Raw genomic sequence first — 121,896 nt, 5'->3', positions numbered from 1 at the left:
TTCTATCATGAAATAGTTAGTATTGTGTACGTCATATTGAATTGTATAGTATTGTATTATCTATTATATAAATGCAAAAGCGCGTATTTAAGAATGCCAGAAAAAATGACGTAAGCAGATCGCACGAAACAGGGCGCCATCATATAATCATAAACTCTTTTAACTTGTTATTGAAAGTCTTAGAACTGTGATGTGTAATAATTAAAGTGTCATAATAAAAAACCTCTATATGAGTTCCTTTTTTTCTAGCCGTTATTGTATGTTTGTGCAAGCAGGTATATTTTAATAGAATGTTTTATAAAGGTACGCATGATATTGTATACGTATTTATATATACATGTATATATCAAAAATAAATAGTATAAATCCACCCACCTAGTATTATATGAAAAAAATCACAACACCGAAATAAACTACTAAAAAATTTATTTCGGTGTTGTGATTTTTTTCATATATATATATGAAAAACCAAACATACAGAGTAATGAATTTATTGCAAAATTAACAAATGAATGATAACGATTAGTGATAATGATATGCCAAAAGAAATACATATACACACATTTCTGATTTTTTCGTACTCGAAAAAAGGTTAAAAATGTCAATATCAAAATAGGCTGAAGCTTCGGGCGTTCCTCTCTATATCCTTAATGTTGGAGAACCTGAAGTTCTGAATTTAAGTTTAATTTGTACACTATGGATTCAAGAACACAATGGGGTTAAAACTGGTATTTTGTTTTCTTCTAGCACAAGTGACAGGTGATATTATGCTCTCCATAATTGAGACATGATAACTTATTTAGGCATGTAAGTATTAAAGTAAACTTGTGATTTTAGTGAAAATATATACAGCTATATTTTCTGAATTATGAAATATAATTCATATATTGGTTAATCAAAATTACAAATAAATTAAACATCAAAGGTACGTGGTTCGGTATCAACAAAATATGACTGAAAGGTTCACATAAAACATGGTCATCTATTAACCGATGAATAATTAGACGAATGGAAAACTATCAACAATACCAAATTAAACATACATGCAACAGATGAAAAGGGGTTTAATTTAAACTGTTTTCTCCACTGCAAATTTTCAAACTAAAAATAATAATGTCTGTAAAAACAGACATAATCGTAATATAATAAACATAACCTGCTTCATGAAAATCAACAAACATAAGCCTTGCACAGCTACTTGACTGTATAAAGTGCTATAATTGTATAAAATGTTTTCAATAGTATTGAGAGATTTACAGCCATAGAAAATGATAAAATCATTGAACCTGCATAATTTAAAAACGATAATACATTACATAGCAAACACTATACATTCAAAACGAATAAAAAGCACTGTTACACATAATAAAACAATTTTGCGCTCCTTATTATAACCACACATTCTGTCGTGTCAGTAGCTAGTAATATTATTATCAAGAGCAGCAAAACAAAAAACCCCAAAAAACAAAAAACAGATAATTAAACAAAACCAAAATGAAGTCATAATCATGGCAAATCCGCAATTTCATCTAACAAATTTGTGACGTCATTCTCTGAGAGTTTATTTTCGACTGCGCATGATGATGACGTAATGTCAGCTACGTCATTGTTTGTTTCTGCAATGTCGTCGAGTTCTGATTGAATGACATTTTGCATTGTTTCCGTTTGAGGTGGAATATTGTCTCCTGTTCGGAACGGATCACTGATGTTAAAAGAAGAATGGGGTTTAACACTGTCATAGTTCGTATTTCTTGGTGGTATTATATGCTCTTTGTCGGAAGATGAAATCAATTGTCCAGATTCTGGAAAAAAATGGATAAATGAATAAACATAATAAGGATTTTTCAGAACCATTAGCATTTTGCTTTTGACATTAATTACACTAGTGATATTACAAAATAACTTTGTTAAGTAATAGTACGCTCTAATTAAACAAAGCTTACTAATTAATTCAGAAAACTAAAATATCATAAAATACATTCTAAAAAATACATTGTTTATATCTGCATGGTGTTTGTTTTCCTTTGAAAAAAAAATACACCAAAAACAAAGCAAAATAAAACAATCTATCAACCTTTGTCCTGAATCATGTTATGCTGTAAAGAAAGCTTATATCTATGAAAATATAACCAATTCAATCCTTATAATTCCATGCAAGTTTTATCACCTGAACCAATTTCATGCAAACGTCCTTAAATGGACTTTAAGATTGATAAATGAAATAAACATGAAAATTTTGTTTATTTAATTGTATTTGGTGCAATCACCTATGCACTTTTCAGTAAAAATGAAAGTAAAGCTTATCATGAAGTAGAGTTTTTGTATCGTTTTTAAGTTTTATCAAGCAGTGATCAAATTGTTAACTTATCATTTGGCTTTAAAATGATTTTTAAAAATTAATGTCCCGTACAGCATGGAAACATATATAGGCAGAGAATAATTACTTGTAATAATCTTAACTGTAATTAAGAGTAAACCCTAGGCATAATTGCGGTCTCTAAAGGTAAAGGTCTCTTTCTTAAGGTAAAGTTAACGGTCTCTTTCTGAAGGTAAAGGTCTCTTTCTAAAGGTAAAGGTGAAGGTCTCTTTCTAAAGGTAAAGGTCTCTTTCTAAAGGTGAAGGTATCTTTCTATAGGTAAAGGTATCTTTTTATTGGTAAAGGTGAAGGTCTCTTTCTAAAGGTAAAGGTTTCTTTCTAAATGTAAAATTCTCTTTCTAAAGGTCTCTTTCTAAAGGTAAAAGGTGAAGGTCTCTTTGAGCAGTAGTTTACTTTTAGAAAATCGAGATATATCACTCCATGACTTATCTTTTAATGCCATAACAAAGATAAATGCCAAACCTAGCAGTTACCATTCCTGAAAGAGTGATCGAGGGTTTTCGGTGACAATTTAAATATATCAATTTATGATTTCCAAAAAGTTCAACTTTGCTGAACTTGACATGTAGCAATTAAAAAAAAAAGAAATCTTCATTAAAATCGCAAATAAACATCAAAGAAGGACAATCTTTTTGATGTTCGGTGCCTTTTATGTTTCCTTAAAAATAGAAAAACAATTGTTTAGGCTGAATAATTGTCATTTCAAGGATTATGATAATAAATTTGAACAGGATAATTTTTGTATCTTTGTAAAACAGCTAAGAGGAAAAACCTGAAAAAAAATACGATCTACTTTCAATTCGTCCAACTTCTCTTGTAACCAATTTAACCGCATGCTTTCCAAGATTTAAGAAAAAATATATACCTAACTACCTTGAATTAAATCAATCTTGTTGAAACAACTCTCTATTATGTCTCTTTTCGAATTCAATTGAATCAATTGAACTTGTAGAATCTGCAAATGAACCATATTGATTGTTTATTTGTTTTCATTGAAATTGATTTTGACCTGTTTGTATTACATTTTTTAATTCATAAGGCCTATATATATATATACAAATGAAAAAAAAAATATTCACAAAACAAATGTGGCCAAAAATGGTTGGATAATGTAATTAACATTGTTTAATATCCAGGGCAAACACATAAACCAAACTAATATAGTGAGTGCTGTTGAAAGATGTAATGAAACATGGAATCAGATATACTGTCAGATATAATCTAAACAGATGTATTGATAGATCTAATCTAAACAGCTGGTGAAATGACAAACCTATTGATACGTTGTCATAGTCAGGTATATTTTGTCTTTTGGGGGCTTCAAGGTCATCTAAGTTGACCTTAAGATTGTTGTACATATTTCCATGTTTGGCATCCAATTTGGCACAGGCCGCGTTTTCTGGAAGAGAATGATAGGTGTTTCTTTGTTAGTTTCACCGTAACGTCAAAACAATTCAAAAACTGTCAGTAAGTATGAGTGCAGAGTGTTAATTAGTGAACATTACTAGTATTCAAAACATATACTGCCAATTATTGATGATATTCGGTTTTTTAAGAAAGAAAGAGGAATAAATTCATGTTATTTTACTTATCTAACTCTTCATTAACAGCTATAGGAGTTTAGAACATATTTGAACGTGAAGTTGAATATTGTCGTATTCAATATTATCTACTGCTGTTATTAGTAATGAGCAAATCGATTTTCTAAAAAATAAATCTACACTTCACTTTTTTATAAATTTTTACTTTCACTTCTTTAAGTTTGTATGTATAAAGTGATGTCAAAAACAATCAAAGTACTTGAGTGCCGGGTATATCTATTATTTTTTTTCTCAATAAAACTGTAGTGTTTTTAGTACCTATGTTATTAATGAAATTAGTTTCTGAAAAACCTGAATTATATATTTCAGTTATTTTGAGTTAAATTAACACTACACAGTTTAATGCAATGCTAATAAGTCATCAAATATTGATTGCACGTTTTATATGTATTGAGTTATGGCTTCTCTATTCAGAATACAACTGCAAACTTGCTGCAAGTGTAAATTTAGTAAAACACTCAAAAATTCTACTGAAGATCATCTACCTGTTATATTGATTTCGTCAAGTTTAGCTTGGATATCTTTCAGCGTTGTATATCTGTCTGAGTCGTTGTCGTCATCATACAAAGATCCTGATGCACATGCTCCATTTACCGGCAGACTCACGTTTTTAGCAACCGTTAGGTCATTGATAGGGCTACTACATGCAACCTCGTTCTGGTTACAGGAAGTTGCGCGTTGGTAGTTGCTCTGTTGCTGCTGGCGATGTATTTCCCGCTCAATATTAGAAACATTCTGATTGTCTGATGTATATACTGGGTTTGTGATTCCAACAACTGGTAAATTGCCGTCTGTTCACACGATAAACAAAAAAGATATTAGTCAGACAGATATCTCTAGTTCGGTACTAAATAAAATTGGAATACATGTATATAAAAAAGCTTCAAGTTCTAAGTCAAATAAATGGTGAGCGGTTTTGGCATCCAATTTTTGTTGATAATTTGTTTATTTCTATTTATTTATATGAATTTTATTCAATGTGTATATTATCCCATGCTTTTAATTAAACAATGCATTTATTTGTATTTCTGCAACGCTTCTAAATAAATTCAAGGCCAAAATAAATCCAAAAAGATATGGTTAGGGGATGCAATTTTCGTTCATTTCATTCTGTTTTCCCCTTTTTCAATGTATGCACAAATGCAAAACAATACAAATATAATCCATAAACGTAATCAAAATCTTGGTATAATCACCTGCGTCGGTTCCTTCAGTGGATTGTATGTAATGCATCACTGCGCGGTTCTCAGACTTTAGACGCCCGACTCGACGCTTGTAATAGATGACCATGATGACGATTATAAGTGTCAGAGCAATGACGGCTAGAATGATTCCGGTAATTAGACCGCTGGCAGACGCCTCTTCTACGTTATTCACTACCTTGGCGATGTTTGGTTGATCTGGTGAAAACATTATAGAAAAGAGAAATCATACAGAAATATTGTCTAGGGTATTTTTTATATAGAAAAATTATCGTCTTCATACATTCAAATATCATAGACTTAAGATAAATAAACTAATTGGTTTCCGATAAAAGTGTTTTCTTAAGACTTTACACTTTCGTTTTACATGTTAAAATGTAACAAAGAAAAAGTATCAACTTATTGATGTAACTGAACTTTACTTATTTATCCGAAACGGTATATTTGCTCATTGAATAAAAAAATCTATTTTCATTTTTTATGTCTTTAAATTGAAAAATTAGACGTTTCTTTATATGCACAAGGTGAAAACTGCAAAACAAATTGTCGGTTCTATCTAAAGTCTTTGATAATAAAACTTTCTTAGTAGTGATATGATTAGAATCACAAAATTGGTGCTACATCTTTGCTAACTGAGGGTGTGTAAGGCTCGGATCAGAAATCCTTGGTTAGCAAAGATGCAGCCTCACGATTTTAGTGGTCCAGTTTACGGTTACAAAGATAAATTTTAAAGTAGCAGTAAATATAAACTCACTGATACAGCCGAAGGATGGGTGACAGAATTGTGTGACGTCACAGGAACAGGTCATATTGCAGTGCTTTCCGTAATAACCCTCAGGACAACCTGACGTCACAAACAGATTGATAAACAGTTGGTTCTTTTGTTCTGTTTTGTTTTTTTATTTCAGATTATAAACATTAAATTGTGTGTTTACGAAGAAAGAATTTAAGAATATAGAATATTATTCAATTAATCGAACAACATTATGCCGTATATATCAGCCTATATTCTCTAAGATACAGGGCTTGTATTAGTCTCAAGAAAATAAAATCAGTTTATATTCATTCATGACTTACAACTGGCTTGATATGAAATTCACCATTAAATATCATTGAAGATAGCAAAGGTAAAAAATTCTAACTCTAGCTATTTTCATATTGCATGGTACAGAGGAAGTACATATGTAGATATTTACATGAAAAATATAAGTAGCGGTGTCTGTAACTTACTCTGAGAACAGCTGGCTCCAATATAACCTGGGGGACAATCACATCTTCCGTCAGATTTACTACAGTTGGCGCCATTTTCACAGGAACACTTGGCACTACATTTGTATCCATAGTAACCGTCGGGACAAACTGAGAGTGAAAGTAGAAAATATTTTTTCATAAAACAATACATACATGTTAAAGACATGTTTATGATAACAAAAGTGTAGATAAACTGTACATGAATAATAGAGTAACAATCATATAAATCAATATCGAAGGACTCACTTTTGTCACATAGAGGACCAAAGAATCCCGGGGAACAAATACAGGAGCCATTTTTGGGATGACAGACACCGAGGTTTTTACACAATGGGCATGTCTCGTTACAACGCACTCCATAGCGATCCATGGGACAGGCTGAAAACAAAGAAATAACCAAATAAAAACGTGCTTCCATACTTAAATATTTAAACGTATGATCCAGTAGAAAGCTTTAGTAGTCCATGAAACAGATAATTTAACCAAATACGTGATCTTTGCTTCTTTTTTTTTTTAACAAACAATGTGATTTAAATTTTCCCAACCCTTCCAAAAAAAATCAGAAGAAAATGCAATGACACGGGAATAATGGTTGTGATAGGAATAAATGAAAAAAAAAATGAAAAACAATCATTGTTATTTTGTTTTGCATTATTGCATTTAATCTAAATAAAAATGAGAACACTCTATAAAAGCGATGTGCAAACTATTTTTTACTAAATGTGAAGAAATTAACCATCAGTGTGAATTCAGCCTTGCATTTTGTTATGATTATCTTAAAAGAGTTCTTACGATGTTGACACGTGGGTCCCGTGAACCCAGCTGGACACGTGGGTGAAATACACTGGCCAGTCACGTGGTCACATGTCTGATTTGTCGCACATGTACACTGGAATCGACAGCTGTTTCCAAAGTAACCCTCGTTACATGCTGAGAAAAATAGATGAATATAAATGAGCATTTAAAAAGAGAATTGTAATTTATTATGCAATAGTTTATTAATCTTTCACACAGCTATCTCATTAATTGTTCACAATTTAAATTGACGCAACACAGGATGTTTTCACTCAAAGCTTTGTAACTCTGTATCTCCCATTAATTCGTTTTCCCTTTCACCGCTTAAATCACAAATCTCATTTCATTAGAATTGTTCTCATATGTCTTTAAACAAATTTCTTTTTTCATCTTTGAACACATTTATTTCACTGTTACTTAAAATTCTGGAAAATGTTAAGCTAATAGACCATACCTTTTGAACAATCGCTTCCTTGATATCCGGGCCTACAAATACAAGTTCCGGTATCCTGGTCACATGACCCTCTGTTGTAACACGTGCATTTTTTATCACAATTGTCTCCCCAGCTACCGTCCTTGCATTTGCTCTTACAATTCACACCTTAATAACGAAATTAAATGATACAATTTTAATAAAGTTATTAAAAATTTAACTGACATTCCGGTTCATACAAAACAATTGCAGATCTAATAAAATCATATCAGTCATAATATAAACTATTTTAAAACATTAAGCATTATAAAATGTGTATCACAATATCATTTAAAGAAAACGTATCTGGGGTTTTTTAAAGAAAACAAATGCCTTGTTTTATTAAGAGTATCTATGTTTTGAACCTCCTTTTATATTATTTGTACACATATCATAAAGAAGGTCACTCACCAAACCACGTGGGGTCACAGAAACACTCCCCGTTCTCTCCCCCACAAGCGTAGCTGTGCTCTGGGTCACACTCACATCTCTGGCCACACTTTTTACCAAAGGTCCATCTCTGAAAAAAAATACCGACAAAATATCAGCCTTTAAATCATTAAGTTCACAGCACTTGAGGTCTACATGTATTTTATCTTTTGGTTTGGCATGTACGAATTTTTGTATATTTTTAAAAGAATTTGAACCTAAAAAACTGTAATATCAACATTAAAAAAAACCAAATACATAACTCATCAAAAGAATGACGAAGTTTTATACCAAATAAATGTAGACATTAAGAAATTCAGACTAAAAAATATGAACCGGAAGTGACGCCTTAAAAAAACTAACAAAAAACTTTAATCAGACCGACTTTTACAAACCGAGTCTAGAGCAATTCTTACCTTGCACTGGGTTTCACACTTCGGGCCTTCATAACCCGGACGACACAGACACTCGCCGTTTCTTGGGTTACAGTACCCATCATTCAGACAATCACATTTCTGGGTGCAGTTGTAACCATAGTAACCAACGCTACAGGGTTTTTCACAATGCAGACCGATAAATCCTACAATCAAGAAAAATACATATTATAGCATGTTATAGGCGTTTTGGAATTATGGGGATCTTAATAACACTTCTCTAATCTTCGGGTCAACAATATAAACTAATTTCAACATATGATAATAAGAAATGTGCAAATGAATTAACTCGCAATAATAAACCGATTTTCTGTACTGCAATTTCTAATCCAACTGAAAAAAATCGTGCTCAGGGTTTAGGGTTCGGTGTAGATAATTACCTGGTGCACAGTCACAGTAGCCATTTTGAAAATGGCAGACGCCGCCATTTTGGCAGGTACACATCTGAGAGCAGTCTCTGCCAAACCAACCGTGAGGGCACGTCTGATTACATCTAAAACAAAAATAATGACATCATAACTTAAAATGTTCGTTATTAACAAATGTCCAATAAAGTCCGTACATAAATCAGCTAAGATTTGAACTCACTACAAAATATTTAATTAGTAATGCCATAGCAAATTACGTTATCATCATGAATCTAGGGAATCATGTTTCGATGATTTTACGGTAGAACAAACTGACCTTTGACCTGTGTATCCCTCCTCACATTGACATTCCCCGGTCACGTGATGACAAAGAGCGCCGTTCAAGCAGTCGCACTGTTTCTCGCATTTGTCTCCGTAATTTGGCGCCGGACACGGTTCGCTGCACGTGACTCCGCTGTAACCAGGGCTACAGACACACTCTCCAGTACCCGGATGACAGCTAACAACATTAAAAAAATAATGATGCGTAAAGTCAATTACTTTAATGAATGTATTTTGGATTTGTTTATAATTCTGGCAGAGTCAATAGAAAGTCCTTATTTATGTTCCTACGTGAAATGTCTCCATTCTAAACAGTATTATCATATCTGGATGGTGTTTTAGCGGTTCACAATAATTTAATTTAAGGCGCAAGTACCATTAAGAGTTATACATGTAAATAAGCAAGGGACTTTTTCCTCGAAGGATTGCAATATAAAAACAATTCGTTTATATTTTTTTCTGAGATTTTATAAGCTCACCTGTCTGCATATGTGGTATTACACTGACACGGGATGTTACAGTTATCTCCGTACTTCCAGTCATCACAGGCTGTGTAAGACAAAGAAAAAAGGTGGCCGTCAGATAAAGACAAAACGTCGCTGTTATAGTATTGATAGTCATTTAAGGTAAACACTTTCTTTCTTATGGTAAAGTGTATATTTTGAGGGTAATGATTTATCTTCAACTGAGCTGACACTTACCTCGTATGGCGCAGGTGGGTCCAACAAACCCCGGTACACAGCGGCAGGTGCCCGTCACGTGATCACAAGTACCACCGTTCTCACAGTTGCATTCTTTAGAGCAGAACTCTCCGTAAAATCCGACGGGGCACTCTTCCGTGCATCTATATAATGAAAACAAATAGTTTTTGAAAAGGCAAATGCAAGATCATTTTCTTTCAACTAAGATTCTTAATAAATTGTTGAATAATAACTTTCCATGTACTGTATACATGTATATGTATAAAAAATGCTGTCCACAATGACCTACTTTTCGCCGATGTACCCTGCTGAACAGACACACGTGCCAACCTTGGGGTCACAGGTCGCGTTGTTATAGCAACTACAGGTTGAATCACAATTTGCTCCAAAGGTTCCCTCGTCACATGGCTGGGTACAAATCTCACCCTGGGTAGAAAAAATGATACAATGACGCTCAAACGACTGGCGTACTTAGCATACCAGATAAAACAATGATATTCTGTAAAACAATATAAATTTTGTTCGGAGAAAAATTTCGTGCGCTGTCAATATTTTATTGGGAGTTGATTTTAATCAACTCTCCTATGCAGTTACTCTGACAAACCGAAAGTGAAACAGTGTTTGGACCAAAGCACAAATCATCGCCGCTGACAAGAATTAGTTCTTGAGAATAATTGATAAATTCGAAATAATGTATGCTAAGGCATTGTTTTTCAAGGAAACATATTTATAAATACCTTGAAAATAGTCAGATTTTAAATGGTACGAACAATTTAGATATTTTCTGTAGTTGTATGTATTCTTATGCCAGAGTTCAATATAGTCTTGTTCAACTCGACGCTCGGCTGTCTCCGTAAATCTCCGACAAGCAGAGAGTCTCTCTCGCTTGTCGGGGATGAACGGCGACAGCCGAGCGTTTTGTTGAACGATACGAGAGTTCAATATTGCTTGGATCCATAAATTTTCCAGAAATATTTCTATCACTGATACATAGTTTGAATGAATTTATTCTATCTGTAGATATTACTTAACATGAATCATATGGGGTTTTTAATCAACATTCTTGTGTCAGGCACGTAGCATCCCCCCCCCCCCCCAACTTTTTCTCGCAGCAACTAACTTTTTAAAATTGACATATAAAAAATTGAATTATCTTGGAGTTGCCCCCCCCCCTCCCGCCCCCCACGGATTAGGATTTTGAAGATTTTGGGAAATTCCAATTTTTTTTTATTTTTGCTTGTCAAGATTTTTTGGATGAGTCTGCCCCCCCCCTCCCACTTTCAAAAAACGATGCTACGTGCCTGTGTGTCGAGAAAGTCCGAAAATTCACATTAAAAAAATGTGCGTAATTCAAATACAGATTAAAAACATGCAAATAACATATCATTGATTTTACAATAAATAAACATCGATAAAATCAACTCCCGTCAGTTTTTCGGTACTTTGATTTTTGTTAAGTTTGTTAATGACATTGTCTGTGAAATAAATACATAATGTGTTTAAAACTAAATCTGTTAAGGTGAAGTCAATACATAGAAACTAATTCTACAGACTTTAATTCCATTAATCTATGAACAGTTTATGAACAACTCTTTTCACTAAGACATAAAACTCGCGTAAATAACTTAAAATTATTTTTTGTACAGTATCGTAATTTTTTACCTTCCAACCGGGCTTGCAGGAACACTTTCCGGTCTCCGTGTTACATCCGGCCCCATTCTGACATTTACAATTAGAATTACAGTGGACTTCCGTTGACCCGGTCTGACAGCGATTTTCGCAACTTAAAAAATGAAAACATTGTTCTTGACACCAAAAAAAAGTATGATTAATTATCAAATGTTTTCTTTCAGTTGTTTACAAGTTGCATAAGTTTAAAGGAAAATTAAACAAAAATCTCTAGCAGAAATTGTTGCGGTGTATATTTGATATCTCTGAGTTTCAAATAAGTAATATTGTCTTTCTCAAAATCTCCATGCTTTGCACTTGACAATCAATTACAAAATTTAGATATATTAAAGAAATTTTAAAAAGACGAACAATCCTTACAAAATTTTATGTTTTAAAAAATAAGAGATTATTTAAATTTTTGAAATAAATATATCATATATATCTCCTTTTTTGAGGGAAGGGGTGAGGTTTTATTTTATTTATTTCATTCCCTGTTTCTTACAGTGCCCCATGATATCCGGGCGGACAGTAGCATGCGCCGTTAGTCACACTACATGTAGCGCCGTTCTTGCACTGACACAACAGCTGACAGTTAGGTCCATAGGATCCTTCCGGGCATTTAGTCTGACAACGCTCTCCTGTGTAACCTACCAAAAGAAAGACAACTCAAGAATGTAATGGAGTTATCTGCCCTTTACATCACTAGTATAGGTTAGGATGTCTTAACACGAGATTTGCATTATAAATAGTTATGTTTTGTACTTTATTAAATTGCAAAAACGTATTCATTAAAAAGTCGACCATTTAATTATAGTCACAAGTTTGCTTAAATGTTATTCGTTCATGTTATCACATAGGTCAGATGTGACAAAAACCAAAGAAACAGTGAAATGTATGATGAATAAACTAAAAAAAACATCCATCATCAAAGTCAATAACCTATAATAGAAAGATGTATGAAACATTGTGTCCTTGAATTCATTACAATTTTTTGTAATAGTAAATGAATGCATCTGGGTTTTTTAATCTGTTTATTATATGAAAGGTTATCATGATGGTGATTAGAACGAGAGAAAGAAAGAGATTGAAAGAGGAAAAAGAGGGAAAGATAAACAAAAAACAGACATATCGATGAACAGATATACATACATATGGAAAAAAGACCGGGAGGCAGCCTTATCAACAGAGAGAGAGAGAGAGAGAGGGGGGGAGAGAGAGAGAGAGAGAGAGAGAGAGAGAAGGAGTGAGAGAGAAAAAGATAAATATTTAACGTATTTCAATAGGAAATATAACGTGAAAGTAATCAAGTTACGTGTATTTAATATCTGATTTTTAATTCTTATTTAATTAATCCTTATTTGATTACCAAGAGAGTTGTTAAAAAAATAATGATTTTACCTGCTGCGCAGATGCAGTGCCCTGAGTCGGGATCACACTGTCCATGACCGCTACAGTCACATTGTTTCTGGCAATTCGGACCCCAGGTGTCCGGCGGACAGTCTAAAAATACACACATTGTTTTATTTCCTGTTTTAGAAATCATTGCAAAAACAACATCGTCTTGCTTTCATGGTGAGAAGTTTACTAAATTTATTAGGCAAATGACATTGAGAACATCTTGCAACAAGAACGATTGGTTTTTATTCAAACAGCTGATGTTTCTAAAAATCTGTTGTTTTATTTAATCATAGAGCTGTTTTTTCTCCGTCAACTGACACCAGATGACGTTTGCTTGTTTTACATTGATTTTGTTTTTTTTTTATTCTTTTCTTTTCTGAAAATGAATCATCTTTTAAAAAATAAAATTGCTGACAAAGAATTTGATGTTTTCATCAAACATAATTGGATATAGGATTGACGATTCTCAAGGACATAAAAACAGTAATAGATAATTCAGTCAGTACTGAACAAACCATGTTCATTTTAATCTGAGTCGGTGGAAAGCTCGGTGGTCATAATGTATTTTTCTAAACTAATCACAGTTGATCAAACTGTCAAACACATTATCACTTACTGTGGAGTCATTTAAATTCGTGGGGGCCAATTTTCGCGGATTGTGGGTTTTTTGCTTATTCGTGGGGATGTAATTTCCTGGATGCGTAGATTTTCAGTTTCAGTAAGAAACCTTACTCTTTCAAAATTGTTATCGAAGAGGATGTAAACTTTTGGGGGAGGGCTACTCACGAATACTACGAAAATTAAGCCACCACGAATTCTAATGATTCCACAGTGTTGTTATATGTTTCGTTTGCTTCAACATTTTGCATAAATAAAATTTGACAGACAATTACGTTCTTAAAGGTAAAACAATAATGAAAAAAAAAATCAAAAATTATCCAGCCCAATCAATAAATAAAAAAAATAGATGTTTTATTTCGAACATTGTCAAGAGTTTCATAGCCAGTGCTGCGCAAAAAAAAAAAGTCGAACCCATTTTTAAAAGATCTCAAATTTGTAAAATCCCAAAGAGAGAAAAATCACGTGACATACTAGAACTACAGTCTTTTCCCCGCCATCCCTCGTCACAGACACACGTATCCGGTCCTGTGCAAACTCCATTGACGCAGCCGGAAGTACAAAAAGCTAAAGAGAGACAGGTCATATGCTATGTTAGAGCTTGAAGTATTTTTCAAAACAGTATAATTAATACCTATCAAAAGAAACTGAGGATAGAAAAAGGCATCAGATAATGAAGCTTTGGGTGATATGGGACGCCATTATTGGTGACGTGCTTCTATTGGGTAATAATTAATAAAATCAATAATAATTATTTTCTTTTCCTAATAGCGTATCGAAAGAGATTTAAAAAAAAAATAGCGTATGAAAATTCGATGAAAGGCATGAGTTCGAATTCCGCTTTGGCTATTATAAAAGTTAACCTTTTCCAAAAATGTTAAAACATATTTTTTGGTCAAGTATCGTAAAACTTATAATTATTAAGACGGGAAAAGTATATGATTATAATGTTCTCTTATCCATGTTTATATCAACAGCTCCCCCACACACCACCTTAACAAATCCTGAGTTAGTTATTTTTTTAAAAATTTAGGTTGACCATTGATTTTTAACATTGTTTCATCTTCATCAAACTACTGTATGAGATTTTAATTAGGATCAATAATAAAAATAAATACATCGAACTGTATATAACTCCAATATGCCTGCGATTTTAACAAAGAAAGATAAAGATACATTATAAATATAAGAAAACTTACAAATGCATTGATCGTTCACGAGGTTGTAACCAGGGCAACAATGAAACTCCTTCCGGTACAGAGTTTGTGTCTCCTGTTTGTATCCGGTCTTATACAGGGTGCTACAAAAGTTATCGACTGTAGTTAGTTTTTATATCTGGGTGTAATTTACTTTTATCATATTTAGAATTGAAACAACTTTATTAGATATATTTTTGATTAATAATGCTGTATTTAACTCAGAGGATCATTGATGAGGCATATATCGGTGTTTTATTTAAAAAGGGACAAAAGATTTTCTTAAGGATTTTCTTAAGGAAAAAAGAACTCAAAGAGATAACTTTATACGTATTGATGAATTAGAAAAAAAAATGCTTGTCATTTTAGATATAGAAGTAGTTTCAAAATGAAAGATAATACGACCATATCATTTTTACGTAGAAAAAAATATTTGAAAGAAAAATATTAAATTGCTCAATATCGCAAAGTGTAAAAAACAGAACATCATTTATGTTTAATTTCAAGAAATGTTTTCCAATGCCTATAAACCCATCTATTACCTCAATGTAGACCAGTTGATAAAAATATCCATCACCTTTAACCTTCAACTGATAGCTACTGATAGTTTGTCGTGATTAAAAATATGAATAATTAATATGCATTTTTATCCCACTATTACATCATTTTCTTATACATTTATATTAATACGATAAAATATAGAAATGTTTACAAAGAGAAATAAGAAAGAAAGAAATTTCCAACACAGCCAATATACGTGCAAAGTATCCATAGTAGCTTTAACAGGATCTTGTTTAAGCGGAAAATAAATTGACATGCGACAAGACAGATGTGAAAATGGGACAAACTGATCAACGCAAAAAATACGATACATTATCATTCAGGTATTCAGACATGCAGTCACGTGATAGACAACGTGTACAAACACCGATATGCACATGCCTTTATTCGGTCACCAACGCCAGCCATGCGGTCTTTTTTTTTTAGGCAACATCGATAACCTAAAAGATGCACATGCATTATCATCTTCACCAACTTCCGCTCATGCGCAGTGGATACTATTAAGTACTCACTAGCACTTGGTGCAGCGGAACAACTTGCGAATATCACGACACCAGGTTTTAGTACATTTTTCGTACGGTTTCTGGTACGATTCTCGACTGATCTTTTTGAATCTGGAAAGACGCCCAATAAAGACTAGAAAGTGAGTAATCAGTCCTGAATTCTGAATAAATTTTCATAGTTCTAGACCCTGTCACCCATATATCTACTCATGCAATTTTCGCAGTTGTTCACAAGACCTAGAGGAAAAGATAGTTTGTGTTAGATGTCACTTCCTCCCAGACTCCCCCATTCTGTGCACCACTTCCGGTCATGTGACGTGTTTACTCACTAGCACTTAGTACAACGAAATAATTCGAGTACATTGGGACACCAGGTCCTAGTACAGCGCTCAAAGGGCTTATTATATGGCTTCGTGATGACGTCACTTCGTCTGTGTGTTGGAAAGTAGAAAGGAAGATTAAGAAACAAGAATAGAAAATAAGTTCCGGTATGACTTGATATTGTGAAAAATCTCCAGCTTTCAAAATCGTGTACAGAAAACTTGAACTTCGAAAAGCAAAGACTCACAAACATCTAATAAAGACATTTGATATCAGGATAGCTAAGACATTCATAGTTGATACATGTATGTCTTTTTAATACAATATTGACATTTTTCCTTAACTATTGCGATGTGAAATGTAAATAAATCATGGTAATTGTCTTGATATCATAGCGAATTTGAAAGCTGGAATGATGTCACACAATGACGTCATGCCGTGATGTCACTTACTAGCAACTAGTACATCGAAAAAAATCCCATATGTTACCGCACCAGGTCTGAGTGCACTTTTGGTATGGTACACTTATAACTTTGGTATACGTTGACGTATATCTGTAAAGCAAGGCCGCTAATATTAATTGTACATGCAGAAACCGTTAACTGTAAACAGTAGAGTTCCGATATCTGACAGGTGGTCATGATCACTGGTTTAATAATACTATAATTGATATTTTTTTCACTTTTAAGATAGCAAATATGTTAGTGACTTAAGTCTTTTCCTTTATTTTGAAAATGAACATTAGCACTATTTAAGAAGATTTTTACCTGTAATTTCCTTAATACATGTATTAATACCATGTAATCTTTTATTTTAATAAGTGAAATATTTCAACGCATCTTTTTTTCTGCATGGTTTGAATGCCAAATATGTTTTAAATGATTTCTAGACATAGTCAAGTAATTGAACATTCAAGTAGATGTACATGTGTCATGCATTAAAATATAAGTTTCAATTACATGTGCTGTATTTGCTAAAAACAACAGCAACACATATTAAGGAAAAGTATAACGGAGCAATTTCACGATTGCATCCTCTAATGTTTAAAATAATTGATACGATAACAAAGTGTTGGGGTGTACAAATAATATTGTATGAAACAGACACCATTAAGTACATACTAATGTATGCAATAATCTAGGGGAAAAAAGATGCTTTGAATTTGCATTAATTTATTTATCGTTGTTATAGTTAACAGAAAATTTATTTCTTAACTTGGGAAGAAATGAAGTGTTTAACGAACAACTTACGACACTGTTTTGTCGCACACATTAGGATCTCCCTCGCTCAGCCCTTGTGCAACACTGACCAAAGATAACGCCAACAACGAGATCTGGACGAGACTTCGACGACACGTCATCGTGTAGCCCTTCGAAGAAAGAAAAGACATTATATTGTAAATGTTGTTTCCTTTCATGAATTCTGTACCCATTTCAATTCAGTTTTGAACATTTTTTATTAGACAAAAAAAAGTCATCGCTATTGCGTATAAAATGCATTAAATGTTATAGGGAGAGGTGTTAAAGCTTTTTGTGTAGAAATGAAGAATGTGTATAGTAGTGTACTTATATTTTGTCAAACCTTTTTGTTGAGAATTTGGTGCGCTGGCTTTTTTTTTTCATCAATAAAACACACTGCCTGACTAAAGACATTCATCCTATCATTTATTGCTGATTACAGTTTTGGAGGGACATGGGCGTGTATCGGTGCGTGACCTCATAAAATACGCCCTATCGAGAAAAGTTGTTTGCGAAGATGGCAAACGTAATCTTTACAAGAAAACCGTAAGTTTACTGGGCACAATGCACGTCAATGCACGCCCATCGTTCTGAGGGACCAGTCGACAGTTTTATATCACACAATTGCCACCTACACTTCTATACCTGGTGTGAATGTATGATAACGTATTGACAGCTCGTGTAACAGTAGTAACGCAACAGGTTATTTGGATCATTGTTGTTTGGGAATGGCTTTATAATACACTATTCGTACCTGTATTGACGAGCTTTTTTAGTGTTAGGGGATGGGGCTAAGAACCGATGATGTCTAAATTTATGTTTTATATAAAAGAAAATATTCAAAAATATAGTGGGGAAATATTAATAATACTTTACAAGGATTCCCTAAAATATGCTCTATGAAAAAAAGTAAAATTTTGAGGGAAAAATCTCCCATATGGGGGACATACATTTTTGATATTCTCTCTCTCTCTCTCTCTCTCTCTCTCTCTCTCTCTCTCTCTCTCTCTCTCTCTCTCTCTCTCTCTCTCTCTCTCTCTCTCCATTTAATTAGATTTTAGCCATACAAACCTATAAAAGGAACGTCAGATTACTTATCTATAAATTGTCTGGCTGTATTTCATAGAAACGCAGAAGTAGTATTTAACAGTAAACACTATTCAACAAGGTAGTGAAATTTGCGATCGTAGAATTTTTATCCGTAAACAAAATATGACCTTTCTTTGAGACGTTTTTCTGCCAATAAAGGATAAAAGTAAGTTACTTATTGTATAAACAATACAATAATGTTACACATACCTTTATCACACACCTGTACAGAACGTATATATCACAGCACACAACACCTACAATTAACACTCAGGTGTCACACATGTGTACTGAGACCCCAAACAGTCCGTTACACCCTGAGGCACAAATTATCGCATTATTACTAAACATCACATGCTTAAACGAATCTGCAATGCTAATCAAGGGAAATATTCATTGTCAATTTGGCATTTTTTTTTTTTTTGCACTAGAATATATAGAAAACTCCTGATTAAATTAGAATTGCTTTTTAGTGCAGTAAAATGATTAGAACAAATTAGAAACGAATCCGTTTACGTCATAATCAGTCTTCTTTTTCTGTTGTTTTCTCGCCGTCACTAATGCTAACAATATTGCTATATGTATTTGCATGATTGTACTACATTTTTGTTAGTACATGTAATATGTTATTTATTTTAATTTAGCCATAACCGAAAACTTTTAGACGCGGCCAGGAACGTTTCTTTCTTTGTTCCATTTGTTTCTTTGTCTTTCATATGACTTGCAATTATTGTCTCAAATTGTATATTGATATCTGTCTACGGAACTTGCATTAAAAAAACTAGTGATATGACTATACAAGAAACAATTTTGTACTAATTAACTGACACCTGTATGCACATATAACCCAAAAGAATTAGAAATAACGATATTAATTATATAATTTTTTTAGAACCTTGAAGGCCTTATAAACAAGATTTTAGAAATGATATTGCGATATTTTATTCTAATTTCTTTCTATGTTTTAAAGTATATTGTAATCAAGTGGTATTAAAAGAAAAAAAGAAGAGTTGGAGATCGTTGGGTAAAAAAGGTCCATTTTGTCGCCAATTCGGTTTCTACGTCCGCGTCATCATTGGATTAATAACTCATCTATATATCACGGATGAATGTTCTCGGGGCCCAGGGTAAGAGGTATTTCCGTGTGAAAGACCCGTGTAACGGTGTAAGTATTTTGCGTCTGCGTGTGTAATCGATGGATGTACTACTACTTTCATATACTGCCCCGGGGGGTTATTGCTCTACACCCGGGATAGGAAGTCTCGTCACGCGCGTGACTTTACGAGATTACAAAACAACAGGGAACATTGGGCGGAAATCCATGACTAAAACAAAACAGGAAGTAATTAAAAAGACCCATCGAAGGAAGTAATAAAAACAAACACAAAAAACAAAACAAAACAAATACGGTATAACAGTGGGTCAAATACAAAAGGAATATGTTAACATATTTAACATCCAATTAATAAATTGACGTTCTAGATTCATATGAGAAGTCAAATAGGGTCTATGGACTACAATGTATGACTGATATATATACTTTTTATATTAATCTATTCTTAGGGGGAGGGCTAAAAAAGGATGTGCCTGCTGCCTAATCCCATTCAATATATTATATTAAATAATTTATTGTTTAAATCAAAAACAATATATATATATATATTAATATACATATGAGCATCAATAGCTCTCTATTGTTTTTCTCAAGCTGCAGATAAAGTAAGACACGTGTCATTTGGTTTGTTTTCTAGTGAACAACAGGATATGGGGAAATTATTGACTTTATTCCTGCAACACCCACTGTGCAACTACATCTAGTAATTTTAATTCAATGCAGATTTGAAACTAATTAATTGTTACGCACGAGCTTCTTTGTTGATTCATTGCAGATTTAAATATCGGAAGAAAAGATCCGGTTTCAATTACACAACGAATAAACTTATCTATTGGTTAACTGCTCAATTCTTTAATGTGTGCTATTTCTAGTTCTATTACATGTAGCTTTGAATAGACCTATCCACACTTTACAAAAGTTATGTCCCTTGGCCTCCATCTTTGGGGAAAAACCCATATATTTCTCAAAGTAGCTCTTGTAGCTTAGAGGGTTGTAACTTTGTCATTTGACATTAAAAAAACGTTTCCCTGTGAATTTCAATTGCCCCAAGTTAGGGCAACCCACACATCGAAGGAATAAATCAAATTCCAAGAGATTTCTTCAGAGGACACCCAAATATCTGGTTGCTTAAAGAAATGAAAAGTTGCTTTTTCCCATTTGACCTTTGGGTTGACCCCGCAAAGGGGAACAACTTTTGCAAAGTGTGGATTGGACTATTCCTTCAAAAGACATCTTTTACTTTCGATTCAATCGATTTATTTGAATTTTTAAAATATCTGTAATATGTACGAACAGGAAATTTTACTAGATAATTTAGAGGCATAAACCTACAGAAAATTTGCCACACAGCAATCGGCATTAAAACATTGAAATTCATATACGTCATATATTTAAAAGCTGTTTTTGATATAACGTCAGGTTTTCATTAAGTATTATTGGGATACTGTAAGAGAAACTTAATTAATATTTGTAAATTTACAACAAAAGAGCAATATGTACGTGTAGTCATATTAATGCAAATAAGACAGATTTGTGTTTACCTATTCAATTTGTACTTTAGTCAAAACCTATATAAGAAGTCATTGGACCATGCAAAATAAAATTTTGCAACACCATAATACTGCACGATTTTTCCCCTTTCCGATTATAAGTAGATGCCAAATTGAATGGCATCGTTGCACAAGAGGTGTCAAAGCAATATTTATAACTTTTGGTGGGGCGTAAACATATAATAATATTGCACAAGAGATGCCAAATCATACTTTCGCAGTTATGACGATTCGTAAATATATAGATCTATTATTTGATCTGAACCTCTAACTATTACCCCAAACATGTATGGCAAAATTGGCATGTACGAAGGTGCGAATTTTATGTGCACTGCACGGTTTGCTTCATGATTTTTGCACCCTGTCCTCGAATGAAATTTAGTTTTATCGTTCTATACATGAATCTGTAATACATAGAAGATGCCCTATCTATTTGTGAATGTCGATGATTTCGCTGACTGTTCATTCTGATTACAAGGATGCCTTTACGCTGGGCGCGGTTGATTTGTCTACATCTTACAACCGGTGTACACTTTTAGAAAATCAATTGTATAAGTGAACAATTTAGGTGTCCGCCGTCTACACCCTGTGCGGGACATATGTTGGAAATTACACTCTAAATTTCAATATGGCGGCAAAATAATACAAACTGGGAAATGTGTAGAATTTCTTTTGTCAGCGCAAGAAATACGCAAGAATTGATTGCCTAATGCCAAAATACAACACGCATCGTCGGCGCTATTTCAATAAAGCAGCAATATTTAACCTATCGCAGTGTATATATTTAAACAATAAAATGCTTTCTTTGGGGATTCATTCGGGATATGAAGGTAGCGACATTGCAGAAAAAATACAGAAAAAGTAATTTTTTCCTGCAATGATCGCTACCTTCATAACCCGCATGAATCATCAAAGAAAGCATTTTATTGTTTATATTAACATCTTTCTTTTAACTAATTAATAAATTGATTATGAAAAATAAGTAAAAATCACTAAATTACTATTAATGTATATAAGTACGTTAGCTAGAAGAAACAGCCAAATCGTCACCTGTGAGACTTTGAGTCTGACATCATCATGATTACTCCGTGTAGTCCGTGATATTTTGTAGGTCGCTGTAGGTTTAAACCAATCGATAAACAGGGCGTGTCAATCTCAGACTCAGTTTCAGCCGCTGTAGATTTCGACCAATCGATAAACGGGGCATGTATATTTCAGTCTGGCTGTTTCTATATAGCTATGAATTAACTATAAGTTTCGTAAGATATAGAGGGAATAATACTCGGTAGATGTAAATATATCTAAATCAAATTACAAGATAAAAAAGCAATCATTCGGCAGTATTACTTTGCACGGATGTACATTTAAAAACTTTCTTACCTAAAATCTTCTCGATATAAACCGCAGAAAAGTCATGCAATAGAAGCTCTGTTCAGAGCAGTTAAGTCTATTTTTATGATCAATTCATTTAAATCCAGGGCAATAAATAAAGAATTGTGACATAGAAATCCCGAAGCGAAGTGATGTGCATTTATTTTTAGTCTACATGGATTTTTATAAAATTTCATTAATATTCAGTTTAAAGGGGGGAATTTGCAACTAGTTTTTGTAACGTTAACGGTTTTGCACAGCTATTACATATACATTGCAACAGTTCCCAATCTTATTTTTCAGATCAGTGCAAATCAGTGCAATAAAATAATTGAATTGCTTGACTTACTGCTTACGAATAGAAATATAACTTACTCTATTGTGTGTGTGTGTGTGGGGGGGGGGGGGGGGGGGGTGGGCTGAACTTGAATTGCAGAGTGTCATATTTGTACCATTCTAAGAGTATAATTTGAAGTCACTTTTTAGTTTGTTTGGTTTTTTTTTTACTTTACATGAATAACAGATCTAGAGCTAAATACTTTCTCTGTCTGGATTCAGTTGGTTTACAGACTTAAACTGTCACACATCAATCTGTGATTGTGTTTGATGTCAAACAACAAACAAAAGGGTCGAGCATAAGTCCATGCACGTGTGGTTTGACCTTCTGGGTGTGTCCATACTCTGTGTTTGGTTGTCTGGTTTGGGGGAGGCGGGGAGAGGGGTACGATTGCAAGCAGAGGGGGAACAAACAGGTCCAAGATTACGTCATTCTCCTACATTCCGTGAAACCTTTACAGGTGCATATATTCATTTTGGAAGCCATTGATTTTTTTTTTTTGATGCATCGATTTGCTGAAAGCGTCGTAAAATACCTCACTCAACAAAAGATTCGTCAATATTTATGAGAGGACGGTGATCATTACCCACCTACAAATGTATTATTCTGGTACCCTGTCCACTTCCCTTTATTTACTACAGTTATGTCTAGACGTAACGCGGGAAAAAAACTCGCACTGCCCAGGGTTATAAATACATACATGTTAATTGGTTGTATAACTAATTACAAGTTTGTACCTGAACAGTGTATATCGCAGGTAACTGTCAGCTGACTAATTAGAAATTTACGTATTATTAATGGTTCATAAACAGTTCCGGAACAGTTACAACAATTCTGCGTTATTTTTTGCACTTTTCTCTCTCTCTCTCTCTCTCTCTCTCTCTGGCATTTCATTTTCTATTTAGAATCAAACTTATTAACTATTTATACATATTCATATTTATGTAAGTAATACATTTCGCACGGATGATTGAACTTAATAACCATTGTACAGCACCGATCTCTCTCTCTCTCTCTTTCTCTCTCTCTCTCTCTCTCTCTCTCTCTCTCTCTCTCTCTCTCTCTCTCTCTCTCAGTACGATCTATAACATGGTAAATGGCGTGATAGCCAACAATAACACACATACATGTATATACACTGAACCGTAAGCCCGAAATAAATTGCGACAAATTAAATACCAGACAAACAAGTTTATAAATAAATACTTACCGTAAAAGTGATACAGGATGTTGAAATATCAGCACAATTTAATAAGTAAAATATAGGATCCAAATAAACAGAAACAAGAATAAATGTAGATATTCCGTCAAGAAATCACTAACAGTTCTGGGATTTCCTTATACAACAAAGCACATGTATCGTACGAATCCAAAACAACACAATTAAATGTTGAACCTTTTCATAACACAACTACACACACACGTCAAAGAAGTTTAAAATCCATGGGCCATTGGATTAAATGGATTCGGGAGCATGGAGAGTCGGTGCCGATTTATTCAAGCATGACTACAATATCTCGATTGACGTTTCTTTTTGACAAGACCAGAAAGATAGAGAGAGGTATAGAAAAAAAAATAATCATCGTAACTTGTCATTAGTCACGTGACAGCAGGGGGCACCTATCCATCACTCGACTGACGTTGGACGTCCGTGTTCCCATGGGGTCAAGGGTCAAAGTTCGACAATACGGAAGCACAAGAAAGAAAATGCTCTAAACACAAAAACAAGATTTGTTACACAACGGTTTGATAATTATTCTACAAGATGTAGGGCAAATTTGAACATTTGTAAATCATCAACTAAAAGGTTTATACACAGTAGCTGAAGAAGTTTATTGCCTTATGAAATCTAAAACATTGCGTGAAAGTGTTTAGGCATGCATAATTTTATTCCTCTGACAAGTGCACGACAAATTTATGCGCGTGTTCTTCATATTTCATGAAGAATCTTTGGAATGCAGATTTTAATTATTGAAATATTTCAAAAGAGAACAGTTTTGTCCATCTGTAAAACACCTTTCGTTAAAAAAGTTAGCCACAAGATACATGTGTTGTAGATAACAAACAAATACAGAATTCGCAAGTATGTCGCACAAGGTTTTTATTTTAAAAAGATACAGGTCGAATTTAATTGCCTATAAATCATCGAAATGAACAAGATACGTATAAGTGTAGAATTTTGACGTTTATAACCTAATAAACTTATAGTATTGATATATAATCAGGTACAATAAAATACTCTGTAAAAGTGTTTAGGCATGCATATTTCCAGATAAGAGAACGACAAATATATGCGAATTCATTTTTTTTTTCGTGATCTATGAAATTCTTTGAATTTTTTTTTATTGTATTATTTAATCATCAGGCATTATAAGAAAGTTATGTGTGTTTATAAAACATTTTTCAAATACAAATAAATGACGACTTCATCTTCACTTACGTTCATTTTTTACGAAATTTCAAGCGTCAATCAAATATCTATACATGCATGTCAATAACAAGAGCTTGGACTTAATGCAGTTGTGTCAAACAGTAATGTGACGTAGGCCTGTCTATTTCATTGCTGGCCTCTCAACGAAATCGACAAAATTTGTTTGGCCTTTGAGCTACGCAATCGGTTTATATTTCACTTGAAACAAGCATCACTTTTAACTGGTTTTGACGCAAGAAACTGATCGCTACGTTCTATCATAAGTCCAAGGTCTTGTTGAAGTGGTTCCAGGAGTATAAATTCAATTATAAAGTGTGCCTTTATTAAGGGCTAGAAGCAAACACTACGCGTGTTGAAGAACTGGTTTCTGTACCTGATCTAAAACTTTTAATTCCATTCTCGCTTTTTCAACTTACATAATTATTGTAAGATTGATAATTTTTCATAGTATACGTCTTTGTCAATTTCAAAAGTAATTCTTATACATTTATGGAGATAAAACACCAATTTCCCCAAAGCTCAGTTGTCATTCATTCATTCATTCATTCATTCATTCATTCATTCATTCATTCATTTATTCCTTCATTTTTTAATGTATTTTACATTCAATCTATTTGTTTGTTCATTTAGTGTACACTGGTTCAAAATTGAAGATGGATCATGGTATAAAACTGGTATTACATAAAAACACAGCAGCGCGTGTACATTAAAAACAATGGCTATAAAAGTTGAACACAACTTGAAACAGAACAGATTGATATTAAATTCGAAATCATTTCTCTTTTTGTATTGTTTTGTTTATTTTTTTTTGTTTATTTTTTTTTTTAACACTGTATACTGACACAATTTCTCAATCTTCCGTGATTATAATATATGTAAAGTTATATTGTATCTTGAATGTATATATGTCAATAGGTGAAATAAATGTTATATAGGATGCGATGGGTGTTATAATTATTGCGCAGTAGATATGTAATGTTACAATATATGACAGCTGGGTGACAATAACAGCTCAGGAAATGACAATATTATTTTTTTCCTGAAGGCGCAACAAGGAAAATTTTTTCCTGGTCATTTATGCATGTTTTAATCAATCAAAATCTCAGGTGACATATAAAACACATATATATATATAAAGCAAGAATGGAAGAATGGAAATTAAAAAACATTTGATTCCAATGGGAGGGAGGATTGGTCCGGGAGGGGGGGGGGGGTATCTAAAATGTATTAATTGGTAGACACCCCCCTCCAAAAAAATGTTTGGTCCTATTACATTTAATGTAACTTTTGTCATAACAACTGCATAAACTAATAATACTCGCACAATTCCTCTGAGATAGTTGATACTATATGGAGAGTTATACATGTGTATATATATATCCTTTTTGTACAAATGAAGTATGTTAAATTGCTCTCGCGTCTCCCTTTCTTGCAGTAATATGAGAATGTTCTTATTCAATAGGTGCATAAACTTGTAGGTCTGACCTAGTTAATATACACGTACATTTAAAATATCTTAAAGAGTCTCAGCGAATGTATTTTTTATAGGCAGAAACGAGTAGACAATAGCATGCATACAGTAGTAGTAGTACAAAGCTAGGGTAATCGTCTAAAATATAGAAAAAAGGTCGTTTCTTTGGTTCGCTGAACTTTCATTACTTTGTATCTCAAAAGTATTGGAAAATGTTATCACAATAACTACTTTCTTGATAATTAAAACTAAAATGGACATCATTATTTCGTTCCTTTACTCATCATATTCGATTATTCGAAGAGAGGGTGGGAGAGGGGTGGTTCGGACCCCCTCCCTTTAATTTAAACGTATCAAAATTACATAGTAAATATATAAATAAATGAGGCCTCGGACCCCAACCCTTTCTCCTGGCAAACAGAACTATCCCCTGACTCCCTCCCCTCCCCCGCCCATGAAAATAAATCTGGATCCACACATACATAACTAAATATTTTTTTATTTACTTCCTGTTCATTTGCTAATCATAAATGCCTAGAGGCGAAAACCGGACGAACTAGTTCAATGTAGCCATTATATTAATGTAGTTTCTCTTGGATTCAAAGCTAGGATAGAATGAGGATGTGGCTGTGATGATTGGAAGGGAGGGGTGGAGGTTGGGGGTGGGGGTAGTGGGTGGCAAGGAGCTGAGTGTTGAAAGAAGGGAGTGCTCCTATATTTCGTATACTAATATTTACAAAATCAGTGATTAATCTGTTTATCAGTTTGTTGGTGAATGACGGATTTAGGATATGAACGACACACTCCATCTTGCCCCCCGGGTCATGAATGAGTGGTCGTGCATGGGACGGTTTCCTTAGTACGCATGTACTGGATATAACGATATAATAACACTGTAGAATGTTTATACATAATTAAATACGGAATATTAAGTCGGTCATCTTTGTGGCTTCCCCAAAACAATTTTAAAAATTATGTTACTCTGAATATGGTTTTTTTTTTTTTTTTTTTTGGGGGGGGGGGGGGTGCTGTGTATATACCTTATGACAAATTTCTTCCTTGAATATAAGTTCATTATGAGACGGAAAAAAAAAACAAGCAAAGGTTTTTGTGGGTTTTTTTTTTTTTAGAGTTATCCAGGTTTTCTTAAGTCAAGTTATTTCCTTTAAAGCATACATGTACCGGAATACAGAATGTATTGCCACTTATGAATAGAACTTATATTTATATACATGTATGGAGATCGTTTTACCTGCTAGCTGCTTTTCAATTCATGCACAGTGTACGTAGAAGCGTCGATCCAGATTTTTTCCCCATAGGAGGTGGTTTGGATATAATTCCCTTTGCTAAACCGTGGATTGTTACATATTGATGGGGGTTTGACGCCTATATTTTCAGTAGCTTTACCATCTGAATTCATGAAGTTTGAAAACACACACACCATGATCCCATAATGTCATTGTTCAATTTCCTTAATTCTGATTATTTTACATGTAGCATAGCGATTCTTTATAAGTTAAACAGTTAACCTAATTTCCTTGTTTGCAAAGTCCTTTTCGTGTACTTTTTGGGAGTTGATTTTTAATCAACTCTCCTATGCAGTCACTCGGACAAACCGAAAGTGAAACAGTGTTTGGACCTCAGCACAAATCATTGCTCCTGACAAGACTTAGTTCTTGAAAATAATTGATGAAATCGATGTGATGTATGCTAAAGCATTGTTTTTCAAGGAAACTTATTTACATACACCTTAAAAATAGTCAGATTTTAAATGGTACGAACAATTTAAATATTTTTTGTAGTCGTATGTATTTCTACGCCAGAGTTCAATATAGTCTCGTTCAACTCGACGCTCGGCTGTCTCCGTAAACCCTTGTCGGAGATTTACGGTGTCAGCCGAGCGTTTGGTTGAACGAGACTATAGTTCAATATTGCTTGGATCCATACAATTTTCGAGAAATATTTCTACCACTGATACATACTTTGATTGAATTAATTATATCTTTAAATATTATTTAACATGATTCATATGGAGGTTTCTCGACATTCTAGTCGAAAAAGTTCAAAAATTCATATTATAAAAATATGCGTAATTCAAATTAGAAACTACGTATACGTGTACTTGTCATGCAAAAAAATATATCATTGATTTTAAATAAATAAACATCGACAAAATCAACTCCCGTCAGTTCTTCAGTACTTTGATTATTTTTATTTTCAGCTGATTGACATTTCGAAATGAACTATCGTTTTGACATTTTAAATGAATTTTTATGCAATCGATTAAATATTCGTATGATATGCTATTTTGTTAACATCAATACTTCACAGTCTGATAAATTGCTAACTAAAGTAAAAGAAGGTAGAATAAATACTGAACTACGTAAATATATAAACAAGAAGTAATTTTTAGGGAAGGAGTGTTAGGATGTTTTGTTTCGAAGTTTGTCTTTAATTGATTTTAAGACAATTTTTACTTTAAGAGTGACATACAAAATATAAAAAAAACTTCGAAGGAACTTGATGATATAATGGTATGTAGGTATACGTACATGAATAAATCATTGCTATTTAAACTTCTTCAGCTCATTCACAAAGAAACAATTCAGCTGTAAAGCTTCTATAAATTATGCACGATCAAAATTGCAAAGGTGTACAAGAGTGTATTGGGTTTCCTGAATGCTTTTTTAAAAACGATTCAACGCATTCCCCTGCCACGATTTAAATTTCTCTCACATATCATTGGCTCGATCTCTTCGTGCAGTAAAAATTACATATCTAAACACATTCTGTATTTTTCTCATAGCAATATTTAGCGTAAAGGACGCATTATTTCAGTTTGATCATGCGTTGCTCTAGTGGAAGGGGGTGGGGGGTGGGGGGTTGTGTTCTGTTATCAAAAATAGCCCCCTTCTCTTCCCCAAGCAAACAAAATTAACCATTTTTAACGCACCATAAATGAATAAAGACACAATTAAGGAATAGCTCAGCAATAATATCCATCAAAATGTCGGGTACATCTAAATCAACTAAAACGTAAATAAATCAAAAGACGATTTTTGAGGTATACAACATGTCTCTTACACTTTATATAAAAAATTAAAAGAAAGACGTCCTATATAACTGTATTTTTATATTACAGAGCTGTGCTTGTCTTCAAATTCTGTGATCTCCATCTAAACTGACAAATTCAAGTAATGTGTAAATATTGTAAATTCTTCGTCTATTTTCGAAACCTGAAACATAAGTTGCACAAAAAACATGGTACGCGAGGTAACTCTCCCGTTTACTGCACAAAACAATGTCAAGAGTTACCGTTCGTTGATCACCAGTAATTAAGATCGTTAGCGTGATACCTGTATAACTTGTATACATCAGAAAAAACCAAAATGTCAGTGGTATCTCAAATTCTTTTATTGCTATCGAAAAAAAAAACACAGAGAAAATAAACTAAGACTTTTGGATTTAAATCCCCGGCATAATAGCCGGCATGCGTGAGAATTTCAATTGTTTCTCTCTTTCCGAGTGAACGATTACCTGTGCTGTACAGGTATAATAAATCTCCGGAGGGAAGATGACAAAGAAAATCGATTGCGGCAAACTACCCCGATTTACAGCCAGGAAGTAAGAGAGCGGAGAGTGATCAGAAAAAAACGGAAAGAAGAAAAAATCTCCCAGGAAACAGGACAGGACTAATGGCTGGCATTAGTTTTTAATACTTATATAGCATTGTAAGACAGAAAGAAAAAACCCAACAGTTATACGTATATTGTTGGAAGGTAATACTGTGAGGAAAAGGAGTAAAACGGTTCTACGGGTTTTATTCAGACGATCGTGTTTGGGGGTGAAGCACGGATAGAAAGAAAACAAGAAGTGAGGATAGATTGACAGAAGAACAGATACATTAGTATCGGAGTGATGACGTAATGACGGAGTGAAAGAGGGGAGAAACACGTGTAAAAAGGTAAATACAACACACTGTGTATAATACAGTGGGTGTAGTGTCATAAATATAACACAGGTGTGATGTAATCGTATTTTATGCATTCTTGTGCGTAGAATTCTGCTTTCCATATCTAAAGTTCAAACTCTAACACAAACTCATAATGAAGCAGTCATTTCCGATAAGCGGAACTTAAGTAGTTGAGTAGGATGAGGGAGGGGGTTCGGGGTTATAACGACATGTAGGGTTGTTTTTAATTATATAACGTAAAATGAGGGAATCGATACTGCAGGTGATAGAAAGAGGTAGAATCAGAAGTATTTTATGTTTCTTCATCATTTAGCTATAGTTTGCAATCATAGACCATTTGAAAGATTCATAGAAAAAACAGAGATTATACACAAAAATCATTTGTTTTTTTAGAATAATTTTTTGCTATGTATAAATGTATTTCATTAAGCTTTTTTATAGAATCACGCAATTATAATTACAGGTTTTGTGCATTGTATTTCGTTCAGCGAGGGAAGGGGGGGGGGGGGTTTCCACACACTGTCTGCATAGATAACGTAAGGAGGAACAAAGGTCTGTTACTCTGTTGTTATCTGGGAACATATTTAATTTATTGTCCTAGATGAGAGGTTCTAAGTGGGTCATAGGCACCATGTATATAAATATCGTGATATATCGTAACCCATAAAAAACTCATAAGTGGGGACAACGGGGCCAATTTTAAAACAGATATGAAATTTACAAAATCCCCCCCCCCCAAAAAAAAAAAAAAATGAAAAAAGGCTTTGATAAAATAAGAGGATGACTTTGCCCCTAAATCTAAAGCTTGGTAATATCCAATATTTTTGTCTGTCTACTAGTGCGTCCATAACAGTTTGTATGTTTGTTTATCTGTCTGTCTAGCTGTCTATCTGTTTGCCGGTCAGAAAAAACTGCCGGACTATTATCATACATGTGTATTCAAATAGTTACACATTTTTAAACCTGACAGATACTTCTTATTTGCCTAAAATGAAGGTCAATGTTATCGAACGACATTTACTGCTCGTTAAGGTCAATATCATTATTGATGTTGGGTTCAAAATACTGTTCAGGGTTGTATACCGGTATCCGGATCAAACTGTGTTGGAAAAATGGTAAACTTTCCCTGTGGGTAATATCGGAAAGGGGAGAGGGCTGGGGGTTGGTAGGGGAATATCACTTTAAACGCTATAGAGGTATACTGCCTTATAATACATGTACTAATTCAACAGATATTCATCTCACTAACTACAGCGAATGTTTAGCAATTATATGGCGATAACCGACAAAACGACCCTACAATTCGTATTTCACTACAACAATGCAAATACGATAATGAACCCAGAGTGGACTGAAAGGTAGACTGACACAGACGATCACCAAGGGAATCCGATTGTCAATTATTTCCTTCGGGTATCATCTATAATTTATATTGCCTGGTCACGGCTCTCTTGTCAAAGGATCTTTTGCTACGATGTAAATGTGTGCGAAATAAAGATCTTCAAAATTTGCCATCTTGTGAAATAAATGGACGAAAATGAATTGCAATGTTACCTATTCAAGCGTTCGAGTTACTAGAGCAAACAAAGCAAAAATGAATTGATCAAAGATATTCCCTAGAGATAATTCTCATGACTTCGAATTTTTTTGTACATCCCTTGAATAGCCCAGAATTTCAAATGCATTAAATTAACATCGCCTATTCTCAGAAATGTAGAGATTTAAATTCGATGTAACTACCCGGGGGGCACAATGTTGATCTGATGTTCAAATCGTTTTGATATGATAATCAGGAGTGCGTTTTTGGCCTCCAGAGTAGGGCCGCTTATGTCATCAGCAACAAGAGATTAAGTTACGTTTTTACCGCAGTGTTAACATGGTTCCGTGAATTATTGATAGCTTCATAAATTCTTTTGCCGATTATTTACTAGAAAAACATCGATGAAAGTAAGAAATGGGTGAATAAAAAAAAACCCATACACGTATTATAAATTAAACATTGTCGAATTTTTACGAAGATGCAGATAATGTCAATAAATGTCATAAATCGATTCCCATGAATATCTCTCTCTCTCTCTCTCTCTCTCTCTCTCTCTCTCTCTCGCTCTCTCTCTCTCTCTCTCTGAACGTTATTTAGAAATCTTAACTAACTCAGTATTAGGATCACTGAAGTTATCATTAATCTTTTTGTTTTATCAATTAGTAAAAGAAACAAGTTTCTTTTAAAAATTGAATCTTCATTTTAAAAACAAAAAACTCAATCGAAAAGTCAACCGTCTTTGAATAATAAAGAAAAACACCCGTAAAAATTTATTAGCTAGGATTTTTAAATCACGTTTGTCTATTTATTACTCATTTAGTAGTTTACAAGTGATACGGAACGATGACTTTTTTCGTATATAACTTAAATTTTTCAAATTCATGTAAATTGAGATGACTTTAAAACCATTTTACTTGGAAGTCAAAGGCTTGGAAAATTAGTTTTTATATTATACTTGGTTACCTATGTGTCTGTTTGTTAAAGTTGTACATTGCTGCGCTGTTAATAACAAGCAATTCATTTTTTAGTAATTTAAGAGACGGCGATTGTATTTGTTTAGATATGTTTAAAGAACAGCATCAGAAGGGTATACTTAGCTCAAATTATCCAAACAACTGTGATACACACACACACACACACACACACACTCTCTCTCTCTCTCTCTCTCTCTCTCTCTCATCAAAATATATATGTATATTATCTATTCAAAAAAAGAATGCGAAAAGTTCATGGAAATATACATTATCATTTGAATTAAGAATTTGAAGTTAGACGCTTACAACTGAGAACAAGGGTTGCGTGGCATGTTTTGTTGATTTTATACTGAATCTATCATTTTTGGGAGTTGATTTTAATCAAATCTCCTATGCAGTCACTCTGGCACAGTGTTTGGACCTAAGCAAAAATCATCACCGCTGACAAGTCTTAGTTCTTGAATAAAATAGAAAAATTCGATGTTATGTATGCTGAAGCATTGTTTTTCAAGGAAACTTATCTATAAACACTTTGAAAATAGTAAGATTTTATATAATACGAACACATCGTGAAAAGAATAAGAATTACTGTGTCAAATAAAGTGTAGAATTTTACTTGTCTGCCGGAGTACCTACAATACAGGTAAACAGTTTTTTGTTTTTTAAAAGAAGCACTCAGCTTTAAAAAATGAAAGTCAAATGGCTGCTACTTCACAAAAAATCATCTTTTATCTCTCTATTGATGAATAATATCCAAAAATAGATTTTAAAAAAAAGTTCTTGCAGCCTATCATGTGTATCAATAATTTGTTATAAATTCGTTTTGATTTTCATTTGCAAAACCATTTAAGCCCCGAACATAAACACTCAGTATCGATAAGTGGCATGACTTGGAGAAATCTTTCGGGACTATTATGTCATCTTGCCCGAATCAAAACGAAGGCAGCACTCATTAAAACTCAGATACGACTTCGATTTTTCTGGCATTAAACAATCGACATCAACTGAACTTATTGACAACGCAATGTAACCGGAAATAGCAAGGATGATGGGTAAATACTAAACATGTGATCTAGGACATCAAACTTCAAACTTAGATATCGATCCCAATTGATTTGATGCGGGGTTTTTTTTCTTTTAAAATTATTTGCGGTGTGTGGTTGACTTCATAGAGAGAATTTATCGAGAATCCCAGTGATGATAAGATAAAAAGACTGATTAGGGGATTAGATTAGACTTAGGAGCAAAAACCGCACAGGAAAATCCTTACACACCTTGCCGGTAGCTAAGTAAGTTGACAGAATGAGTTATCTTATGTATAGTTTAAGAGTTGTAATGTTTACTTTGATGTATTGAGATTTTATTGAATAGATTTGATTTCGGTTACAAAGATAACGGACAGTTAAAGATTGCTTCAAACTTGTTCGTCTTAACGAATACACACCGTTCTATTTGCATAGTCGTTGTAACAAGACGTTACTCTAAGTTGATAAACCCTTGAACCACACAAAGACTACACAGAGTGAAATAAAACAGAAAATATACTGTTCAAATTTGAAAGAACAATCTGTCTGTGAAAGATAAGAACCAGCATGGGTAACCATTTTTGCGCCTTAAAAGGGGATTTTATAAAACACAACCAAACTTTTACAAATAGAAAAAATAGTAAAACTAAAAGCAATGGTTTGCAAAATGTGTAGTGCTGAAACAACAGAATACCTCTTCAGTAAAATGTATCTAAATACTGAATATGAGGAATACAAATGGATAATCTCTCTCTCTCTCTCTCTCTCTCTCTCTCTCTCTCTCTCTCTCTCTTTTTCTCTCTCTCTCATGAAGTTGCAAGAACTGATTTCCAATCTTCAGATTCTTTTGCCGCGATTCTGAAAAAGGGAGGAATATTCGTAAGAATTAAGTATTGACATTTACTGCCAAAACATGTAAAAGTGATTATCTACCACCTGACCCCCCCCCCTTCCAACCCAGTCCACGTATCCCCCCTCCACCCCTCCCCCAAAACACTTCATCCCTTCTCTTCTTTGTAAACATCAAATATTCATTCACAAAACCTTATATTAAAATAACCAACAGATTGCTTTGTTCCTTTTTGATGATAAAAAGTAATTTGTACCAAATAAGAACAAGGGTATGCACTGATAAATAACAATAGAAATCGTCATGTATAATTCACAGCAATGTTCTGCACCTCAAACTCTGACAGACCTGTGTCGCAATCTTTATAGAGTTTAGTTTTAAGACAACTGGCTGGTTATGGCCATTTTAAGACAATATTGATCTCACCGAGAAGAAGAGTTGTATATAAAGATATAAGGGACAATTCAAATTTAAAGTAAAATCATTTGGATTGTTTTATCTTACTGAATAAAAATAGTCCATAGCTAAAAAAAAAATATTCTTATTCAATTTTAAGGTAGATCTTATGGTTGATTTGTTTACAATCCAATACACTTAATAAATGTATTTTTTTTGTTTTTAGACTATTAAAAAAAAATATGGTCTAGATTGCAAACGAGATTGTGACCATGCATTAGTTTAGGCATCAAATAATCACAATGGCCGTGCATTACAATAGAATTCAATATACCGAGGAATCTGGTCCAAAGTAAATGGACACTGATCGGAAAAACTAATTTAAATCTCGCTCGTTTTTTTTACAACCGGAAAATTACTTTAAACATTTTCACCCGATAAATATAATAATCTATAGATTGTGTTCAGTTGAAGGTGCGATAACTGTCAAATTTTCAGCGTGGCCTTGGATTAGAAGAGCATATAATAGACTTATGAATCTCTTTCATCATGATGATTCATGATGATGAAAAATTTTGTCGACATTTCAACCAATATTTTATCGTCAAACATTAGATATATTGATGACAAAATATACTAGAATATCAGGCTTAAAAAATTCAATTAAAGCATTGCAGCACGTTCATTCTTCAACAGGTAAATGTTGACAGATTTCAGAAGTTTGAGTGCCCGCCATCTCATCTGGGATTTAATGATGAACAAATACTGTATCTGACAATGAAATCCACACTGACAGGAAGTTGTTATCACGTGATCTTAATCATCACCGTCATCTATGACGTAATAGGTAAGAATTACATTTTTGAAATATAATTGTTAGTTCGCTTTCATCCTACTAGTGTTTTGATTAATATACGTGCTTTTGTATCTTTTTTGCCTAACATTTATTTGAATGAATACGCAAACCATTACTGTATATTATCTTTCCACGGATGTTCCTTTGCAATTAAAATGTGGTGTTATGAAAAACAAGTCATAACACCAAATTTTATTTTTAAATAAACGTTTGTGGGAAGACAATATGCTATTTAAACGATTTTTTGTGAAAACTTTTCAAGTTATCAAACACGAACACATGCATCATGTGTGATATTTGACGAACTGAACAGATTCAATTTCATTTCATCAATAAGTATTGCATTACTATGAAATATTTTCACCACTTGTATGAAATGTCAAATGTTCAATGTTAGGAGTAAGTTAAAAATTCATTAGGCCTACATCTTACAAATCGCATTTCAATTAATTATTAATGGGAAAAATGTTAAATAATACTTTGAAATAAGCCTTATATAATTCAATGCTCTGATTTTTAGCTCACCTGAGCCAAAGGCTCAAGTGAGCTTTTCTGATCACAATTTGTCCGTTGTCTGTCGTTGTCGTCGTCGTTGTCGTCGTCGTTAACTTTTCACATTTTCATCTTCTTCTCAAGAACCACTGGGCAGATTTCAACCAAATTTGGCACAAAGCACCACTAGGTAAAGGGGATTCAAGTTTGTTCAAATGAAGTGCCACGCCCTCTTTAGAGGGGAGATAATTGAGAATTATTGAAAATTTGTTGGTATTTTTCCAAAATCTTCTTCTCAAAAACTATGCGGCCTGAAAAGCTTAAACTTGTGTGGAGGCATCGTCAGGTAGTGTAGATTCAAGTTTGTTCAAATCATGGTCCCCGGGGGTAGGGAGGGGCCACAAGAGGGGGATCAAGTTTTTCATAGGAATATATAGAGACAATCTTTAAAAATCTTCTTCTCAAAAACTATCAGGCCAGAAAAGCTCAAATTAAAATTGAAGCATCCTCAGGTAGTGTAGATTCAAGTTTGTTCAAATGATGGTCCCCGGGGGTAGGGTGGGGCCACAATTGGGGGATCAAGTTTTACATAGGAATATATAGAGAAAATCTTTAAAAATCTTCTTCTCAAAAACTATTAGGCCAGGAAAGCTCAACTTTGAGTGGAAGCATCCTCAGATAGTGTAGATTCAAGTTTGTTCGAATCATGGTCCCGGGGGTAGGGTGGGGCCAAAATTGGGGGATCAAGTTTTACATGGGAATAAATAGAGAAAATCTTTAAAAATCTTCTTCTCAAAAATTATTTGGCCAGGAAAGCTCAGCTTTGAGTGGAAGCATCCTCAGATAGTGTAGATTCAAGTTTTTTCGAATCATGATTTCGGGGGTAGAGTGGGGCCACAATTGGGGGATCAAGTTTTACATAGGAATAAATAGAGAAAATCTTTAAAAATTTTCTTCTCAAAAATAATTTGGCCAGGAAAGCTCAGCTTTAAGTGGAAGCATCCTCAGATAGTGTAGATTCAAGTTTGTTCAAATCATGGTCCCCGGCAGTAGGGTGGGACCACAATAGGGGGATCATGTTTTACATAGGAATACATAGAGAAAATCTTTAAAAATCTTCTTCTCAAAAACTATTTGGCCTGAAAAGCTCAAATTAAAATGGAAGCATCCTCAGATAATGTAGATTCAAGTTTGTTCAAATCATGGTCCCTGGGGGTAGGGTGGGGCCACAATTGTTGGATAAATTTTTATATAGGAATATATAGAGACAATCTTTAAAAAAATTTCTTTTAAAAACTTTTTGGCCAAGAAAGCTCAAATTGGAGTGTAACCATCCTCAGATAATGTAGATTTAAGTTTGTTCAAATCATGGTCCCTGGGGGTAGGGCGGTGCCACAATGGGGGATAAATTTTTATATATGTATAGAGAAAAAGTCTTCTTAATTCTCAAAACTATTAGGCCAGGAAAGCCCAAATTTGAGTGGAGGATCCCCAGATCATATAGATTCAAGTTTGTTTATTAATAGTTTAGGGGTAGGGTGAGGCCACAATGGGGGATGAATTTTTACTTAGGAATATATAGAGAAAATCTTTAAAAATCTTCTTTTTAAAGACTATTTGGCCAGAAAAGCTTAAGCTTGTGTATAGAGGCTTCCACAGGTAGTGTAAATTCAAGTTTGCAAAATCACAGTCCCTAGTGGTAGGGCGGGACCGTGATGGCGATTTGAATTTTTACATAGGAATATATAGAGAAAATCTTTAAAAACATTCTGGGAAAGTTTTCGGTCCAAAACTCAGTACTTAGTGTGAAAGCACAGGTTATGCAGATTTAAGTTTGATGAAACCATGATTCCCTAGTGAAAAGTGGGGCCACGAAATGGGGAAAGGGGGGGGGGGGGTATATATAGGAATAGAGAAAAATCTTCTTGCAGGTACAACAACAAAAGGGGCTTGGTATTTACAAAAAAAATAAGAGGTGGATAAAAATTGGCAGATTTTCAATTTTTTTTTAGCAAGATCTACTGTAGTCAGTTGTCAAGATATTTTGATACTGCAATGCTGATTTGATCATAATTAAGGCAATTGTTGCTCAGGTGAGTGTGTGGCCCCTGGGCCTCTTGTTTTTAAAAAGTAGCTTCTATTCACAAGTTCTAGAAGTCGGATGATGTTAAAAAAAATATAGTGAATAAAAGACTATTTCCAATTAAAAGGCGACAAGTGGTGTACGAGCACTCAATCTTCGTTGTTTGTGCTTAAAACAGGATTCAAACCAAACGAAATAGTACGTCTATGTAGGAACTGGTGTAAGACTTTGAACTGAAATATAGAGAAGTCGAATAGGGCTGTTCCTCTCCTAACCAATGTAGTTCTGAAAAATACATTTTTCTTTAAAATACAAAATAATTCATAAAAAAGATGCTCAAATAAATAATCAGTACCGAATAAAGAAACTCTATGAGGCAGGATCCATAATGGAAATAATTTAAAGATACGCTGTAATTCTTTAATAATATTCAGATATATTGCTATATTTAATCCCAGTATCCTTTGACGATACAGAACACGTTACCGAGAATGGATTTTTTTTTCAATTTTTTTTTTTGTTTCTTTTGCATTAACAGTCTGTATCTATCTCAATATTGATTGGTATTGTTATATCGGGGCTTATGTCGATGGGTCAAAGTTATTAATCATATTTAATGTTCCTTGGTGTATGGATAATTAATAGAATTGATCCGTACGTCTGTTGGTAAGGTCATGTACGTTGGAAGTAAAAGCTGTGTATCAGAGAAGTATCGATCATAAAACCTGGTGTGGATAGACGATGGAAACGGAAAGTCAAAAATGTTGTTTGACTTGAACTTTGAGAGAGAGAGAGAGAGAGAGAGAGAGAGAGAGAGAGAGAGAGAGAGAGAGAGAGAGAGAGAGAGAGAGATGCAGACAGACAGAAACAGAGACGAAGACAGCCAGACGGACAGGCATACAGACAGAGAAAGATATGATAAGAAGCAGGGAATTATATAGAGGATGCCAAAGAAGTAGTTTTGTGCGAAAGAAAAGAATATATTGGTAGTTCCCTAGTATTTTTTTTACATTACAGGATCTCCCATCAAACACATTCTACACGACTATCAACCGGTTTACTATGACCATAACATACTCAAACAGCAGCATGAGCGCATGCGCAGGTCGCTTATCAATACAATGGACTTTGAGTTCGGTACACACAACAGGTATGTTGTTGTTGTTTTGTTTTTTTTGGTGTTAAAACCCGTAAAAGGAATACGCACTAGAAGTAAAAATATCAAATATATGTCGTTGATCATCCCCTTCATGAAATAGCTGACTGTATAGGTTATAGAGATGTTAACACTTGCTATAAATCTATAAACTTAGTTCAATATTTAATCAAATTGAAGAATATGTGGCCTCAGAAGTAAAACTCAAGTGCAAATGAATGGATATAATTATGGTAGTCATCAATTGTTATGTTCTATATATTAAATTATAGACAATTCAAAGTGAGGCTAAAAAGAGACAATCATGTGTTCCACCCTGACGTCATCATCGAATCTAGTCACGGTCCATTGGAGATGGATACGTCATTTCTATACACCGGTATTCTTCAAGGTAAGGACTTGTAAAACTAAGATAGATGTGTTAGTTGTGCGGAAAAAGTAAATTTGGTCCAAAGTAATTTGTTATAAGATTCTATTTATTAACTGTTCTTGTCCTTCTTGTGAAAATTCATTATAAACAGAAGCTTGTTCTAAGCTTAAACTCGCTTTAACTACACAGAGAAAGATCAAGTCCTTTAGTTCGGCTCAAATTAAAATATTATTAAGTATATTGATACAAAAGGTAGTATTTGTATGATACCTAATAACCTGAATGTTCAAGTTCACACAACAAATATCTTTAAAACAATTCAAATTAATTTACTAGTAAATCAACTGACTTGAACCATAAGGTTTAAAAAAGGATCGTAAGAAAACATTGCAACATGATTCACATTGTAAAAGAAATCAGAATTGCTATTTTATTCTTGCCTTTTGTTGTTTATTTACATCGATAGTAACTGTTTATTCTGTAAATCATCCCTTGATTTTTTTTCCAATTAGATAAAATATCAGTTGGAATGCAATCAGAATGCGAGTGTTTGCGCTTTGATCCCATGTGCATAACGCGTCACTCTCTTTATTAATAACTCGAAATGCTATGAAAACAGTATGATCAACTTCTTTGCATATATCTATATTTTTTCAAGGTGAACGTTCTCGAGTCTTTGGAATTGTCAACCCTGAAGGCCATTTCCAAGGTCAAATTCAAACTGAGGGTGTGACTTATTTTGTGGAGCCCTCGTCTCAATATTTCAAACAACCACAAGAGTTTCATTCCATCATATACACAACCGATGACGTCAACTTTAACACGTCGTCATTTTGCAACGCCGACGGTATTAGACAGAGTGTCATGAACAAAATTCCTTTAGACGATCGTCACGAGGAATCCAACCAATGGAAACACAGATATTCATTTGATGCGAACCTACCGGAACACCGCCGGAAGAGGGCGATAGTTCCGGCAAAGACTGTGTGTACATTGTACATGCAGGCGGATCATACGTTTTATCAGAAGTACGGCAGCAATGTGGACACGGTGGTCGCTCAGCTTGGGGCTTATGTTCAGGCTGCCAACGATATATTCAGACCCATAGGTAAAAATGAAACCCCATCCTCAGGCACTGATAATAGTTTCCTTTCATTTTCACTTATATATTTATACTTATTGATATGTGCAATACTTATCCATTAATCTGATTGCTTTTCTATCATTCTAAAGATTTTGATTCGGATAGTAGCGCAGACAACATTGCTTTCCTCGTCAAGAGGTTGAAAGTATACACGGACCCAAACGCTGCGGGGTACAAATTCAATGGTCACTACAGTGTGGAGAAGTTCCTTGATCTGCACTCAACAAATAACTACGATGATTATTGCCTGTCCTATATGTTCGCAGACCGTGACTTCGATGGGGGAGTTCTCGGTCTCGCATGGGTGGCTTCCTTGTCAAAAGCCGGTGGCGTGTGTGAAATATATCGAGTATGTTGTTTTCCCATAAATGAAAGATAATTCTTCAACAGAATGCTATATGTACCAGACCGGGAGTCTGCTAAATTTGAAACAGTGGGCGGTATAATGCCTACCTTAAATATTAATAAGTTCTTCGATTTGAAAACTGTAAGTAATAGTTGTTACATGTATTACTTGCATCTGTACCACAGTAATAAAATATCGAATCGGATGATGCTGCACTTCCTCCCAATACACTCATGACTTAAAATTATTTTTTTGATTTTTAAATAAAAGCCTGTTTAATAATATTCATGATGAATTCCTAACTTAACGTTTCAAATTTAAATTCAAGTCAAATTAATTGTCAAGTCAAATAAAATTTCAAGTGGATCCTCTATTTTTAGAGTTACAGTGGAGAGTCGAAGAGTCTAAACACCGGAATTGTGACGGTCAAGAATTACGGAGCCGAAGTAGCTTCTGTTGTGACGCAGGTGACCTTTGCCCATGAAATAGGTCACAACTTCGGATCAGAGGTAGGACTTTATTTTAAATTTTAATTCTTCAAAATATTGTATCGTTAAATGCCATGATCTAGTAGCTTAATGTTCTTTTTTATTCAAAAAATCCTTTTTAGATTTAATTTTTTCCCTCCCAATTCCATCTTTTGCTTCAGAGATCGATGTGAACAGTGTTTTTGATTGGAATATTTCACATGCAGAAAACAAAGTATTTTCAAAAAATATTATGTAAATGTCATAAAATTACTCAAATAAATTTACATTCATATTTTCAAAAGCATGATACAGATGGCACCACGTGTGCTCCTGGTGGATCGGACGGAAATTACATCATGTATGCGCACGCAACATCCGGAAATCTACTAAACAACAACAAATTTTCTTCCTGTAGTATCAACCAAATGGCGCCGATTATTGAAAACAAATGTCGGACTTCTACGGGGTGTTTTATAGGTAAACGAACTTGTTTAAAAACCAACTTGATGTTATAAAATATTATTCTTAAATAAAAATTTTAAATATAGAATTAGTTCTTGTAACATTGATATGGTTAAAATTGTTATGAAGAGATTCCATCGCCTTAAATATTAATTTATATTACTTTAGAAATAATATTTGTCTTGAGCTTTTTGAAAACAATGAGAATAAAAAAAACTTGACATAGAAATGTTTTAAGATTTCGAGCAAAATATTACATGCATAATATTAAGGTATTCAAATTTCCCGCCAACAGAACCAGTTGGTTACGTCTGCGGAAATAAGATCGTGGAGAGCCCGGATGAAGAGTGTGACTGTGGCTGGGACGAGGAATGCACGGAGACGTGTTGTAACAAAGCGGGAACCTCGAATGAATGTAAATACACAGGCAGTACATCGGGATTCTGCAGGTAAGGAAAGTTTTCTTTCCGTGTGAATCAACATAGATTATGTAATGTCAAAATGATATCTACTACACCTGAGGCGTGTTCAAAAGAGCGAGCGCTCTCCAAAATTCCCTATTTTATCCGCAACATAAATTTTGGCGAACTCTCGCAAGCGCTCTCTCTCTGCTAAACAGGCCTGTGTATGTTACAATTGATAGTACTTTCTACAATCTGCATCCTCATGTATCTACTAGTAAAATTCCAATTGTTTTTGATTTACACTCTTTAAAGTGTCATTGTAACTACTGGTAAATATTCATCGGAAGCAATTGAAGAATATATAAGAATGGGTTTCCACATTTATGCTTTTATCAATAAAAATAAAAGAGCATGGCTTTTATATGCTTATCAAAGAGTTTTGTTTTCAGTCCCAGTGAGGGGCCGTGTTGTGGCGCCAACTGTCAGAAGAAGACTTCCGGTGTGTGTCGGGGGAATACGTCATGTCTGGCTACAGCCGAGTGTGAATATCCTTTTTGAGGAGAGAGAGAGAGAGAGAGAGAGAGAGAGAGAGAGAGAGAGAGAGAGAGAGAGAGAGAGAGAGAGAGAGATTGTATTTCGTCAACCTAAATATAATGTTCGGGACCGAAGTAGAGGAATTTGGTAATACATGTATATGTAAACTTGAACATTTATCTCCTATAAAGGGTAAGAAGACTATTCTATGCTTTTCTCCTTAACGTTTGCACTGGTTCGAGTGTCACTTGCCCGTCATCAGCACCGGAACCTAATGGTACCGCATGCGCAAACGGACAAGTTTGCTATCTAGGTGTAAGTAATTTTTGTGTCTTTCATTTAATTGCTGCTGCTTTGTTGACTGCAAAATTAAGTATTCAATAATGGAAAGTTTTAAATAATCTGTTTACGACGGTACATAATAGTCAATGGTCGGGATGCCCGGCGCAGGCATAAGGTTAATTTGGCGTAAAAAAAAAAATGACCGTAACTTACAACTAAAGTACCGATAGACCTACAGTTAAAAAAACTATTTTTTCCTCATTTCACTTTTCATTTTGACTAACTTTTGTGGAAGTTTCACGTGTTCTTCGAGCTGATTAAAGAGATAGTATACTTTTATTTTCTAAGGTATAGAAATCTGACTACGACTGCGAAGCTCTTCTGTTGACTTTTGGTGAAATTTCAAGGGTTTTTCCTTTTTTTCCATAGAAGTAAGAGTAAATGTTTTAATGATTTCCGAACCCTCGTATGATAATAAATTCGTCCCGTTACAGGAGTGCTCAGCCTCCGTGTGTCTGGCCAAGGGTTACCTCTCCTGTCAGTGCCCGGGGTCCGGGTGGAAGGACGCCAACCTGTGCCGCCTCTGTTGTCTGGTCAACGACACGTGCAGCTTCGCGGGGGATATCCCTGATCTGACAGAGGCCAAGGCGTTCACGGGGGCGCCCTGTAACAACTTTAAGGGCTACTGTGACGTGTTTCACGTCTGTCGTGAGGTATTTCTTTCTTTACTTCTTTTATGAAACTTATTAAAGCATAATAACATGCATTATTTATCATATAAAAAAGCTTAGAGAAAGTGTATTGAAAAATTCCCTCTGTCTCTTTCCAGTTTGTTATTGGGTTGTACGAGTTATATAATGATTATGAGCTAGAATTAATTAACATAACCTGATTACACGTAAAAGATTATTCGACTGTCTGAATATTTAATGAAGGACTGCTTACTTTTTTTGACATTATGTTATAGGTATCAGGCGAGTTTATGATACATTGATGTTGCCTTCATTATAATATCCATCGCTGTTGCTCTTTATCATTCATTGCTGCATAAAATATTGACGCTCGTTTACAACATGCGTCACTTTTAAACAAGATTTGACGCTATTTTTATGCAAAATAGAACGCCAGCGAAGAATATTTGAAACTATCACATAACGTCTGATGCTATAAAATTGACGTTTTTGTTCAAACATTCGACACTACACATACCATTTGACGCCATAAAGATGAGCGGTGTCTGCTCTATTCGTAGGTAGACCCAACCGGCCCCCTCAGTAACATCAGGAAGCTGTTACTGTCCGGGGACATCATCAACACGGTCAAACAGTTCCTGACGGAGAAGTGGTGGGTGGCCGTACTGGGGGCGGTGGGACTGTTCATCATTATGGTAAAACAATTCATATTATTTGATTATATTAGATATTTTATAATCATTAATGTGTATATTACAGCCAAAACTATTGACATTCTTTTGTATTGATTATCTCTCTTTACCTTTTTTGAAATATCGTCAATTTTGATAACCATATATTTTTTTTTTGGTAACATTTATTTTTGAACTCGTTATTTTTCCTTCGGAATGTTTGTCCGTGTAGAACACGTACATGTGCCCTATATACTGTTAGTCGATAATGATGATGATGATGATGATGATGATGATGATGATGATGATGATGAGATTTTTAAATATATTGATCTTAAATTGGTAAATTTTCTTTGTGACATTTTGTCCTTACAACCACCGATGTTAACATTATTTGAATTTTGTTTATTCATCCAGACATTTCATTGTTATTAGCATTAAAAAAAAATCTGTCCTAAGTTATTTAAAAACATTGTGCATTGGGTTTAAATATTCTGTAATATTGTCAAACTAATGAAAAGGCACCATAATAAGAACCAATAATATACTTCAAAATTTAAAAAAAGTAGATTTTTTTTTTAGTTTATAAGTTGTCAGCGTTCATAGTGTAAATCTATAGAGTAAGATTTTTTTTCTTTGTAGGGAATTTTTATTAAGGTCTGTGGGAAAAGTCATGGACCGAAAGAAAAGAAGTCCGGCGGAGGAAAAGGGGGAAAACCGAATCGCGTCCGTCCTATGCCTCGAGAGAGTCATATGTAAACACGTATTACTCCGCCTGTTTCAGAAATTGATATCTGATCCTCAGCAATGTCCGATAACTCTTAAATATCCTGTGAATTATTTGATAACTTTGTGTATATTTAATGGTTTTATTTTGAAAAAAAAAATATTTTAAACAATTTGTGTTTTATTATACGATGTATACTGAATATATGACTAATATATGTCAGAGAGAACTACAACACTGTGAACGTGTGATGATCAGAGAACCCATGGAACCGTTTTCACTGTTTACCATCATAACATCGCGTTCATTCTTTTCTAATATTTCTCATATCATTGACCTTCAAATTTGCATACCATTGACCTCCAAATTTGCATATAATTGAAATAAGCATTTGCATAGCATTGGTTCCTATTTGTGTATAATAATTAATGGATGTAAGATGACGTTGACGAACCTTTAGCATGCATAATGTACATGTATTCAAACATTCTGTGATATGAAATGTTTCCTAGACCATCTAGGTGTATATAGATATTTTTCTTAATCGATTTTAGTTTGTGTTCTTTCGTCTCTCCGTCCAAGTTATTGAAAAATGTATTTTTTCAAAGGCATATTATATTACTTTTGCTTTTTTAAAAGAAAAAAAAAGAGTGCTATATTTATTATGCTTTTTTTTCTTGAATGTTTTTGAAGAATGCGATTTTTGCATAGCTTTCTGTTAAATGATAAATGTTACAGCTTTTTAATGGAGAAAACTGAATTGTCATCATATTATCTATTTATATCACATCTTTAGCCATAAATTGCTATCTAGTAAAGAAAAGTTCTAAGCATTTTACTTTTTAAAGTTTTGTTGCTCTCCTATATCTTTATACAGATCCATTCTCTTAGAGAAAAATAATACAGTTCTATAATGAACACAGTCAGTATGGTTTATGGTTTTTTTTTAGTATTGTCCATCAATTTTTTTAGTCCCGGCACACGTTTTATAAATATCAAATATTATTGATTTATTGTGATAGCTTTTTAATAAAAACGAAGTATTGTAAACATATACTTACAATATTTAAGCTTTTAATGTCGTTGATTGATTTTTTTTTCTATCAAAATCAAATATTTGACTTAAGTTAGTAAGTAATTTAACGTACTGTATTACCCAAAATGAGGAAAAAAGATTTTTGCAATAAAAATATATTTAATTTTTTTTTATTTGTTTGTCTTTTATATTGACTTCTCAACCAAAATTTTTAGGTTTTATTTTTTTTCAATTTTGCTTTTTATGATATTTTCATTATCTTGTAAAAATTGAAGCAAAGTTTTATCAAATAAACGAATTTCAGAAACTCTCTTCTGGCATTAAACAAAGAATAATCAACAGTTTTTCTCGTCTTTTGCTTTGAACAATTTTACCCCTAGACCGCAATCCATTTAAAATTAAATGTTCAAATGTTTTAAAATACTGTTAGATGGTGCAGTGATCCTTTCTATAAACAAATTAAGAAACTTTCTCGCCATACCCCCTGTACGTCACGGTTTACTGCGCGCACGATCTGTTGTGGCGACCCGTGGTCAGTTATGAAGCTTAAATGAAATGTTGACATTACTGCTTAAATTTCTTCACCCCCTCAGTTTCGCTGTCATTTTTAAAAGCCTCTTCGCCATAAAAGTAAATTCTGTGTTGACCGTCGCATCAAATTCCGCCTTTCCTAACGTTTTCCCCTAGCGAGTTTTATATCTAATCTAAACTTAAAAAATAAAAGGCACTGGTTTTTTTCCAAATATTTCTATGTGGCTTGAGGGGGATGCCAATTATACTGATTTCAAACTTGTAGAAGAAAAAAAAATCAAACAACCGAGCAACCAAATTCACATTCTTAAAGGCTCCTTAACAAACAATAAACCGATCACTAAACTTGTACGGCCTCAATTTACTTACATCATGCCTTTCCGTGTCGTCTGTTTTTAGATTCGATTTCTCACTCTTTTTTTTTTGTTGAAACACGGTATAAGGGTCTGGTCATAAATTGTAGACGATTGCACAGGCCCAAGTACACGCCGACCGCTATCTAACAGTTTTATTACAAGCGCCTTTTGTTTGTTGTGTATAATTTGAGGAGAAACCTTTGCAGAAGTGACTACCTGGCGACTTCCTTTTTCTGTGGGTGAACCATTCACGCCATTTCATTAAGGATACACACTTTTCTTTATTGCATGTTGTTTTCTTTTTGACTGAAGTCAGAGAAATTAATTATGGATTACGTTGGATAATTAAGCGCCTCGGATCAGAATGTTAAGTCGTGATATGTGATGATATTTTTGTCGTATTGAGAAAGTATTAGAAATGTAATATTTTTTGACGGATCTAATAGGATTCCCTCCGTTATTTATCATCCTATCCCAGAATGCCGAGACGGGTACATCCAAACGAGCAGGCAGAGGACAGGGACCCAAACAAACTGAACCAACACCTCAAGGTATGCATGCCAAAATAGGCGCGGACCTAAGATTTGTTGTTTTAAATAACATTATTTATTGGCACGGATCTATTGTTCTAACAATCCACAAATTGACACTGTTTTCAAGTGAAGATGTGAAGAATCATAGGTGTAAGCAGGCAACTAGCAGCAGGTGGCGAGGGCGAGGAGAGGGGGTACCAATTTTCCTTGCGATTGTCGGTTTTTTTCTTCCTTAAAAAAAGAAAAAAGATTCGTGCCTGATATTGTTACAATCTACATGTACTAGCATGGCTGCATGCTCTGTTGATAAACAAAACCTAACATCTATACACGCGAATTTAATAGATGACTGCTGAACTGATAAATCAGTTCAAATTACCACTCTGGTGTGGATCGATATTTTTTCGTTTAAATAATTCACAAGTGACAAGAAGTGCGGTCTGTAACTTACATGTGCATGCATCTTAGCTTCTTGAATAATACAATATTTTCTACAATCTTAACGTTTCTTTTAATGCCTTATTGAATTACAGAACCGTAAAATGCTAGCCTAAATAAAAAATCAGTTCATGATAAAATTTGGCTTTAATTATCCCCCGCCCCACCCACTTTTATACACACACTATCACTGTCTTATTAGACACTTTTCAATTTTGTTATACAACGGAAAAAAGATAAAATAATGATACTTATAAATAGGTCATTCTAAATGCCTAAAAAATGTATCATTGGTTTTGCTCCAAAGTTAGATTAATACTTACTTTAATTAAAGTGTTCGTCGTAAAGGGCAGATAACCTGTGACTTTGTATATCAAAGTAGGTGGGGCTATATGGACCGTGGATATCGGCCTGGGTAGTTCATTGATAAAGCTTCTGACTAAAGTTGCAAGGGTTCCGGGTTCGAATCAAACTCCAGCCATATGTTTTCAATTGATCAATATGCCCATTTCCTATTAAATTTTGGTGCCTTTACAAACCCCTGGAATTGACAGTTGAACCACTGTCAGGGTAAGAGCCTGAGGGATTCGAGGCTAAGATGATTAAAGGAGGGAGGAATGTAGAAGTTGGGGCTCTCGACGACTAGAATGGTAGGGATCCCGGGTTCGAATCCCGGTCCAGCCATGGTTTCAATATATTAATTGAAATGTTCATTCCTCGTTTTATATTACACTTAAACTCATTTCATCATGTTCTGAATTCTTTATCTGGTAAGCGTAAAATAACACGATAAATCGACCGTTATCTGTATGTACATGTACACACCATTTAGATATTAAAGAATTTACAACATAACATTTTATTGACAATTACTGCTATCTTTACTTCAATTCAAAATGCTAGGTAAAATATCTGCTTAGAATTTTTGCTTATTTTTTAAGCCTTATATTGTGACAGTTATTCAATATTTCTTGGGATTCATGCAGATTCATGTAAACCGTCCAGGGTAAATCAGCATTTCTTTCCAAACTTGTAATATATTTGGTCTTAATCGTCCCTTGCATATTGTCTTTGTAAAAAAACGTACGCGTGCATTTGCCTGTAACTGAATTTACACACAAGTAGTTTGAACATTATATTGAACTTTAAACCCTGTCATGTAGTATAAATGACTTCAGTTTACTAATGTCGGAGATAGCTCCAAGGCTTTTAAAACAGACTGCTTGTTTACATTTGCCGTAAATTGACATACATGTAGAACATGTCGTAACCATTGTCGTAAAATTACCTACACGTCGTGACGTCTGATAATTTTGTATTTGCCCTCACCTAGCTTATTTTCTTTATTTGCTGTCCCCTTTTCAGGTCAAGTTTCACGATGTCTTCGAAGAGGCACCAGCTCTAAAGAGTCTCGAGTTGATCTGGTTATGTTCGCAAGAGTGCTACACGTGTTTCAATGACTGCTGCTACAAACTCCTCACGTTTTTTCTCGCTCCCTTCATCGCCATATGGTGGGGGTGTGGCTTCGCCCTGACTGCATTCGAACACGTGTGGTGCCTTACGCCGATCAACAAGAACGTATATATATGCTGCGGCACGTGCTTTAAAGGCTGCTTCAAGTACCTCTTTGACTGTTTGGTCACGCCATGCACTCGGGCCTGCGGAGGAATATTCGTCGTGTTTCACACCGACCGGCCTCCGACCCCGAGAATACGCCCCAAAGCTCGGCAGACGAAAACAGCATCACGTGACCAGAAAGGAGAAGAAGAAAACCAAAATGACGAAGACGACGATAAAAATAGGAAGGCAGCCATTTTGGCTGTCCCGATAGTGGCGCGGGAATCCAGTTACCTTTCGCATAACAAAGGGAATGCGTTAAAATCAATTCAACGCCAGATGGGGCTCTACAACTGAAAATTTTGGAGGGAAAATCAAATAGTATTTTATGGCGTTAATTACGTTATATATTTTTAATTATGGAGTTTTAATTAGAAGTAATGTATTCAATGCGATTGATGTAAAACTAACTCTAATAAGAAGTGGGGTATTCATGCGATTTTATGATGTTAATGTAACAACTATAGAGTATTTTAATTATTTATTGTAAAAATAACTTTGGATCTTTTTAAAGTTGTACTATGGGCCGCGGATTCAGTATTCAAGAGACTGTGATATCGCTTCTTTGAGCAACATAAACTTTGCTATAAAACTACTTTTCAAAGTCACTTTATTTGCTTTGATATATGCATAAAAACACATTGTTTCTTTACATAGACACATAAAACCTCTTTTTGAAACAGGCGTTTTTTCATCATTTATTTAAACGATTGCTTTGACATTGCCATTAATATTACCGACATGACGACCCGATAAAACTGTTGAAGCTATTAGATGTGCGTAGCAGAAAGGGGCACTCTTTAAGAATCTACTGAATTTATGTGTCTTGAATTTGGTTAAACGTTGTTTTTTTCTCTTTCCCATACACACAGTTTGGCCCAACAATCCTTGCTATTTTGATCATGGAAGCATTTTATTGGATTTTTTTCTTTGATGAATCCTCTGAATAATAAATACTACCATCTAATAAGTCAACCGACGTTTTACGATTCATTCAGCTTTTATTAAAGTTTGTGGAGACATCGTAGAATACGATCGGAAACTCTTAGCTAGCAAAGATGAAACAGAAATAATGCAATAATTTGGTAATTATACATAATATTTGCTTAAATAAGCGTGTTGCACCACCGATTTTCTTTTAAGAATAGAAATTATTCAAATTGAAAAAAAAAGAAAAAGAAAGTAAGTGAATGCTTTGATCTGATTCACATATTTTTAGTCTAGCTATTGTCTATTTTTGGTGCAACCATTACTTAATTAAGGTCTTCCGTTTCCAACGGAAGACCTTATTGTTATTGCTTTGTTTCTTTTTCCCTTTTTTTTTTTTTTTCTTACGCTTTTTTGTACAAGCGATTTTTTGAAAACGACTTGACCGATTTTCATGAAAATTTCAGATCTTGTAGATATTGATAAAAACCTTATATATAATTTTTTATTTTAATGACGTCATTTCCGTTCGGGAGATATTGACGTTTTAGTGATTTTTAGAGGGTCATTTTGTCCTGCTATCTCCTCCTAAACGAAAAAAGATATTGAATTTAAATTTTCAGGAATTGTAGACAAAAGATTGTAGATGTGTTTAAAGGCATTTGTGGTTGTCTGGCTTCAAAGGCGTCGAAGCTCGCCTGGACCCGAAAATCGAGTTTAAAAAAACGACGTCATTTTTAATGGTTTTCGTTCTTTATCTCCTTTCCTGAAAATATTTTACCATAACATTTAGAGCAAATAAAAGTTATATTAACAAGATCTTCCGTTTGATAACAAGAAAAAGGGGCTGGTCCCTCAAATTAGGGGCCAAAAGGGCTCTAAAGTCTTTCTCCCATAGCACTTTACTGAGAAATATTTTGTAATATGTTTAAAAAGCAAAAATGTTTATCTTTTACTAATAAAACTATACAATATAAATTTTTTATTATGCGTTACGTAATTAGGGGTTTTAAGGGGCCAAAAGTCCAAAATTTCGATCGAATATATCTCAAGAAGGACAAATATTTTTAAAAACAATATAGAATAAAAGATGCTTAGAATGATGTTTTAAACAATATTCAATCATAAAATTTTCGTTATCTGGCCCCAATAAGGAGATTAGGGGTCGGCCCCTAAAATGTCATATCCCAGATAGCTTAAAAACGGCAAAGAATTTCTAAACACTTGTTGTACAAAATATGTTTAATATCAAAAGAACTTTCGTTTGATAACAAGAAAAAGGGGCTGGTCCCTCAAATTAGGGGCCAAAAGGGCTCTAAAGTCTTTCTTCCATAGCACTCCACTGAGAAATATTTTATAATATGTTTAAGAAGCAAAAATGTTCATCTTTCACTAATAAAACTATACATTATAAATTTTTTATTATGCATTACGTAATTAGGGGTTTCAAGGGGCCAAAAGTGCAAACTTCGATCGAATATACCTCAAAAAGGACAAATATTTTGAAAAGCAATATAGAATAAAAGATGCTTAGAATGATGTTTTAAACAATATTCAATCATAAAAGTTTCGTTATCTGGCCCCAATAAGGAGATTAGGGGTCGGCCCCTAAAATGTCCTATCCCAGATAGCTCTAAAACGGCAAAGAATTTCTAAACACTTGTTGAACAAAATATGATTAATATCAAAAGAACTTTCGTTTGATGTCAAGAAAAAGGGGCTGGCCCTCCAATTTAGGGGCCAAAAGGGCTCTAAAGTCTTTCTTCCATAGCACTTTAATGAGAAATATTTTGTAATATGTTTAAGAAGCAAAAATGTTCATCTTTCACTAATAAAACTATACAGTATAAAAAATTTATTATGCGTTACGTAATTAGGGGTTTTAAGGGGCCAAAAGTCCAAAACTTCGATCGAATATATCTAAAAAAGGACAAATATTTTGAAAAGCGATATAGAATAAAAGATGCTTAGAATGATGTTTTAAACAATATTCAATCATAAAATTTTCGTTATCTGGCCCCAATAAGGAGATTAGGGGTCGGCCCCTAAAACGTCCTATCCCAGATAGCTCAAACACGGCAAAGAATTTCTAAACACTTGTTGAACAAAATATGATTAATATCAAAAGAACTTTCGTATGATAACAAGAAAAAGGGGCTGGCTGTTCAATTTAGGGGCAAAAAGGGCTCTAAAGTCTTTCTTCCATAGCACTTTACTGAAAAATATTTTGTTATATGTTAAGGAAGCAATAATGTTCATCTCACATTTATTTAACAATATATTATAATTATTTTATCATGTGTTCCGTATTTAAGGGGTTTTTAATGGGTTTTAAGGGGCCAGAAGTACAAAACTTTGATAACATACCTCAAACAGAACAAATATTTTAAAAAGCATCATTTTGAAAATCAGTATAGAATGCTGAGAATGATGTTCCTAACAAAATTCAACCATCAATTTTTTTGCTGTTGTCCCAATAAGGAGATAAAGGGTCAAATATCAAAGTCAAGGTCATATAACCTTCAAAAAATCGCACGGAAGACCTCCTCGTTGCTCGCAACGAGATCGTGTCTAGTTTTCTTTTTATAATCGTAGGATTACAAGATATTGTGTTCAATTTGACCTCAAATTGAATTATCATACTGATTGCTATATTTTCCTTTGTAAATGGTGTCATTTTATTATTATCATTATGAAAGTCTTATACAAAGCACATTGCTTTTTTACTCGCTGATATATTTATTACTAATCCATTGGGTTTTTTTATGTGTTAAACGATATGAATTAAGCGTTGGATATTGAGACATATGGCGAACATTGTTGTTCATTTGTACGAGAAAAAAAAGTTAACAAAGATACCAGAGATTTATTAAATAAAGAACATGTGAAATATAACACTTGGAAAAAACAATGTTTGATAGCTACTGCTGATTCATAAAAAAAATTAATATGGACTCAATAAAATTCGTGGTGGCTAATTTTTGGGGATTGTTGAAATTTTATAGGTTCATGGGGACGTAATTTTGTGTAATTTTTAATACTTACTAAAGAAGATATGACTTTATTACACTAATTAATTATTTCGCAGAGGATGTTGATTTGGCTGACAGATACCCACGAACTCAGCAAAAATTGAACCCCCCTGAAATTTATTGATTCCACAGTAAAACCAAATCATTTATTGTAGATGACCCAATTTTCGAGGAAAACTCTCCTATTTTGATTTAAAACCATTCATATATTCAAATATCTATCACTCGCAGGTGCGTGTCTGTGTGTGTGTGTGTGCGGGGGTTGGGGGGTGGAGGGGTGGGGGAGGTTGCAGACAGCCTCCATGAAAAATTAAATTTTATGAAAGTTATATTTTTCATTAATTCTTTATTTATTTGCATCTTCTAAACGAAGTACAGTTCTGCTATCGTGAAAGTTGACAAAACAATCCTATCATATCCTTTATCCTGTATCCTGCATCATATCCTGCAAAATAGCTCTATCCTATCATATCGTATCCTATCCTATCCTATCCCATACCATCCATATACGAAGTAATAGTCTCAAAACGCCTTCCTCTCACACACAAACTGGTGCAGCATACTGCACACGTCGTCACACCACGCGTGATCATACGGGTAAGGTTCGTAAAGACAGAGGCAATTCTGGTTACCGCCGTAGTTGTTCGGTTGCCCTGGATACCAATTCACATATGTGAGCGTCGTGTTTTTCTCCGCCGACAACCACGTGCCTTCCTCGGCGATGTCCGTCGCACCCAACCAGATGTCTTCTATATTTAAGGAATGCATTCAATATTTATTAGTTTTATACGATATGAAATGGTTTTTAGGCAGTTTACGTTTTATATACCGCGAAGCTGCCCCAAACCATTTTATATCGTAAAAAACTAACAAATACAGTGGAGCCTCAGTTATCCGGACGCTTTCGTTCCCAAGTCCAATCGTCCGGATAGGTGAAGTATCCGGACATCTGAAATGTGTCTATTGTTGTCATGAATGATAATGTATTTGTATACGATGGCTCCCAGTGTTGATACTAGTTTTTTTTGCCTTTCATACCATTTAGCAACACATGCTAGAGTTGTCTTTTGATATGAACGCTTTTAGATATAAAGAACTCTGCTTTATTTTATTATTTTGTCATGAAATATTAACCGGACAATAATTACAACCGAATCTAGCTAAATTCTTTGTGTCCAAGTGTGATATGTGTGTGATACACTGTTGTTCGCAATTTTCCAATTTTTGAAAGTGATTTTGGAAGTCAGTGTGTTTATACAAGCTACTTATGAGAGTCTAGCGCGTAAAAAAGGTGTGAAACTTAATTGACAGGGGTAATCTTATGTACTGAGTAGGGTATCATCAAATTTTACTGTCCGGTTAAATGAAGCAAGATTAGTAGTAAATCAGTGTTTTGTGGTAAAAACAGACCGTCTGGATCCGGAACGCGGAATTCCGGATAAATGAGACAAAATAACGTATTAAAAAAAATGTTCCCAAATAAAATCGTCCGTAACTGAAGGGTCCTGTTATCTGGCGTCCGGATATCTGAGGCCCCACTGTATTGAATTTCTTGTATATAATTTAATTTTTGTAACAAGTTGTAGATAAAATGATAAAAATAGTCATTTGCCCTTTAAAATGACATAATATTGTACAAACGTCAAACGTAACGTTATGGGGATTAATACGTTTTTGACGTTAGTTTAACTGTGACGTAGGCCACATTCTTTATTCGATATAAAACAATTTTCTAGCCAATCAGAAATCGCGTTACAACCAGAATTAAATTATTTGAAAATGACAAACATAATATCATGGCTTCGTAATGCTTCACGAAGCACAAATTATCGGGGATATAGATGCCGATTTCATTCACAAAATCAAAATTAATCGAAGATTCAACATTCTGTATTTGTAGTGCAGTAATTATTGGATTATGTATTATCGTAGCTGTGACGACTATTGATGTACGGAAATGTTTATGAAACCAACGTATCATGCTAAAAGTGAGAGAAACAGAAATACAAAGTATGTTTTACCTTTCAAATGGGAAACGAGGCTATGAATGAAATTATCTTCTTCCGGTGATTCAATCTCTGCTAAGTTGGCGCCGATGTTTCTGCATATTACCTGGAATAAAACCCCAACAAAATACGAATTCAAATAACTTACTACATATCCTGTTACGTTTTTTAGGATTGCTTAGACAGAGAGAACCGAAAAATTAAAGTATTTATGTCGCTCTGAAATCATTCAGAGTATATATAGATTAAACTTTTAAAGAAACACAAGAAAAAACGTCTTCGTATGTATTCGTAATAATAATAGATTTTAATTTGAAATGTTGTAGAATACATTTAAAGTTTATTCTATCGGTGTTTTCGAAAAGAAATAAAAAACAGTTTCACAAATTAAAATCACGTGGTAACTTTGACGTACGTGTAATAGCAGGTGTCTGGGAAGTCATGCAAAAACTGGTGTTTTGTTTTTTGTTTGAAGACACAAAGAAGAATAAGCGTACATGTAAACAAATGAATCACTCACTTCTGCTCCGTGCCACGTTACAAGATCCTTACCAACCCAGTACTGTGAATTCATGAAGTCTATCCACGCTACAAATTATAACACCAATCTGATTAAAATAAGATCTTTGATCCGCTCTGACAAATTCGATGTCGCTACACAAAGAAGCGACATCGAATTTGTCAGAGCGGATCAAAGATCTTATTTTAATCAGATTGATTATAACACGAATTTGAAAATAACTTAAAGTGTATGTACTAAGCAATTTGTGACTTTAAACTGCTTTCCAAAAAAAAAATTCAGCAGATATTTTAAATAGTTTAGTAAGTGTCGTTTTTTCATTTTAACTTTCGCCTAAAGACTATTTAAGACAACAGTACGGATGCAGATAGAAACAAAAAAATCGTAATGTAAAATGAATTAATGACTCGATCGTTATATGCATATAATAACCATTTAAGCAAATGTTATTCTTTTAACTGACTGAGTAAAATGTAAACAACAATAAAAAGCTTGATTAACCATTTTTGAAAGCCCTTTTTTAAATCATAATTAGACATTTAAATCGTTTATTTTGGATGTTGATGATGTTCATCTTCTTTGCGTCAGTAACACGGCGATATATATGCTGTGCAAAGTCATTTGATAGTAGTTCTCCTGAAGTTTTTTAGTGTAATCTCGATTAATTTTGAGACAAGAAATTTTACACACTGAAAGTCTTACAGATATTGATATAGTAGTTTTTTTTATTAAAGAATTAAATACATTTGAAATCGTGTGACTTTGCTGTCAGCCAGTGTCCTGTACACCCACTCTGTCCTATGTCGTTACTGCAAACTACATTTTATTCGCGACAACTTTATTTCGCCAACTACTGGTTCGCGGCGACTATTGTTCACGACCAAAGCTTATCAAGACCCCAACTACTTCCAAAAAAACTAGTTTGCAGCTACTAGTTTTCACGACCAAAGCTTATCAAGACCCGTTTTCGCGACTAGTTCGCGGCAAGAAATATTCGCGACGACGAGGCCCTCGCGAACCTCGCGAAAATCTTTCGCATGCAAATTAAAGTTGGTTTACAGTACTTGGTATGCAAACACAAATTTTTGTGTGTTTTGTGGGGTGCACGTGCGTTTTATTTAGATAGCGAGATGAACTTTAAATTAGTTTTAGATAAATCAAAATGCTTATCAAACATCGAAGAAACAACCCAAGACTCATATTTTTTTAAAATAAAAGATCTAAAGAGGGAGTAGTATAGTCGCCAATTTTGATTAATATTGATAACTTTACAGTGGTTTGCGTTTATAAATTATTTCATTTGTATCCATCGGTCTGGGAATATTTTTTAAGTGTCTTAACAAAAAAAAGGCAAATTGTTGACGCTAATGAGTATAAATATTTAAAACTATTGGTTTCCCAAAACATGTTTTCATTATTCGCAAGACAATCCCCATTTGCCCGCTTCATTCATAACAATAAACACTACTGTTCTTACCATTTAAAATATAGGTTACTGCGTTTTTGGTAAAAACTCAACCAACATCTTTATAACCCACTTGGGAAAAAAATAACATTGGAGTAAAGTAAATAATAAATAAGTTGTTTGATCGTTTTGAAATGTGCATGGAATGATATCCGCTTGATGTGACAATTAAAATTCTTTAAGAAGGCCTAATGAAATCACGTATTCTATGTTCAGGCCATCAATCGTTAGAATCTATTGTCAATTTTTCCATCAGCAACGCATTCATAAACTGTTTCTTTTTTATGATTTAAAATTCTTTGATGCACACAAATATCAACCAAAGAATATATAGAGAATAACTCATACCATTTCCCATATCACAGCCAGTATCAGCCAAAAATTCCAATATAAGCCCGAGGGCCGAAGGCCCGAGAGATAATAATGATCGAGGGCTGATACTGACTGTACATGGAAAAAGGGGTATCTATAATTATATCTATTACATACGTATCAATATTATAAAACGAAAAACATCAACATGAACAAATTGATTTTAAATATTATTTGAAAAATGTCTGTACATGTATTCCATAAAAAAGAGATCAAATGTTTTAATAAACGTGGAGATATAGAACCCACATTTCCTCAGATTCAAAAGCTAACTGCTCCAAAACATTAGCTAGTATTTAAAGTTTAAAGTGCACTTAAAATATCAACTGCTACTTATGGTTTATATTGAATTGAATATATTGAAACATAACTCATTATCTTTTTACAAACTTATTTTTTACTAGCATCATTGATAACGAGTTAAAAAGAAATGGTTTTGTCAAAGAACAACAATTAGTGTCGATTACAAAAAAAATGATTTGTAACGCGTTTATATAGATAATTTCAAACGATTTTTGATGGCATATCAGAAAACAGATCACATTTCATACAATTGAAATTAAATATTCATACCAAAAAAAATCTTGACCATTTATTTTAATTAAAAAAAACCCAAAATATGACCTGGTTTTGTTTACACTATTGTATCCACGAAGCTGATATTCTTACATTTCCCTAAATAAATTGTTACGTACATGTTCGGTAGTACTCCCACCCTGCATCGTCAACAAGTGTACTCTCAAGTCTACAAAAGGCATGGACGCGACATTTGTTAACCATGGAGCTGAATCCGAAACATCCGCAGTCCACCTGGCAACAGAGACCAGTGCACCTTATAATTGAGGGACAGTTGACCTCTGATAGTACATTGTCAAGCACCTGCTTATTGACAAACTCCTGCTCAGCTTTATATTGTCGAAAAAAGGTCTCTTCCAAATGCACTCCATACATACAGAAAAATAAAAGTGAGAAGATGTTTCTCATAAAATACATGGCTCAGAATTGTTTGAATTGGTCCTGGCGGTTCTTAAAATTGTTTGCTCTTAATTAGGTTTGTACTGAAACTAAATGCCTTATAAGTGTTGCTTAGTGACATGCTTATCCTATATGTGAATGCAAATGAATAATGCAATTCAATTAGAAATCAAAAGAATTCTAAAAATGGTGTATAGAGAAAGGTAAAACTCCCATACATTATTTATTAACAAAGTCATTTGTCATTGGCTGCGATTACAAAACTTGCATAATACTTTTTATCCCAAAAAATCAAAACCACTTACAAAGAACATATCGACCCTGCTTTATGAATGACAGAAATATAAATAAGATGTTTTGAACGATTCATGAATCATACAAAAAAAATTAAAGAAAAGCAGGTAACATATGTAAACTGTCTATGATACAACTTTTATTTATTTTGTTAATTTTTAATAAAGCAAAGACATAGCTGGACCATAAACAAAGTTTTGTGGCTTTCCGAAATAGTAAGGAACAAACTAAGATTACATTAAGTAGGTAAAGTGTACTTCCACACGAAATCCTTCAGCATATATAAAAAAATCAAAACGTGATTTAAATCATTATGTAACTGTTTATATAGATCTCAATTGAAATACATGAAAATGATGTCCTTAGTTATGAAACTATTAGTTAAAAATTTACATGAAACTCTCACTACATATACCGGCAACAATTTCTAACGCCCCACTTTTATTTTTTATTATTACAAAAAACTTTAACTTAAGTTTTTAAGTCTTTGCCAATATCGACCGCTGTTTAAAATCCTCAACCCTTCATGTCAAAACAGTTTTAATCAAGTAAGTAATTTCTCGACCATGGCCGTTTTCGTTGAAAAGCGTGCTCTATATGTTTCTCGGATATGTTTTTCAAAAGGACTCAAGTGGATCGATTCCCTATCTTTAACTGACTGTAAAAAACATCAACAGAATTTAAAAAAAAAAAAAGCTGCGCGTGTCTGCCCAAGAACGTTCAAGATCAATTGACGTGGTTCAAGCAGAGCTCGGTGCACATTTGGTTTGTTTCCTTTCACTATATTTGCTATATTTACTTTTAACCTTTAAAAATGAAGTCCTATACCATAAAACAGATTTTCCTAATTCATAATTTCCATCACAGATTTGAGTTATATATTTTTTACAGACACTGCAAAATCATTCTAAGGCTTGACCGGAAGTTCAATGCAACAGAAATTGTTAAAAACTCACCACAAAGGCCAACATGTCATGTAACAACACGCCAACATGACCGCTACATAAGGGAAACTCACTTTTCTGATACATGTAGATACCGTGCAGCACGTCAACCTACCCCAATAGTGGCGGGAGAATTCAGCTACCTTGCTAATGACAAACAGAATGCGTTTAAGTTTATTTATCGCCAGATGAGGCTCTAAAACTGAAATGTTGTTTGTTTTTGTTTTTTGTTTTGTTTTGTTTTGGGTTTTTTTTTTGGGGGGGGGGGGGTCAAATGAGTTTATTGAAGACGTCAATTACGGGATCCGTGTACATCTTTATAGAGTTCTACTTAACAGTTGTGTATGTAATTGATGTGAAACTAACTCTAAGAAAGATATAGGCATCCATGCGATTTTATGATGTAAATAACACTATGCTGAATAATTATGCCAGTGCCAAGGTGGCATTTTTGCACCCGTCTAAGCTGCATGTATCGAAGAATTCAAATTGCCATATAATAAACTATTGTCTCAAGATATCCCACCCCTAAATTTTCATTTTCATTGAAATCTTAAGACAAATCACGCTTAAAAAATATAAAGATAATGGGAGTTTATTGTTCCTCCCTCTGAGTTATGGCCTTTTAGCACCTAAAATGCGATTTCAGCCTGATTAGGATTTGTTGTCAGTATTTTTGATTAAGCAAACTTTTTTCTTGAAATAGTGTTTTTAATTATGCACATGATCACACTAAATAGAGGGATTACGAAAATATTTGTTCGAAGCTGCATAAGTTTTTGTGTGACATTTTCGCATTTAAAATAGACAATTTCTATAATAGTTACAATTTGATTGGAAATAAAAACATTTTGAATATCAAGATTTTTATAAGATTAATCCAGTTTGCCTACATATGTATTCAGTATCATTTTGACGAAATAACACATGGGGGTCAGCGATGTCAAATTATATATATATATGGCTTCAAAGGTAAAATTCTCGCAAAATTTGGCTTAAAAAATTTCTGAATATATTTGCATGTTTTTATGCTAAACGTCTATCACTCGCTCAAAATTTAGATTTGTACAAGGCACTCAGTACCTATAGAACATGTCACAAACCAATCAAATGTTAAACATATAAACTAGAGCAGAGCTCGTGGCAAAGCCACGAGTAGGTCTTCCGTTGTTGCTGCGAGTTGAAAATGTATGTGATATGGTGTCAATAAATTATAATGACTAAACTTTCAGTTCTGCTTTTGTTATAAAAATGTGTTGTGATTGAAAGCCTGTATATAAAACGTGTTTTGAAAAAGAAAGAAAGAAAATGTTTAAGGAAAACTATCTGTCGAACACAGTTTATGTAATCGTTTCAAACATTTTTTTAAAAATGAGATGTTTAATGGGGAGTTAAATTTTCAGAGGGTAGCAAGCATTGTTACATGTACTCATGATTCATGTCAGGAATTGTGTTTTTGGTGAGTTGATTTTAATCATCTCTCCTATGCAGTTACTCTAGCAAACCGAAACTGAAACTGTGTTTCCACCTAAGCACAAATCATCGCCGCTGACAAGACTTCGTTCTTGAAAATAATCGATAAATTCGATGTTATATACGCTGAAGCATTTTTTAAAGGAAACTTATTTATAAATACCTTGGAAATAGTCAGATTTTTAATGGTACGAACAATTAGAAGTTTTTTGTAGTCGTGTGTATTCCTACGCCAGAGTTCAATATATAGTTTCGTTCAACCATCGGCTGTCTCCTTACATCTCCGGCAAGTAGAGAGTCAGTCTATATTTAGAGGTCGCATCATCAAGCTATCACGTGACCTGGTATCTCTTACTTGTCGGAGATTAACGGAGACAGCCGAAGATCTGGTTGAACGAGACTAGAGTTCATTATTGGTTGGATCCATACAATTTTTGAAATATTTGGAATACCAAAACACAGTTTGATGAAATCAATTCTATTTCAAAATATAACACAACATGATTCATTAGAGGTTTTCTCGAAATTCTTGTCGGAAAAGTCAGAGAAATCATATTATAAAAATGTGCATAATTTAAATGCAGATTACAAACTACTTGCCAAGCAAACTAGCATATCGTTGATTTTAAAATAAATAATATTCGATAAAATCAACTCCCGTCAGTACATCAGTACTTTGATTTAAAAACCGAACCCGCCTACAAAACACGTAACCTTTTCTGTAAGATAACTTCTTTATTTAAAGATATTTCTAAATTTTTTAAAACTATGTGCAAGTTTAGAATTGTTGCGTGATGACAAAATTTACAGACCCTGAAACGTACTACTACACCAAAAACGTGCGACTTACGTGCGACAAACGTTTCGTGTAGACCGTTTAGCGTTTCGTGTGATTGTGAAGCGTTTCGTGTAAACCGTTTACTGTTTCGGGCAAAGCGTGTAAATTGTTTCGGGCAAAGCGTGCTAGAACCGCGTGAAACATTCATCAGATTTCATTTGGAACTCTCTGACAATTTAATTGTTTCAAAATGGCGCCCGTGTTTTACATTACTTTAAACTGTTTGTGATTGGCAAAACTCTTTTGTACATGTAGATATTTTAATGAAAAAAATTCTACAAGAAATGATGAAGCTTTTAATAGGCATTTCCTCCAGAAAAGTTGTTACGTAGTGTTTTGACTGACTTTTGTCCATTCAGATTGTAGAAGGCGGAGTTGAGACAATACTGGTCGTGACTTAATTTGAGAGAGAGAGCGAGAGAGAGAGAGAGAGAGAGAGAGAGAGAGTTAACTGGTTAATGGAGTAAATTATAGATGACGCAGATGAGTGAACTATCTATCAACAATAGTTATCGTATAAAGTGAAAAATCACGGTCTATAGTATGTCCCAAGTTATTGTTTCTATCAATTTTTGATGATTTTTAATAAAAATACACATACCTGTGAAAGAAACACAACTGAAATTGATGAAAGGGAATATATCAAGATATCTTTATTGAACAATTTTCACTCATAAAATTTCACAGGAACGAAAACAATTTTCTTACGGATATTTATAATGGGAAATGTTTACATCTTTTCTTCATTCCGAATTAATCGGGATACCTCGCGCAATTTTTTAACGTTATCATCCGGGCTTATCAATGGCTGATGCAATGCAAAATCCCTTTAGACTTTCAATATTGGGATGTGTATTGAAACCTGAAGCGGTAGAGGGGGCGTTTCAACACATAATCTGGACATTTTTCATATACATGTAAGTGGATGAACGTAGTTTGAGCACTAAGGTATTTACTATTATTGAATCATATATTGAATATATCAAGCAAAAAGTGGTGGAAGAAAAAACTCGGGACATAGTATAGTATATCTTATAAATTTATGAAACTTTCAAGTGTTTTGAAATTCTTTAACCAGGGAACAACGATATCTAGATATACATCAGTAATAGGATAAGGTAATGTCAAACATCGAAGACTGTACGAATATTTAAGAAACTGTTTTTATTACAAGTGTTACCGTTAATAATCAAATCAAAGTTTGACGAATCTTTCTGGAATTAAACATAGGTTGTAAATTTACTTTGTATAAAAACTTTCTTCATGGTTACTCAGTGTGAAACATTCTTTACCTTAGACGTTTTACTTTTCCACTAAGCATCCGCCTTCGTTGCCTTTCCTTTACACTACATCTAAATTCATCATGTTCATAAGTGATCATTCGTTCGCATTTCAAAATATTTAATGTCCGTATTCTCGGACTCCATGCTCGGAAATTTAGTTGGATATAAGCTACGTCATTCTTATCCATGTGCATGTTGTCGACGGCGCGCGGCCGAAGAAATTTTCACAATCGTTTTTAAAACGCTTTAAAGTTATACAATATAGGATATACATGTAATTTTTATATACAGACTTTAATTAATTTGTTTGCAAGTTTATAACTAATGATTATTCCTTTATCGGCACCACTTATAATCTCTCTCTCTTTTCTTTCTCTCATTCAAGTCACGAGCGGCAATGTCTTAACTCCGCCCAGCTACGATCTGATTGGACAAAGGTCAGTCAAAACATTAGGTATAAACTTTTCTGGAGTAAACCCATAAAAACGCTTCAATGTACTTCGCTGTAACTTAAACGATCATGTTTTTATAAGCATATATATTTTTTTTATTTATTTACATCGATAACTCTTACTGAGACCATTTGACTGTGTACAAGCAGGACACATAACCTCGGACATCGGGTGTCTTCTGCACCTGGCTGAACCTGTCAATCAAACTCTGTGTATTTGTTTTCATTGGATTGTCAAGCGGCTCTTTTTTTTTGTCAATAGCCAATGGAAAATTAATGACTTCAAGGTAATCGGAATCAGTATTTGATGAAGCATACAATTTAAATTACAAAAAATTTATTAATTATCTGAAAATTATTCAAACCACTGTTAACGGAAAACAAAGAGTCTTAGAAGTAATTAACACACAGGGATTTGCCTACAATGTACACCGTCATGCAATTACTAGTAATTATTATGGGAATCTTTACGCATGGTATTTAATTCGAACAGATTATAATAATCTATACACTGTACGCCGTTACACATGTACGAAGCGCCGGTAATATATACGAATATTGAGTCAAAAAATTAAATCATTTTTATTTCTTGTTCTTTTCAATACAATGTGAAATTACTTTCAGAAAAAAATTCCGAAATACTAATTACAACTTTCTTTTTTGTGTAATCATTTGATTTTTTTCTGAGGTACATGTATATATATGTACAGAACATACTTATTTACGAATGATACGACATAGGAAAAAATAATCGGTTGTTCGTAGAACATTTTTATCTTACGAATGTGACTAATTTAATTTTAAATATTTTTTAAAAATTATCAATGTAAATAATATCAGGTGTATTTACTGTTTGTGTTTTTACATCGTAATCTCTGAAACCAATAAAAATACTAATGATAGCAGAAAAATCAAATCCCGCCGAATACTGAAAAACCGATTTCAGTTTGCAATCATACGGATTTTATTTTTGGTATTGACTATTGAGTTACGGTAACTTTTTTTCTGGATGATTTTATTATTTATTATTTTATGTAAAAGCACAATGTCAACTGTTACTCAATTATATAACAATTGATGACCTGGGGCTATATATGTTCAGAGCTGTGTGCGCTGAAGCGACACAAGATTCTCGGTCGCACGTGGCGATTGAATTTACACAGACTGACCGAATAAACAAACGGGTAGGAAAGTGAAACAAAATGTTACACATGAAAAGAAGGCACCAAAAATGATTTTCGATAGATCTTGACAATTAAAAAAATCCAGCGCGAACTCCTGTCAGCGGGACGGGAGGGGGGGGGGGGGGCAGCAATGAGTTCGCTTCTACAAAGAAACGAACGACCATGTAGAAAAACTACAGAAGGGATTAATATGTGACCGATAGAATCTAATCTAAAGTTGTTTAAAATTCATGTGAAAATTTTTTTTAAAAAAATCATCGAATGCCTCAATTCAGGACATTTTTTTTTTATCGTGCTAGCACCTACCGCAAACATGTTACATGGAACTTTGATTATAATTTGATTTTTAAACTACCTTGTACGCTATCTATAAATCAATGCTTAATCAACTGTACAAGTTTAATGAATTTATCTTTTCATCTTTCTTTTCATCCTAAACGAATATACTAGTTGAAAACATAATAAAATGTAGTTGTGTCCGTGCAAAATATGAAACATGAACGCGTGATAAGGTACATGTAGAAGAACACGAACCGACCGCGGATTACTTGTCCACTCGCGCCGGTTCTCCTCAGCCATGTGCGAGGGACGATCACCATTTAAAGCTTTACTATTTGTGTGTGGGGGGGGGGGGGTGATTTAAAACATTATTTGTACAGTGTTTAAATATTAGCGAGCGCAGCTCGTCGGCGCGCAGCGCCGGCGAGCGAAGCGAGCTCTAAGAACCAGTGTGCGCGGGAAAAAGAACGAGCTAAACCTACAGTTCATCAAACAAAATTTTTTGTCTACGTCCCATAATGCTCTCTAATGTTTTCACCCGTGGTGCTATGCCAAAAATGGCCAACTTTTAACTCGTAATTTACGGTGACTTGAAGTTTGAAGACACGTTTTGAGTACCGCATATGCTTTGGCGAGGCTCAAACGATTTGTTACATGCTTCCATACCTCCGTATTGAGTCAAGAAACGTAAACAAAGACGACCAAAGTAATGGATGACGTCACAGTGCACTCGCGCTATATTTCCCGCGATAAATTTAGAGGTGGATCAAACATCTGTAATGAGTGTACTGGCTATTTCAGTATAGACTGCGATACCTGCCTCATTGACATATGATTTGTTTTTAATTTTTTTTAATATAGAGATTTTATGTGTATATACTAGTAAGAGCCATATTTACTGTCATATCGATCCATTTTTAAGCTTATTGTGCATGTACGTATATGAGTAGGGAGGAAATAAACAATATGACATTTTGAACTAAATAAAAAGGAATAAAATGAAAAAATAAAATAAACAGTTAAAAAAATTATGTAGATATTGCATATAGTCAGACAATCAAATTTAAAAGTGGGAAATTACACACCAACAAACAGGAACCGCTCTCTCTCTCTCTCTCTCTCTCTCTCTCTCTCTCTCTCTCTCTCTCTCTCTCTCTCTCGGGGTAGGGGGTTGCGCTGTATGTATCATAACCATTAAAATTAGTACATTTGCATACTTATTGTAGAGCAATACTCTCTCAAAAATTCTTTGACGTTCGTTGATACCTAAATAAAACTATAAGTTGACAATGATGCAAGATGTGTGTAATTCTTGCTGCGCTCGGCAGAACGGTAGCACCGTAAAACATATTTTACATTAACAAATTTAACTAACCATTAATTTATGTCTTACGATGTGTACGATTTGGAGTAATATCGCTCATTAATATTCATTTACACTCAAATATTCATTTACACTCAAATGTTCAATTGAATAAATACAAGATGGAATTCCCGTTTTTACGGCTATATTAACTCAAACACGTTCATATGCATGTAAGTGTGCGTCGCGGTGTGAGAATCTTGTCTATTAAATAACCGCTTAATTACCGCTAGGTAGTGCAGCCGTGGCTGATCTCATCGGCCGTGGGCGAAGGATATATTACGTAAAGGTACATGTACAACGCACAGACAGGCACAGCTCAGAACCCAGGAAGATTTGAAAAGTTTGCAGTATAATGAACATACTCTATCAAATAGAAGTTATTTATTTTAAACTTAAAACCCATAATTGATCTGTGTCTATTATTGCTTTAGATTGAGAATGACATTGCCTTTATTAATTAACTGAACGATTTCTTAATTGACACCCAATCGTTTAATCCATAAAAAATTATGTGTAATCAAAACGAAACCAATTCTTGAGTTCGCGGCTAAATAAACTCATACATGTATATGAGAGACACAGCTCTCGTGTATTAGATAACCGCTGACCGCTAGGTAGTCCAGCCGCGAGCATGGTGACCGATATTCTCGGCCGCGGGCGAGGGAGAACTTACGTAATGGTACACATACACACAGCTCTGATTCAAGGTAGATTTTAAATGCATGGAGTTCATAAATAAAATGTAATGCATAGAGTTTTTTAATTCCATATTTTGTGGTTTACTAGAAAAGAAAAAGAATGTTTTGTTTTCCAATTGCCGTTTTTAATGATTGTGCACTATAAGAACTTAGCAACAATGACTTAAACTCCTAAAAAAAGGCATGTACTCCAACAACAAAAAAATATTCTAATAAACTATTGCCTCCTGTATAAACCAGCATACTTTCTGCGGCAACTTTATGCCAGTTGTACGCACAAAGACTTTCGTTTACTTGTCAAATGAAAACAGGTACATGTCAACATGTAAAGCTTTTTACACTCATACTACACAAATCACTTACAAAATAATATTGTTACGACCTTTATGAGATCCCAACAAACAACTTTTCCAGCGACAACCATATCAAAATTCTAACCGTTTTTGAGTTATAAAGCAAACACTTTTAGGGGCTATTGGCCCTTAATTTAAGGGTCCAGCCCTTTTTTATTGGTGTCAAATAAAAGCCCTTGGTATTCTGCACAACTTTTATTCTACATGTTTTAACAAATTATTTTTCGTTTAAAAGATATAAAGGAAAATATGTCTAAATTTTTGCAATTTTTTGAATCCTGTTTTTTGACCCCCTACCTTTTTCTAAATAAGGAAAGTAATCGAAAAACAAAAACCGATGTGCACCACTACAATGTCTCTGCTATTCAAATTCGTTGGATTCCCATTCCCTGCTATCATAGTCTCGGAGCCTTTGTCTGGAAACAAAAGGCCCTAAAAAATTTTAAAAGGGGAATAACTCTTTAACGAAAAGGGAATTCTAAATTTTATGAATTGCTTAAGATAGTGTTTTGTAAAGTACATTAGCCCTGCAAATTTGAGCAAAAACCGTTCAGAAATGAGCAAGATATGAAGCCTCAAAGTTCGCGTCTAGGAAACAAAAAAAAAAAAGAAAAATAAGAAAAATCTTAACCCGCACAATAATAGAAAGGTCTTCCGTTTCCAACGGAAGACCTTAATAATGAATAAAGTATAATAAAAAGAAAAGTATATTGAAAATTCATATTGCTTCTTTCTGTCATGATGATCTTTATGTGAGGTCTAAATTAATAAAATCATATTCCTTTATAATGAACATCTGCGCAATGAAATCAAAACGTCAGGAGTGAGATACCTGAAGAGATTATGACCACCTTTGTTATTAGTTTATCTCACTTGTCAGGTGAGACATTTAGTAACCATTTAAGAATAATTCCTACAAGAAAATATATTTTCCCATAGAAAAATCATTCTTCTTGTAGGATATTTAGAATTATAATTAAAATTTCAACAGAAATTTAAATTCTGATAAAATTAAAACATAATTCCTTTAGGGTATTTAAATCCGATAGAATAGCTTAATTTCTTTTCGGAAAACCTACCTGTCTGAATCAAATTCCTGCAGGAAATAATATTCACCTTTGGAAAATATAATTCCTGTAGGATTTTTAAAAAATCCTACATGTATATATGATTTTCAATATTTTATAATGAAAAATTAGATCATATATGAAAATTATTATTTTTCTATGTGATATTTATTTTTAAAGGAAAACATCTCGCCTGTCAGGTGAAACACACTAAAAACAAAATAAGTTAATTTGGTATCTACCTTGGCACTGGCATTATTATCCGGCACAGTGTTTAAAGCAACTTCAATAAGTAGATTGATTATTTATTGTGACAACTTTAAATCTCTGAAAAATTGTACTTTGGGTCGCGGACTGAGTATTCAACTGTGACTATGATATTGCTCCTTAGAGCAAAATAAACTTAAGCAAATAACTGCCAATCCTCTTTTCAAAGTCACTTTTTTTGCTTTGATATGCATAGAAAGTACGTTGTTTCCTTACATAGACACATAAAACGGTTTTTCCATCATTTATTTAAACGAATACATTGTATGTGAAGTATAACACTAAGAAAAAACAATGTTTGAAAGCTACTGATTATTCATCAAATAAAATATAAGATAAAACTAAATCATTTAAATTTTCCTTGACCCAAGTGCCGAGGGAATCACTCTTTTATAAATATTCAACGATTCATAAAAATAAATTTATATGACGCGCAAATCTTCGGGAGTGGGTGGTCAAGACCGCCTTCATGGAAAATTCTTAAAGTTTTTAAATTGACATATAAAAATACCAAAAATGCCTCGGAACACCCTCCCACTTCGGCAAACTCCAATATCTCTCTCCCTCCCGGTAAAAGATTTCCAGACTCGAGCATGCATATAAATAAATTATAAAGTAAATACAATACAGTACATAACATGAATTTAGAGGGAAATTGTAAGCAAACCCATCAATTTTAAATTTGAAAGAAAATTTGAAAGAAAATTAAACATTTTTTCAAACGACAATAACAAAGAAAACAAAACCTAAAAAAAATCCACCCCCACGGAAAAAACCCCAAAACAAAACAAAATGAAAACACGCCCCCCCCCCTCCCAAAAAAAAAAAAAAACAAAAAAAACAAAACTTAACCCCCCCCCCCCCAAAAAAAAACCAAACAAACAAAACCCCCCCCCCCCCCCCAAAAAAAAAAACCCCCCCAAAAAACGAAAAAAACGATGAGAAACCGTGATCAGCCCTTTGAATTTTATGTAGGAGGTCATTTAATCGAAGTCTCAAAACGCCTTCCTCTCACAGATGTACTGGTACAGCTCACTGCAGTCCTCATCACACCATGTATGATTAAACGGCTCGTACAGACTAAGGCAGTTCTGGTTACCATCATTATTGTTTGGTTGCCCTGGATACCAATTCTCGTACGTGAGCGTCGTGTTTTTCTCCGCTGACAACCATGTGCCCTCCTCGGCGATGTCCGTCGCACCCAACCAGACGCTCTCTATTTTAAAATAAATCGAACAAGACCTATATCTTACAAAATCATGTACTTTGGAATAATTTAAATTCGCACGAACTAATTTTCGTGTATTGTAGATTTTTTTGCTTTTTCTTGAGGATTTGATTTCGTCAGTTTTCAGTAACACGACTTCTTCTTTCAATATTTGTTTTTGTCGAGGATGTACAACCAAACTCATAAATACCACGAAATTTTAGCTACGAATTCTAATGATTCAACAGTATAATTAAAACTCCATCCTCCCTCTAATATGGCTTTGTCAAAATATTCTAACTTCGCTTAGGCGGCAAATAAATAACAAACACAATGTCGTGGCTTCGTAATTATTTACGAAGCACCAATTATCGCGGATATGATTGCCGAAATCATTCACAAAATCAAGATTAATCGAAAAAACCCCACAATTTTGTATTTTAATTGATTACTATTATCATAAATGTGACGACAATTGATGCACATGGATTTTTATGAAAACAACATATCATTGGAAAAGTGAGAGAAAAAGAATACTAGATCTGTTTTACCTGTCAAATTGAAAACGAGGCTTTGAATGAAATCATCTTCTTCCGTTGATTCAATTTCTACTAAGTTGGCACCGATGTTGCTGCATATTAACTGGAAAAAACCTATACGATGATCTTCATATAACTTACTAAACATCATATTACGTTTCATTAGATAGCAAAGACTGAGAGAACTGAAAAAATAAAGTATTTATGTCGCTCTAAAATTATTCAGTGAATATAGATTAAACATTAGAAGACACCCCCCCCCCCAAAAAAAAAAAAACTTATACGTTTGTATTTGTTTATTAAATTTTTTTTATTTTGAAATGTTTTAATGAAAAAAAAATGAAAAAAAAAGTTTCACAAATTGAAAACAAGTGAAAACGTAAATGTACGTGTAAAAGCAGTTGTCTGGAAACTCATGCAAAAAGTGTATTTTGTTTTTGCTTGAAGACACAAAAAGGGTACATGTAAGCAAATGAATCACTCACTTCTGCTCCATGCCATGTTGCAAGATCCTTACCAACCCAGTACTGTGAATTCATGAATTCTATCCACGCTACAAATTATAACACGACATTAAATTAATAGTCTTGAATGTGTCAAGCAGTTTGAGACTTTAAACTGAAATCTTACAAAAAATTCAGCAGATATTTAAAATAGTTTTAAATATTGGATAGTATGTATTTATATTTTAAATTAAGCTTATAATCTTTAAGATAACAAAACGCATGAAGATAAAAGAAAAACTGTAATGCAAAAAATAGTAATTCAATCGTCATGTGCGTATAATCATTATCTAAACAATTTAAATCCGTACAATTGGTTAAGTGAAATTTAAAGAACAATTGAAAAGATTGATTAACCATTTCTGAAAGCCGTTTGTTTAATCATAGTTGAACATTCAAATCGTTAATTTTGAATGAAGATGCAGTGGAAACACAATGATATATACGGTTTGCAAAGTCATCTAATAATAGTTCTTATGATATTTTTAGTGCAATCTCGATCCGAATTGAGATAAGAATTTTTACATGCTAAAAGCCTTACCGTTATTGATATAAAGGTTTTTAAGGTTTAAATACATTTGAAATATAATGAACTTGCTATGAGCCTGTGTCCTGTACACCCATTCTGCCCTACGTCTAGTTACTGCAAACCAAATTTTATTTGCAACAACTTTTTTGCAATTTACTTCCGATAAACTGGTTCGCGACGACTAATGTTCGCGACCAAGCCTTATCTAAACTGGTCTTGTTATAACAATCATTCGACAACGACGACTGGTTTACGGCGAGAAATATTCGCGAAGACGATCCAAATACAAATTTTCGTTTTTTGTAGGGTATGTCTTAGTTATCACGCGAGGTATACTTTGAAATAATTTGGATCAAATAATAAAAAAGTTAATAAAACAACAAACAAACCACACATAACTTTTTTTTTAAAATAAAAGAACTTAAGATGTAGTAAAGTTGGCAATTTTGATATACATTTTTAACTTTACAATGATTTGCGTTGATAAATGATATCATATTTTATTCATCAGTCTGAGAATACTTTTTAAGCTGTTTAAACAACATAATGCGCAAAATAAAATGTTGGCTACAGCGTATGGATATTTAAAACTATCGGTTTTCAAAAAAAAAATACTCATCATTCGCAAGATAATCCTTCTTTCCCCTCTCCGCTACTTTCAATATACAATATATATGAATTGTTCTTACCATTTAAAATATAGGTTACTGCGTTTTTGGTAAAACATCAACCAACATCTTTATAATCCATTTGGGAAATAAATAGCAATATAGTAGAGTAATTATTGATAAGTTGTTTGCTCTGTTTGAAATATGCCTGGAATGATATCGTCTTAATGTGACCATTAAAATTCTCTTGAATGGCTTTATGAAATCACGTATTCTTTTTTCACGTCTTCAATCGTTAAACTCTTTGTCGATTTTTCCATCAGCAACGCATTTATAAACTATTTCTTTAAATGAATCAAAAGTCTTTGATGCAAACAAATATCAACCAAAGAATATATATACATGTATTTGCTTGTAGATGATACGTGCAAATGAGTACTAGTATATCGATGCAGAATGTTTCTTTTCAAATTCCCCCAAAAGATACCATTTAAAATTTGTATTATGTATTTAAGCAACACACTATTTCAGTAAATGAGGAAACCTGGTGAGTATTCACACACTTGTTGAACAACTGTGTTAGAACAAACACATGGACTTCTACCTTTCAGTGAGTCCAATGGTAGCTGAATTGGATACCTCTATCAATATAATCATAAATTATCAACCTATCACATCGCCGCATTGCATCGGTTCAATATATCGCATTTAACCGTTCCCATCAATACCCAATCGTGATGATCTGGGCCAATCTTGGAGGAGACGATATTATATCGCAGCACTGCGATGTGTCATTACGGTCAACAATATAGATATATACTATCGGGATCCACCGTGACTTATATCAGGATCATCTTCATCTTCTAATTTTATCGTGAAAAGCTATTGCCGGCATTATCTTGCCCTATTGTAGCTTATCATGTTGATGAACGCATCTTAACTTCTAGAAACGTATCTGCACGTTCACAAGCGTCCTAAATCGAGAATTGTCGCGATGTTGGGATCAGATCGAGATCCAATCGGACATTTTATCTTGACTTTCTTATAAGAAGAACACATTTAATAGTATCTAAACGGGAAAATCAATCTTGACCTTACCGTATCAAAACTCGACAAATTGCATAAGAATGTATCGACCACACACCGTCCTCTTGGTTTTCTTCGCACTTTCCGAGATAATAACTATGTTTTCTTGACAACATAGTTGTTTACAAAATATCTTAAACATCACAAAGCAACATCGAGAAAAAAAAGCAGAAATCATCGACAGTGTACAAAAATACTGCAATGTAGCGATGATATATGATTTCATCAAAACAGAATAAGTTACACGTTTTGTTCATTTTTTTCCCTGATACTTTTATTACATATTACATTACATGAAATTGTAATTCATTTAGCCACAGAGTGGCTAAAAGGTAACAGATATGGTACCATATGGCACATTTCTACCAACCAGGTGTTGTATGCCAAGAACAACCAGTCAAAGGTTTAAGAGGGCTAAATGGACCTGGCCATTTTTAGACCTAGACTATATCTGTCTCCTATTTAGAAGACTCAAGAAGAGCTCTATATAAAAATTTAGGGAAATTCCACAATTTCAAAAATAAAATATATGGATTTTTAAAAATTAAATTATAGTTTATAGCTTCACAAAATAAAGCTTAAAATTCAAAATCGATCTGATGGTTAGTTTTGTTGACAATTAAGTCTTCTTAAGATAGGTAAAAAAAGGACTACATGGCTCATACTTGTATCTGCCAATACAATCACATGGGAACATGTTATAAAGGCTATATTTGTTACCTTATTCATTTTAGTATTCATAAAATATGTTTGAATTAAATACAATAACTTTTCCAGTCGTTTCAGCTGACTTGAAATTAAGTAAATGGTTCACATCTATTTTGGATAACCTAACATAGGCAATGGTCTATTCAAATACCCGCAATTTACTTGAAATATATTTATTTAAGAGTATGAATTATCAACAGTTTAACCATTCCATCTACCTTAAAGTTTAAGACATGGATGTTTAGTTAAAGCGTGATTAGTTAAAATAGAAGACCTTAAATATTTTAGCTTTAAAATTTGAATATATATTTTCTTTTAAATGAAACGACTATTATAAAATAAAATTGCCACGATGGTACATTCACCTTAATAAATTATTAATAATTACTTACAAGTTCGGTAGTACTCCCACCCTGTATCGTTAACAAGTGTACTCTCAAGTCTACAAAAGGTATGGACGCGACATTTGTGGACCATGGGCTTGAATCCGAAACATCCGCAGTCCAACTGTCTACAGAGAACAGTGCACATTATAATTGTAGGACAGTTGACCTCTGATAGTAAATTGTCAAGCACCTGCTTATTGACAAACACCTGCTCAGCTTTATATTGTCGAGAAAAAGTACCTTCCAAATGCACTCCATACATAAAGAAAAATGAAAATGAGAAGATGTTTCTCATAAAATACATATCACAGAATTGGTTGAATTGGTCCTGATGGTTCTTAAAAATGATTTGTTCTTAATAATGGTTTTACTCAAACTTCAGGCTTTAAAAGTGTTGCCTACTTGTGAATGCAAATAAATAATGCAATTCAATTAGAAATCAGCAGACTTCTAGAAAGAAATAAAATTTTGAATACTTAAATGCTTTTAACATAGTGTGAATAGATGATAAAATTCCCACATATTATTCATGAGCAAAGTGATTTGTCATTGGTTGAGAATACAAAACTAGTCTTGTATAATACATTTTACCAAATAATTTAGAGCCACTTAAAGAACATGTCGATTTTGATTTGTGAATGGCAGAATTATCAATACGATACGTTGGAAATGATCACTGAATCATACAAAAACATCGCTTAAATTGTTTAAAGAGAGGCAGATACTTGAAGCAAATGTAAACTACAGTTTTTTAAATTTATTTTGTCAATTTTTGAATAAAACAAAGACATAGCTGAACCATTAAATTCCGTTTTGATACTTTCCGAATAGAATGGAACGATTTAAGTTTACGTTTAGTAGGCAACGTGTACTTCCGAGCGAAATTCTTCAAGCTGCATAGCCCGATGGTTTTAGCTATTACAGTATCAAATAATTTTCCATAAAAAACAATTTTCTTAAAAACTTATAAACTTTCGCCTATTTAGTCAAGCAGAATCGGTCTCCTTTCAAAGAGAGAATTATTTAAAGTAAAGAAAAAAAGTTTCTTCATGGGATAAAAAAAAAGAGAAAAAAGACACAAAAATCAAAATGCATCATGGGAATGTTTAGGAAAGGGAACCGTTTGGTTTCGTCCCCCGGATGTTTGGGTTTAATCAAGCTGCATGTTATGCATCAATTGTAAAAAAAAAAAAAGACTTCAGAAATAATAGTGAACAAAATGAACGCAGGTTTATTTTTGATTTGCGAGAACTTAACCCGTATTAAAAGCGATGTTAAAGTCGTAATAAAAAATTCCCGCCTCGACATAAAGGACGAATATGAATGAGGCGAAAAAACGCAATACCCGTTTTAGGTCGTTTGTTTTGTATAAAGAAGTACATTATTTTTTTTCATTGAAATATGATTAAGTGACGGTAAAAACTACTGCAATGTATGTTATTATACACCTACTTAGCATAACTATGGTTTAACACAAAATTTGATGTAAAATCGGACCAAGCAGCTTTGAGCATACATGGAAAAACAAAACATGATGAAAATCATTATTTAACTGTATAAATAAATCTCCATTCAAATACATCAAAATAATGTTCCTTAGTTATAAGACTATTAATCAAACATTTACAAAAACAGTGCTGAATGTAATGTGTTCGCAAGTAGTAAAGTTTGTCGGATGCCTCATAAGGACGCATAGCTGTGATCGACTGAAGCTGATGAATAAATAAATAAAAAATAAATAAATAAAGAACTATATATGATATTAGTCAAATTTGGCCCCATAATTCGCTATTTTTAAAATGATTCAGGTACATTAAGTTGTTGTGTTATTTTATAAAAGAGATGACATGAAATATATTTTTAACCAATTTATTTGATTTATATGCACCCACTGGCAGCATATGACGTCAGAAGTGACGTATTTTTTATAATTCATTCAAAATCAGTCAAAAATGGACATTTTTCTTATCTTTTTTCTAAAGGGAAATATAGAGCGACTCTTTGAACAAGAACGAACTTTTTGTCACTAAAAAGTATTGGAGAGATACATTTTTGGTGAAAATATTTTGTTTGTTCAAGCAGTCGCTCAATGTTTCCTGAAAGAAAAACTGCTTCAAAAGAAGCAGTTTTATGCTGAAAATAAGAAGATGGTGGGAAAAGGTTAACTTTATGATGTCATATTTTTGAATTGTGGCCACAAAAATCAAAATGAAAATTATGAAAAAAATTCAAATGTATATTTGCACAAATAAAACAAGGAATTACAGTAAAATGACAATGTTCATTTAAGGGGGCCATTTGAGGCTCAAACCATATAAAGTCCTTTCAATTCAAATACATCAAAATAAGAAGGAAAAATTAGATCAACCGAATGCCATTTTGCATATCGGTTATCTGAAAGATCAAAATTAAATTATTCCGACAGTGGCCCCCTTTCCCTTCTTTTTTTTTTTTTACATTTAGATGTTAAGTAAATTCAACACATCGGTTTGGCCAACAATGGTCAGCTTACTTAAACATGTATAATATGTATGTATCAAATTGTTTTGATATGTACAACTATACTAAGCAAATAAACAGATTATTAAAATTCACACAGGAAACCCAGGCATTCATAATATTTTTGGCAAACACTCTTTTTAGCTACCTATTACGATATGTCGGTATTTTATATATATGTATACTTGCATAATGGACATGTGAATATATAATTAAATATTCCATAAATTAATGGCAATTCAAAGATTCATAACTTCCATGGCACACACAAAATAATTAGCTTCCTTATAAGGTAAGTCTGTCTCAATTTTTATTTTGATATGTTCATCTGTAATAATAAATTAAATAGTTTATTTCAAATTAAATTATTTTGCAATTCACGGATTTATAACGTTTACGGCACACAGAAGTCCCGGTATTTGCCCATACTCTGGACATGTTCCATTTCCTGTGTAGGAGCTGCCAAAAAACTGAATTGAAATATCACTATGTTTGACGTGGTCATAGAAGTCTCCACTGAAACTTTTCGGACCTTTCATTTTCACGCAAATTTTGTATCTCTCGTTGGCGCGAATTTCGCATGGCTTGTGGAATTTTATGGGAAATATCGGTTTACTGTCTTCTAGCGTCATTGGAGGTACATGTAATAAACAGTTGTTACTAGTTACAGAAGAAATTCGGACCTCAACAACATACGTGTAAGGAGTTTTTGAACTACCGTACAAGAGAATACCGCATAGCTCGACCGTTTTATCAACTTCAAAATCAATGCAGTCCTCCTGTCCATTTGCAGCCCAATCACATGTTTTACTTGTTTCCTTCACTCGCAAGATATCTGCAAGATTTCCTCGTTTATTCCGGTTAAACTTCGAATTTGGTAAGTTTTCCCCGACATTGAGCCTCGATATCTCCATTTTTTCTTCGGCAGACAAAATTTCCTTCGGTGCTATGTCCCTCCAAAATGTCTCTAAGGAAAATAATGGAAATCGTATCTGAAACAGAAGGTCACCTAATTTCCGACGAATTTCTGCTGGGTCGTTTTTGTCTTTCCCCTCCTTTTCACACCCATGTTCCGCCCAAAGCATCACTTTGTCATAGATCGTCTTTTCTTTTAAAAATAATCCATCAGATTTAATCAAACAAGTCAAGAACTCTCTGCTCATTGAAAACAGACTTGGGGACTCAAATATCTTTCTTGAAATCGACTTCGACTCAGTAATGAAGTTCACACACATTGAAAGTAACTTTGAATTGTTAAATAGCTCAGCACTTTGTATAATTACAAATAGTGTGCTTTCGGAAATATTGGCCTCGAGAAAAGCGTGGCAGTGTTTAACGAGTTCGGTAACACAGTACTTGTCCGCCACATACAAAGTCTCAACAACTGTATTCTCGTTGATTTCCGCCTCTCCGCAATAAATAAACCTAGAGAAGAATAACAAATAATGCAGACTCTGTAAAACATGGTTTATTAATTTTTTTTTATCATAATATTCTACTTTTCTTTGTATTTTCTAACTTAATATCCTCAATGCAGATTGTTTTGCTTAAAAAGCTGCGTTAATATTATACATATTTATTTCAATACAAAAATTAATCCATTTTGTGAACATGTCAACAATTATTTTTTTCAGAGTTTATCTTGAATGTTTAATAATGATACTTAGAATTAATAAATTTCACTGTAACAGTAATGCATGCATGACATTTGTTACATTTCCAATTGTATATTTTACTAATTATCAGCTTAGAAATAAATGCAAGTCATAAATAATATGATTTTTTTTTTTATTCTCAAATAAAGCCCCCCCCCCCCCCCCCCCTTTTTTTTAAATTATGAAATTATCCCATTCTTCAATGAACGAATTATCTTGTTTAAAAAATACTCAAGATTCTGTTAATGACATAGATATTATTGATACAAAAAATGGATCACAATTCTTTAAAGAATAAATATATTCCAAAGTAAAATTTTAATCCGAACTCTGTTTACTTTTGTTATATTATTCATAGTGGATTATGTCATACCTACCCTAAGAGGGCTTTAAATAAACTGGCATCTATAAATTCATCATCTATACATATGACGTCACCAGTTTCCGGAAGATGTCCAAATAACATGGCTTCAAACACAGAACTTCTACTTGCAAGGATGCACTTGTGTGCTTTGATCAATGTATCGCCGACTTTGAATATGACGTCACAATACAGTTCTTTAGATAGCATATATCTATTGCACTCAACAACACTCTTCTCAGCACGCCAATCTCCATGCGACACACCCGCCATTTAGTTTGATTACTTCATGATGATCCATCCTATAAAGAAAATACAAATTCAAACAAATATTAAGTGTAAACATTACAAGCTTATAATGCAGCCGCATTCAATCTATTACCCGCCCCCCCCCCCCAAAAAAAAAAAAACACAAAAAAACCCCACAAACAAACAAAAAGAAAAACAAACAAACAAAACAAAATCGGCGTATCAATGTTCAATTTAAAATGTCAATATAATTTAAGAACATGTACAACTTGCTTAAATTTATCCATTAAAACTGCGTTTGATGTATGCGACTTCTAGTGGGTCTTTGTATTATAAAAAATGGTGAATCGAACATATGAAAAGAAATAGGCATTATTAAAATTATGGATTTTTGAGATCGTTGACAGTTGGTTATTGTCATTTTTTTTTTAATTTTTCACACAAAGGAACAACCAGAATTGTTATCTAAAGCATGACAAACCGTTTGTTGAAAAAAATAAAAGAACAAAGCACGATTGTTTGTCATTGTTGCAGAAAAATCTCCTACATCGAGAAATGTTGTCTTGAAGTATAAAAGCCAAGGCGTTAGCGAAGGCTTTTACATTATATGTTTAAAACATTTCGAAATCAAAAAGATTATTCTGCAATAGTCACGATGACAAAAACTTTAAATTTATTTTACTAACAGCTCCGATTTTCCACTCACCGTTTCTATTACAGATATACGATCTATGTCAATTAGACAGCTGTTTCGTGTAACCAGAACGGTTAACTAAGTAAATATATTTACATTTTATAGTGTCTTTGCCTGTGATAACACTACGTATCGATTTTGTACTATATAACCAATAATTTCAATTGGCGCCAAATTGAGGCTCCAGTGGGGTTTGCGTATTTATATTTAAATATTTAATCGTAATCGTCCGATGGCTTAAAATTTTATAAATATAAGTAATAAGGAATCATTCTTTGAATATTATGATGTTATAATTTCGGTCGGAGCGTGATCAAATCTATCATAAAGCCCTTAGGCCTTTATTGGATTTGATCACGACCCGACCAAAATTATCACCTCATAATACTCAAATAATGATTCCCTATTCCCCATCATGTCCCGTTATCGGCAATTAAATAAGTGATAATTCGCGATCGTTTAATTGTCGTTTAAATCTAATCCAATTACAAAGATGGCTAACAGCACCTTCTTGCTCGAGGTCGCATATGGCGTCACACATAATGAAGTGTAGATATCGAGAGAAAATATGCATATCGCGACATTTTAATTTCATCGCTTTCAAACTCATGAATTAGCCAGATAATTTTATAAAAACGATTTTTAACTTTATTTTTAATATAATGAGTATAGAATTATTTTATTTTAAAAAATCCGAAAATTGAAAAACATGCGACATGTCCCTGAAATATAGCGAAAAGAAGAGAAGTTGCTAACTTTTGGGATGTTAGTATAATAGTTTACATGTTTATCCATCACCGGCTGTCGGTTTGAATAAAATACAGACGGCGTGCATATATTTTTTTGATGGATATTAAATACTCTAACCTCATTTATAACATATTTAAGAATCATCATAATAATTCAATAATTAATAAGTGTGCTACACGTTATTGTGTATGTAAAAACCCGCAGTGCAAAGGTCATAAGGATCGAGGTTCTTAAAGCAGGTGCATAGAGCTTTTGGAAAGAAACGTTTGAAACAATACACATTCTTTTGACAGGAACTAAGGCATGGCATGGTTTAATTTTTTACGTTCATGCTCAGTGCGAAACTAATATATGTATTTATGATCTGATAATTAATTAATCGATGACGTTCGTGTTATGTTGGAGAATAATGGCTGTGGCATGCTTTTTGGTCTCGGCAATAACTGTAGTAAAATAGGGAAAAAAATAAAGCTAGAACCGATGGTCGGTCCCAGAAAGTGCATGCGTTGTCAATCAAGGTATTTAAACGAGAACACAAAATATGCCCCGAATAGGTGCCCGTAGCGTCTTTTTCGAAAATTTAAAACGAAAGTTTAAATATTACGGTATAGATGTACCACATAAATCGAGATTTAAAATTTAAACCACTCCAAGTATTCATGCAATGGTAAGAATAAAATATATTTGAAGAACAGCTGAACAAGATGTTTCTCAAACAACTTTACCATTGTTTACCATTGATGACATGATGCGATCATTCCCTACATAACATTACAAGTATTAAAATTTAAAGCATTGAATGTCAGTTGCCAAAAAATGAGAAAAAATACAATTAGTTACGCGAGTATACTAAATTCAACATGAAAATAGAAAACACGTTTTGACGATGTGTAAGTAATGGAATAGAATAAAACGTAAACAAACCCAGTATATAGGTCAATCCCGGATGTTTGCAGTTCTTTGGTACGGTGGCCCGTAACCAGCACAAATTTTCAATTTTAAATTCTACGTTGCTTCACAAAAATAGTCCAATGGAAAATTGATAGGCACATAACTTATGAACCTCATTAAAATCGCTACTTAAGTGCTTACATAATTATATTTATTAATCTCATTTACAAAGTAATGTATGTCTAGTGGAGCCCATGGCTCAGTGGTCATGGGCGTTAGGCCACTCACCAAAAAGTTGCTGGTTGAAACCCCGCTGTGGTCACTTGATGTTGTGTGTTTCGCACGGAAACAAGAAACACTACCAGTTAAAATTTGGTACCGACTGGATGTTAACCTGCGATGGACTGGTGCCCCATCCATGGGTATTCGATGACTTTCATCCGCTTAGCACCACGGAAACCGGGGATAAGCACCAGCCTTATGCGCCTTCATGTCAAGGAGAATTAAGGATTTAACTTATTTTGCTTTTATATATGTTTAGATTTACTGACAAAACCGATTAGGTGTAAAATTTTTTTAAAAAATATATATAGCACATGATTTTAATTATAATATACGACTAGAAGTATACATTTCATTTCGCAATAATGTCGGTAAAGAGATAATATCTTAATGGTATGCGTGCATGTCTCGCATTTTTTTTTTTTAATTTATATCGGTTTCTATGTAAAAACCTTCTTAGCTATTATCAAACTTGATAAAAGATGAACCAGTTTTCTCTCCATTTTTTATTTTTATTTTTTTTTACCATGCAAGTGTGTACGTACTCTCATATAGAATTACCCTGCAAGTTTGAACAATACACGGTAATTAAACAAATTATCAAGAAATTTAATATCTGACTAATTCGTAAGACAATAAATTCAACCGGCTACTTAAGAATATGTTAAAATCATTTTGATATGACCCATTTATTGTTTTAAAAGATATTATTTCTTATTTTCTGTTCTAAATGAGAAGATTTCTTTTTGCATTTATTTTACGCAGTTCTAGAGCAGACATTTTCTTATTGCATTTATTTTATACTAAATATACATATTACTGACAATTTTTAGTCCCCTACCGGTTTCACGGGAGGAGACTATAGCTTTCCTCTGCGTCCGTCAGTCCGTCCGTCTGTCTGTCCCTCTTCAGTTTTCCACTCTTTTTTCTTTATGCGTTTGAGGAATAATATAAAATTTGCTGAACAGCTTCAAAATGTCAAACTACTGATCAAGTTTACACTTTTGTAACGTCTGGTTGACATATTTTCGAGATGTTCGGGTTCGTTATCGGGTTCGGTGTGTTTTGAATAAACGAGGAAAGCATGTAGTCAGTAATGATATTGTGCATTACTTTTACCATTCCTTTTATTGTGTCTAACAAACAAATAAGTTCTGTTAAAAAGTTTCAAGGATTGTGTTGTTAATTTAATCGACTGGGGTTTTGGGTTAGTTATCGAGATGGTATGTTAATTCGGGGTACAGAAGACGGTAAGAAATTATATTCTGCATAACATCTCGTTTATGATAGTTTTGAAATAGATGTATGCTTCGAAGCTTTCATATAATAATACAAACCGGTAGGGGACGTGTATCGCTTATGTAAGACTGTCAGAATGCTTGTTAATTTTAAAAAAGGACATGCCCCTTGAACTAAAGTATGCGTGTTTTTATAACAAAAATTCTCCGATATTTTTATTGACCACATTAACTGTACTGTGATTCTCGGTGCCCTTGTCTACCATTATGTTTTAAGGGCATTTTAATTAACAATCGTAACCTCTCAATGCGGAATATAAAAACTTCAAACTTGTATTTGAAAATGATTAACAGGTGTACCAGAAAAAAATGATTGCATTCAAACTGCACGAACATTTTTTTTAATTTGTCATTTAGGAATAAAACACAAGAGTCCAGGTATTTGTCCGAAGGATGGACATGTCCCATTTCCTGTGTATGAACTATTGAAGAATCGAATTATAAAATCACCATCAGTGCAAGATTCACAAAAATCGCCACAAAAACTTGTCGGGCCTTTCATTCTAACAGAAATTTGATATCTCCCCTTTGGATTAATTTGGCATGGTTTGTCAAATTTTACTTCAAATATTTGATCCTTCCCTGTAACTGTAATTTGAGGAATGTGTAACAAAGAGCGGTTACCGTCTGATATAGATGAGATTCGAACTTCTACAACGTATGTATAAGAACCTGAACTACCGAACAGTAAAATTCCGTGTAGCTGGAATGCCTTGTTTGCTTCAAAATCAATAGCATCCTCTCCTCCATTTATAATCCATTCACCCAATGGTGCACTTTTATCGAGAATTCGGCATATTTTCATAACAATGTTTCTTTCTTTCTTTTTAAAACGGGAAGTTTTTATGCTACGTCCATTAATAAGACCAGAGATCTCATTTATTTCGTCGTCAGACAATACCTTCATTGGAACTATGTCTTTGTTAAATGACGCAAATGACATTACAGGAAATCGTATGTGAAACAAAAGATCTCCTAATATCTGACGCAATTCCAAAGGATCAACTTTCTCTTTTTCGGTACTACATCTTGCGTTTGCCCAACGTAGCAATGAGTCAAATATCGTTTTTTCATCCAAAGGCAGTCTATCAGATTTAACCAATTCACACAAACAGTGTTTGTTGAGGCGTAGAAAACTTTGAGATTCAAAAGCCTTTCTCGAAACAAACATTGACTCGTATATTACATTCTGGCATTTCTGAAATAGTTCATGCATGTTATATAACGAAGCAAGCTCTAAAATGTAATTAATGCTGTCCTCTGTTATCTGGGTTTCAAGGAAAGTCTGACATTTGTTTACTAGTTCAGTGATGCCATACATGTCCGCAACAGAGAGAATACCGGTTACTGAGTCTTCGTTGATTTCCGCTTCTTCAAAATATAGAAATCTGAAAAATGATAAAAACATATTTAACCAATTTTGATATTTTGTCAACAACGTTGAACAGAAAGAACATATTCTTCAGTTTGATACATATTAAACTTAAAATAAAAATATCTAACGGAGTGATAAACAAATACTTTAATAACTAAGAAAATTAAATCCATTTGATATTATCAAAACGTAAAGATATCTTAATTTATTCAGACCTCAGCATTGCATTAAATATTCCAGGCTCAATATCTGGTATAGGTATGACGTCACTGGTTTCCGACAGAGGTCCAAATAGCATGGCTTCAAACACATTACTTCTACTGGCTAGAACATATTTGTGAGCCTTGATCTCTTCGATGCCTACTCTGAATGTGACGTCACAATACAGTTGGTTTAAAAACATGTACTTGTTGCATTCAGTGACACTCTTTCCCGCCTGCCAATCTTCGCGTGTACTATGTGCCATTTTATCTGTACTTAATAAAAATATAATGCTTTGAAAACAATTTTTTGAATGAAAACCTTTACGTTTGTAAATATTATGAACTACTGTCTTATTTTATTTAATTTTCGTCCTCTATTAAAACTTAATTTGTATTTTATGAAATGTTACTATCAAGAAACATACACAAAAATGGCATAAAATATCGCATAATGTATTTGTTATACTGAATTTTAAATATATTGAACTAACAAATTATTTCTCTTGCAAGAAAGTGCTTTAAACATTACAAAATAACATCAACATGTTGTCAGTTGAAAAAAAAAGAGAAATCGATAAAAACTAAAAACAGAAGGTCATCTAAATAAATGTTTTATAAAGGTTTTTACGGTGCAATAACAAAAATCATGGTATGATTTAAATAACTTGGTAAGAAAATAATTTGCATCGATATCATTGAAAACGACATAAGTCAACTTTATTTCCCAAACATTTGCATTGATATCATTGAAAACGATAAAAGCCAACTTTATTTCCCAAACATTTGCATCGATATCATTAAAAACGATATAAGCTAACTTTATTTCCCAAACAAGTGTCCGTAATGTTGTTTAAGCACATTTCCAATGAAAAAAAGTAAAACATAGTAGGCCCCAATTCATTTAATATTTCAAAATTCAATTTAATTGATTCTAACATACTAAATGTGTAAGATGAACTATACATAGATAATGTGTTTAAAAAAAAAATACTTATACCGGGTACACAGTCATATACTAAAAACGAAAGTAAAATAAAAACCCATACATTCAATCAAACTGCATATTGTAAAAATCAGTCGATGAAATTTCAAACAAAGAAATATTAAACGTTTCGAATAAATCTAACTCTTTTTACGTAGCAAGGATGTTTTGTGACGATTTTAAAATGTATACAGACTAACAAAAAAGAAATACTTCGTACCTAAGGAGGAAAACCCTGGAACCCGGAAGTAGATATTTTTTATGGAGCGTCGTTGCTATCAACCTTTTTTTAAATTGTAAGTCATAAAATGGATTTAATAAAATTAGCTGATTGAAAAAAGTGCTGTATAACTATAGAAAAAATACGTATTTACTAGAATGGACTACTTTCATGAGGTTAGATTATTGGTTGAGGCTTTAATTGAAATTGATATTCAGTTTTCATAGAAATCCAATTTATATATAAAAAAAAAGTTCGTAGCAATTGCAACTTTTAGATGAATTGTTTGACAAACGGCGGAAAAGTGGTTGAAATTAAATCCCTACTATTGTTTGGGGCTAAAATGTAAGGTAAGCTATTTATATTCATTTTTATGTGAAAATAATTGAAATACCTGAAATATCATTTTTTTCTAGAATATATATATATCTGATAAACACGTGTCAAATACATTAACCCGTAAATAAAGCATACAATCACGAACTTTTCCACTAAATGTATGCATATATTCTCTTTATTCATAAAGTGTTATTCAAAAGTAAAAAAAAAAATAATGGGTGTACACGAGTGCAAAGGACTATATATGATAAGGGCCTAAAATGGCCCCCTAAAATGAACATCTGTAAATCTTTGTTTTCTTTGTACAGATATATATGTGATGTTTATACATTCGCGGGGGTGTTAAGGAAGCATATGGGCAATATGCCGTCTTATTTTGACTGTTGTATTCAAAATCGTGAAATTAAATAATTATTTTAAATAAGATCAAAAACTTAATATTATCCTTTAAAATAGATGTCAGTGCAATAAAATCGGGTAGTACATCACTGCCACATTGGTGCATTATCACGTGACAACTATAAATAGCTTACGTATATTCCTAAACATAAAATGAGATAGAACAATACTACCCCGCGGTTTCCAAAATAAAATAAACATACCAAATGAAGCCAAAACATCTCAGTTTAATCAAAACTGCTGCTAGAATCCTATGTTTTTCCTTATTAAAAAGTTATTCATCCGGTTCTCGTAAAACCTTCCCAACTTTTATAAAGTTTGCACGGAAAACGGCAAAATGCATTAAAACAACACACACCATGGGATTCTAGCAGCACTTTTCAATTTAAGCATTGATCAAACTAACGATACGTATAAAATTTCAAGTTCAATATACACGGGGTAGTGTTGTTCTAGTCGGATTTTTATATCGTAAACAACGACAGAGGAAAGCCTGGCCGAGAAATAAAAGCAAATATACATACCTTTTAGCGAATGATTTATAAAACTAACATCTCCCCCAGTATCCTTATGTTCAATTCTCAATAAATCACACCACAATACTTTATTAGAGTTCTTAGATTAGTTATATTTTGAATATGTTTACAATGCTTTCCGATCAAATTCACACGACATTTAACTTTTAGTCATGACGTCATCAATGTGTAAATCTACGTAATAGAAACTAATTTCTGGCAAAAATTGTCTTCAGTATTTTCTATTTGTTTTTGGTCTACGTTTCGTTGCTTATATATTTGAATATGTACATAATAACTAAGATTTGCGATTTCACGGAATTACATGTAACTCAGATTCCATATGCTCCCTTAACACCCCCGCGTTATGTTCATTTTGATTCAAGTGCCAACAATTAAGAAATATGGTATCATGAAGACAGTCTTTTCCCGCCATTTTTGCATTTTTAGCATAATACAGCTTGTTTTCAAGCAGTTTTTCTTTCAAAAAACCTAGAGCGCACGCTTGAACAAACAACATATTTTAATCAGAGATGTAGCTAGCCAAGACTAATTAATAACTGACAAAAAATTTTCCTTGTTCAAGCATGCGCTCTATATATCCCATTCGTTTACAGGTAGGAAAAATGTCAATTTTTGACTGATTTTGATTGAATTATAGAAAAACCGTCACTTCTGACGTCATATACTGCAAGTGAGTGCAAATAAATCAAATAAATAGGTGAACAATATATTTTATATCAACTCCTCGAAAAAATAACCTAACATTTTAATATTCCCGAAACACTTTAAAAATGGCGAATTATGGGGGCAAAATTCAACTCATATAATATATAGTTCTTTCAAACATTAAAACACATGAATTTTTGGTTTGCTGCAAGAGCTCAAAATATAAATTCTTCCATCTATAAACTTCTGTAATTCCAACTGGAAACCTTGGTGCTACACAAATGGCAGCATATAAGAACCTTTGATCTTCATTGAACATTTTTCTCCGTACACACAAAATTTCATGACGGCACAATGCTCAAATAGTCCATTGACGTTAGCGTTTTTGACTCATTTGTCAAGCGTTGTCCGTCCATATTCAGCGATAAAACGGTCAGAATTTGTTTAATTTATTTGCAACTTACATAAAATGACCTTTAGATGTTATTGTGATGTTACATGAGATATGGTCTATTATTATTTTTTAATACGAAAAATGCGTACAAAATATGAAAAAAACCCTGATATGCTTCCTGAAGCATATCTTATTACAGTAATTGAGATACATATTTTATGGCGCATTTAAAAATTAAATCATTATATTTTTTCTAAGAAAATACGTCAAGATTTAATCTGAAAAATAATCGTTGATATCATGCAAAGTGTCCGCTCACAATCGAATTTGTCTGAGATTTTCTAACAACCTTCGTACTTCTAAAATTGTTACATTTTGAGCTAGAGTGATATCAGTCAAGATTATAAAAATGGAAAAAAAAGAAAAAATATGTGTGTTTTCCGGTGGTTTTTCGATTGGGAAACATCGCGCACAGTCTTAATAAAGTACCATTTTTTAGTATATTGTGTATAACTATCTGAAGAAAAACATATGTTAAAATTGCGCTTGAGCAGACATGCGCTCTATACCTCCGAATGCAAAATATAGAGCAAAAATTAGAATAATTTCATTTGTTTGCAATTTGCGGGAATTAGGTCATTTAGATGACGTCATAGATAAACAGCGAATGAGCAATGATGACTAAAATCAAGATTAAAGTTACAGGCATCCTCATACAATGATTTGTGAAGTTTTTTTTTATACGATACTATTTAAAAATTGTTTAAAATCGGGGCAGATATTTGACCATACTACACATAGTTCTCTACATGCCTTACTGGAACATTGTAAACATTAAAAATAGGGGAAAATAATTCTTGACAAATATCGTGACCGAGCCCCTCAAAAATATTTACCGAAGTATGTGTTTGGCACGCATTTATCAAATCTTAAATTATTATTGCGTGTTTGTATTGTAAATTAGTTTAATCGTAAAAAAAAAAACATCTGCTTTGTTTGTTTGGAAGGCCGTGACAAACTCTTTTTTGTTATTGTTGACAGTAACACCATTTTTTTTAGATGAGTTACTTTCAAATAAATCAAATGTATAGATTCATTCAACGTAATAACCTCCTAATTACCACCTACGAGAAAGATACTTATTGTTAACTCGCTAAACAACTATCATATAATTATTTACTGGCTGTAAGAACGGTTCATGTTTTATATCCCGATTTCAGAAAAGAAAGTAGAAACCAAGAGATGACTTATGAATTATTTAGAGGGGGGGGGGGGGGGGGGGGGCGGCTATGTAGATTCAGAAATTTGAATTATCGGACTTTGAATGTAGCGTAAGCACTCGCGTTACACCAGAAATGTTGACGGCTAATAGATTTCACAACTAATTACCAAGTTGTATGCACAAGAACTATCGGGTTTTCACGGTTAGATGAAATAACGCGGTTTTACTTTTTGTCGTGAATCATATTAAAAAAAAGACAATTATAATAGAACTTTTTATTGCATTCAGACAACTTTCTTTTACAATTAATACATGTTTGTTAGCAAATGTAATAAAATGCACGAAGAAAAAATTAAAGCCCAGTGCCATATTTCATACTAAAAGTTACTGATAAACAGTTTTAAACAATAACTCTCTTTAAATGTATTAGTACATTATACTACATTTTTAATGTTTATTTTGCAAATATGAGATAAAAGATACATTTCTACACATACAGAAGATGATCTTTTGATATGTTCTTTATTGCAATAAACTCAAAGGTAAAACAAAATACATGCCTACAGAACCCGGAAAAAAATATCTGAGCCATAATTTTGATTAGATATTAAAATAAGATTTTTTCACACAGTTGTAATTATCTCTCTTTCGCAGATGTATTGATAACTTGCCCCACAACTCTCGTCACACCAAGTTAGGCCGTATGGTCGATAAAGGCTGAGACAATCCTGGTTCGCGTAGTTATTCGGTTGTCCTCTAGCCATGTCCCAGGCGCTGTATGAGAACAAGGTGCCGGTAGATTGCCACACCCATTTCCCCTCTACAGTCATGTCAGTGCCTCCCAGCCAAACGTTTCCTGACAGTGTAATTGAAAAAGGAATATTGAAATATTCCCAACATGATTTTTAAACGGGATGATTTTTTCTCACATTGTAGTGCATCTTTTTATTTCTTTGACGCACTACAGAAAAAGCGCCCAAACAATCACAAAGGAGCAACTACATACATTAAAGATTTGTTAATGGTCAATTAACAATTCACGGATGCATGTGTTTATAGATGTTTGTCCGATATATATAAATATAATGTTGTGAAGAATAAGAAATAATATATACAGTTTAAGAACTGTTTTGAAATATTTACATTTGCAAGTATGTTTCCTTACATGAATCCTCTGAGATGTACTTCGGGCTTCACAGAGTTTGATCACGTGACAAACCAAGTGCATATCTAGGTGAATTTTTTAACATTGCTATACATTTCTTTCATTGATAATTTTATGCTATTAATTTTAGCCGAACTTACGTGTAAGCTCCATGGCAAGAGTAAGGATGAAATTATCCTCAGCAGATGATTCAATTTCAACTAGTTTAGCGCCTTTTGACAAACAATCAATCTGAAAAATTCTACGAATGTTTTATCCAAAAAGTGGATTTTCATGAAAACTATGTGTTTAACATGTAAATGAAAATACTAAAACGGTCCTTGGTTCTCGAATCAAGGGATAATATATTGTTATTTGTGAAAAAAAATGATAAAAACTTGATGTTTAACTTTTTTCTCCAATTTTGACTTACTGCAGCGTCACTCCATGTTGCCTCTTTAAGCCCCAACCAATATTCTGAGCTCATGAAAGTAGCCCATTCTAAAAAAAAAAATATTGGTTTTGCACAACATCAGTCCGGGTTTTATATCTTTGGTAAATGCTAGAAACTCATAAAGAGGACATTTAGTTTTAATTATAACACGCATTAATTAGAATATCAATACAAAAATCAAATTAGGAATTTATATTCAATATTGACAAATATAGGATACCATTCTTCACTTCATTGATATTGCTGTATTTGCAAAAAAACTTTTTTTCGATGAAGGTAAATTCGATATATTTAAAGGTCATCGTCAGTTACCTTCAACTACAATGACGAGACAAGTATCTTTGTTATACTAGAATTTTATATATTGACCCTATTCACGAAAATATCACAGTTAAGCATTTAAACAAAGTAAAAACAGAAGAAGAATACTTACATACAATCTATACACACGAACATTTAAGCTAATATTTCATTTTGTAAATATTTTAATTGCATTAAACAAGGCCAAATCAAATTATTTATATGCTATATATTTTGATACGATTTAACAATGGAAAATTACACGAGATTTTTTTGATCGTCACTTCCACTACCGTAATATTAGAAATGTTATGATTAAGCGTGTTGACGATTTTTTTTCCAACAATATTGAATATAGAACTTCAAAAGTTTCAGAGATGGTAGATAGTTTACGGCCGCAGTGCTCTTCGCGTATCATTCGCCGTCACTTCCGGTCGTCACCGGAAGGAAATGACAAATGGTGATTTTTCAAATTTTTTGACTTTAAATTTTTTATGCTTTTACTCGATAGAGACGCTCTCAAAATTCGTAATATGAAATCTGTTTTTAAAATCGATCCACGCATTCTAGAGAATGATGCGAAAGTCCACGTAGCTTAGTCGTTAGTGTGGTGGACTTGTGACAAGGCGATCCGGATTCAATCCACGAGTGTCGAATATTTTATTAATTGTGTTAAAATTTATGATTTTATATTTGAATGATAATGATAAAATTATATAATTTACTTATTTCCAATTTAATTTTATCAAAAAAAAAAAAAAAATAAAAAAAAATAGCGACTTTTCACAGTATAATCTAAGTATAATTATAAGTCAATTATGACGTTCACAGCATGAAGCTCTGCCATTAAGTCAACTGAATGATAACTGAATGGTCTGGAAAGGTGAGTGAATGGCACAAATATGCCATTCATTCACATTTCAGTTACCTTTCAGTCACCCGCCAGTTGACTGAATGGCAGATATTCATCCTGTGGTTATAAGGAATTTTTATACCTTATCTGAAAGTAGGGGGTAATTCTGAAACTGTATCATATATTCATGGTATCATTTAAAACAGAAATCACAAGGAAGACCTACTCGTTACTCGTAACAAGATTGTATCTAGTTGATATTCTATTCTTTATAATTTAAAATGTTCTACCAGTCGATCACAGGTGCGAACAACGTCTACATATATCAAAGAATTTTAAACCGATCAGCGTCGTATGATTGCAGATGTCTCTCTTTAATAAAATGTTGTGAATGTATCTACGATGAACGCCTTAGCTTAAAACAAAATATGCATAATGGGTTTTTTTTTTTAATTTTCTTGACGGTTTTATTCAATCATTTTACTTCTACGTAGATAAACTGCCTTGCAGGTTCTTTTAAAAACCTTTAATATTTTTGAAAATTATTCCAAAAGACGTATATATTGCCTTATTTGAAGCTAAAATCCTTTAAATTACCTTTTAAAGTTTCATTTTCTAGTACATCATAGACGGTTGTCATCTCCGGCATAATATCTTAAGCATTTAATTTCTACAATTACACACTGATTTTTAGAATTCTTTTTTTTTTTAAATCTGGAGAATGTCTAAGGAACTGATACTTTCATGAATTGATTTTGCGACTACAAGTCTAATCCATTATTGTTACTTGTAAAGGTTGGCTGTTTTTGTAAAATATTACTTTTTTGAAGTTGGAAAAAATATGTGATAGAATCATACTACTCCAAAAGAAAAAAAATGAAACAAAGCCTCTTTTTGAAAAAGCATTGCTGCTACATGTATGTTTTTTTGCGACTATTATAATATCTATTTTAAAATATCATGTAAAATTACATTTGCTATAATGAAAAAATACGGCGAAATAAAGTATTTGCACAAACGAAAAATTACAGCACTGACCTGTTCGATAGTATTTCCATCCAGCTTCATCAACAGACGTGCTATATAGTCTACAGAACGCGTGAATACGGCATGTTTTAGTATTGGATTCGAACCCAAAACACTCGCATTTCTGCTGTAGACAAATATACGAACACTGAGTTGGCGATATGTTATGGAGTTTCGTTATTAAATTACTCATGACAGCTTTGTTTTCCAACATTTTTTCTGCAAAGAACATTTGATTTCTTGAGCTTCTTACTGAACCTGCCATACAGACAATGAGACATAACAGCAGAGTTTCAATATTCATTTTGCGATCAAATTAGAGTGGACCCAACAGGTTTACAGAAGATTTCAGGTGTCGAGTTCACGAACTAGATGACCCTAAATTATTCTCTTTATTGCCATGTTTTAAATGATTTTGAAATAACCACAAAAAAAATTCATTAAAACACTCCAATTTTTTTTTCAATAATTCTTACAGTGATCAAAGAAATTATTCGTCGCAGAATGTTTACTATTGCTGCGATACACAATACAGCAATGCTAAAGTGATGTTTAAGATCCTCATTAACAGAACACATAATTTGTTTTTCTTTCTTTTTTTCGTTAATATTTGAACCACATTATCCTCAAGTGGACTCATTTTCAGACACATTTTTAAATTGCTTATTTATTTTACAGAAGTTTTTGAACAACAGTAACTTAAAAAAAGAAGAAAATATGAACGTCAAATTAAGAAATGGATAACATAAAATATTCGTTTTGATGTTTGCAATGCAGAAATTTATTGTCTTTTTTGTTATGTCCTCGATTTTTTACGACATTTTACGACATTGACACTTTACGATTTGATTTTCAATTGATATAAACTATTGTCATAAAATAATCCATTTAAAACATGCATTAAATAATCATAAAAATGAAAATTATTGTTGGTTTCATGAAAATAAGTTGTTCTTGTGTATATTTAAGAAATGTGTAATGCAATTAGAGTAAAACGCAACTGTGACGCCGGGTGGCATACTGGAAAAAGTAAAGAAATTGAAACATAATGTCCATCGCATTTTATTGGTTATGCAATGATATACTGTTCGCACTGGTTACAGCATTTTATTTTTAGGAGAGCTGCCTCTCATTAACAAACGAAGAATGTTTGCATGGATTCTCAACTAAAGTGAGATACTTGAAAAGGGTACATTGATAAATGATTAGTATTATCGTTAAGGTGTATTTAAGTAAGAAAATATGGAGGGAAAGAGAAAACATTTGAAGAAAAAGTTTTATGTTATTTAATGCTTGATTGTTGACACAAATTATATCCTGTTTCTTAAATTAGATATTTGTTTTCCGACATGGGTTCATTCTTTTTAATTGACACAGCTTCCTAATGTTTCTTTTAAATCAATAATGTATTGAATATAACTACAGAAGAGAACATACATAGGCAATATGCCTGCTGTTGAATTCATTTAAATGTATCTATATACTTGAATAAAATACTTCTTAAATTAGAAATATTACCGCATATCTGAGCTATGTCTCAAATATGCGAGTTTATGTCAAGTCGTCGCATATTTTTATATTAAATTCCGGCAAAATATGGTCCATTCACTTTATCCGGGAATAGTTTATTCATACAAGTTGGTTTCTGTAAAATCATCCGCATCTTTCTTTCTAGAAATTTCCTTCGCATGGTAAAGTCGAAAAAAATTAGCTCTCACAAATTCTAAAAAATTTCAATTCAAAAGCCCACCCCTCCCTCCCCGATATTTAGAGCGTATACTGCTGTTGGGTTTAATTTTATTTTGTAGCGATGGATTGGATGATTCCTGTCACCATCAACCTCGTCGAGGTGATGTGAGTGCTCCCTGTTCAGCGTATATCGTCGCACTTCAACGCAAATGAAGGAGTGCCTTTAATTATTAACATTCAACTTGGACATATTTACCTTTAATATGATATATATTGATATCTTTAATTATTTCATAACTTTTGCATAGTTTGCATAATTATCTTAATTGCTTTATTATCTTTAATTATTTCATAACTTTTGCATAGTTTTCATAATTATCTTAATTGCTATCTATGACGTTCATGCATTTGCGTTTACCCAGTGCGTGATTTGCCATATTTGGGCCGTCATTTATCTGGGTGCAGCCCGTCGGTAGCCCCCGCAATTATCACCGCGGCCATAAGCGCCACAAATAAAAAAAATGGTCAGTACTCCTGAGTTTTGTTTTTTATGACAATCTGAGATAAAACCTTTATATTCATGTGAACAATGAATAATGATCTTACTTTTAAATAAAATGAAATGAAAATCGGTGTAAATATTTCAATTATTTTCATTGACGTGTCTGTGTTAATTATATATATATTGATATGCTCCGAAATTCGTTATACACATGTATAGATATAATAAAATCTAAATATAGTTATGATTGGCAGACGAGAGAGAGAGAGAGAGAGAGAGAGAGAGAGAGAGAGAGAGAGAGAGAAATTTAGTTACATTTCGGTAACCTTTCATTTCAAGAGCTTCATCCTGTAGTTATAAAGTGAGGCACAGAAAACCAGCGGTGTCAATAAAAATTATGTCTTTTTAACCTACTTTATCTTGAATTTAAAATCTCTTGCTTAGAGCCTGCTGCAGGTGTAAATTCAAAATTAAATGTTTAAGTTTTGATAGTTTAAGCATATTAAAATCCAACAAAAGGTCCAAATACCATGTCGATGATCAAAATAACATACATGTCATAAGTTCGGGACCTGTGACAGTTCAGCTTTTATTTACCCAATCCCACATTTCAACCTATGTCAAATATATTTCACAATTTAAAAAAAAAACTTTGCTAAAGGAGGTGAACATGGAACAATTTTTAAAGGGCTCTGTTTGATGTATATAATGATATCGGGAAACCATTTAGAAACAGCTTTCCTCAGTAAGATATACCACTTATGATAATCCATGCGCGCTGCCATATTGTTAAAACCATTACCTCCCCGCTCAGTTATCTCTAAGCATCTAAGAGAGAAACTGGAAATGGATGTAAAGAGTTGTCATTTTGAAACAGGGTTGATGGAGAACGATTTTGGATCTCAGAAAGATACATTCCAACCACTTGTTAATGTTACATGTAAGCAGAATGGAATGTCCCCGGGTCAGTGTCATTGTGACCAATTTTTTCTTGCATTCGGGAATTTCTTAATTTGTTGGTATGGGATTGAAAATGATGTGTGCTACATTAATGAGCACACAAGGTGCATTACTCAGCATCCTGATTTCAAAAATGTTACGTAATTAGTTTTGTTATCCATCTGACAGCATAAATGGAACTGTCATACGTATCATCAAGATCTAAACTAAGATAAAAAAAAAACATCAGAGAGGATGGTTTCTAGAGCTTAACATAAATAAAAAGTAACGGTAAGAAAACCCCACAAAAGAAATGAAATTAACATTTTTACATTCATTTGAAATTTACAAAGAGCATTTTATTTATGTAAACACTGACTACATGAATAATTCGTGGAATCGCCAGGTCTTAGATTTAATAGCGGTAGACGTTTTTATTTCAAAGTGAATGACAAAGTTGAATATTTGAAAATGATCAAAGAACAAGTTCTTTTGTGACAAATTAAGTTTATCCTGATTTTGTGTGTTATTAATGTGTGCATCAGTCAATATCAGGTCTACTCATTTACAGACTGTACTCATAGAAATGATTGTTACCTTAATTACTGCTTTAGGAATAAACATCTTTATGAAAATTAAATCAAAGTATTCAGAGTACAGATATCCCTATTTATTTGAAGTGTCTTGAAAACGTTTTCATAACATGGTATAACAACAAACTAAATAGACACGTTGGGTCATTAATATTGAAATATTGGAATTAATAAAAGTATCAATAGATAGCATTTATTTGAATGCATTTGAATCGTTAATATATTAAATCGTTGGAAATGTAAGATACTGCATGTAACATTAACTGTTGTGCACGATCTTAGCTTGATAACGGGATCTCTAATTAAGGGCTATTAGAAAAACAAGCATTCTGAGAGTATTGCATAAGCAATAGACGTCCCCTACCGGTTTGTAGAAATTTGTGAAAACAATGCACTGTTATGCAGAATATCATTTCTTACCGTCTCAACAGACCAACCCGATAACGGACCCGATTGTAATAATACATAAAACCCTGTCGATAAAATTTAAAACACAATGCTTGACACTATTTTACAGAACTTATTTGTTTGTTAGAAACAATAAAAGAAATGGTCCAAGAAATGTACGATATTATTACTGACAACATACTTTCCTCGTTTATTTGATACACACCGACCCCGATAACGAACAATAATTAAAAAATTGGAATATTAAAAAAATAATTTTCTCGAAAATATGTCAACCAGACGCTACAGAAGTGTAAACTTGATCTGTAGTTTGACATTTTGAAGCTGTTCAGCAAATCTCATATTATTCCTCAAACGCATAAAGAAAATAAGTGTGGAAAACTGAAGTGGGACAGACAGACGGACGGACAGACGGAGAGACGGACAGACAGACGGACTGACGGACGCAGAGGAAAGCTATAGTCCCCCCCCCCCCCCGATGAAAACCGGTAGGGGACTAAAAATGTAATCCGCTGCCGAGCAACTTTACATTGCAAATTCAAAGTAATGAGCATGTTACAAAGAACAAGAATACCAAGTTTACAAAATATCAGACTCGAACTGTTCAACTGATGTCCTATACATAGTACGTTCTCTATTAAATTGGAGCTACAGATGTGTGCATTAAACGAATTTAAGGTAGCTCCATACTCGTAAAATTCTCTGAGGAAAGTTGAAAAACCGAACTGATTTCGACTTAATAGACTTAACTGTCATCAATTGTTAGAAAAAATATACATGTCATCACACTTTTTGAGATGCCAGATAAACATAAACTAAAGCGTATTTTAGCATTAGAAAAATGTATTTTTTTCTGTTAAAAGTAAAATCTTGTTGGCAGAAATTTGTTTTTCTTGTTTAAATTTAATGTCAACTTTATCAGAAAACTAAAATTACAAAAATATTTTAAAATTAATCTTTGGAATAAGAAAAACTATAGCATTTAAACATACAACTGAGAGAAAAGTCAGAAAAAGAGTTATTTCCCCTTTGCATAGATAAAATATATAAAAATTTGGAAATTTAGTATAAAATTAAGTGCGAAAATATCTTTAACCTACCAATAATTCTAATTACATCCATGTGATTATATTCACATAAAATAAATAAAACTATCTTGCACAATTTTTAAAGAATTCAAAGTTTTACAAAAAAGTGTGACGTCACAGAACACTGGATCTACTTTAACTGTTTTTCTGTCAACCTCCGGTAAACCGTAGCTATATCGTTGTCATTGCTTACAGAATCAGTTCGGCTAAATAGCAGTGATATAAACTACGCATAAGTAGGTACGTATGGCAGCTAAGCATATCTGATGTGAATTGCTTTCATAACTCATCTGTAGTAATGAAAACGATTTCAAATACAGCATTCTCTTTGTTGTTTAAAAAGATAATGGAGATACATTTTAAGAGCCACATTTTAGTATTTTCTTTGAACCCACGTAATTTTAATTACCCATAAAATTATCTGAGAGAAGTCAATCAAATAGTCAAATAATTGTCCTAAGTTGAATACATAGAACATTAAAAACGGAGTTTACAGCAATTTTCTATTCCTTCAGGGACACAAAAATCAAACCTCACATATTACACAACAAAATGTGCCACATACGTTTCACATACATTAAACATGTATGATACGTATGTAACCTCACGTACGTTTAACGTGATTTAAGTACCACGTGTGTTTAACGTATGTTAATGAACATATGTGAAACGTATGTTACACGTGTGTTAAACAAACGTGATACATTCCATACGTTTTACGTATGTGGATCCAACGTACGTTTTTCACATGAACTACATACGTATCACATGTAAATTGCTTAAAATTGAATTACTTGAATATTTTTAATATTTCAGTTCATTCTTGATATACTTCATCTTGCTGCTTGAATCACTTTAATTGATTACTCAGTAACTTCAGTGGATCTTTGGAAACATTCATTTTGCATTTCCAGCTACATGTACTTGTTAATCTAAAATTAGAGTTACAGAAAAAAGACAGTTTCGAAATTAAAAATGAATTTAATTCCTTGAATGATTACATTTAGATTTATGTTGTTGTCATTCTTCTGTGCTTTAATAGTTTCTGAAAAAAAAACAAAGAATTTAACATTAAATTTCATTTTATGATAAAGTAAAAGAACAAGTGCACTTAAGGATATGTGAACCTGACGAAAACAAGTTCATTGCGCAACGCGAACTGTCGTCTGGCGACAAGCAATCGTATTTCACATCGACGGTTTATTTGCTTAATTTAAGGTTTAAAACAGTGATATAAAATGTGTAAGTTTATGAATTTGCATAAAATATAATTTATATCAACATTTACATCAAAAGGTTTTACTTTTTTAATCATTTACAAACTTAAAGTTTACGACATACTTGCGCCGATTTCCGGTAATTTCCCAAATCTCGATGTAAACAACAAGTCGGAATGACAAAAACTGATGGATATTATTAGTGTATGAAGAATATTGCGAACACAAACTGATGTCGGGTGTCATAAAAAGGGAATGGAAAAAAGGACGAGACCATACACCAGTTCCCTGTGATCTAAACCTGCCATTTGCAAGCAGTAAGCATGGTAGGTGTCTTATCATGACATGTGCTATATTGTATTATGTTAACGTTACAGATTATTATGCTCGTATATTATCCACGTGAAAACAATATCGCCTAGCCTATATGCAGAATAGCTACACAATAATCCTAATTTGTTCAAACATAAAAATTATTCATTGTTAATTCAGTCAGTGTTTGTAATTAAAATAATCACAATTTTAGTTCGAATTTTCTTAAATGAAATTAACCATCTGATGATAAATGGTAAGGTTGACCGCATAGAGGGCCCTGAGTTTACTCTAGCATATGACAAGCTTATTTACCAACATTTACTCACAAAATATTTTTAGTCTAACACTTTCATTCACATTAGCTTGAACAGTATATTTGTAAGGAATAGGTTATATGTTTGTATTGATGATTTTTTTAGCACATACTGGCGTGCGACCAATTCTCGCCGAGTACCATTTCTCGCCAGTCATTGTGACGTCATTTTATCAACACATAAAATTATATACAAAAAATGACGTCACAATGTACTGGCGAGAAATGGTACTCGGCGAGAATTGGTCGTACGTAGTATAGTTCATAACATGAAGAATTAATCTTTTATTCACTATCAATAACTGATAATGTTGATTCTCTGTACTGTGAAAACATTTGAACAGCTGACTGATATTCACCTTTATTGAACTGTAAAAATCAAAGTATAGTTGAAAGAAAAATTAGTATATCATGGTTTATCGGTTGATAGAATTGCTCACATCACATTTAGATTTCATGTGCTGGGTTCATTATTGTTACAAATTCTTATTTTTTTCCCATTATTTTCAAATCATTAAAACGCAAGATTTCTAAATACACACAGTTATATAAGATATGAAATTGTCAAGTTAAGTAACATTAATTTAAATTTTCAAGATTAGAATAAAATGTTGACAACTTTCACCTGATATCAAATTTTTAAATAGAATAATCCATTTATATAAGGTTCTGTCTGTCTATGTTACATACACTTTCATGATATGCCTATATGAATTTTATATATTTTTCTACATGTAGATTCTTAAAATCATCCTTTCATATACCGGTAAGTCCTTCTTATATGTTATAAGTTATAGTACCAGTAATATCAGGTTTTTTGGGTTTTTTTTAATACAGACTTTTCAAACCTCCAAGAGATGAGAACATCACTGGTATGTGTTAACGAGGTCATTCCTAATACAAGACACAATGCGGAAAAATATAAGACTAATGTAAAGAACTGAAACCATGAGTGATGAAGAGAAGAGCTGATAATCAGATTATTGTCTCTGTTATATTCATCCTGATAAAGCCTTTCCCGATTGATGCCCTGGATCATTTATTTGGTAATTTAAGGATGACAATATTTATTTCAACATTTATGATATAATATTAACACAATTAATAAGTAGCACAACATATCCTGAAATATGAAACTAGACCAAACCAGTGATAATCTACCATTTATGATTTATTACATTTACTTGGATTTGAAAACCATTTCTGAAACTCCAAAAGTCATGAATAATTTGGACATATAATGCATACAATTAAGAATTAGTATTGTAAAAGAATATATATTATGATAATGCATATGCTATAAGAAATACAGTTGATAGATATCAATTCAAAAGGTGTTTATACTGACCAAGTGCAGTAATGAAGTTTGTAATGGCTATATACTGTTCATGTGGAGAAACTGGTTTTTAAAATATATGTCTTATGTTTATAATTATGTTTAATTTGATGATTGCATAGTATATAAAATCATCATTTCTGTCTATTAGTGTCTGTCTGTCCATCCATTTATCTGTATGAAGTCTGTTTTATTTTATAACCCTGATGAGGTTACTGATGTAGATCAAGTTGAGATCATCATTATCACACTTATATACAACAAGCCTCACAGAAAATATCAGTCCTCTTAAATCACAGAGTTTTTGAATGAGTTATGAATGTATGGTTGAGTAAAATTTTTATTTTAAATATTTTTGAAATGATTTTTGTGAATAAGAATATTTTTGTTATAACTTATCCTTATCTATATTTTTATCATTTTTGCATGAAAAAAATATACATATCCTAGTTAGGCCACACCAATATAATTTCTTGCTTGTCGGACATTAAGATACAAGCGGGCTAGCGATAAAATAATAAGATTATTGTTTTTTGTAGCCAAAATTTTGAGGCGGTCCATAATGATATGATTTGTAAAGTTTTATTTAAACACGAGCATGCAGGATCCGATAAAAAAGAAATTTAATTGGTGTGGCCTTCCACATTTTCTATATTTTAGTTCAAATTGAGGCTGAACCATTGTAATATATTACCCTGCATAATCATTCTGATAAAGTCTCAATCATACATTATAAATAGCATCAAGACCAATATGGGGACCAAGGAGGGGTTCAAAGTTCAAAGGAATTATAGGATTGCATACAATCATGTATATACATAAGGACAAATCATAAATCATTTCAGAATCTGCAGTGTTGTTTAGTCCATTCAGATAATATGATTTAAAGAATTATCATGATTAAGTATCAAATATCATTTTATACCTGTAATCATTTGAAAGATTCTCCTATTTTCCGACACCCATTTTAATGCAATACCTTACAAATCAGACAAAACTTTTAAAGATTGATAGAGGAAATTCAAATTAATTACAATCAGTATATGATTTTTATGAAACCTGTGATTTATTTGGTTTGATTGTATTTGAAATCTTTCAACAAAGGCTTAATAAAGATTGTGTGTATTAAAGTTTTCATGCATGTTTTTCTTTTTTGTGTACAGAGACTAGAGTTTCTTGATTATATCAGATGCACAACTATGACACTCTGTTAATTACCATTAAAATAAACTCTTTAGGAAGTGAAAAAATTGTTAAATTAAAGAATCATTTTCTCTTTATATGATTAGTTTTTAGAAATACTACCATTTATGGCAGTGTTGACTTTCATGAAGCGCGCAGAGTGATTTTTTGTAAAAGTCAGATCAGAGAAAATTCGGATTTTCAGCCTTTTTAATTCAATTAGTTGTAGTATTTACAACACAACTCCTTTAATTTTGTTCGACAAGAACTTATGCAGGTTCACAGTATAACTAGTTGAAAGAAATCGCCATTTAAAACTGAATTATACGTCTTTTTTTAACAGCATGTAGGGTTTGTAGCATCTATTTCAATAGAGGTCAGAGGAAATTCAGACGTTATTATCTTTTTTTCTAATTCACGAACATGCCAATTATTTATTACTAATTTTTTTCTATTTATCATTTCTTCAAAAGTACATAAAAAAAAATAAGAGTGTAATTATAGGAAATTGTATTTTTTGCAATTTTTCTAGCTCGGGTCACGTCAAAAAATGTCACTTTTTTAGTGGTCAGAGGAAATTCAAACTTAAATAGCGGATTTAATAAAAGGAATTCTTATAATCCATTTACAGATAAATAGAGTATTTTATTAACCTTTTTAATATTTTGGTGAGAAAAGTTTTCTAGTTAATTGTAAATATGTCTTTTATGACATTTTAAATTTGCATTTAAGGTTTTTTGTCTCGTTCTAATTTTTTGAACATGGGTAAGTTTGAAGGTCGTTGTCATGGAAACGAACTCACGAACATATGCTTAAAATGTCTTTTTTGACAAAAACAAATGGATTAGAGTCTGTTTAAACAATTTTTTCAATTATTCAATTAGTTTCATGTCAGGTTCACATGTCCTTAAGCTATAGAGAATGGGCCCTTTTTCAGTGCCGTTTATATGCAGAAAATATCAACAAATTGCTTTTTTCTCGTAATAGTTAAACACTCATGGATACTTCTGATTTATATGCACACTTAAATTTACCAAAATTAGAATACAATTTAAAAAACTGAGGATTTTTAAATGCCTATAAATAATCAAAATCCGGAAAAATCAAACCGAACCTACTTGAATAGTGTCTATTTAAATCAGAGGGAGGAGACATTTAAAGCAACATTGCTCTGTAGGTGGATCGATTGGCGCGTTTGCTGAATTATACTTTATGCATTATTTTACGTCTGAAAAAGATCGAATGAAGCTTTGAAGTTGCATATTACCATAGTCACCAAACAAACATTCCTGACCATACAAAGATGAAGGAAAGCGATCTAAAACGTGTCAATGTTTTACAGTGAGCACATTTGACAAACGTTTACCTGTATAGAAACCACGTGATTGTTTGAAATAATTTATTCCATGCGTGAGTTCAAACATGGGTCACGCAGGTAATAGCTTTCGCTTGCTATAGGAAAAACCTTGAAATTTTCATACGTTCTTTCATTTTTTAGGTACCAGCCTAACCGAGTACAAACTTATTACTTTCACAGGAGTTTACTAAATGTATAACGCGTATTTTGTCTTTTCCACAAGTTTGTACTCGGTTAGGCTGACAGTAAACAAAGGCTTTAAAATGAATGCCTGTCCTCGATTTACTATACAAAATCACGAATGTCTGCTGACCCCTACTATGTTTTAAAGCTTCGTGCTTTTTATATACAATAAATTCAGCGCTAAAACTTGTTAATTCTTATGGAATAGATATCAATAGATAATGTTAGGGGAAAAAATATGCTTAATTTGATTCTTCATTTTTTCACTTTTCACCGGGGCCCATAAGTGTACTCGTCCTCTACAAAATGCCTCAGTTGCTTTTTTATTCAACAATATTGTTGAAGAAATACAGGATCCATTTAGATTGTATTACAAATATAACATGAAGAAAGTTTACAATTGTGAATGATATTTTCTTTTATTTGCAAGCTCTCAGAGAGAGAGAGAGAGAGAGAGAGAGAGAGAGAGAGAGAGAGGGCAAAATAAAAGGTCAATCACAAGTATTGATTTGACAAAATAAATTTTTACCTCTATTCATCCTAATTTTTGTCCACCTCCAACTTCTTCCTTTTTAATAGTTTCCCATCACAATGCTTGTTTGAACTTCTTTCTAAAATATTAATACAAACTTAAGTACATACAATCATTAGAGTTTTTAAATACATGATAAAAAATATAATTTATACATGTAAGCGGAAAACAACGTATACAGGTAAATATTTTTTTATGCAAATAAGTTTGAATCATTTAGGTGAAATGATATTCTAAAGTACCTTACACATAGTTTCACAGTCCCAAGAAAAGTGTGTGTGCGTGCATGGGGGGGGGGGGGGGGTCAACTCCTTGATAATTCACTTTTTATATGAAAATTAAAGAAAAATCTTTGCTGCAACAAAAATAAAAAAAAATGGGGGGGGGGGGGGGGGGGGGGGTATGGGGTTGGGGGGTGACTGGATACATGCCTGTATTAATCCTTCTCTAAATTGAATTACCTTTATCGGTCACTAAATTAGCAACCACATTGCAACTGTCTTTGAACTCCGCGAAGAACGTTTGGATCCTGGATCATTCATTACAAAATCTTCAGGCTACATCAAAACAAGTCTTTGAAATATCCATTTGCTATAAAATATAATGCATGCATTAGATATATAGATATATCAAAATTTTACACTTACTTTCTAAGAAATACAAATGTACTAAGAAATACAAATGTAGGTGTCATGCAACAGATTATCATTAATTATCCTGAACACCCAGTGACTTCTACTTTTTGTGAAGTATATCATAGAAATCCAAACCTTTGAGTTATTTATTAGGTTGGGTTTGTACGGAAAAATTTCCCAGCATTGTTGATGACCCTTTAAAAAATGTTTAAATTGTAAAATGCACCGGAATGTGTACTTACATTATGATTTTATCAATTGAAAGAGACATCTGTCATTGACGGTGTTAGCTAGTTGATGTCCTCTTCCAGGGATATGTCAAGCAGCCAATGCATGCCTACAAAATGTTTCAATTACCATGCAATAAGAATACAACTTAATAGAGGCAATTCAGTAATCATTTCACTTAAGTAGTTGCAATGGAAGACCTACTCGTTACTTTGCATAGGCTTTGCTCTAGTTTTTCTCTACTTTCAATATTTCAGTTTTCAAATGTGTCTTATCCAAGATCGACATATATTTTATGTGTTTTAATTAGTATTGATTCTTCTAAATTAACTAAACCAAATAGCTGCTTAGTTGTAGCTCTCTGGGGAAACATCATTGTTATCGTCATTTATTCAACCCGAATTTTCCCGGAGAGTTACAGTTACAGCTCCGTGCTACAGTTTACTCTTTTGCCATCGGTAATTGTACGATATAATTTTCAAATGCAAGTAAATAAAAACGAATGCTTGACAATCATTACCTCTGCTAAATTTATCCTGCAGTTCGATCTGCTGCCTCCGTGACGTAAAAATGTGACGTATATTTTATCATTGACAAAACTTAAACCGATTTCTTATTAATTCCGGATTCGTTGTCAAATTAATTTTAAGAAGAGGCTTCTGTCAATGAAACAACTTTATTTATGCATAACTACATATAAAGTTTAAACCAATAAACATGCACAGTAGCAAGGCTTTTCTCCACACATGTTCACATGCATTCATTTCAGAGACATGAGTGATAAAGCAACATCAGACATGTACATGCAGATCATGCACAGATTCAGAAAATTCTTTCCGGGGGGGGGGGGGGGGGGTTCCGAAGGACAATTGTGGGTCCCGAGGCATATTTGCAATAATTTTACTATGTAAATTTCATTAACTTTCATTTTCCGGGGGGGGGGGGGGGGGGTCCTATCAACATAATATTGAAAACCATTTTTCTCTATCCAAATTGAATCGTAAAAATTCCAAATCAATAGCTACGTATATTGTGCATGCCTTCACACATATGTAAAACATATATTATTAACGCACGTGTAACATATGGTTTTTAGAACTCATGCATGTTTACGATGTGTTTATTAACATATGTGTAACATGTGGTTGAAATCTACATATGTAAAACATATGGTTCACATTCGTTTAACATATGTAAAATCTAACGTATGTTAAGCATATGTGATTTTGAACGTATGTTATCACACGTATGTTAACCATGCGTTTCTCTACATATGTGTAACGTACGGTCTGACTTCACGTGTGTGTTACGTAAGTTTAACGTATGTTGTACATGTGTTAAGTTCAAACATATGTGAAACGTATGTGGCACATTTAGCTGTGTAAACATAATATTGAATATCATTTTTCTCAATTCAAATTGATTCGTAAAAATTCCAAATCAATAGCTACGTATATTGTGGTTGTCTTCAAGTATTTAAAGAACAATTAAAAAAAAAATAAAAAATAAAAAAAATAAAAATAAAACAAAACATGTCGATTTATTATTTATTCATGACTGCATAACATATCATACCTTGTACATTTAACATAATACAGTCAAATTCTATGTTTTTCAAGTAATAATTTTGCCTATATGGAATGATAAATCTAAAACACAAACACTTTAACGATGTATTATAGCTACATGCAACAATAGGCGGTAAAAAATTGAGATTTAAATCCGACTGGCTTTCTATAAATATTTTTCTAAAAAATAGAAATAGAAAAAAGAAAGCCTACTATTTAAAGTAGTTTTTTCCCTCTGGGAAAATGGAGAGATTACAGCCAGTTTTCATTTGGGGGGGGGGGGGGGGGGTTGGTTAACTATGCAGGAAAAGCTGCTATCAGTTACATTGAGGGGTTGTCAGGCGACGGAGAACAATCATGTATTTCATTTTGACCTCATGATAAATTTTATTGATGGTACATGTAAAACGGTCCCAATGAATATTTGAAATAGCTGACGAACGACACGTTGATCCTGATGTGCGGCCTAGGGGATTCAACCAGGAGGTATTACTAGTATAAGGCAAACATATGAATATGAACTAGACACGATCTCGTTCCTAGCAACGAGGAAGTCTTCCGTCTGGTTATAGAATTTGAGATGTATATGTTTGATCTTGATTTTGCTATTTAACAACTAAACATGATTTAGAATAGAAGAACAGGGTCTACATGTTAAGAGTCAGATACTATTTTGTTTCATTTGTAAGAGCTTTGTTTGAAAACATTTAGACCCCTCTTGGTCTTTAGTTTTAGAGACCAGCCCCTTCTTCTTGCTATCAAATGAAAGGTTATTTATTTTTTATTTAATTCTTAAGACATTTTGTTCAACAAGTGTTTAGAAAGTCGTCACCATTCTTGAGATATCTGAGAAAAAACGTTTTAGCAACCGGTCCCTTATACCTTATTGGGGCCGCTGAACCAAATTTTGAAGGTTGCATGTTGTAAAGTATATCATTTTGGGCATCTTTTTTTTTCTAAAGTGCATTTCAAAATATTTTTCCTTTCTGAGATATGGGAGATCAAAATTTTGAACTTTTGGTCCCTAAAACCCCTAATTACGTAACACATGATAAAATCATTACATTGCTTGGATACATAATTGTAAAATTAACATATTTGCTTCTATAACCTTTCACAAAATATCCCTCAGTAAAGGGCTACATATGAAAGATTTTAGAGTCCTTTGGTTCCCTAATTTGAGGGGCCAGCCCCTTTTTCTTGATATCAAATGAAAGGCTATTTCATTTTAAACAGGATATTTTATTCTAAACAGATTTTACCTAACATGTTTTAGCAAAATATTTTTCAGAAAAGAGATAAACAAAGAAAAACAGTAAAAATAACGACTTTTTTAAATCTCAATTTTCTGGTCCAGGCGATCTCAGCGCTGTTTGAGTATGACAAAAATGAATGCCTAAAAACACAACAACAATCGTTTGACTACAATCCCTGAAAGTTTGAATTTAATATCTTCAATCGTTAAGGAGAAGATCCCAGGACAAGCTGACCCTCTGAAAATCGCTAAAACGTCAATATCTCAAAAACGGAAATGACGTCATCAACATAAAAAAAAAATACGTAAAAGGTTTATACCAGTATCTATCATATCTAAAAGTTTAATGAAAATCAGTTGAGTCTTTTTTGTGAAATCGCGTGTACAAAATTTGCTGGAGAAAATTAAGAAATGAACTCAATGTCTACCCAAGTTATACTCGTATAACCTGGGTTGGGGCAATTTACGCTTTATAATCCGCGAAGCGGATTATAAAAAAGCGTAAATTGCTCCAACCCAGGTTATACGAGTATAACTTGGGTAAATATTGAGTTCATTCCTTATAATTTAATTTTCTGGAATTTGCTGTACAAATTGAGTCCGTTTTACTTTTAAAAATGATATAAATCTGTTCAAAATTCAAACGTAACGTCAAGTGAATTAGTACGTTGGTGCATTGTGACGTGTCTTGTGACGTGCAAACCAGGTTATACAAATTTAACTAAATTTTTCTATCCAATCAAATGCCGCGTTACAACCATAATTAAATTATAGAAAAATAGCAAAGAAAAAGAAACAAAACGAAAACAAGAAGGTCTTTCGTTGGAAACGGAGTTTACTTATTGAATGCAAAATTACTCAGAACATGTATTGATTATTTTTCAGTCTTTAAAAACGATGGTTGATACAACAGTTAGGTTACTTAAGAAATGAACTCAATGTCTACCCAAGTTATACGAGTATAACCTGGGTTGGGGCAATTTACGCTTTATAATCCGCGAAGCGGATTATAAAAAAGCGTAAATTGCTCCAACCCAGGTTATACTCGTATAACTTGGGTAGATATTGAGTTCATTCCTTATAATTTAATTTTCTGTACAAATTGAGTCCGTTTACTTTTAAAAATGATATTTATCTGTTCAAAATTCAAACGTAACGTCAAGCGGATTAGTACGTTTTTGACGTTAGTGCATTGTGACGTGTCTTGTGACGTGCAAACCAGGTTATACAAATTTAACTTAATTTTTCTATCCAATCAAATGCCGTGTTACAACCAGAATTAAATTATATTCTTGTGATGTTCATGCGATCAGTCACATTGTACTGCATAGCGAAATGTTCACTTTTAAATCTGTATTCGTACTTTGCATACTCTGCAATATCGTGAAAATATGCCGTTCGGCAATGCAAACATTTCAGGTAGAACAGATCTTTTACAATAAGGTCGTGTTGGATAATCTTCTTGCAGAATACCGCCATTCGTCTTCTGCTCAATGTTCTGATATTTGTCAACAAGAAAGTTGCAAGTGTTTTGGTTTCAACTCAATAACTCAAATTTGTCGGATCCATGCCTTTTGTAAACCAGATAATACATTGGTTGAAGAATCAGGATGGAAATATTACAGATCTCGAGCAGGTTCGAAATACATTTTTTCTTGTATTTATTTCTCACTGAATGAAACTTGTAAAACATTGTTCCTGTATGGCTCTTGAATAGACAGTTAAACTGTTTACAGAATATAAACGATTTTTGTATGTGACTTTGTCTGCTTAACCAATGCTAAATATAGATTTATTTAAGTCTTGGCGAAAATGAAATAAAATGCATCGTTGAATGTCTATGCAAATACCAATATATGAACAAACATTGCTAAATTAATCTAAATTGACGCCTACTAAATGTTAGTTATTTCTATCGATGTCAAAAATCTAACATCTACATTATATAAATAGTGCCTGTTTGGGAGGGTAACAGTTGAAATTGACACCCCGAGAAAACCATTGTCAACCGACGCGAAGCGGAGGTTGACAATGGTTTTCGAGGGGTGTCAATTTCAACTGTTATCCTCCCAAACAGGCACTATTTATTTTGTTATACTGAATGTCTATTTCAAAATTTTTAAGAAAATTTTACTGCTTTTATATAGGAATAACGTGAATTCTACAGCGAACCGTACGCGCATAATTTTCGCGCATGTAACATTTTTTAATGTTACCCGTTGCCAAGTGCGTTGCTAACGCTGAGGGTAATAGTAAATATTATTAACTGCGTCTTAACCAATCAGATTTCAGTATCTAACATGAAAGTATAACAATTTCAAATATACTTTCATGTGCATGCATTAAAAGATAGCGAGAACGTTCAATTTTGTGTGAACTTTCTTATGACGTCGCATTGATTACTGCACGCGCTAATCGTTCGAAGGTATCCATACTATATACATGAAACATCGTAAATGGGACGCATTGTCAATAGTTTTGCACGAACAATTCGCCTTTCTCAAATGTAAATTGAAGTAGTTAAAAGCACGCACATAGCATAGCACATAGCCACCCCCTTTTTGCAGCAACAAATTTTCTTAAATTCACATACATGTATTAGAAATTGAAATATCATGGAGTTGCCCCCCCCCCCCCCCTTTGTAGCAATATAACATACGCAAAACATCGTAAATAGGACGTATTGCAAATAGTTTTGCACGCCTTTCTCAAATGTAAATCAAAGTGGTAAACAGCAAGCACATATCAACGGGAGGGGGGCAGCGCCCTCTCCCACTTTTTCCTGCAGCAACAAATCACATACATGTATAAGAAATTGGAATATGATGAAATTCCCCCTCCTTTTTTTCGGAGTATGTAAAACATTGAAATAAAAATAAGAAAATTAGTACTTTGTATACTTAAGTATACTTTGCCAGCCCCTCTTCCCTCTCCCTCTACACGGGATTAAATTTTTGAACAATTTTCAAAGTTACTTTGTGTTGTTGTTTTTTTTGTTTTTTGCTTTTTTATTTATATTTTTGCTTGTCACGAGTTTTTGGATGAGTCTGGCGCCCAATTCAAAAATCGATGCTACGTGCCTGAACAGCAATGTTAAAAATTACACTGATACGAACTTAGTTTGTATGGTGCTTCTATCATAAAAAGATCTTATATTCTGCATCCTATCCTGCAATCTCCTTGTTTCAGTGTCACAAAATATTGTGGATTCTGTTTTGTTTCTTAAACCAGTAGATCTTTATAAATGTATCGAAACTAACACAAGTTTGGTAACAAGTACTATAACTGCATCCAATTTCAACCCTCTCTGCTTTCGCACCCGCTCTCTGTTCTCCGCTCTTTGCTCTCTGTTTTCTCATATTCTAGCTCCCGCTTAACACCTGCCGGACACTAAATACCAAAAGGCCTCTCCGTTAGGGCATTAGGGTCCCTAGCTACGGCCCCTGTTAAGGCATTAGGCTCCTGTGTTAGGGCCTGATGCACCATTGAAAGGTGTCAAGACACATAATCTATCTAGGGCATCCAAGGATACTAATTAGGCTCCAGGATTAGGACCTTCATATGACTATAACAAATCTAATTCTATCAGAACAAACTAATAAAACACCAGCATATTGCAAAATAATAACAATTGCAATGATTAAAAAGCAGATAGAAGACTACTATATATTATTTTAACAAATATTTTGATCCAACCCTTTTCCTTATTATATAATTAACAAGGTACTTTATCGGTAATCGGCTGATTCGTTCGGCGATAAATGTAAACCAGATTGGTATATCATAATTACTTGATGAATCATTAATATTATCGCACTTGTTGTATATCATTTACAGTTATTGTTAAAATATAGACCATACGTATTCAAGTAAGCTTATTTTTATTTAATATGCTAAATTTATAATTGGGGAGGGAAATGCGTCGTATGATTGGATATCGCAGCCGTTATACAAAACTTAAAAATTACACACAAAAACGTACCTTTCATGTTTATTTTTGTCTTATTAAATGTCTAGTCGATCGTCAATTAACTTTTTTCTGTTTTTTGACTGTTGAAATCGTTCAAGAAAGCAATGTATTTATTTAGTAATTCCACGATGTATTGTTGACTGTAAGATTTTAATAGCAACGCTATATGTATTTCCGAATTGACAAAAAGATAACGTAAATCAATTTTCTCCATAGTGTCGCAAACGTAGCGTATAGATAATCATTCTGATTTGTTTAATTAGGTATTACATATACAATTGATGATTCAATTTTTTTACAATAAATTTCTTTTCACCAAATCACTCTGATATTTAATCTCGAATATGAGTGGCTTCAGGATGCAGTACAGGATGGGATAGGATAGAATTTGACTAAGGTATTTGCATTATGCATAGGACATACTGAATCCTGTTCTATCCTTGTCAACTTGTCAAATTTATGATTGTAATTTTTACAGTTACAATGTGTCTTTAATGCAATTACAAATTCAATTCAGGAAGTAAAAGTTGATCTTTTATTTTGAAGAGTTAGTAGGGACATAAATCAGCTCTTTTTTTCTCCAAAAGTTAGAATAAATACGTACCTAAAACAACTATGATGAATTCTAAAAAAAGTTGCCAAACAAAAATATACAAAAACATTTAAATTTCAAGGTATGATATGTATACATGAATATTATCGTTTTCAACAAGACATGTAATTGTTATTATACCAGAAATGATTGTTAAAATTATCTTAACAGGCGATAACTTTTGTCACTATTATTGTTAATAAAGAGTTCTTCCTTAAAGTTTATCCAAATTTTTATAAAATATTTAAAGACAATTCTTTGTTTTTAAGAATGGAATTCTTTCATGAATTCGGAGTACTTGCTGGGTTTAAAAGCAACAACGTGGAATAACGCTCAAGTAAGTATAGAAGTATTGAATTTTCTTTATTTCATTACATCGGGGACATAGAGATCTGGTGTTTCAAACATGTGAATGTGAAATCCATAATTTCGTTATCGGAGCGAGTTAATTAAAAGGGTGCTTTTGTCGAAGTTATTTAAAATGTCTTGTTTCAAACTTGAAAATGACATTTCTTAAAAAAAATTATTTACATTTTTCAGTTGGATTGCTCTGTAAAGGGCGCTAAACTCGTTGAGATAGAATCGCCTGAAGAAAACGCATACATTCATTCTCTTGCAAATAATTTGACAAGTACGTATGTTACGCTAGTATGCATTTTTAAATAACAAAAGTGTTTACTTGTTTAAGACTTTAATTTTACTCTTTTCCCAAATGCAGTTGAAAAAAACTATAGCATTTAAAATGAATGAACACTATAGCTATTATCTAATTAAAAAAACAAAAAAACAAAAAAAAAAAAACAAAAACAAAACAAAATCAGAAACATAACAAAAATATCGAAAAGAAACTCCACGTTGGTAAATAATTACTCCATTTTTCTTTAATTGAATAGACATAAGTTGATGAGTTTATTCATGAAATTAAATGTTCCTGAAGGTGCAAAAAGAATTATCTAAATTAATTGGCCCTAAAATTTTACACTTAAAACAGAAAAAGGTTTTTACTCTTTCAAGTAATAGTTCGTCAACAAACACTGTAGAATTCAAAATTTGATTTTTTGTTTAAGAACCCGCTTGGTTGGGAGGCACTGATGTTGCTGAAGAGGGAAAATGGGTATGGCATTCTAAAGGTACCATCTTTTCCTACAGCGCCTGGTATAGTGGACAACCGAATAACTACAATAACCAAGACTGTCTCTGTCTCTATCGATCACACGCCCTAACTTGGTGGGACGATAGTTGTGCAGCAAGTTATCAATACATCTGCGAAAGAGAGTTATTTACAAACTGATAGAATTGACATCATTTACCAGTTGGTCATGTTCTAATTTTAAGGTTTTTCAAAAAAAAAAAAAAATTCCAAAACTGTATATATTTGATTTTCTTAGTTACTATTTATCACTAATACAATTTTTTGACGCCTGTCTTATGGTATCTAATGTTGCATAATTTTTTTAAGACCATATAACTAGCCGTTTCGTATCAAATCAACTTTGATTTATTTGGAGATTATATTTACTGATTATAATAAAATTAAATTTTTCAAATAAAAAAATAATTCAATTGCTTTATTGATTGTTTTTGAAATTTTAGCAACATCGTTGATCTTGTAAATTGCAAACAGACTTATATGATTTATTTTTGTGTCCGACGAATCTATATCAAGTCGGACTGTGACTGGTTTACAGATTACGGTGAAACATTGAACTATTTAAAAATGCTTTGATTATTTTGCATTCATTTGAATAGTTTAAAAAAAAATACTTTCCAAAATATTGTTACCTAAAAGCATAATTAGTCAACGATATTTAATTCCTTTGGGGCTTTTGTCATATCCACCTTTCTGACATCTGTTTAAAATCATATTCTTTGGTTAAATATTGCAAAAAAGAATATTCTCAAATGCGAAAATATGTTCATTATAATGAACGTTTATCTACATTAATAACGACGGGTGTTCCTAACCATTACAACAATGTCTAAGTGAATGAAAAGTTATAATTCATTCAGATGAATAAAATGGGGTAAATTGTTTATATAAAAGAGAAATTTTGGACAAACACCAAGTTGAGATATCACCTTTGGAAATTATTTCCAAACAGTTATCGCACGATGCATCATATATTACAAGTACGAGTTAATGAGTGATTTTGAATACAAATTATGATGAAAAACTAGATTGATTAAATGTTAAAAGATTTCATTTCATTCATCGATCTACCTTTACATTTTAGATGATGATTCAATTGGATAACATTCTTGTGGCATTCGTTTGATTCATCGCGTGTTTCATATAAGTTAATTGACCAGGTTCACTGTGCAATGTTTACTTGTAAAACTACATTCATATTCTGCTTTCTCTGCATAAAGGTGAACTTATGCTCCAGCAATCCGAGAGTATCAGGAAAAACAGATCTTGAAAATTTGTTTCTTTAAAGCATTTTTAGTGGATGGCAGCTACACTAAATAATTGAACAACACTGACCAGTGTTCTTTCTAAAAAATGTTTACAAATATATGTTAATATATAAATTATTGTACTGACTACCATCAAGGAAGAGTCAACTTGTTGCTAATGCACATCTTTATTCAGTCATTGTATAACTAGAATGATGATTTACGACATGATGACGTGACTTGATGTAATGACACGTGATGTGACTAGATGTGATTAACTGGAAAAACAAAGAAAACATACATAAGTTTTGATGCTATGAATAAACAAACAAAACACACTCAGCATATGACAAATATCACTCTAGTAAATATATATGCCCCTGTTCTTGTAAACAATACTTTCACTTATATATATGCTCTAGTAAATTAGCAAATATAACGAAACTCGTACTACTAGCAAATTACACAATTCAAAAATAAATATATATGTACGCCTATGGTAGAGTGCACAAAACATCACATCTAAACAATGAAACCTTAAATTCCGATATATCATACAATAGAAACATGCTACGATGATACTTATTGCTTTAAATTTATATAACATTCTAGATATATCCCTTGTGCCAACATTCTAACATGTTACTAAAAATACATCTTCACAGTTGAACACTTTTGTTTACACATTTATACCTATCGTTTATACATAACTTTCTGCACAAAACAATACACAAGCAGATTTCATGTTAACTTACCAACTTAGAAGTTTTCTCTCGTAGAAACAAACATAGTAAACATGGTAAATGTAAATGGTGTTCAGCACAGGGACTAGGAAAAAATCTAAACTGCTCGTGTCAATAAAATGTCATAGGTTGCCTTAGATAAGCAACAAATATGAAAAAGCACAATGAAAGTTTGATAACACATCACACAGAAGGTTCGTCCATTTCCAAAATAAGACACAGTTTATCTATTGGACGCATCAAAGTGTTCGTTGCTGTCTTTACTTTAACTTGTTGCACCAGTCCAAAACGATCGGGAACAGTCTCTAAAACCACACCCATGGGCCAGGAATAACGAGGAGAGTTCGAATCCACCACTAAAACCACATCACCGATGTTCAGGTTCCTCTTCACTTCGTGCCACTTTTGACGCTCTTGCAGTAATGGTAGGTATTCTTTCACCCATTGGTTTCAGAAGAGGTTGGCCATATATTGAACCTGCCTCCAACGACGTATGCAGTAGTTGTCGGATTTCGTAAACACACCTGACGGTAAATTTGGCTGTTGTCTCATTAACAAGAGATGATTTGGTGTCAAAGCCTCTAGGTCGTTGTGATGATCGGAATTCTTGGTTATTGGTCTTTCATTGAGAATGGCCTCTATTTCACACATAAGTGTATTGAGTCCTTCATCATCTAGGATCTGTTCTCGAAGAACACTGTTCATCACTTTTCTTATGGTCCTGATGATTCTCTCCCAGACACCTCCATGATGGGATCCTGCTGGGGGGTTGAACTGCCAATCTATGTTTTTCTGTAGCATTGTTTCATGAATCTGTGACACATTCCAGTCGTTTATCGAGTTTCTAAGTTCACGATCAGCCCCAACAAAGTTTGTCCCATTGTCCGAGCGAATTTTCTTCACATGACCTCTGCGTGCAATGAAACGACGTAAAGCGTTGATGTAGGAATCTGTAGTCAAAGAAAACGCAACTTCTAAATGCACAGCACGACTGGCAAGACAAGTAAAGATAACACCATAACGTTTGACGTGACTTCTCTTCAATTTCACTTCAAAAGGACCAAAATAGTCCACGCCAACTCTAGTGAATGGTGGTTCATCAGGTATTAAACGATCCTCTGGTAATTGAGCCATTTTCTGTTCTCCAACTCTAGCTCTTTGGCGGCGACATACTATACACTTTGAAATCAACTTCCTGATAGAAGAAGGCGCATGTATTAACCAGTATTTTTGTCTTAACATTGAAAGCATATGATTTCTACCACTATGTTTCAGTTCACAATGGATCTGTCTCAATATCAGATTTGACACGTGGTGATCCTTAGGTAAGATGATTGGATGCTTGGTTTCTAATGGCATACTTGCTCTGTGCAATTGACCACCAACATGAATGAGTCCATCATCAAGAATAGGGTCTAATTTTCTGACATTGCTACTAAGTTTCACAGGATGTCCTTTCTTCAGCTCTTCGATTTCTGATGCAAATGATTTTCTTTGAATGAATTTCAAAATAGCAACTTCAGCTTCCTGCAAGTCCTCAGCTGATAAATATGTCTCAGCTGCTTGATTTATTAATTGTGTATTGCGTCGAGTTCTGAGAAACAGTTTTTTCTTTATTTTGAGAATCCATGCCACACTTTTCTTTAACTTGTACCATGAGGAATGATAGTTCAAGAGTCTTTCAACACTATCAACATGATTATCACAGGATTCACGTGTATGAATAACTGCCCTCACTGTGACTTTTTTGACCTCTGGATCGTCAACAGGTATCTCATCAGAAAGTTCCATTGGTTTTTCAGTCCAACTATCATTTTTTGCTAACAAGACTTCAGGTGCTGTTAGCCAATGTTTTCCTTGAAGAATGTTAATAGCGGACATGCCTCGTGATGCAAGATCAGCAGGGTTTTGTTTGGTATTGATGTATCGCCATTCATCAGGTAAGGAACCTTCGTGAATCACTGCAAGTCTATTTGCGACGAAAGTGTGAAATTTAGATGAGGTATTTCTTATATACCGAATAACTGCCATGCTGTCTGTCCAAAACACAGTTTCATCTATAGGTACATCTAACTCGGATTTCAACATCTTATCTGTGCGAACTGCTACTGTAGCCGCTGTCAATTCTAGTCGAGGAATTGTCGTCTGTTTTAATGGAGCGACTTGTGACTTGCCAATAACGAATGAGCAATGAACTGCACCATCAAAGTTCTCCTGTCTTAAATAGGATACAGTTCCATATCCACGTTCACTGGCATCTGCGAAGTGATGTAGCTGTATGGACTTTATTTCTCCGAATCCAACAGGTTTATAACATCTTGACACTTTAAAGTCAGAAAGTCTCTCTAGATCTTGTAGCCATTCGTTCCACTGTAGTGCGAGATGTCCTGGTATCTTCGCATCCCATCCTAGCTGAAGTTTACAAAGTTCTTGTAGTAAACACTTTGCTTTTAGAGTGAACGGGGCCAAAAATCCCAGTGGGTCAAACACACTGCTCACCATGGATAAGATACCTCTTCTCGTTAAGGGTTGATCTTTAATGTCCATCTTGAAACAAAAAAACATCATTTTCAACACACCACTGAACTCCCAGGGCTCTATTGATGGGAAGGGTATCATTTTCCAAATCCAAGTCTTTGACTTCCTTTGCTCTCCTTGAGACTGGAATATAGGTCATAACTTCTCGGCTATTACTAATCCATTTAATAATATGAAATCCTCCTCTCATAAGAAGATCTTGCAAATCACACAACAGAGAAGATGCTTCAGTTACGGTTTTCACTGATTTCAAACAGTCATCTACATAAAAGTTTTTAAGGACAGTGTTGATGACTTCAGTGTTGTAAAGTCCTTTGTAATCGTGCGCTGTTTTCCTCAAAGCATAATTTGCACAACTTGGCGATGATGTTGCACCAAATAAATGTACTACCATTTGGTACTCAATTATGCGTTTTCTAGGATTTCCATCCTCCCACCATAGGAATCCAAGGAAACTTGCATCCTCCTGTGGTACTTTCACTTGATAAAACATGCTATCGATGTCTCCCATGATCACTATCTCATCTTGTCTGAATCTTAAGAGTGTACCAATCAGAGTATTTGTGAGATTCGGTCCTTGTAACAGTTGTTCGTTCAATGAAGTTCCCTGATATCGAGCTGCACAATCGAACACAACTCTCAACTTTCTTTTCTTAGGATGGTATACTCCATGATGAGGTAGGTACCACACTTGTCCGTCATCTTGAATAACTTTCTCATCTGGAACTTTGACAGCATATCCTTCTTCAAGAATCTTGTTCATGAATACACAGTATTCTTTGTGGAAGTTTTCATCACGACTGAATCGTTTCTGAAGTGAAGACAGTCTTTGTTCAACTTGTTTCCTGTTGTTAGGTAAACACACGTTTTCTGACTTAAACGGAAGGCTTATAACGTAATGTCCGTCTTCAAAATGAATAGAATTTGACACACATTCTATGAATCTTCTGTCTTCCTTTGAGGGTTCACACTTGTCATCAATAGTTCTTTCATTAAAGTCATGATTAAACTGATTGCGAATCTGTTCCTCCAAGTTGTTCATTAGTTTTGCATCTACACGATTAACGGACACATATGTATCATTCGAAGTCGCATGAATTTCGAGTGGTCAATTTATCACCCAGCCTAGCAAAGTTTTTACAGCGAACGGTCCATTATCAACACTGGGTATAACATCCCAAGGCTCCATTGCCCTAGGCACATTGACTCCAATCAGAATTCCAACATCACTGTCAATCCTGGGAAGTTCAATATCGCTGAGATATGGATAGTTCTCAATATACTCTGGAGAAATCACATCTTTCCTCGATGCAGGTAAGTAGGTTGTGTGTAGACCTGAGGAAGTTCCAACACATACACACCATTGATGTCGGATATTTCTAACCCGGAAATCACATGAGAAGT

At 33.3% G+C, this 121,896-nt stretch overlaps 9 protein-coding genes across 17 annotated transcripts; 3 read left to right on the top strand and 6 right to left on the bottom strand.

The window, feature by feature from the left end:
- Positions 1 to 477: 477 nt before the first annotated feature.
- On the bottom strand, positions 478 to 24,483 carry LOC128172032 (multiple epidermal growth factor-like domains protein 10). Of its 6 annotated transcripts, none has more exons than XM_052837803.1 (25): positions 24,129 to 24,482; positions 17,470 to 17,588; positions 16,672 to 16,773; positions 14,838 to 14,938; positions 14,113 to 14,205; positions 13,021 to 13,122; positions 12,125 to 12,269; positions 11,614 to 11,734; positions 10,241 to 10,377; positions 9,952 to 10,094; positions 9,730 to 9,799; positions 9,246 to 9,428; positions 8,942 to 9,054; positions 8,544 to 8,707; positions 8,110 to 8,218; positions 7,681 to 7,827; positions 7,224 to 7,361; positions 6,678 to 6,809; positions 6,411 to 6,539; positions 5,935 to 6,024; positions 5,175 to 5,378; positions 4,464 to 4,769; positions 3,651 to 3,776; positions 3,243 to 3,332; positions 1,668 to 1,802 (listed from the first exon to the last, which is right to left on the bottom strand). In XM_052837803.1, the coding sequence occupies exons 2-24, from the start codon at positions 17,577 to 17,579 to the stop codon at positions 3,262 to 3,264; spliced, it is 3,036 nt and encodes a 1,011-aa protein (XP_052693763.1). In that variant the 5' UTR covers positions 17,580 to 17,588; positions 24,129 to 24,482; the 3' UTR covers positions 1,668 to 1,802; positions 3,243 to 3,261. The 6 variants fall into 6 exon arrangements, with proteins under 6 accessions (XP_052693760.1, XP_052693758.1, XP_052693759.1 ...); XM_052837802.1 differs by having other exon boundaries at positions 1,675 to 1,802; positions 3,251 to 3,332; XM_052837800.1 differs by lacking the exons at positions 3,243 to 3,332; positions 16,672 to 16,773 and adding an exon at positions 16,228 to 16,329 and having other exon boundaries at positions 478 to 1,802.
- A 5,874-nt stretch (positions 24,484 to 30,357) lies between these two features.
- Positions 30,358 to 47,470, top strand: LOC128172249 (disintegrin and metalloproteinase domain-containing protein 10-like). Of its 3 annotated transcripts, none has more exons than XM_052838043.1 (14): positions 30,358 to 30,784; positions 36,289 to 36,425; positions 40,027 to 40,159; positions 40,438 to 40,556; positions 41,194 to 41,643; positions 41,769 to 42,028; positions 42,406 to 42,534; positions 42,798 to 42,972; positions 43,253 to 43,406; positions 43,811 to 43,906; positions 44,129 to 44,210; positions 44,672 to 44,890; positions 45,430 to 45,564; positions 46,183 to 47,470. In XM_052838043.1, the coding sequence occupies exons 2-14, from the start codon at positions 36,356 to 36,358 to the stop codon at positions 46,297 to 46,299; spliced, it is 2,139 nt and encodes a 712-aa protein (XP_052694003.1). In that variant the 5' UTR covers positions 30,358 to 30,784; positions 36,289 to 36,355; the 3' UTR covers positions 46,300 to 47,470. The 3 variants fall into 3 exon arrangements, with proteins under 3 accessions (XP_052694003.1, XP_052694001.1, XP_052694002.1); XM_052838041.1 differs by having other exon boundaries at positions 36,275 to 36,425; XM_052838042.1 differs by lacking the exon at positions 30,358 to 30,784 and adding an exon at positions 34,461 to 34,596 and having other exon boundaries at positions 36,275 to 36,425.
- Positions 47,471 to 48,221: 751 nt separating this feature from the next.
- LOC128172250 (caveolin-2-like) lies at positions 48,222 to 51,458 on the top strand. Its single transcript, XM_052838044.1, has 2 exons — positions 48,222 to 48,741; positions 50,527 to 51,458. Exons 1-2 carry the CDS (start codon positions 48,670 to 48,672, stop codon positions 51,073 to 51,075), a joined length of 621 nt encoding a protein of 206 aa, XP_052694004.1. The 5' UTR covers positions 48,222 to 48,669; the 3' UTR covers positions 51,076 to 51,458.
- A 3,629-nt stretch (positions 51,459 to 55,087) lies between these two features.
- LOC128170581 (perlucin-like) lies at positions 55,088 to 60,093 on the bottom strand. Its single transcript, XM_052836355.1, has 4 exons — positions 59,796 to 60,093; positions 57,264 to 57,331; positions 56,759 to 56,849; positions 55,088 to 55,486 (listed from the first exon to the last, which is right to left on the bottom strand). The coding sequence occupies exons 1-4, from the start codon at positions 60,091 to 60,093 to the stop codon at positions 55,260 to 55,262; spliced, it is 684 nt and encodes a 227-aa protein (XP_052692315.1). The 3' UTR covers positions 55,088 to 55,259.
- Positions 60,094 to 71,567: 11,474 nt separating this feature from the next.
- LOC128173663 (BTB/POZ domain-containing protein 6-like) lies at positions 71,568 to 83,545 on the bottom strand. 2 transcript variants are annotated; one of them, XM_052839335.1, is made up of 6 exons: positions 83,526 to 83,545; positions 80,670 to 80,955; positions 79,371 to 80,062; positions 72,804 to 72,871; positions 72,331 to 72,421; positions 71,568 to 71,788 (listed from the first exon to the last, which is right to left on the bottom strand). In XM_052839335.1, exons 2-6 carry the CDS (start codon positions 80,924 to 80,926, stop codon positions 71,568 to 71,570), a joined length of 1,329 nt encoding a protein of 442 aa, XP_052695295.1. In that variant the 5' UTR covers positions 80,927 to 80,955; positions 83,526 to 83,545. The 2 variants fall into 2 exon arrangements, with proteins under 2 accessions (XP_052695295.1, XP_052695294.1); XM_052839334.1 differs by lacking the exons at positions 71,568 to 71,788; positions 72,331 to 72,421; positions 72,804 to 72,871; positions 83,526 to 83,545 and adding an exon at positions 83,271 to 83,316 and having other exon boundaries at positions 78,400 to 80,062.
- A 910-nt stretch (positions 83,546 to 84,455) lies between these two features.
- Positions 84,456 to 86,664, bottom strand: LOC128172293 (BTB/POZ domain-containing protein 3-like). The gene is made up of 2 exons (XM_052838087.1): positions 86,408 to 86,664; positions 84,456 to 86,205 (listed from the first exon to the last, which is right to left on the bottom strand). Exons 1-2 carry the CDS (start codon positions 86,656 to 86,658, stop codon positions 85,167 to 85,169), a joined length of 1,290 nt encoding a protein of 429 aa, XP_052694047.1. The 5' UTR covers positions 86,659 to 86,664; the 3' UTR covers positions 84,456 to 85,166.
- Positions 86,665 to 91,758: 5,094 nt separating this feature from the next.
- LOC128174198 (perlucin-like protein) lies at positions 91,759 to 95,216 on the bottom strand. Its single transcript, XM_052839809.1, has 4 exons — positions 94,925 to 95,216; positions 92,713 to 92,780; positions 92,441 to 92,531; positions 91,759 to 91,991 (listed from the first exon to the last, which is right to left on the bottom strand). The coding sequence occupies exons 1-4, from the start codon at positions 95,214 to 95,216 to the stop codon at positions 91,759 to 91,761; spliced, it is 684 nt and encodes a 227-aa protein (XP_052695769.1).
- Positions 95,217 to 111,587: 16,371 nt separating this feature from the next.
- Positions 111,588 to 116,105, top strand: LOC128170676 (perlucin-like protein). Its single transcript, XM_052836440.1, has 4 exons — positions 111,588 to 111,888; positions 115,084 to 115,151; positions 115,355 to 115,445; positions 115,882 to 116,105. The coding sequence occupies exons 1-4, from the start codon at positions 111,588 to 111,590 to the stop codon at positions 116,103 to 116,105; spliced, it is 684 nt and encodes a 227-aa protein (XP_052692400.1).
- A 2,299-nt stretch (positions 116,106 to 118,404) lies between these two features.
- Positions 118,405 to 120,456, bottom strand: LOC128174197 (uncharacterized). The gene has a single exon (XM_052839808.1). The coding sequence runs from the start codon at positions 120,454 to 120,456 to the stop codon at positions 118,405 to 118,407; it is 2,052 nt and encodes a 683-aa protein (XP_052695768.1).
- Positions 120,457 to 121,896: the final 1,440 nt, after the last annotated feature.

Source organism: Crassostrea angulata, chromosome 2 (genome assembly GCF_025612915.1).
Source record: "Crassostrea angulata isolate pt1a10 chromosome 2, ASM2561291v2, whole genome shotgun sequence".
Lineage (NCBI taxonomy): Eukaryota > Metazoa > Mollusca > Bivalvia > Ostreida > Ostreidae > Magallana > Magallana angulata.
Note: the sequence above shows the minus strand (reverse complement) of the source record. Positions and strands in the feature narration are given on the sequence as shown.

Coding starts and splice junctions, on each gene's coding strand:
- LOC128173663 (XM_052839335.1), bottom strand. CDS start 80,926: ATGGCGGGTGTGTCGCATGGAGATTGGCGTGCTGAGAAGAGTGTTGTT. Junction 72,872..79,370: donor TAAAACGGTCGAGCTATGCG/GTATTCTCTTGT, acceptor TATAATTTGTAG/CGTGGATAGAATTCATGAAT. Junction 71,789..72,330: donor CCTCGTTTTCAATTTGACAG/GTAAAACAGATC, acceptor ATTTTAAAATAG/AGAGCGTCTGGTTGGGTGCG.
- LOC128174197 (XM_052839808.1), bottom strand. CDS start 120,456: ATGGTGAGCAGTGTGTTTGACCCACTGGGATTTTTGGCCCCGTTCACT.
- LOC128172032 (XM_052837800.1), bottom strand. CDS start 17,579: ATGACGTGTCGTCGAAGTCTCGTCCAGATCTCGTTGTTGGCGTTATCT. Junction 10,095..10,240: donor GCAGGGTACATCGGCGAAAA/GTAGGTCATTGT, acceptor TTCATTATATAG/ATGCACGGAAGAGTGCCCCG. Junction 6,540..6,677: donor TGGTCCTCTATGTGACAAAA/GTGAGTCCTTCG, acceptor TTTCACTCTCAG/TTTGTCCCGACGGTTACTAT.
- LOC128170581 (XM_052836355.1), bottom strand. CDS start 60,093: ATGTATTTTATGAGAAACATCTTCTCACTTTTATTTTTCTGTATGTAT. Junction 57,332..59,795: donor GTGGGAGTACTACCGAACAT/GTACGTAACAAT, acceptor TATAATTTGTAG/CGTGGATAGACTTCATGAAT. Junction 56,850..57,263: donor TAACGTGGCACGGAGCAGAA/GTGAGTGATTCA, acceptor GTTTTATTCCAG/GTAATATGCAGAAACATCGG.
- LOC128172249 (XM_052838043.1), top strand. CDS start 36,356: ATGAAATCCACACTGACAGGAAGTTGTTATCACGTGATCTTAATCATC. Junction 42,535..42,797: donor GTCACAACTTCGGATCAGAG/GTAGGACTTTAT, acceptor TATTTTCAAAAG/CATGATACAGATGGCACCAC. Junction 44,211..44,671: donor GACAAGTTTGCTATCTAGGT/GTAAGTAATTTT, acceptor GTCCCGTTACAG/GAGTGCTCAGCCTCCGTGTG.
- LOC128170676 (XM_052836440.1), top strand. CDS start 111,588: ATGTTCACTTTTAAATCTGTATTCGTACTTTGCATACTCTGCAATATC. Junction 111,889..115,083: donor ATATTACAGATCTCGAGCAG/GTTCGAAATACA, acceptor TTTGTTTTTAAG/AATGGAATTCTTTCATGAAT. Junction 115,446..115,881: donor TCTTGCAAATAATTTGACAA/GTACGTATGTTA, acceptor TTTTTGTTTAAG/AACCCGCTTGGTTGGGAGGC.
- LOC128174198 (XM_052839809.1), bottom strand. CDS start 95,216: ATGAATATTGAAACTCTGCTGTTATGTCTCATTGTCTGTATGGCAGGT. Junction 92,781..94,924: donor ATGGAAATACTATCGAACAG/GTCAGTGCTGTA, acceptor TTTTTTTTTTAG/AATGGGCTACTTTCATGAGC. Junction 92,532..92,712: donor CAACATGGAGTGACGCTGCA/GTAAGTCAAAAT, acceptor AGAATTTTTCAG/ATTGATTGTTTGTCAAAAGG.
- LOC128172250 (XM_052838044.1), top strand. CDS start 48,670: ATGCCGAGACGGGTACATCCAAACGAGCAGGCAGAGGACAGGGACCCA. Junction 48,742..50,526: donor AACTGAACCAACACCTCAAG/GTATGCATGCCA, acceptor TCCCCTTTTCAG/GTCAAGTTTCACGATGTCTT.
- LOC128172293 (XM_052838087.1), bottom strand. CDS start 86,658: ATGGCACATAGTACACGCGAAGATTGGCAGGCGGGAAAGAGTGTCACT. Junction 86,206..86,407: donor ATATTTAATGCAATGCTGAG/GTCTGAATAAAT, acceptor ATCATTTTTCAG/ATTTCTATATTTTGAAGAAG.